The sequence below is a fragment of the Rhinoderma darwinii genome, chromosome 4, assembly GCF_050947455.1.
Source record: "Rhinoderma darwinii isolate aRhiDar2 chromosome 4, aRhiDar2.hap1, whole genome shotgun sequence".
Taxonomy (NCBI): domain Eukaryota; kingdom Metazoa; phylum Chordata; class Amphibia; order Anura; family Rhinodermatidae; genus Rhinoderma; species Rhinoderma darwinii.
This window is the reverse complement of record NC_134690.1, coordinates 15112942-15257120: the sequence shown is the minus strand read 5'-3', so window position 1 is coordinate 15257120 and position 144179 is coordinate 15112942.

The window sequence follows — 144179 nt, the reverse complement described above, 5'->3', positions numbered from 1 at the left end:
AGAGTATTACCACCATACAGTGACCATATAGTGTCAGATACCAGTACTACACAGCGCTCTGCAGAGTATTACCACCATACAGTAACCATATAGTGTCAGATACCAGTACTACACAGCTCTCTGCAGAGTATTACCATCTTACAGTGATGATATAGTGTCAGATACCAGTACTACACAGCGCTCTGCAGAGTATTACCCCATACAGTGATCGTATAGTGTCAGATACCAGTACTACACAGCACTCTGCAGAGTATTACCACTATACAGTGATCACATAGTGTCAGATACCAGTACTACACAGCACTCTGCAGAGAATTACCACTATACAGTGATCATATAGTGTCAGATACCAGTACTACACAGCGCTCTGCAGAGTATTACCACCATACAGTGACTATATAGTGTCAGATACCAGTACTACACAGCGCTCTGCAGAGTATTACCACCATACAGTGACCATATAGTGTCAGATAACAGTACTACACAGCGCTCTGCAGAGTATTACCACCATACAGAGATCATATAGTGTCAGGTACCAGTACTACACAGCGCTCTGCAGAGTATTACCACCATACAGTGACCATATAGTGTCAGATAACAGTACTACACAGCGCTCTGCAGAGTATTACCACCATACAGTGATCATATAGTGTCAGATACCAGTGCTACACAGCGCTCTGCAGAGTATTACCACCATACAGTGACCATATAGTGTCAGATACCAGTACTACACAGCTCTCTGCGGAGTATTACCACCATACAGTGATCATATAGTGTCAGATACCAGTACTACACAGCACTCTGCAACGTATTACCCCCATACAGTGACCATATAGTGTCAGATACCAGTACTACACAGCACTCTGCAGAGTATTACCCCCATACAGTGACCATATAGTGTCAGATACCAGTACTACACAGCGCTCTGCAGAGTATTACCCCCATACAGTGACCATATAGTGTCAGATACCAGTACTACACAGCACTCTGCAGAGTATTACCCCCATACAGTGACCATATAGTGTCAGATACCAGTACTACACAGCACTCTGCAGAGTATTACCACCATACACTGACCATATAGTGTCAGATACCAGTACTACACAGCGCTCTGCAGAGTATTACCACCATACAGTGACCATATAATGTCAGATACCAGTACTACACAGCTCTCTGCAGAGTATTACCACCATACAGTGATCATATAGTGTCAGATACCAGTACTACACAGCACTCTGCAGAGTATTACCACCATACAGTGATCATATAATGTCACATACCAGAACTACACAGCGCTCTGCAGAGTATTACCACCATACAGTGATCATATAGTGTCAGATATCAGTACTACACAGCGCTCTGCAGAGTATTACCACCATACAGTGACCATATAGTGTCAGATACCAGTACTACACAGCACCCTGCAGAGTATTACGACCACACAGTGACCATATAGTGTCAGATACCAGTACTACACAGCACTCTGCAGAGTATTACCACCATACAGTGATCATATAGTGTCAGATACCAGTACTACACAGCACTCTGCAGAGTATTACCACCATACAGTGACCATATAGTGTCAGATACCAGTACTACACAGCACTCTGCAGAGTATTACCACCATACAGAGATCATATAGTGTCAGATATCAGTACTACACAGCGCTCTGCAGAGTATTACCCCATACAGTGATCATATAGTGTCAGATACCAGTACTACACAGCGCTCTGCAGAGTATTACCACCATACAGTGACCATATAGTGTCAGATACCAGTACTACACAGCGCTCTGCAGAGTATTACCACCATACAGTGACCATATAGTGTCAGATACCAGTACTACACAGCACTCTGCAGAATATTACCAACATACAGTGACCATATAGTGTCAGATACCAGTACTACACAGCTCTCTGCAGAGTATTACCACCATACAGTGACCATATAGTGTCAGATACCAGTACTACGCAGCACTCTGCAGAGTATTACCACCATACAGTGACCATATAGTGTCAGATACCAGTTCTACACAGCGCTCTGCAGAGTATTACCACCACACAGTGATCATATAGTGTCAGATACCAGTTCTACACAGCGCTCTGCAGAGTATTACCACCACACAGTGATCATATAGTGTCAGATACCAGTACTACACAGCGCTCTGCAGAGTATTACCACCATACAGTGACCATATAGTGTCAGATACCAGAACTACACAGCGCTCTGCAGAGAATTACCACCATACAAAGATCATATAGTGTCATATACCAGTACTACACAGCACTCTGCAGAGTATTACCACCATACAGTGATCATATAGCGTCAGATACCAGTACTACACAGCGCTCTGCAGAGTATTACCACCATACAGTAACCATATAGTATCAGATACCAGTACTACACAGCGCTCTGCAGATTATTACCACCATACAGTGACCATATAGTGTCAGATACCAGTACTACACAGCGCTCTGCAGAGTATTACCCCATACAGAGATCATATAGTGTCAGATACCAGTACTACACAGCGCTCTGCAGAGTATTACCACCACACAGTGATTATATAGTGTCAGATACCAGTACTACACAGCACTCTGCAGAGTATTACCACCATACAGTGACCATATAGTGTCCGATACCAGAACTACACAGCACTCTGCAGAGTATTACCACCATACAAAGATCATATAGTGTCATATACCAGTACTACACAGCGCTCTGCAGAGTATTACCACCATACAGTGATCATATAGTGTCAGATACCAGTACTACACAGCACTCTGCAGAGTATTACCCCCATACAGTGACCATATAGTGTCAGATACCAGTACTACACAGCGCTCTGCAGAGTATTACCACCGTACAGTGACCATATAGTGTCAGATACCAGTACTACACAGCACTCTGCAGATTATTACCACCATACAGTGACCATATAGTGTCAGATACCAGTACTACACAGCACTCTGCAGAGTATTACCACCATACAGTGACCATATAGTGTCAGATACCAGTACTACACAGCGCTCTGCAGAGTATTACCACCATACAGTGACCATATAGTGTCAGATACCAGTACTACACAGCGCTCTGCAGAGTATTACCACCATACACTGACCATATAGTGTCAGATACCAGTACTACACAGCGCTCTGCAGAGTATTACCACCATACAGTGACCATATAATGTCAGATACCAGTACTACACAGCGCTCTGCAGAGTATTACCACCATACAGTGAACATATAGTGTCAGATACCAGTACTACACAGCGCTCTGCAGAGTATTACCACCATACTGTGACTACATAGTGTCAGATACCAGTACTACACAGCACCCTGCAGAGTATTACGACCATACAGTGACCATATAGTGTCAGATACCAGTACTACACAGCACTCTGCAGAGTATTACCACCATACAGTGATCATATAGTGTCAGATACTAGAACTACACAGCGCTCTGCAGAGTATTACCCCATACAGTGATGATATAGTGTCAGATACCAGTACTACACAGCGCTCTGCAGAGTATTACCACCATACAGTGATCATATAGTGTCAGATACCAGTATTACACAGCGCTCTGCAGAGTATTACCACCATACAGTGACCATATAGTGTCAGATACCAGTATTACACAGCGCTCTGCAGAGTATTACCACCATACAGTGACCATATAGTGTCAGATACCAGTACTACACAGCACTCTGCAGAGTATTACCACCATACAGTGATCATATAGTGTCAGATACCAGTACTACACAGCACTCTGCAGAGTATTACCCCCATACAGTGACCATATAGTGTCAGATACCAGTACTACTCAGCACTCTGCAGAGTATTACCCCCATACAGTGACCATATAGTGTCAGATACCAGTACTACACAGCACTCTGCAGAGTATTACCACCATACACTGACCATATAGTGTCAGATACCAGTACTACACAGCGCTCTGCAGAGTATTACCACCATACAGTGATCATATAGTGTCAGATACCAGTACTACACAGCGCTCTGCAGAGTATTACCACCATACAGTGACCATATAATGTCAGATACCAGTACTACACAGCGCTCTGCAGAGTATTACCACCATACAGTGATCATATAGTGTCAGATACCAGTACTACACAGCACCCTGCAGAGTATTACGACCATACAGTGACCATATAGTGTCAGATACCAGTACTACACAGCACTCTGCAGAGTATTACCACCATACAGAGATCATATAGTATCAGATATCAGTACTACACAGCGCTCTGCAGAGTATTACCCCATACAGTGATCATATAGTGTCAGATACCAGTACTACACAGCGCTCTGCAGAGTATTACCACCATACAGTGACCATATAGTGTCAGATACCAGTACTACACAGCGCTCTGCAGAGTATTACCCCATACAGTGATCATATAGTGTCAGATACCAGTACTACACAGCGCTCTGCAGAGTATTACCACCATACAGTGATCATATAGTGTCTGATACCAGTACTACACAGCGCTCTGCAGAGTATTACCACCATACAGTGACCATATTGTGTCAGATACCAGTACTACACAGCACCCTGCAGAGTATTACGACCATACAGTGACCATATAGTGTCAGATACCAGTACTACACAGCGCTCTGCAGAGTATTACCACCATACAGTGACCATATAATGTCAGATACCAGTACTACACAGCACTCTGCAGAGTATTACCACCATACAGTGACCATATAGTGTCAGATACCAGTACTACACAGCACTCTGCAGAGTATTACCACCATACACTGACCATATAGTGTCAGATACCAGTACTACACAGCGCTCTGCAGAGTATTACCACCATACAGTGACCATATAATGTCAGATACCAGTACTACACAGCACTCTGCAGAGTATTACCCCCATACAGTGATCATATAGTGTCAGATACCAGTACTACACAGCACTCTGCAGAGTATTACCACCATACAGTGACCATATAGTGTCAGATACCAGTACTACACAGCACCCTGCAGAGTATTACGACCATACAGTGACCATATAGTGTCAGATACCAGTACTACACAGCACTCTGCAGAGTATTACCACCATACAGAGATCATATAGTGTCAGATATCAGTACTACACAGCGCTCTGCAGAGTATTACCCCATACAGTGATCATATAGTGTCAGATACCAGTACTACACAGCGCTCTGCAGAGTATTACCACCATACAGTGACCATATAGTGTCAGATACCAGTACTACACAGCGCTCTGCAGAGTATTACCACCATACAGTGATCATATAGTGTCAGATACCAGTACTACACAGCACTCTGCAGAGTATTACCACCATACAGTGACCATATAGTGTCAGATACCAGTACTACACAGCGCTCTGCAGAGTATTACCACCATACAGTGATCATATAGTGTCAGATACCAGTACTACACAGCGCTCTGCAGAGTATTACCACCATACAGTGACCATATAGTGTCAGATACCAGTACTACACAGCGCTCTGCAGAGTATTACCACCATACAGTGACCATATAGTGTCAGATACCAGTACTACACAGCGCTCTGCAGAGTATTACCACCATACAGTGATCATATAGTGTCAGATACCAGTACTACACAGCGCTCTGCAGAGTATTACCACCATACAGTGACCATATAGTGTCAGATACCAGTACTACACAGCGCTCTGCAGAGTATTACCACCATACAGTGATCATATAGTGTCAGATACCAGTACTACACAGCACCCTGCAGAGTATTACGACCATACAGTGACCATATAGTGTCAGATACCAGTACTACACAGCACTCTGCAGAGTATTACCACCATACAAAGATCATATAGTGTCATATACCAGTACTACACAGCACTCTGCAGAGTATTACCACCATACAGTGATCATATAGTGTCAGATACCAGTACTACACAGCGCTCTGCAGAGTATTACCCCATACGGAGATCATATAGTGTCAGATACCAGTACTACACAGCGCTCTGCAGAGTATTACCACCATACAGTGACCATATAGTGTCAGATACCAGTACTACACAGCACTCTGCAGAGTATTACCACCATACAGTGATCATATAGTGTCAGATACCAGTACTACACAGCGCTCTGCAGAGTATTACCACCATAGAGAGATCATATAGTGTCAGATATCAGTACTACACAGCTCTCTGCAGAGTATTACCACCATACAGTGATCATATAGTGTCAGATACCAGTACTACACAGCGCTCTGCAGAGTATTACCACCATACAGTGACCATACAGTGTCAGATACCAGTACTACACAGCACTCTGCAGAGTATTACCCCCATACAGTGACCATATAGTGTCAGATACCAGTACTACACAGCACTCTGCAGAGTATTACCACCATACACTGACCATATAGTGTCAGATACCAGTACTACACAGCGCTCTGCAGAGTATTACCACCATACAGTGACCATATAATGTCAGATACCAGTACTACACAGCTCTCTGCAGAGTATTACCACCATACAGTGACCATATAGTGTCAGATACCAGTACTACACAGCACCCTGCAGAGTATTACGACCATACAGTGACCATATAGTGTCAGATACCAGTACTACACAGCACCCTGCAGAGTATTACGACCATACAGTGATCATATAGTGTCAGATACCAGTACTACACAGCACTCTGCAGAGTATTACCACCATACAGTGACCATAAAGTGTCAGATACCAGTACTACACAGCGCTCTGCAGAGTATTACCACCATACAGTGATCATATAGTGTCAGATACCAGTACTACACAGCACTCTGCAGAGTATTACCACCATACAGTGATCATATAGTGTCAGATACCAGTACTACACAGCGCTCTGCAGAGTATTACCACCATACAGAGATCATATAGTGTCAGATATCAGTACTACACAGCGCTCTGAAGAGTATTACCACCATACAGTGACTATATAGTGTCAGATACCAGAACTACACAGCGCTCTGCAGAGTATTACCCCATACAGTGATCATATAGTGTCAGATACCAGTACTACACAGCGCTCTGCAGAGTATTACCACCATACAGTGACCATATAGTGTCAGATACCAGTACTACACAGCACTCTGCAGAGTATTACCAACATACAGTGACCATATAGTGTCAGATACCAGTACTACACAGCGCTCTGCAGAGTATTACCACCATACAGTGACCATATAGTGTCAGATACCAGTACTACACAGCACTCTGCAGAGTATTACCAACATACAGTGACCATATAGTGTCAGATACCAGTACTACACAGCTCTCTGCAGAGTATTACCACCATACAGTGACCATATAGTGTCAGATACCAGTACTACGCAGCACTCTGCAGAGTATTACCACCACACAGTGATCATATAGTGTCAGATACCAGTTCTACACAGCGCTCTGCAGAGTATTACCACCATACAGTGATCATATAGTGTCAGATACCAGTACTACACAGCACTCTGCAGAGTATTACCACCATACAGTGATCATATAGTGTCAGATACCAGTACTACACAGCGCTCTGCAGAGTATTAACCCCATACAGTGACCATATAGTGTAAGATACCAGTACTACACAGCACTCTGCAGAGTATTAACCCCATACAGTGATCATATAGTGTCAGATACCAGTTCTACACAGCGCTCTGCAGAGTATTACCACCATACAGTGATCATATAGTGTCAGATACCAGTACTACACAGCGCTCTGCAGAGTATTACCACCATACAGTGATCATATAGTGTCAGATACCAGTACTACACAGCGCTCTGCAGAGAATTAACCCCATACAGTGACCATATAGTGTAAGATACCAGTACTACACAGCGCTTTGCAGAGTATTACCACCATACAGTGATCATATAGTGTCAGATACCAGTACTACACAGCACTCTGCAGAGTATTACCAGCATACAGTGACCATATAGTGTCAGATACCAGTACTACACAGCGCTCTGCAGAGTATTACCACCATACAGTGATCATATAGTGTCAGATACCAGTACTACACAGCGCTCTGCAGAGTATTACCAGCATACAGTGACCATATAGTGTCAGATACCAGTACTACACAGCGCTCTGCAGAGTATTACCACCATACAGTGATCATATAGTGTCAGGTACCAGTACTACACAGCGCTCTGCAGAGTATTACCACCATACAGTGATCATATAGTGTCAGATACCAGTACTACACAGCGCTCTGCAGAGTATTACCACCATACAGTGATCATATAGTGTCAGATATCAGTACTACACAGCACTCTGCAGAGTATTACCACCATACTGTAACCATATAGTATCAGATACCAGTACTACACAGCACTCTGCAGAGTATTACCATCATACAGTGATCATATAGTGTCAGATACCAGTACTACACAGCGCTCTACAGAGTATTACCACCATACAGTGACCATATAGTGTCAGATACCAGTACTACACAGCGCTCTGCAGAGTATTACCACCACACAGTGACCATATAGTGTCAGATACCAGTACTACACAGCACTCTGCAGAGTATTACCACCATACAGTGACCATATAGTGTCAGATACTAGAACTACACAGCGCTCTGCAGAGTATTACCACCATACAGTGACCATATAGTGTCAGATACCAGTACTACACAGAGCACTGCAGAGTATTAACCCCATACAGTGACCATATAGTGTAAGATACCAGTACTACACAGCACTCTGCAGAGTATTAACCCCATACAGTGATCATATAGTGTCAGATACCAGTTCTACACAGCGCTCTGCAGAGTATTACCACCATACAGTGATCATATAGTGTCAGATACCAGTACTACACAGCGCTCTGCAGAGTATTACCACCATACAGTGATCATATAGTGTCAGATACCAGTACTACACAGCGCTCTGCAGAGTATTAACCCCATACAGTGACCATATAGTGTAAGATACCAGTACTACACAGCGCTTTGCAGAGTATTACCACCATACAGTGATCATATAGTGTCAGATACCAGTACTACACAGCACTCTGCAGAGTATTACCAGCATACAGTGACCATATAGTGTCAGATACCAGTACTACACAGCGCTCTGCAGAGTATTACCACCATACAGTGATCATATAGTGTCAGATACCAGTACTACACAGCGCTCTGCAGAGTATTACCAGCATACAGTGACCATATAGTGTCAGATACCAGTACTACACAGCGCTCTGCAGAGTATTACCACCATACAGTGATCATATAGTGTCAGGTACCAGTACTACACAGCGCTCTGCAGAGTATTACCACCATACAGTGATCATATAGTGTCAGATACCAGTACTACACAGCGCTCTGCAGAGTATTACCACCATACAGTGATCATATAGTGTCAGATATCAGTACTACACAGCACTCTGCAGAGTATTACCACCATACTGTAACCATATAGTATCAGATACCAGTACTACACAGCACTCTGCAGAGTATTACCATCATACAGTGATCATATAGTGTCAGATACCAGTACTACACAGCGCTCTACAGAGTATTACCACCATACAGTGACCATATAGTGTCAGATACCAGTACTACACAGCGCTCTGCAGAGTATTACCACCACACAGTGACCATATAGTGTCAGATACCAGTACTACACAGCACTCTGCAGAGTATTACCACCATACAGTGACCATATAGTGTCAGATACTAGAACTACACAGCGCTCTGCAGAGTATTACCACCATACAGTGACCATATAGTGTCAGATACCAGTACTACACAGAGCACTGCAGAGTATTACCACCATACAGTGACCATATAGTGTCAGATACCAGTACTACACAGCGCTCTGCAGAGTATTACCACCATACAGTGACCATATAGTGTCAGATACCAGTACTACACAGCGCTCTGCAGAGTATTACCACCATACTGTGATCATATAGTGTCAGATACCAGTACTACACAGCGCTCTGCAGAGTATTACCACCATACAGAGATCATATAGTGTCAGATACCAGTACTACACAGCGCTCTGCAGAGTATTACCACCATACAGTGACCATATAGTGTCAGATACCAGTACTACACAGCGCTCTGCAGAGTATTACCACCATACTGTGATCATATAGTGTCAGATACCAGTACTACACAGCGCTCTGCAGAGTATTACCACCATACAGAGATCATATAGTGTCAGATACCAGTACTACACAGCGCTCTGCAGAGTATTACCACCATACAGTGACCATATATTGTCAGATACCAGTACTACACAGTGCTCTGCAGAGTATTACCACCATACAGTGACCATATAGTGTCAGATACCAGTACTACACAGCTCTCTGCAGAGTATTACCACCATACAGTGACCATATATTGTCAGATACCAGTACTACACAGTGCTCTGCAGAGTATTACCACCATACAGTGACCATATAGTGTCAGATACCAGTACTACACAGCGCTCTGCAGAGTATTACCACCATACAGTGACCATATAATGTCAGATACCAGTACTACACAGCGCTCTGCAGAGTATTACCACCATACAGTGAACATATAGTGTCAGATACCAGTACTACACAGCACCCTGCAGAGTATTACGACCATACAGTGACCATATAGTGTCAGATACCAGTACTACACAGCACTCTGCAGAGTATTACCACCATACAGTGATCATATAGTGTCAGATACTAGAACTACACAGCGCTCTGCAGAGTATTACCCCATACAGTGATGATATAGTGTCAGATACCAGTACTACACAGCGCTCTGCAGAGTATTACCACCATACAGTGATCATATAGTGTCAGATACCAGTATTACACAGCGCTCTGCAGAGTATTACCACCATACAGTGACCATATAGTGTCAGATACCAGTATTACACAGCGCTCTGCAGAGTATTACCACCATACAGTGACCATATAGTGTCAGATACCAGTACTACACAGCACTCTGCAGAGTATTACCACCATACAGTGATCATATAGTGTCAGATACCAGTACTACACAGCACTCTGCAGAGTATTACCCCCATACAGTGACCATATAGTGTCAGATACCAGTACTACACAGCACTCTGCAGAGTATTACCCCCATACAGTGACCATATAGTGTCAGATACCAGTACTACACAGCACTATGCAGAGTATTACCACCATACACTGACCATATAGTGTCAGATACCAGTACTACACAGCGCTCTGCAGAGTATTACCACCATACAGTGACCATATAATGTCAGATACCAGTACTACACAGCGCTCTGCAGAGTATTACCACCATACAGTGATCATATAGTGTCAGATATCAGTACTACACAGCACCCTGCAGAGTATTACGACCATACAGTGACCATATAGTGTCAGATACCAGTACTACACAGCACTCTGCAGAGTATTACCCCCATACAGTGATCATATAGTGTCAGATACCAGTACTACACAGCACCCTGCAGAGTATTACCACCATACAGTGACCATATAGTGTCAGATACCAGTACTACACAGCACCCTGCAGAGTATTACGACCATACAGTGACCATATAGTGTCAGATACCAGTACTACACAGCACTCTGCAGAGTATTACCACCATACAAAGATCATATAGTGTCATATACCAGTACTACACAGCACTCTGCAAAGTATTACCACCATACAGTGATCATATAGTGTCAGATACCAGTACTACACAGCGCTCTGCAGAGTATTACCCCATACGGAGATCATATAGTGTCAGATACCAGTACTACACAGCGCTCTGCAGAGTATTACCACCATACAGTGACCATATAGTGTCAGATACCAGTACTGCACAGCACTCTGCAGAGTATTACCACCATACAGTGATCATATAGTGTCAGATACCAGTACTACACAGCGCTCTGCAGAGTATTACCACCATAGAGAGATCATATAGTGTCAGATATCAGTACTACACAGCTCTCTGCAGAGTATTACCACCATACAGTGATTATATAGTGTCAGATACCAGTACTACACAGCGCTCTGCAGAGTATTACCACCATACAGTGACCATACAGTGTCAGATACCAGTACTACACAGCACTCTGCAGAGTATTACCCCCATACAGTGACCATATAGTGTCAGATACCAGTACTACACAGCACTCTGCAGAGTATTACCACCATACACTGACCATATAGTGTCAGATACCAGTACTACACAGCGCTCTGCAGAGTATTACCACCATACAGTGACCATATAATGTCAGATACCAGTACTACACAGCTCTCTGCAGAGTATTACCACCATACAGTGACCATATAGTGTCAGATACCAGTACTACACAGCACCCTGCAGAGTATTACGACCATACAGTGACCATATAGTGTCAGATACCAGTACTACACAGCACCCTGCAGAGTATTACGACCATACAGTGATCATATAGTGTCAGATACCAGTACTACACAGCACTCTGCAGAGTATTACCACCATACAGTGACCATAAAGTGTCAGATACCAGTACTACACAGCGCTCTGCAGAGTATTACCACCATACAGTGATCATATAGTGTCAGATACCAGTACTACACAGCACTCTGCAGAGTATTACCACCATACAGTGATCATAAAGTGTCAGATACCAGTACTACACAGCGCTCTGCAGAGTATTACCACCATGCAGTGACCATATAGTGTCAGATACCAGTACTACACAGCGCTCTGCAGAGTATTACCACCATACAGTGATCATATAGTGTCAGATACCAGTACTACACAGCACTCTGCAGAGTATTACCACCATACAGTGATCATATAGTGTCAGATACCAGTACTACACAGCGCTCTGCAGAGTATTACCACCATACAGAGATCATATAGTGTCAGATATCAGTACTACACAGCGTTCTGAAGAGTATTACCACCATACAGTGACCATATAGTGTCAGATACCAGAACTACACAGCGCTCTGCAGAGTATTACCCCATACAGTGATCATATAGTGTCAGATACCAGTACTACACAGCGCTCTGCAGAGTATTACCACCATACAGTGACCATATAGTGTCAGATACCAGTACTACACAGCGCTCTGCAGAGTATTACCACCATACAGTGACCATATAGTGTCAGATACCAGTACTACACAGCACTCTGCAGAGTATTACCAACATACAGTGACCATATAGTGTCAGATACCAGTACTACACAGCACTCTGCAGAGTTTTACCCCCATACAGTGACCATATAGTGTCAGATACCAGTACTACACAGCACTCTGCAGAGTATTACCACCATACACTGACCATATAGTGTCAGATACCAGTACTACACAGCGCTCTGCAGAGTATTACCACCATACAGTGACCATATAATGTCAGATACCAGTACTACACAGCTCTCTGCAGAGTATTACCACCATACAGTGACCATATAGTGTCAGATACCAGTACTACACAGCACCCTGCAGAGTATTACGACCATACAGTGACCATATAGTGTCAGATACCAGTACTACACAGCACCCTGCAGAGTATTACGACCATACAGTGATCATATAGTGTCAGATACCAGTACTACACAGCACTCTGCAGAGTATTACCACCATACAGTGACCATAAAGTGTCAGATACCAGTACTACACAGCGCTCTGCAGACTATTACCACCATACAGTGATCATATAGTGTCAGATACCAGTACTACACAGCACTCTGCAGAGTATTACCACCATACAGTGATCATAAAGTGTCAGATACCAGTACTACACAGCGCTCTGCAGAGTATTACCACCATACAGTGATCATATAGTGTCAGATACCAGTACTACACAGCACACTGCAGAGTATTACCACCATACAGTGATCATATAGTGTCAGATACCAGTACTACACAGCGCTCTGCAGAGTATTACCACCATACAGAGATCATATAGTGTCAGATATCAGTACTACACAGCGCTCTGCAGAGTATTACCACCATACAGTGACCATATAGTGTCAGATACCAGTACTACACAGCGCTCTGCAGAGTATTACCACCATACAGTGACCATATAGTGTCAGATACCAGTACTACACAGCACTCTGCAGAGTATTACCAACATACAGTGACCATATAGTGTCAGATACCAGTACTACACAGCTCTCTGCAGAGTATTACCACCATACAGTGACCATATAGTGTCAGATACCATTACTACGCAGCACTCTGCAGAGTATTACCACCACACAGTGATCATATAGTGTCAGATACCAGTTCTACACAGCACTCTGCAGAGTATTAACCCCATACAGTGACCATATAGTGTCAGATACCAGTACTACACAGCGCTTTGCAGAGTATTACCACCATACAGTGATCATATAGTGTCAGATACCAGTACTACACAGCACTCTGCAGAGTATTACCAGCATACAGTGACCATATAGTGTCAGATACCAGTACTACACAGCGCTCTGCAGAGTATTACCACCATACAGTGATCATATAGTGTCAGATATCAGTACTACACAGCGCTCTGCAGAGTATTACCACCATACAGAGATCATATAGTGTCAGATACCAGTACTACACAGCGCTCTGCAGAGTATTACCAGCATACAGTGACCATATAGTGTCAGATACCAGTACTACACAGCGCTCTGCAGAGTATTACCAGCATACAGTGACCATATAGTGTCAGATACCAGTACTACACAGCGCTCTGCAGAGTATTACCACCATACAGTGATCATATAGTGTCAGGTACCAGTACTACACAGCGCTCTGCAGAGTATTACCACCATAAAGAGATCATATAGTGTCAGATACCAGTACTACACAGCGCTCTGCAGAGTATTACCACCATACAGTGATCATATAGTGTCAGATATCAGTACTACACAGCACTCTGCAGAGTATTACCACCATACTGTAACCATATAGTATCAGATACCAGTACTACACAGCACTCTGCAGAGTATTACCATCATACAGTGATCATATAGTGTCAGATACCAGTACTACACCGCACTCTGCAGAGTATTACCACCATACAGTGACCATATAGTGTCAGATACTAGAACTACACAGCGCTCTGCAGAGTATTACCACCATACAGTGACCATATAGTGTCAGATACCAGTACTACACAGAGCACTGCAGAGTATTACCACCATACAGTGATCATATAGTGTCAGATACCAGTACTACACCGCACTCTGCAGAGTATTACCACCATACAGTGACCATATAGTGTCAGATACCAGTACTACACAGCGCTCTACAGAGTATTACCACCATACAGTGATCATATAGTGTCAGATACCAGTACTACACCGCACTCTGCAGAGTATTACCACCATACAGTGACCATATAGTGTCAGATACCAGTACTACACAGCACTCTGCAGAGTTTTACCCCCATACAGTGACCATATAGTGTCAGATACCAGTACTACACAGCACTCTGCAGAGTATTACCACCATACACTGACCATATAGTGTCAGATACCAGTACTACACAGCGCTCTGCAGAGTATTACCACCATACAGTGACCATATAATGTCAGATACCAGTACTACACAGCTCTCTGCAGAGTATTACCACCATACAGTGACCATATAGTGTCAGATACCAGTACTACACAGCACCCTGCAGAGTATTACGACCATACAGTGACCATATAGTGTCAGATACCAGTACTACACAGCACCCTGCAGAGTATTACGACCATACAGTGATCATATAGTGTCAGATACCAGTACTACACAGCACTCTGCAGAGTATTACCACCATACTGTGACCATAAAGTGTCAGATACCAGTACTACACAGCGCTCTGCAGACTATTACCACCATACAGTGATCATATAGTGTCAGATACCAGTACTACACAGCACTCTGCAGAGTATTACCACCATACAGTGATCATAAAGTGTCAGATACCAGTACTACACAGCGCTCTGCAGAGTATTACCACCATACAGTGATCATATAGTGTCAGATACCAGTACTACACAGCACACTGCAGAGTATTACCACCATACAGTGATCATATAGTGTCAGATACCAGTACTACACAGCGCTCTGCAGAGTATTACCACCATACAGAGATCATATAGTGTCAGATATCAGTACTACACAGCGCTCTGCAGAGTATTACCACCATACAGTGACCATATAGTGTCAGATACCAGTACTACACAGCGCTCTGCAGAGTATTACCACCATAAAGAGATCATATAGTGTCAGATACCAGTACTACACAGCGCTCTGCAGAGTATTACCACCATACAGTGATCATATAGTGTCAGATATCAGTACTACACAGCACTCTGCAGAGTATTACCACCATACTGTAACCATATAGTATCAGATACCAGTACTACACAGCACTCTGCAGAGTATTACCATCATACAGTGATCATATAGTGTCAGATACCAGTACTACACCGCACTCTGCAGAGTATTACCACCATACAGTGACCATATAGTGTCAGATACTAGAACTACACAGCGCTCTGCAGAGTATTACCACCATACAGTGACCATATAGTGTCAGATACCAGTACTACACAGAGCACTGCAGAGTATTACCACCATACAGTGATCATATAGTGTCAGATACCAGTACTACACCGCACTCTGCAGAGTATTACCACCATACAGTGACCATATAGTGTCAGATACCAGTACTACACAGCGCTCTACAGAGTATTACCACCATACAGTGATCATATAGTGTCAGATACCAGTACTACACCGCACTCTGCAGAGTATTACCACCATACAGTGACCATATAGTGTCAGATACCAGTACTACACAGCACTCTGCAGAGTTTTACCCCCATACAGTGACCATATAGTGTCAGATACCAGTACTACACAGCACTCTGCAGAGTATTACCACCATACACTGACCATATAGTGTCAGATACCAGTACTACACAGCGCTCTGCAGAGTATTACCACCATACAGTGACCATATAATGTCAGATACCAGTACTACACAGCTCTCTGCAGAGTATTACCACCATACAGTGACCATATAGTGTCAGATACCAGTACTACACAGCACCCTGCAGAGTATTACGACCATACAGTGACCATATAGTGTCAGATACCAGTACTACACAGCACCCTGCAGAGTATTACGACCATACAGTGATCATATAGTGTCAGATACCAGTACTACACAGCACTCTGCAGAGTATTACCACCATACAGTGACCATAAAGTGTCAGATACCAGTACTACACAGCGCTCTGCAGACTATTACCACCATACAGTGATCATATAGTGTCAGATACCAGTACTACACAGCACTCTGCAGAGTATTACCACCATACAGTGATCATAAAGTGTCAGATACCAGTACTACACAGCGCTCTGCAGAGTATTACCACCATACAGTGATCATATAGTGTCAGATACCAGTACTACACAGCACACTGCAGAGTATTACCACCATACAGTGATCATATAGTGTCAGATACCAGTACTACACAGCGCTCTGCAGAGTATTACCACCATACAGAGATCATATAGTGTCAGATATCAGTACTACACAGCGCTCTGCAGAGTATTACCACCATACAGTGACCATATAGTGTCAGATACCAGTACTACACAGCGCTCTGCAGAGTATTACCACCATACAGTGACCATATAGTGTCAGATACCAGTACTACACAGCACTCTGCAGAGTATTACCAACATACAGTGACCATATAGTGTCAGATACCAGTACTACACAGCTCTCTGCAGAGTATTACCACCATACAGTGACCATATAGTGTCAGATACCATTACTACGCAGCACTCTGCAGAGTATTACCACCACACAGTGATCATATAGTGTCAGATACCAGTTCTACACAGCACTCTGCAGAGTATTAACCCCATACAGTGACCATATAGTGTCAGATACCAGTACTACACAGCGCTTTGCAGAGTATTACCACCATACAGTGATCATATAGTGTCAGATACCAGTACTACACAGCACTCTGCAGAGTATTACCAGCATACAGTGACCATATAGTGTCAGATACCAGTACTACACAGCGCTCTGCAGAGTATTACCACCATACAGTGATCATATAGTGTCAGATATCAGTACTACACAGCGCTCTGCAGAGTATTACCACCATACAGAGATCATATAGTGTCAGATACCAGTACTACACAGCGCTCTGCAGAGTATTACCAGCATACAGTGACCATATAGTGTCAGATACCAGTACTACACAGCGCTCTGCAGAGTATTACCAGCATACAGTGACCATATAGTGTCAGATACCAGTACTACACAGCGCTCTGCAGAGTATTACCACCATACAGTGATCATATAGTGTCAGGTACCAGTACTACACAGCGCTCTGCAGAGTATTACCACCATAAAGAGATCATATAGTGTCAGATACCAGTACTACACAGCGCTCTGCAGAGTATTACCACCATACAGTGATCATATAGTGTCAGATATCAGTACTACACAGCACTCTGCAGAGTATTACCACCATACTGTAACCATATAGTATCAGATACCAGTACTACACAGCACTCTGCAGAGTATTACCATCATACAGTGATCATATAGTGTCAGATACCAGTACTACACCGCACTCTGCAGAGTATTACCACCATACAGTGACCATATAGTGTCAGATACTAGAACTACACAGCGCTCTGCAGAGTATTACCACCATACAGTGACCATATAGTGTCAGATACCAGTACTACACAGAGCACTGCAGAGTATTACCACCATACAGTGATCATATAGTGTCAGATACCAGTACTACACCGCACTCTGCAGAGTATTACCACCATACAGTGACCATATAGTGTCAGATACCAGTACTACACAGCGCTCTACAGAGTATTACCACCATACAGTGATCATATAGTGTCAGATACCAGTACTACACCGCACTCTGCAGAGTATTACCACCATACAGTGACCATATAGTGTCAGATACTAGAACTACACAGCGCTCTGCAGAGTATTACCACCATACAGTGACCATATAGTGTCAGATACCAGTACTACACAGAGCACTGCAGAGTATTACCACCATACAGTGACCATATAGTGTCAGATACCAGTACTACACAGCGCTCTGCAGAGTATTACCACCATACAGTGACCATATAGTGTCAGATACCAGTACTACACAGCGCTCTGCAGAGTATTACCACCATAAAGAGATCATATAGTGTCAGATACCAGTACTACACAGCGCTCTACAGAGTATTACCACCATACTGTGATCATATAGTGTCAGATACCAGTACTACACAGCGCTCTGCAGAGTATTACCACCATACAGAGATCATATAGTGTCAGATACCAGTACTACACAGCGCTCTGCAGAGTATTACCCCATACAGTGATCATATAGTGTCAGATACCAGTACTACACAGCGCTCTGCAGAGTATTACCACCATACAGTGACCATATATTGTCAGATACCAGTACTACACAGTGCTCTGCAGAGTATTACCACCATACAGTGACCATATATTGTCAGATACCAGTACTACACAGTGCTCTGCAGAGTATTACCACCATACAGAGATCATATAGTGTCAGATACCAGTACTACACAGCACTCTGCAGAGTATTACCACCATACAGTGACCATATAGTGTCAGATACCAGTACTACACAGCTCTCTGCAGAGTATTACCACCATACAGTGACCATATATTGTCAGATACCAGTACTACACAGTGCTCTGCAGAGTATTACCACCATACAGTGACCATATAGTGTCAGATACCAGTACTACACAGCGCTCTGCAGAGTATTACCACCATACAGTAACCATATAGTGTCAGATACCAGTACTACACAGCGCTCTGCAGAGTATTACCACCATACAGTGATCATATAGTGTCAGGTACCAGTACTACACAGCGCTCTGCAGAGTATTACCACCATACAGTGATCATATAGTGTCAGATACCAGTACTACACAGCTCTCTGCAGAGTATTACCACCATACAGTGACCATATAGTGTCAGATACCAAAACTACACAGCGCTCTGCAGAGTATTACCACCATACAGTGATCATATAGTGTCAGATACCAGTACTACACAGCTCTCTGCAGAGTATTACCACCATACAGTGACCATATAGTGTCAGATACCAAAACTACACAGCGCTCTGCAGAGTATTACCACCATACAGTGACCATATAGTGTCAGATACCAGAACTACACAGCACTCTGCAGAGTATTACCACCATACAGAGATCATATAGTGTCAGATACCAGTACTACACAGCACTCTGCAGAGTATTACCACCATACAGTGACCATATAGTGTCAGATACCAGTACTACACAGCGCTCTGCAGAGTATTACCCCCATACAGTGACCATATAGTGTCAGATACCAGTACTACACAGCGCTCTGCAGATTATTACCACCATACAGTGATCATATAGTGTCAGATACCAGTACTACACAGGGCTCTGCAGAGTATTACCACCATACAGTGATCATATAGTGTCAGATACCAGTACTACACAGCGCTCTGCAGAGTATTACCACCATACAGTGACCATATAGTGTCGGACACCAGTACTACACAGCACTCTGCAGAGTATTACCACCATACAGTGATCATATAGTGTCAGATACCAGTACTACACAGCGCTCTGCAGAGTATTACCACCATACAGTGATCATATAGTGTCAGATACCAGTACTACACAGCACTCTGCAGAGTATTACCACCATACAGAGATCATATAGTGTCAGATACCAGTACTACACAGCGCTCTGCAGAGTATTACCACCATACAGTGACCATATAGTGTCAGATACCAGTACTACACAGCGCTCTGCAGAGTATTACCACCATACAGAGATCATATAGTGTCAGATACCAGTACTACACAGCGCTCTGCAGAGTATTACCACCATACAGAGATCATATAGTATCAGATACCAGTACTACACAGCGCTCTACAGAGTATTACCACCATACTGTGATCATATAGTGTCAGATACCAGTACTACACAGCGCTCTGCAGAGTATTACCACCATACAGAGATCATATAGTGTCAGATACCAGTACTACACAGCGCTCTGCAGAGTATTACCACCATACAGTGACCATATATTGTCAGATACCAGTACTACACAGTGCTCTGCAGAGTATTACCACCATACAGTGACCATATAGTGTCAGATACCAGTACTACACAGCGCTCTGCAGAGTATTACCACCATACAGTAACCATATAGTGTCAGATACCAGTACTACACAGCGCTCTGCAGAGTATTACCACCATACAGTGATCATATAGTGTCAGATACCAGTACTACACAGCGCTCTGCAGAGTATTACCACCATACAGTGACCATATAGTGTCAGATACCAGTACTACACAGCTCTCTGCAGAGTATTACCACCATACAGTGACCATATAGTGTCAGATATCAGTACTACACAGCGCTCTGCAGAGTATTACCCCATACAGTGATCATATAGTGTCAGATACCAGTACTACACAGCGCTCTGCAGAGTATTACCACCATACAGTGACCATATAGTGTCAGATACCAGTACTACACAGCGCTCTGCAGAGTATTACCACCATACAGTGACCATATAGTGTCAGATACCAGTACTACACAGCACTCTGCAGAGTATTACCAACATACAGTGACCATATAGTGTCAGATACCAGTACTACACAGCACTCTGCAGAGTTTTACCCCCATACAGTGACCATATAGTGTCAGATACCAGTACTACACAGCACTCTGCAGAGTATTACCACCATACACTGACCATATAGTGTCAGATACCAGTACTACACAGCGCTCTGCAGAGTATTACCACCATACAGTGACCATATAATGTCAGATACCAGTACTACACAGCTCTCTGCAGAGTATTACCACCATACAGTGACCATATAGTGTCAGATACCAGTACTACACAGCACCCTGCAGAGTATTACGACCATACAGTGACCATATAGTGTCAGATACCAGTACTACACAGCACCCTGCAGAGTATTACGACCATACAGTGATCATATAGTGTCAGATACCAGTACTACACAGCACTCTGCAGAGTATTACCACCATACAGTGACCATAAAGTGTCAGATACCAGTACTACACAGCGCTCTGCAGACTATTACCACCATACAGTGATCATATAGTGTCAGATACCAGTACTACACAGCACTCTGCAGAGTATTACCACCATACAGTGATCATAAAGTGTCAGATACCAGTACTACACAGCGCTCTGCAGAGTATTACCACCATACAGTGATCATATAGTGTCAGATACCAGTACTACACAGCACACTGCAGAGTATTACCACCATACAGTGATCATATAGTGTCAGATACCAGTACTACACAGCGCTCTGCAGAGTATTACCACCATACAGAGATCATATAGTGTCAGATATCAGTACTACACAGCGCTCTGCAGAGTATTACCACCATACAGTGACCATATAGTGTCAGATACCAGTACTACACAGCGCTCTGCAGAGTATTACCACCATACAGTGACCATATAGTGTCAGATACCAGTACTACACAGCACTCTGCAGAGTATTACCAACATACAGTGACCATATAGTGTCAGATACCAGTACTACACAGCTCTCTGCAGAGTATTACCACCATACAGTGACCATATAGTGTCAGATACCATTACTACGCAGCACTCTGCAGAGTATTACCACCACACAGTGATCATATAGTGTCAGATACCAGTTCTACACAGCACTCTGCAGAGTATTAACCCCATACAGTGACCATATAGTGTAAGATACCAGTACTACACAGCGCTTTGCAGAGTATTACCACCATACAGTGATCATATAGTGTCAGATACCAGTACTACACAGCACTCTGCAGAGTATTACCAGCATACAGTGACCATATAGTGTCAGATACCAGTACTACACAGCGCTCTGCAGAGTATTACCACCATACAGTGATCATATAGTGTCAGATATCAGTACTACACAGCGCTCTGCAGAGTATTACCACCATACAGAGATCATATAGTGTCAGATACCAGTACTACACAGCGCTCTGCAGAGTATTACCAGCATACAGTGACCATATAGTGTCAGATACCAGTACTACACAGCGCTCTGCAGAGTATTACCAGCATACAGTGACCATATAGTGTCAGATACCAGTACTACACAGCGCTCTGCAGAGTATTACCACCATACAGTGATCATATAGTGTCAGGTACCAGTACTACACAGCGCTCTGCAGAGTATTACCACCATAAAGAGATCATATAGTGTCAGATACCAGTACTACACAGCGCTCTGCAGAGTATTACCACCATACAGTGATCATATAGTGTCAGATATCAGTACTACACAGCACTCTGCAGAGTATTACCACCATACTGTAACCATATAGTATCAGATACCAGTACTACACAGCACTCTGCAGAGTATTACCATCATACAGTGATCATATAGTGTCAGATACCAGTACTACACCGCACTCTGCAGAGTATTACCACCATACAGTGACCATATAGTGTCAGATACTAGAACTACACAGCGCTCTGCAGAGTATTACCACCATACAGTGACCATATAGTGTCAGATACCAGTACTACACAGAGCACTGCAGAGTATTACCACCATACAGTGATCATATAGTGTCAGATACCAGTACTACACCGCACTCTGCAGAGTATTACCACCATACAGTGACCATATAGTGTCAGATACCAGTACTACACAGCGCTCTACAGAGTATTACCACCATACAGTGATCATATAGTGTCAGATACCAGTACTACACCGCACTCTGCAGAGTATTACCACCATACAGTGACCATATAGTGTCAGATACTAGAACTACACAGCGCTCTGCAGAGTATTACCACCATACAGTGACCATATAGTGTCAGATACCAGTACTACACAGAGCACTGCAGAGTATTACCACCATACAGTGACCATATAGTGTCAGATACCAGTACTACACAGCGCTCTGCAGAGTATTACCACCATACAGTGACCATATAGTGTCAGATACCAGTACTACACAGCGCTCTGCAGAGTATTACCACCATAAAGAGATCATATAGTGTCAGATACCAGTACTACACAGCGCTCTACAGAGTATTACCACCATACTGTGATCATATAGTGTCAGATACCAGTACTACACAGCGCTCTGCAGAGTATTACCACCATACAGAGATCATATAGTGTCAGATACCAGTACTACACAGCGCTCTGCAGAGTATTACCCCATACAGTGATCATATAGTGTCAGATACCAGTACTACACAGCGCTCTGCAGAGTATTACCACCATACAGTGACCATATATTGTCAGATACCAGTACTACACAGTGCTCTGCAGAGTATTACCACCATACAGTGACCATATATTGTCAGATACCAGTACTACACAGTGCTCTGCAGAGTATTACCACCATACAGAGATCATATAGTGTCAGATACCAGTACTACACAGCACTCTGCAGAGTATTACCACCATACAGTGACCATATAGTGTCAGATACCAGTACTACACAGCTCTCTGCAGAGTATTACCACCATACAGTGACCATATATTGTCAGATACCAGTACTACACAGTGCTCTGCAGAGTATTACCACCATACAGTGACCATATAGTGTCAGATACCAGTACTACACAGCGCTCTGCAGAGTATTACCACCATACAGTAACCATATAGTGTCAGATACCAGTACTACACAGCGCTCTGCAGAGTATTACCACCATACAGTGATCATATAGTGTCAGGTACCAGTACTACACAGCGCTCTGCAGAGTATTACCACCATACAGTGATCATATAGTGTCAGATACCAGTACTACACAGCTCTCTGCAGAGTATTACCACCATACAGTGACCATATAGTGTCAGATACCAAAACTACACAGCGCTCTGCAGAGTATTACCACCATACAGTGATCATATAGTGTCAGATACCAGTACTACACAGCTCTCTGCAGAGTATTACCACCATACAGTGACCATATAGTGTCAGATACCAAAACTACACAGCGCTCTGCAGAGTATTACCACCATACAGTGACCATATAGTGTCAGATACCAGAACTACACAGCACTCTGCAGAGTATTACCACCATACAGAGATCATATAGTGTCAGATACCAGTACTACACAGCACTCTGCAGAGTATTACCACCATACAGTGACCATATAGTGTCAGATACCAGTACTACACAGCGCTCTGCAGAGTATTACCCCCATACAGTGACCATATAGTGTCAGATACCAGTACTACACAGCGCTCTGCAGATTATTACCACCATACAGTGATCATATAGTGTCAGATACCAGTACTACACAGGGCTCTGCAGAGTATTACCACCATACAGTGATCATATAGTGTCAGATACCAGTACTACACAGCGCTCTGCAGAGTATTACCACCATACAGTGACCATATAGTGTCGGACACCAGTACTACACAGCACTCTGCAGAGTATTACCACCATACAGTGATCATATAGTGTCAGATACCAGTACTACACAGCGCTCTGCAGAGTATTACCACCATACAGTGATCATATAGTGTCAGATACCAGTACTACACAGCACTCTGCAGAGTATTACCACCATACAGTGATCATATAGTGTCAGATACCAGTACTACACAGCACTCTGCAGAGTATTACCACCATACAGTGATCATATAGTGTCAGATACCAGTACTACACAGCGCTCTGCAGAGTATTACCACCATACAGTGACCATATAGTGTCAGATACCAGTACTACACAGCTCTCTGCAGAGTATTACCACCATACAGTGACCATATAGTGTCAGATATCAGTACTACACAGCGCTCTGCAGAGTATTACCCCATACAGTGATCATATAGTGTCAGATACCAGTACTACACAGCGCTCTGCAGAGTATTACCACCATACAGTGACCATATAGTGTCAGATACCAGTACTACACAGCGCTCTGCAGAGTATTACCACCATACAGTGACCATATAGTGTCAGATACCAGTACTACACAGCACTCTGCAGAGTATTACCAACATACAGTGACCATATAGTGTCAGATACCAGTACTACACAGCACTCTGCAGAGTTTTACCCCCATACAGTGACCATATAGTGTCAGATACCAGTACTACACAGCACTCTGCAGAGTATTACCACCATACACTGACCATATAGTGTCAGATACCAGTACTACACAGCGCTCTGCAGAGTATTACCACCATACAGTGACCATATAATGTCAGATACCAGTACTACACAGCTCTCTGCAGAGTATTACCACCATACAGTGACCATATAGTGTCAGATACCAGTACTACACAGCACCCTGCAGAGTATTACGACCATACAGTGACCATATAGTGTCAGATACCAGTACTACACAGCACCCTGCAGAGTATTACGACCATACAGTGATCATATAGTGTCAGATACCAGTACTACACAGCACTCTGCAGAGTATTACCACCATACAGTGACCATAAAGTGTCAGATACCAGTACTACACAGCGCTCTGCAGACTATTACCACCATACAGTGATCATATAGTGTCAGATACCAGTACTACACAGCACTCTGCAGAGTATTACCACCATACAGTGATCATAAAGTGTCAGATACCAGTACTACACAGCGCTCTGCAGAGTATTACCACCATACAGTGATCATATAGTGTCAGATACCAGTACTACACAGCACACTGCAGAGTATTACCACCATACAGTGATCATATAGTGTCAGATACCAGTACTACACAGCGCTCTGCAGAGTATTACCACCATACAGAGATCATATAGTGTCAGATATCAGTACTACACAGCGCTCTGCAGAGTATTACCACCATACAGTGACCATATAGTGTCAGATACCAGTACTACACAGCGCTCTGCAGAGTATTACCACCATACAGTGACCATATAGTGTCAGATACCAGTACTACACAGCACTCTGCAGAGTATTACCAACATACAGTGACCATATAGTGTCAGATACCAGTACTACACAGCTCTCTGCAGAGTATTACCACCATACAGTGACCATATAGTGTCAGATACCATTACTACGCAGCACTCTGCAGAGTATTACCACCACACAGTGATCATATAGTGTCAGATACCAGTTCTACACAGCACTCTGCAGAGTATTAACCCCATACAGTGACCATATAGTGTAAGATACCAGTACTACACAGCGCTTTGCAGAGTATTACCACCATACAGTGATCATATAGTGTCAGATACCAGTACTACACAGCACTCTGCAGAGTATTACCAGCATACAGTGACCATATAGTGTCAGATACCAGTACTACACAGCGCTCTGCAGAGTATTACCACCATACAGTGATCATATAGTGTCAGATATCAGTACTACACAGCGCTCTGCAGAGTATTACCACCATACAGAGATCATATAGTGTCAGATACCAGTACTACACAGCGCTCTGCAGAGTATTACCAGCATACAGTGACCATATAGTGTCAGATACCAGTACTACACAGCGCTCTGCAGAGTATTACCAGCATACAGTGACCATATAGTGTCAGATACCAGTACTACACAGCGCTCTGCAGAGTATTACCACCATACAGTGATCATATAGTGTCAGGTACCAGTACTACACAGCGCTCTGCAGAGTATTACCACCATAAAGAGATCATATAGTGTCAGATACCAGTACTACACAGCGCTCTGCAGAGTATTACCACCATACAGTGATCATATAGTGTCAGATATCAGTACTACACAGCACTCTGCAGAGTATTACCACCATACTGTAACCATATAGTATCAGATACCAGTACTACACAGCACTCTGCAGAGTATTACCATCATACAGTGATCATATAGTGTCAGATACCAGTACTACACCGCACTCTGCAGAGTATTACCACCATACAGTGACCATATAGTGTCAGATACTAGAACTACACAGCGCTCTGCAGAGTATTACCACCATACAGTGACCATATAGTGTCAGATACCAGTACTACACAGAGCACTGCAGAGTATTACCACCATACAGTGATCATATAGTGTCAGATACCAGTACTACACCGCACTCTGCAGAGTATTACCACCATACAGTGACCATATAGTGTCAGATACCAGTACTACACAGCGCTCTACAGAGTATTACCACCATACAGTGATCATATAGTGTCAGATACCAGTACTACACCGCACTCTGCAGAGTATTACCACCATACAGTGACCATATAGTGTCAGATACTAGAACTACACAGCGCTCTGCAGAGTATTACCACCATACAGTGACCATATAGTGTCAGATACCAGTACTACACAGAGCACTGCAGAGTATTACCACCATACAGTGACCATATAGTGTCAGATACCAGTACTACACAGCGCTCTGCAGAGTATTACCACCATACAGTGACCATATAGTGTCAGATACCAGTACTACACAGCGCTCTGCAGAGTATTACCACCATAAAGAGATCATATAGTGTCAGATACCAGTACTACACAGCGCTCTACAGAGTATTACCACCATACTGTGATCATATAGTGTCAGATACCAGTACTACACAGCGCTCTGCAGAGTATTACCACCATACAGAGATCATATAGTGTCAGATACCAGTACTACACAGCGCTCTGCAGAGTATTACCCCATACAGTGATCATATAGTGTCAGATACCAGTACTACACAGCGCTCTGCAGAGTATTACCACCATACAGTGACCATATATTGTCAGATACCAGTACTACACAGTGCTCTGCAGAGTATTACCACCATACAGTGACCATATATTGTCAGATACCAGTACTACACAGTGCTCTGCAGAGTATTACCACCATACAGAGATCATATAGTGTCAGATACCAGTACTACACAGCACTCTGCAGAGTATTACCACCATACAGTGACCATATAGTGTCAGATACCAGTACTACACAGCTCTCTGCAGAGTATTACCACCATACAGTGACCATATATTGTCAGATACCAGTACTACACAGTGCTCTGCAGAGTATTACCACCATACAGTGACCATATAGTGTCAGATACCAGTACTACACAGCGCTCTGCAGAGTATTACCACCATACAGTAACCATATAGTGTCAGATACCAGTACTACACAGCGCTCTGCAGAGTATTACCACCATACAGTGATCATATAGTGTCAGGTACCAGTACTACACAGCGCTCTGCAGAGTATTACCACCATACAGTGATCATATAGTGTCAGATACCAGTACTACACAGCTCTCTGCAGAGTATTACCACCATACAGTGACCATATAGTGTCAGATACCAAAACTACACAGCGCTCTGCAGAGTATTACCACCATACAGTGATCATATAGTGTCAGATACCAGTACTACACAGCTCTCTGCAGAGTATTACCACCATACAGTGACCATATAGTGTCAGATACCAAAACTACACAGCGCTCTGCAGAGTATTACCACCATACAGTGACCATATAGTGTCAGATACCAGAACTACACAGCACTCTGCAGAGTATTACCACCATACAGAGATCATATAGTGTCAGATACCAGTACTACACAGCACTCTGCAGAGTATTACCACCATACAGTGACCATATAGTGTCAGATACCAGTACTACACAGCGCTCTGCAGAGTATTACCCCCATACAGTGACCATATAGTGTCAGATACCAGTACTACACAGCGCTCTGCAGATTATTACCACCATACAGTGATCATATAGTGTCAGATACCAGTACTACACAGGGCTCTGCAGAGTATTACCACCATACAGTGATCATATAGTGTCAGATACCAGTACTACACAGCGCTCTGCAGAGTATTACCACCATACAGTGACCATATAGTGTCGGACACCAGTACTACACAGCACTCTGCAGAGTATTACCACCATACAGTGATCATATAGTGTCAGATACCAGTACTACACAGCGCTCTGCAGAGTATTACCACCATACAGTGATCATATAGTGTCAGATACCAGTACTACACAGCACTCTGCAGAGTATTACCACCATACAGAGATCATATAGTGTCAGATACCAGTACTACACAGCGCTCTGCAGAGTATTACCACCATACAGTGACCATATAGTGTCAGATACCAGTACTACACAGCGCTCTGCAGAGTATTACCACCATACAGAGATCATATAGTGTCAGATACCAGTACTACACAGCGCTCTGCAGAGTATTACCACCATACAGAGATCATATAGTATCAGATACCAGTACTACACAGCGCTCTACAGAGTATTACCACCATACTGTGATCATATAGTGTCAGATACCAGTACTACACAGCGCTCTGCAGAGTATTACCACCATACAGAGATCATATAGTGTCAGATACCAGTACTACACAGCGCTCTGCAGAGTATTACCACCATACAGTGACCATATATTGTCAGATACCAGTACTACACAGTGCTCTGCAGAGTATTACCACCATACAGTGACCATATAGTGTCAGATACCAGTACTACACAGCGCTCTGCAGAGTATTACCACCATACAGTAACCATATAGTGTCAGATACCAGTACTACACAGCGCTCTGCAGAGTATTACCACCATACAGTGATCATATAGTGTCAGATACCAGTACTACACAGCGCTCTGCAGAGTATTACCACCATACAGTGACCATATAGTGTCAGATACCAGTACTACACAGCTCTCTGCAGAGTATTACCACCATACAGTGACCATATAGTGTCAGATATCAGTACTACACAGCGCTCTGCAGAGTATTACCCCCATACAGTGATCATATAGTGTCAGATACCAGTACTACACAGCGCTCTGCAGAGTATTACCACCATACAGTGACTATATAGTGTCAGATACCAGTACTACACAGCGCTCTGCAGAGTATTACCACCATACAGTGACTGTATAGTGTCAGATACCAGTACTACACAGCGCTCTGCAGAGTATTACCACCATACAGTGATCATATAGTGTCAGATACCAGTACTACACAGCGCTCTGCAGAGTATTACCACCATACAGTGATCATATAGTGTCAGGTACCAGTACTACACAGCGCTCTACAGAGTATTACCACCATACAGTGACCATATAGTGTCAGATACCAGTACTACACCGCACTCTGCAGAGTATTACCACCATACAGAGATCATATAGTGTCAGATACCAGTACTACACAGCGCTCTGCAGAGTATTACCACCATACAGAGATCATATAGTGTCAGATACCAGTACTACACAGCACTCTGCAGAGTATTACCACCATACAGTGATCATATAGTGTCAGATACCAGTACTACACAGCGCTCTGCAGAGTATTACCACCATACAGTGACCATATAGTGTCAGATACCAGTACTACACAGCGCTCTGCAGAGTATTACCACCATACAGTAACCATATAGTGTCAGATACCAGTACTACACAGAGCACTGCAGAGTATTACCACCATACTGTGATCATATAGTGTCAGATACCAGTACTACACAGCGCTCTGCAGAGTATTACCACCATACAGTGATCATATAGTGTCAGATACCAAAACTACACAGCGCTATGCAGAGTATTACCACCATACAGTGACCATATAGTGTCAGATACCAGTACTACACAGCACTCTGCAGAGTATTACCACCATACAGTGACCATATAGTGTCGGATACCAGTACTACACAGCGCTCTGCAGAGTATTACCACCATACAGAGATCATATAGTGTCAGATACCAGTACTACACAGCGCTCTGCAGAGTATTACCACCATACAGTGACCATATAGTGTCAGATACCAGTACTACACAGTGCTCTGCAGAGTATTACCACCATACAGTGACCATATAGTGTCAGATACCAGTACTACACAGCTCTCTGCAGAGTATTACCACCATACAGTGACCATATAGTGTCAGATATCAGTACTACACAGCGCTCTGCAGAGTATTACCCCCATACAGTGATCATATAGTGTCAGATACCAGTACTACACAGCGCTCTGCAGAGTATTACCACCATACAGTGACTATATAGTGTCAGATACCAGTACTACACAGCGCTCTGCAGAGTATTACCACCATACAGTGACTGTATAGTGTCAGATACCAGTACTACACAGCGCTCTGCAGAGTATTACCACCATACAGTGATCATATAGTGTCAGATACCAGTACTACACAGCGCTCTGCAGAGTATTTCCACCATACAGTGATCATATAGTGTCAGGTACCAGTACTACACAGCGCTCTACAGAGTATTACCACCATACAGTGACCATATAGTGTCAGATACCAGTACTACACCGCACTCTGCAGAGTATTACCACCATACAGAGATCATATAGTGTCAGATACCAGTACTACACAGCGCTCTGCAGAGTATTACCACCATACAGAGATCATATAGTTTCAGATACCAGTACTACACAGCACTCTGCAGAGTATTACCACCATACAGTGATCATATAGTGTCAGATACCAGTACTACACAGCGCTCTGCAGAGTATTACCACCATACAGTGATCATATAGTGTCAGATACCAGTACTACACAGCGCTCTTCAGAGTATTACCACCATACAGTGATCATATAGTGTCAGATACCAGTACTACACAGCACTCTGCAGAGTATTACCACCATACAGTGACCATATAGTGTCAGATACCAGTACTACACAGCGCTCTGCAGAGTATTACCACCATACAGTGACCATATAGTGTCAGATGCTAGAACTACACAGCGCTCTGCAGAGTATTACCACCATACAGTGACCATATAGTGTCAGATACCAGTACTACACAGAGCACTGCAGAGTATTACCACCATACTGTGATCATATAGTGTCAGATACCAGTACTACACAGCGCTCTGCAGAGTATTAGCACCATACAGTGATCATATAGTGTCAGATACCAAAACTACACAGCGCTATGCAGAGTATTACCACCATACAGTGACCATATAGTGTCAGATACCAGTACTACACAGCACTCTGCAGAGTATTACCACCATACAGTGATCATATAGTGTCAGATACCAGTACTACACAGCACTCTGCAGAGTATTACCACCATACAGTGACCATATAGTGTCAGATACCAGTACTACACAGCACTCTGCAGAGTATTACCACCATACAGTGACCATATAGTGTCAGATATCAGTACTACACAGCGCTCTGCAGAGTATTACCACCATACAGTGACCATATAGTGTCAGATATCAGTACTACACAGCGCTCTGCAGAGTATTACCACCATACAGAGATCATATAGTGTCGGATACCAGTACTACACAGCGCTCTGCAGAGTATTACCACCATACAGTGATCATATAGTGTCAGATACCAGTACTACACAGCGCTCTGCAGAGTATTACCACCATACAGTGACCATATAGTGTCAGATACCAGAACTACACAGCACTCTGCAGAGTATTACCACCATACAGAGATCATATAGTGTCAGATACCAGTACTACACAGCACTCTGCAGAGTATTACCACCATACAGTGACCATATAGTGTCGGACACCAGTACTACACAGCACTCTGCAGAGTATTACCACCATACAGTGATCATATAGTGTCAGATACCAGTACTACACAGCGCTCTGCAGAGTATTACCACCATACAGTGACCATATAGTGTCAGATACCAGTACTACACAGCGCTCTGCAGAGTATTACCACCATACAGAGATCATATAGTGTCAGATACCAGTACTACACAGCGCTCTGCAGAGTATTACCACCATACAGTGACCATATAGTGTCAGATACCAGTACTACACAGTGCTCTGCAGAGTATTACCACCATACAGTGACCATATAGTGTCAGATACCAGTACTACACAGCGCTCTGCAGAGTATTACCACCATACAGTGATCATATAGTGTCAGATACCAGTTCTACACAGCACTCTGCAGAGTATTACCCCCATACAGTGACCATATAGTGTCAGATACCAGTACTACACAGCGCTCTGCAGAGTATTACCACCATACAGTGATCATATAGTGTCAGATACCAGTACTACACAGCACTCTGCAGAGTATTACCAGCATACAGTGATCATATAGTGTCAGATACCAGTACTACACAGCACTCTGCAGAGTATTACCAGCATACAGTGACCATATAGTGTCAGATACCAGTACTACACAGCGCTCTGCAGAGTATTACCACCATACAGTGACCATATAGTGTCAGATACCTGTACTACACAGCACTCTGCAGAGTATTACCAGCATACAGTGATCATATAGTGTCAGATACCAGTTCTACACAGCACTCTGCAGAGTATTACCCCCATACAGTGACCATATAGTGTCAGATACCAGTACTACACAGCGCTCTGCAGAGTATTACCACCATACAGTGATCATATAGTGTCAGATACCAGTACTACACAGCACTCTGCAGAGTATTACCAGCATACAGTGACCATATAGTGTCAGATACCAGTACTACACAGCGCTCTGCAGAGTATTACCACCATACAGTGATCATATAGTGTCAGATATCAGTACTACACAGCGCTCTGCAGAGTATTACCACCATACAGTGATCATATAGTGTCAGATACCAGTACTACACAGCACTCTGCAGAGTATTACCAGCATACAGTGACCATATAGTGTCAGATACCAGTACTACACAGCGCTCTGCAGAGTATTACCACCATACAGTGATCATATAGTGTCAGATATCAGTACTACACAGCGCTCTGCAGAGTATTACCACCATACAGTGATCATATAGTGTCAGATACCAGTACTACACAGCGCTCTGCAGAGTATTACCACCATACAGTGATCATATAGTGTCAGGTACCAGTACTACACAGCGCTCTGCAGAGTATTACCACCATACAGTGATCATATAGTGTCAGATACCAGTACTACACAGCGCTCTGCAGAGTATTACCACCATACAGTGATCATATAGTGTCAGATACCAGTACTACACAGCGCTCTGCAGAGTATTACCACCATACAGTGATCATATAGTGTCAGATATCAGTACTACACAGCACTCTGCAGAGTATTACCACCATACTGTAACCATATAGTATCAGATACCAGTACTACACAGCACTCTGCAGAGTATTACCATCATACAGTGATCATATAGTGTCAGATACCAGTACTACACAGCGCTCTGCAGAGTATTACCACCATACAGTGACTATATAGTGATCAGATATCAGTACTACACAGCGCTCTGCAGAGTATTACCACCATACAGTGATCATATAGTGTCAGATACCAGTACTACACCGCACTCTGCAGAGTATTACCACCATACAGTGACCATATAGTGTCAGATACTAGAACTACACAGCGCTCTGCAGAGTATTACCACCATACAGTGACCATATAGTGTCAGATACCAGTACTACACAGCACTCTGCAGAGTATTACCACCATACAGTGATCATATAGTGTCAGATACCAGTACTACACAGCGCTCTGCAGAGTATTACCACCATACAGTGATCATATAGTGTCAGATACCAGTACTACACAGCGCTCTGCAGAGTATTACCACCATACAGTGACCATATAGTGTCAGATACCAGTAATACACAGAGCACTGCAGAGTATTACCACCATACAGTGATCATATAGTGTCAGATACCAGTACTACACAGCACTCTGCAGAGTATTACCACCATACAGTGACCATATAGTGTCAGATACCAGTATTACACAGCGCTCTGCAGAGTATTACCACCATACAGTGACCATATAGTGTCAGATACCAGTATTACACAGCGCTCTGCAGAGTATTACCACCATACAGTGACCATATAGTGTCAGATACCAGTACTACACAGCGCTCTGCAGAGTATTACCACCATACAGTGACCATATAGTGTCAGATACCAGTACTACACAGCGCTCTGCAGAGTATTACCACCATACAGTGACCATATATTGTCAGATACCAGTACTACACAGTGCTCTGCAGAGTATTACCACCATACAGTGAGCCATATAGTGTCAGATACCAGTACTACACAGCACTCTGCAGAGTATTACCACCATACAGTGATCATATAGTGTCAGATACCAGTACTACACAGCACTCTGCAGAGTATTACCACCATACAGTAACCATATAGTGTCAGATACCAGTACTACACAGCGCTCTGCAGAGTATTACCACCATACAGTGACCATATAGTGTCAGATACCAGTACTACACAGCGCTCTGCAGAGTATTACCACCATACAGTGACCATATAGTGTCAGATACCAGTACTACACAGCGCTCTGCAGAGTATTACCACCATACAGTAACCATATAGTGTCAGATACCAGTACTACACAGCGCTCTGCAGAGTATTACCACCATACAGTGATCATATAGTGTCAGATACCAGTACTACACAGCGCTCTGCAGAGTATTACCACCATACAGAGATCATATAGTGTCAGATATCAGTACTACACAGCGCTCTGCAGAGTATTACCACCATACAGTGACCATATAGTGTCAGATACCAGAACTACACAGCGCTCTGCAGAGTATTACCCCATACAGTGATCATATAGTGTCAGATACCAGTACTACACAGCGCTCTGCAGAGTATTACCACCATACAGTGACCATATAGTGTCAGATACCAGTACTACACAGCACTCTGCAGAGTATTACCAACATACAGTGACCATATAGTGTCAGATACCAGTACTACACAGCTCTCTGCAGAGTATTACCACCATACAGTGACCATATAGTGTCAGATACCAGTACTACGCAGCACTCTGCAGAGTATTACCACCACACAGTGATCATATAGTGTCAGATACCAGTTCTACACAGCACTCTGCAGAGTATTACCCCCATACAGTGACCATATAGTGTAAGATACCAGTACTACACAGCGCTCTGCAGAGTATTACCACCATACAGTGATCATATAGTGTCAGATACCAGTACTACACAGCACTCTGCAGAGTATTACCAGCATACAGTGACCATATAGTGTCAGATACCAGTACTACACAGCGCTCTGCAGAGTATTACCACCATACAGTGATCATATAGTGTCAGATATCAGTACTACACAGCGCTCTGCAGAGTATTACCACCATACAGTGATCATATAGTGTCAGATACCAGTACTACACAGCGCTCTGCAGAGTATTACCACCATAGAGTGACCATATAGTGTTAGATACCAATACTACACAGCACTCTGCAGAGTATTACCACCATACAGTAACCATATAGTGTCAGATACCAGTACTACACAGCACTCTGCAGAGTATTACCACCATACAGTGACCATATAGTGTCAGATACCAGTACTACACAGCGCTCTGCAGAGTATTACCACCATACAGTGACCATATAGTGTCGGATACCAGTACTACACAGCACTCTGCAGAGTATTACCACCATACAGAGATCATATAGTGTCAGATACCAGTACTACACAGCGCTCTGAAGAGTATTACCACCATACAGTGACCATATAGTGTCAGATACCAGTACTACACCGCACTCTGCAGAGTATTACCACTATACAGTGACCATATAGTGTCAGATACTAGAACTACACAGCGCTCTGCAGAGTATTACCACCATACAGTGACCATATAGTGTCAGATACTAGTACTACACAGCGCTCTGCAGAGTATCATCATGCTGTACACTATACAAGAGAATACAGTACTGACCAGACGCAGCTACAGGCAGAAGACATAACAAGAGGTGACAACTCCTCTATAAATCCGGAGACTCACAGGTCAATACAAAGAACCAGCACATGATTTATTCTTTCCAAGAACTGTATAAAGGACCAGGGGACATTTATTGCATTTCCAAGAAAGACTTTTCATATATTATTATAGGAAAGGGTTCTTTACAGTTAGAGCAGTCACACTGTGTAATGTCCTACCCCAAGAGGTAGTAATGGCAGATATTATGTCAGCATTTAAAAAAAGGCGAGATGATTATTTACTGACGAATTGCATTGAGGGTTATAATTAATCTAGCAATGAATGACGTGTAATTGATCGAGAGAGGTTGGACTTGATGGACCGGTGTCTTTATTCACCCTATGTAACTATATAACAGGTGACGTCTTCTCTGACTGTAGACGTTCTCTTTCCTTTTCTTCTCCATGCGGCACAGACCGCCATGAGAACTTCTCCTCAGACCCCAGACCAGACTTCTAAAATAATGCAAACCCCTGTTCTCATAGCTAATGGAGGTCCCGGCATTCATGGATATGCCAAAAATGGCTATGGCAGGAATATCCCTTTAATGCCTTGTAAAAATTGATGTTAGGGCTTATTCACACGCTGAGGTTTTAACACATATTTTGCAGCAGTTTTGCAAAAAATATTGCCAAAAAAAACTGTACAAAACTACAATGTATTAATAAGCACTAACGCCAATTTTCATGAGGCATATCCATACACGCTAACACCCATATAGACACACATACAAGGACACATACGCACATACACACACCTAAGTATACATGTATACACACCCACACATACAAAGACACACAACAGAGTGTACATGTATACACACGCATACATACACACACACACACACACACCTCAGTATACATGTATAAACACCCATATATACAAACACACACAACAGAGTGTACATGTATACTCACGCATACACACACACACACACACACACACACACTAACACACACCTCAGTATACATGTATGCACACCCATACATACATACATACATACATACATACATACACACACACAAGTGTACATGTAAACCCACATACATACATACATACATACATACATACATACATACATAAACAACTAACTGTACATGTATACACACAACTAAGTATACATATATACACACACCCATACATACATTCATTCATACACACAACTAAATATAGACGTATACACACACACATACACACATACTCATATACATACAACTTAGTATACATTTATACACACCCATACATACATTTATACATACACACAACTAAGTATACATGTATACACATACACACACACACACACACACACACACACACACACACACACACACACACACACACACACTCACACACACCTCAGTATACATGTATACACATACACACACACACACACACACACGCATTCAAACACACCTCAGTATACATGTATACACACCCATACATACATACATACATACATACATACAACTAAGTATACATGTATACACACCCATACATTCATACACACATACACACCTCAGTATACATGTATACACACGCATGCATACATATCTAAGTCTTTTTAGGGTAAATGTAGTCGACGAGGGCCCCGGGATAGGAAGGGAACATTTCTCGAACCAACCTGATCAGCTGAAGATAAATATTGTGACATCGCGGCCAGATCGGCTGCTCATCCAGAACTTGCTGCTCCATTTATGTGGAGAGGCGGCATTTTGCATTTACCTGGTTGGATGCTGTAAATCTGTTTATTTGACTGTTTTACCTCTAGGACTATTTTAATTTGCAAACTATTATGTCTTTTTAGATTTGTGTAAATATGTTCAAAGATACAAATTCTGTAAATATTTTGCTAAGTTACATGTTGGCATTAAGCCCAGGGAAAGTGCGGACCCTCAGCCACGGGTTCCCTAGAGATTTTGTCCACCGGCGGTTTTTCCTCTCCTGAGTGCTGTGGGTGACTCTTTGTGAGTCGGGGGTTTTTGCCATTTTTAGGGCAGTCATGTGAATTAAATAAAGGGGAGACCATTTATCACCCAATTCAAATGTTTTGTATCTTAATTTTTTTCATTCTCGGTTTGATTCTTTTTGTTTGGGAGTCAGAGTCCACATATCACATTGTCATGAAGCCAGACATCTGCCTCGCATACAGGCCAATGTCCCACCTTGTGGGTGCGTTTTTGCCCCGGTCGTTGCCTCCTCTTTGATAAATAGGAAGAAGCAGAGACAACAAACATTACTAGGCCCTGCCAGGAAATAGTCAAGTCCGACTGAGACGAAAGATAAAAGTAAAAAAAACGTAAAATAAAATGTTAAATAAAATTAATAAAAAGAAAAAATTTGACAAAAATACCAAAAACTTTTTCCCAATAAAAAAATGCTTCGATATGTAAAAAAAAAACAAAAAAACTATTGGTATCGCCGCGACGTAACGACCCGAATAAAATTATCATGGTGAATGCGGTAAAATAAAACAATGCCAGAATTGCCATCTTTTGTTCATCCCGAGTCGAATGTACCACAAATGGATACCAATGAGAACGTCAAACAGCTCCATTGACAAAATTAAAAATGTGATACGCAAAACTAATAAAAAAAACAAAAAACAATATAAAATTGTTATCGCTGTAATCGTAACGACCCGCAGAATAAAGATAACGTCATTTATACGCCCGGTGATCGCCGTGACAGCAAAACCCAAACAGCCATGGATCGTAAGCCTATATCAGGCAATACCATTCTTCATGCAGTCTGCTAAGACACCCCCCTTTAATACAGGTAGCCCCTCATTGGGGACCCCGTTATATTAGCCAGAGTAGAGAACCTCCACCAAATCATTGTTGAGGGTAATGGAGGGGGTCCCAGACTCCTGGGATCTGTAGGGACCAGAAATTCCTGATGGCGGAAGAGAGAGACCATTGGATAGGGGATATCCACAGCGGACAACTCCTTTTAAGAAAATCGCAAAAGAAAAAAATTGTCCTCGCAGCCAGGAAAAGTCCTGAAAACCTCCTGGAAATGGTCCCATTGGGGTAGATGTATTAAGACTTGTGTTTCATACGCCCGTCTTAATAATGAATTCACTGTAACTTATATTAAGAGGCGAACATCTCTTAATAAATGTGTCGTATCTTACCTCCGGACGTGCGCGTGACCGTCGACCGCGCCTCATCCATCCCCCTCAACAAATAAAAATTTTCAAAAACACCTACTCACCGCTTTCCTACTCCCCAGTGGGCCGGCTCCGGTTGATAATTCCCCCATTGTCCTTTAGTCGCAAATCCCTTATTATTTCATCACCTAATACAGTCGTTGGTCTTGATTTTCTTACTCTACATTGATTTCCCTGTTTTAGTCCCCAATTTCTCTCCTCTGTCGGATTTTCCGTTTTGACTGTGCTAATCAGGAGGGATAAAACCCATTTTCTTGAAATCAGTTCTTATCTGGCAGATCCCATCCTCGTGACGTGGGTTGTCAGGCTTACAAGGCTTATCAGTTCCAGCAGGGTGTTCAGCCTGGTAATACAAGCAATGCCCCGTGGGACAGGCCGGAAACGGCTTCAATAAATTGATAACAAGTGATATATGGATACATTGTAATTCCCAATGTGTGCAACTGTCTAACTGGAAACAATGCCCCCCCCCCAAAAAAAAAAGACTGCGCATGAATTATAGGGACCGATACCCTGCTATGAAGAACTTGTTACCATGACGTAGCACTAAAGTAACATAAAATCAAAAGTATATATTAAAAATATAATTACTCATATGTATACGGGACAGATCGGGCTAGTATCAACCAATATGTTATATTCTCATTATACGGTGAAATCTTTTTGAAACAATCACATAAAAATTTGATGAAAAATGATCTTCTCGAGGGGTGGTCTCAAAGAAGAGGCCGATATATATAGTATATAAAGGAGTTGTATAGCCATAATAGAAAAATCTGGTCTAGACCGAGGGTGGTCTTCTCAAAGACGTGGTCTTCAGAAGAGGTTTCTATACAGTGATAATTAATAGAAACAGGTGATCTCATCAATAAACCCAAATATAATCCTAAGGAACCAAATGTGGTCGCCTCATTCATCTGAGGTAGCTCTAGAATGAAGACCTCTATTTTAGTTTAATGGGGTTGGAAAACCCATTTTCAAATATGCCATTCTAAAGTAATAGAGGGGAGTCCTTTATTCAGGACCCTCATCTATTAAGATGAGGCTACAATGAACTTCTGTCCCTCTGGAGGACCCAACATGTCCGTGCAATGAGAACCGTGTTATGCTTTATTTCCCCTGTGGTGGCGCTGCAGAGAAATTGAACACTTGCTGCTAGGTTACCCCACATATTATAGCTGATCACTGGAGGTCCCAGCAGCAGGAGTCCCTGAGATTAATTTTGGGGATGCTCCTAACAAATAGGCAATATAACACTAATGGGCTGTCCCTAGGATAGGCTATTTATGTATGATCAGTGAAGGTTCCACCACTTTTTGGGAAATGGAGATTATTAATTTTTTTTGGGTTTGCAGTAACATCTACATGATGAGGATGTATTATTAAATGACTGATGCCCGTGTAAAATATATTCGTCTTGGGGGCGTGGCCAGCTACTGATGTGAGAGGACGTGTGTGGCGATAGCTCCGGGCTGGCATCCTGCATTATATCCTCCTGACGGTACTGTAATCCGTGAAAGTTGCCAAAATTCCTTACCAGCTACGTCGGAAGGGAAGGACATCTTCCAAAAAAAAGATGAGCCCACCTAAAGCGATGAATGCGGCGGAAAAACTGAAATCCTATGCCCGCGTGGTAATCCAAGATGGCGCCGGCGAGTGTTCTGCTGGGCAGGCCGCGGCAATGGCAGGGACATCCACATCAGCTCCCTCTGAACGGGATGCGGGACTCACGTTGCAGGAGGCATCGGATAAGCTCCTGACAGCCATCCTTGAGACACGTACGACACTCACGGCGAAGATAGATGAGGTGAGAGTGGACGTGGGCCTATTGAGGCAGGACCTGCAAAATGTGCGGGAAAGAGTGACGGAGACAGAGGGCAGGATTTCGGCCTTGGAAGATCTCACTGCTAATATGCCGGCGGCTATACAGGATCTGCACCGTAAAGTGGATTTGTGGCGCCAGAAAGCCGACGATCTGGAAAATAGATCGCGCCGTAATAATCTCCGCATTGTGGGGCTGCCGGAGAGGGCAGAGGGGCAGAGATCGGGAGAGTTTGTGGAAAAATGGCTGAAGGAAATCTTTCCGGATGCACCATTCTCGCTGGCGTATGCGGTAGAAAGGGCGCACAGGGTCCCGGCACGATTACCACCTCCGGGTGCTCCCCCAAGACCTCTGCTTGCTCGGATGCTGAACTGTAAAGATCGGGATACGGTGCTGATGGAAGCGCGGAAGGCCGGAGGGATTCGATTTGGAAATGCTTCTGTGTCCATATATCCGGATTTTTCTCCTGATTTGCAGAGACAGAGGGCATCCTATGTCCCTATCAAGCGCCGACTACGAGACTTGCAGATTCCTTATTCGATGGCATATCCGGCTAGATTGCGGGTTGTGGATGGAGACAGAGCCATATTTTTTACGAATCCAAATGAGGCGGAAGAATGGATTACGAGAAAGCATAGGCAATCTCCCCGAAGATGAGTGCTGTGGCTGTGCAGGATGGAAGTTATGTCTGACATATGGAACTCATGGATACCCCATATTGCTTATAGTACAGACGTTCCAGCTGAAAGTATCCTTCTAAGATAATGATGTGATGATGTACTATATTATCTGCAAATTGTTATGGGGGGCATGAGGCCCATGTTATAAGGTTGGCAGTTCAAGCCCCATAGTAACATCCGTATATGTTCTAATTGGAAGATATGGGGGACTGATATTATACGTCAGGTATTAAGAATGTGTCTATAAGTACCTGGGGATGCTGGCTCGGGGGGGCGCTACACTCATACAGATAGTGTATTTGCGGCAGAAACACGCTAGCCGTAGAAACTACCCCCTAGAGTATAGGCTACAAAGGTTAGCTCCTGTTGAGCAATGTTTGTTTATGGAAATGTTATGAAGGATATTGAGTCAACTCACATTACCCCAGAACAAGGCTTTGATATTGCACACATACGAGACATGGAGGGGAATGCATACGGGAATGGGATAATTGTTACTCAGGGGTTGGTTGATAGAATCAAGGACAATGGGGCTTCAATGAGTGTTAACAACATGAAATGGCAGGATTACGGTTAATGTCCTGGAATGTCCGGGGAATGGGGTCTGCTGAAAAGAGGCATATGATATTTGCTGCTGTTCGGGGACAACGTCCACATATAACGTGTCTACAGGAAACACACATGACACCGGACACTGTGGCGCAGTTGAATAAGCCCTGGGTACAATGGGCGGGTCATGCTTCGCACACTTCGCACTCCAGGGGGGTGGCCATCTTAGTACATGCAGAGCTTCGATGGAAATTGCTGCAATCCAATGTAGACCCGGAGGGGCGGTACATTTTTCTACATGCGGTTATGGATGAATGCCCATATGTGATTCTGGGGGTGTATAATCCTCCACCAGCCTCATTGGCAGTAATTCAGGAGGCAGTCCGATTTGTAGCAGCTTACCCGGGGGTTCGAGTGATCATGATGGGGGACCTCAACTTGGTTATGGACCCAGATATGGATAGACTGCAGGGGAATGGGAGTAGAGGCCCGTGTAGACCCACTCAGTTGAGCATGTTGGCAAAAGAAATGGGATGGATAGACCTATGGAGGGCGACACATGAAGGGGTTAGAGAATTTACATGTCACACCCTGCAGTACAATGCATTGTCCAGAATCGACTATATATTTGGATCACATGCGGTTTTCCTGGAGATAGAAACAGTGGATCATTTACCGAGGGGGATCTCGGATCATAGTCCGATCTTATTGACATTAAAAAGGCCGCAGGTGGGCAGAAGGGGAATGGGTAAGATACACCCGTTTTGGCTTCAGCTCATCCAACAGAATGATCGCATACCGGATCAGTTATCAATATTTATAGAAGCACATGCTCAGATGGAGAATCGGTCATTGGTGTGGGATACTCTTAAGGCCTATTTAAGGGGGTGTCTCCGATCCTCCATATCCTATGTAAAACGGGCAGCCGCCATGCAGGAGGAGAATATGGCATATCAATGTTCACAGGCGGAAGGGGTATTTGTTCAGGATCCCACGCCGGTTAACCGAAATGCTTGGCTGAATCTGGGTAGGCAATATTTACAGATCCTGAGGGATAAGACATCGCGTAGCTTATTTTTTAGCAAACAATCACATTTTGAATTGGGCAATCAGTCGGGTAAAATCCTGGCACAAATGGTACGGAACAGTTCTAGATCCCCCCCGGTGATGGGCATTGCGGGGCCTGGAGATGAGATGTACACCTCCCCGGGAGAGATTCTCGAGCAATTTACACAGTTTTATGATCAGCTGTATGCATCAAAAGTTGATTATAGAATGGAGGAGATGGAGAGATACTTGGATGGAACGAGGTTCCCCACATTGACAACGGAGGGGATGGCATCGCTTGAGGCTCCATTTACGTTAGATGAGATTATGGAAGGAATGGCTTCGTTGGCCAAGGGGAAGGCTTCAGGGCCGGATGGTATTCCTCTGGAGGTATATTTACAATATGGAGAGCTGCTGGCCCCCCAATTGCTGGCCCTGTTTGAACACAGCTATAGGAACTCCGCTCTCCCGGAGTCCATGTGTGACGCCACCATAATAGTGTTGCTAAAACCAGACAAAAAGCCGGAAGAATGTAGTTCATATAGACCGATCTCGCTGCTGACAGTAGATTACAAAATCTTGACTAAGATGTTAGCTAGTAGACTATGCAGAGTGATAAAAGAGATCATCCATTCAGACCAGTGCGGTTTTATACCTGGCAAGTCCACCTCAGAAAATATTAGGCGGGTACAGGTGGTGACGCAGATTGGATGGGAGGAGCAGCAGGACTGGGCGGTGGCATCTCTGGATGCGGCGAAAGCATTTGACTCGGTAGAATGGCCTTATCTGCTGGCAGTGTTGCGAAGATTTGGGTTTGGGGAGAGATTTATTAAATGGGTCTCCTTGTTGTATAAAGCTCCTCGAGCGCAGGTGTTGGTGAATGGGGCCCTGTCCCCTTCCTTTGGCCTCCATAGGGGCACGAGGCAGGGGTGCCCACTTTCACCACTTCTCTTCGCTTTGGCCATTGAGCCATTGGCTATTAACATCAGGAAGGATCCTGCATATATGGGAATTAGAATAGGAGACAGAGAGGACCGGATAGGATTATATGCGGACGATATGGCGTTGTTCATGGCGAACCCCAATGCAACCCTCCCCAGGGCTATTTCCCTCATTAACGATTTTGGAAGGTACTCAGGGCTACTAATTAACTGGTCTAAATCGTATCTGATGCCATTGAGACAGGATAATTGTGGATGGGGTACCCAGTTTGGCGGACTGCCGGTAAGATCAGAGTTCAAATACCTAGGGATTAATATTGCTAGAGATAGCTCTAAATCGTATGGGTTAAATGTAGCACCCTTGGTCACGTATCTAAGGGACAAACTACAGGTGTGGAAGGGCCTGCCTTTATCAGTAGCAGGGCGCGTTAATTTAATAAAAATGATAGTGATGCCAAAGTTCTTGTATGTGTTGGAGCACATGGATGTGTTGGTGCCTAAAAAGCTCTTTAAACTAATAAATTCAATGTTCGCGCCGTTTGTGTGGGGGGGGGGAGATCTAAGCTCAAGCTGTCGATTTTACAAAGACCTAAAGACGAGGCTGGGGCTGCGTTACCGGATGTTTTTCTATATTATTTGGCGGGGCAGCTCAGATACTTGATTTCATGGGTCTCCCCCCCCCTAGAGACTAATGCGGAGAATCATCTCGCTCGGGTACTGGGTTTGAAAAATCTGTGGCCGATACTGGAGCCGCATGATTTTAGACACCGCTCCCTGTTACCCTTACATAAGCTGGCGAGACGAGTCTGGCAACAGGCTAAAGATATACTGGGATATGTGGGGGTGGTGGCGGAGAGCCCGCTATGGGATAATCCGAGCTTTCCCCATTTGCACGGATTGGTAGGGAAGAGTTACTGGTCAGCTAGAGAGGTAGTCGCTCTATCACAATTGCTAACGGAAGAAGGGGTGGTAATGACGGTGAGTGAGATTCGGGCGGCATTTAATATACCGCCAGGGGATGAATTATACTGCATACAGCTGTACCATGCTCTATTAGCACAATTCCCAGTGAACTCCGTGACTCATTCCAGTTGTGACCTAGTGGTGAGGCTGAGCACGCCGTTTACAAGGGGCGTTGTCTCCCAAATTTATTCTTATCTAATGGAGGCGAAGATGCGAATGGAGCCCCTGGGGGTGGAGGATAAGTGGCGTGCGTTAATTCCACAACTCACAGCAGAGGAATGGAGGGAAGCGCAGGGCTCCCATCTGCTGGGTACACCAGCTGCAAATAATAAACTAGTGCAACTGTACATCATACACCAATGTTATTTAACACCTGTAAAGCTGCATCGTATGGGAAGAATGGAGTCCTCACAATGTCATAGGTGTGGAGAGATGAGGGCAGACTTTATACACTTAATGTGGGGTTGTCATCGGATTCGTTGCTTTTGGGAGGAGGTGGTTACATTATTAATGGCAGTGATGGGGAGGACGATAACTTGCAGGCCTGAGATATGTTTACTGGGACTGTTAAATGAGGAGCAATGGTCATTATATGAGAAGATTTTCCTCAGAGAAACACTGTTTATGGCAAGAAAGGCGGTGGCCATGAGATGGATGGCGGATAGATCCCCGACAGTAGCGCAATGGCGCAAAATGGTTAATGACATGCTTCCATTTGAGAAAATAGTGTACAAACATCGGGGCAAGGCGGCCAAATTTAATTTGATCTGGGATGGTTGGTGCTCATCGAGTCTCACTCACTGCACAGTCCAAGGGCTGACAGCTGATCTGGCACAAGCGGGGGGTGGGAGAGGGTAAAAGACTAGGAAGAATGACATGTCCAGGTGCTCCAGGGTAGGAAATATAAGAAGATTGGAGCGAGGTGATAGAATATTGAAGTGTGGGAGTATTTCTATTCTCATGATGTAATGTAATAAAAGCCGGGTTGGTTGGAATTGAGAATCCTGTAGTATGTGTGAGTGGTCTGCGAACCATGGGTTATTATGATGAATACCTGCGAGTATTCCCTTTGTATAAATTGATTCTTCTGACATATGTACTATTGAATGTGTAATGTTCTACTGATGTATGTGATGGTTTGACTCTGACAGTTACTTTTAATAAAACGAGTTTAAAAAAAAAAAATATATTCGTCTTACACCGCTGGGAAGAATTAAGAGGAAAGGTAATTTTATATTCACATTTTTTTTTCACCCTGAATATATATAGTATTGTAATGTATGTACATAGGAATCCCACTAACAGAAAAGTGAGTGCAGCTCTGGAGTATAATACAGGATGTAATTCAGGATCAGTACAGGATAAGTAATGTAATGTATATACACAGCGACTGCACCAGCAGAATAGTGACTGCAGCTCTGGAGTATAATACAGGATGTAACTCAGGATCAGTACAGGATAAGTAATGTATGTACACAGTGACTCCACCAGCAGAATAGTGAGTGTAGCTCTGGAGTATAATACAGGATGTAACTCAGGATCAGTACAGGATAAGTAATGTAATGTATGTACACAGTGACTCCACCAGCAGAATAGTGAGTGCAGCTCCGGAGTATAATGCAGGATGTAACTCAGGATCAGTACAGGATAAGTAATGTAATGTATGTACACAGTGACGCCACCAGCAGAATAGTGAGTGCAGCTCTGGAGTATAATACAGGATGTAACTCAGGATCAGTACAGGAGAAGTAATATAATGTATGTACACAGTGACTCCACCAGCAGAATAGTGAGTGCAGCTCTGGAGTATAATACAGGATGTAACTCAGGATCAGTACAGGAGAAGTAATATAATGTATGTACACAGTGACTCCACCAGCAGAATAGTCAGTGCAGCTCTGGAGTGGGTGGAGTAGGACGTGTGGAGAGAGCTGCTGAGACTTCCGTGCAGGCCTTGGATCCAGGGACTTTCCTTATCCTATCTGCCCAGGCCTCATACCATCTGCCTGGGCTTGGAAAGTACCCTGAGGGGGGTTCCATCCTAGGATGGAGCCTCAGACCTCTACCTCCCGGAGCATGCCAGCGGGGGGTAGAGGGTCATCCCAGCTGGCTGGGAATATGCAAACGGTCGCGGGGGTGAGGAGATCATCTCGGGGCAAGGCTGTCCTGGCTCCCCCCGTGGCTGGAACCCTGGATAAGGGTATGGAGACGCGGTCCGGCATGGTGATAGAGGTGTTGTCGTCTGGAGAAGGACCAGCACTGTCCGGACATTTGGATGACGGTCGTGTGGAGGAATGGGGACAGCTGAGGACCGGAGAGACGGTGGAGAACTTCAGCTCCCGTCTGGCTATGCGGTTGGAGGAGTATCGGGACCTCAGGAAGTCGCTGCAACGGCTCCGTGCGGACTTGGCGGTCGCCAGAGGAAGGGCTGCAAAAGCCACAGGAGGTAAGAGGTCCCGATACCGTTTAAATGTGAAATCCTTGTTGGAGGAAATAAAAGAAGTGGAAGAGAGACGTGAGGAGATTTTAGCAGGCGGAGGGGTGTTTGGAGAAAAGTTAAAAAACGAAGAGAGGTTTGCCGAGATGGCAGCACCTATAAAAATAGAAACTATGGAGGAAGACACAGCAAAGGAAAATGTGGTGGAGGCAATGGAGCATGAAAAAGCAAAGTCCAGAGAAGGCACAGATTCTGAGGCACCCAGGAGCAGTGAGGAGGAGGAGGGTGGACTCACAGCTGGGAATAATCAGGAGTGTTTTGAAACTGACAGTGAGCGGCCTCCAGGATTACTCACTCAGATCCGTAATGTGGAGTCGCCGGTATCCTTCCAGGGTTTTTGTTTCGGTGCGGAGTTACCCGCAGAGGAGGAAAAGGAAAAGAAAAAAAAATTTAAGAAGAAAAAAAAGGAAAAGGAAAAAAAATCTGATAAAGGTTCATTTAAACTGGTGTATACAGCAAGATCCTTCCTGTGCTCTGAACCAGATGAAAGTCAGGATCAGGGCGCAGGTCCCGCAAGACCCCCAGCTCAAGCCTCTGCAGTGGGGCTGGAGCGGGAATGCGGGGAGAGTGTTACGGGTCCGGCATTAGAACACGTGGTGGTCAAAATGGCGCCGGACGCCAACCCCTGAAAAGGGGGCGGTACTGGTGGCCTGGTGACGCCAGGGGGTGTGTCCCTGTGTCCGGTGAATGGCGAGCCCGGGAAACTGGTCTTTGATGCGAGTCAGGGGTCGGGAGAACGGGTAAACCAGAAACCGGATGTGGTGTCTGAAAGCCGGAAGTCTGTCGGTGTCGCAGTAAAGCCGTCATACGTTCCGGACAAGGGCGGTCACAGAGGGGGCTCCGGCTCTGTTGGCCACTCCTCTGTGGGAGGGGGGAGTGGTCCGGCGCCGGAGGCGGCTCCAGTGACGTCAGTGGCTCCTTCGTCCGCATCGCTGAAAAGTGGTGTAGGCGAGAAGGGGGCTGCTGGCGACGGTGGCCCCTTTCCCAAAAATGTTCCGCGCATAGAACAGATGGAGGTTAATGAGGCGGAGGGCACAGCGGGGACATCGCTTATAACATCTGGTGGCGTCCCTGCAAAGGTGCCTGATGATGCGGAGACTGAAGCAGTGTCTACCCACACAAAATGTACAGAAAAAATACTTAACATAGAACCAGGCCTGGCCAGAAGGATGACTGCAGGGGGACCTGGTGGGTTAAATGAAAAAGTTGCAGCTGTGGATGTGGAAACTGCTGGGGGTATGCAGGTGTCTGTAAATAAAGTTGCTGGAGTGTCTGCTGGTAATGGGGTGTTGAGTGCTGTGTCTGTGGGTGGTGGGGATGGGGTATCAACCAGGGGCAATGGGCCTGGCGCTCCTCTTGCTGTGACATCCGGCAGGTCTTATGCTGGTGTGGCAGCGGGGGGACAGCGGGCCCACCCATCTTCATCCTCAAGGTCCGGGGACGGTAACTTGCAACAACGTCTCTTGGACGCTTTAAGAGAGGGAAAGCAAACCCTAACCATAGGGGGAGTGCAGAAGGACCTGTCTTTCTGGATAGACAGATATGGTCTAAATGCCTTCCGAGAGCAACGAGGAGATCAGTGGTCGCTCCCAACAGCCGGGCAGGCTGTAGCCAGGAGGAATGTGGTCCGTCTCCGGTGGCGTGGCAATGATGCGTGCCCTCCCAGAAAGAGGGTGGTGGAGCTGCTGCTGGGGATGGGCTTCAAGGCGAGTGACATCTTTGCCTTGATACATCCTCATGGCTCGGTCGAGTTTGACATCAGCTTTGTTCACCTAGGGGGCCTTGAGGTCTTCTGGGGGAACTACGAGCTGGTGAAGGACGAGCCTGGCTGGCGAGACTTTGCTGCACAAGCAATTTCTCGCCAAAGTGGTCCCAAGAGAGTGACCGTTCTTACCCGTAACGAGTCACTCTCTTGTATAGATATCATGACCTGGTTGGGAAGGTACGGAGAGGTAGTAGAGATGCCACGGAAGAACATGGATGAGTTTGGCATCTGGTCAGGGGCCTGGACGTTCATGGTTAAACTAAAGCGTCTGGGACAGACGGTGTCCCACATACCATCGTCTGCTTTCCTGGGAAGAGATCGGATCCTTGTCTTCTACCAGGGGCAGCCGAAGTTGTGTCACCGGTGTGGCGACCCCTCACATTTGAGTGCAGGCTGCAAGGTGCAGAAGTGTGCTCATTGTGGGGGGATTGGTCATCTAGCCGCATCGTGTGACCGTATTCGCTGCAACCTGTGTGGTGACTTAGGTCACCCGTTCAGTCGGTGTCCTCGCTCTGTTGTCAATGCCTGTTCCAAACCTGCGGAGGATGAAAGGAGGGAGGCCTCCGTGGGTGAGGGTGCGGGCAGGGACGATGGGGCACAGGGGCAAGGGAAGAATGCAAAGAAGGGTCCCCCTTCTCGCCAGAGAAGGGCGGAGAAGCGAAGGAAGGAGAGGATTTGGAGGGCGCTCCAGGAAACTGGGACGACCTCTGATTCGGATCTGGATGCCCCCCCTGAAGCTGATGCCCCTGGGGAGGCCGAATTGAACGGGGAGATGAGGAGGATCCAAAGGGAGCAGAGGGCTGAGGACTCTCAGTCCTCCCACTATGAAAGTGTGGGAGAGGAAGAGAGGACTCAGCCTACAGCAAAAGGGACACCGGGCAAAACCCAAGGGCCAAATACATCTGGCCCCGCCCTGGCCCAGGAAGGTAAATCCTGTACCCCCCTGGTGCGCTCTACTGATCGATACCATGCTCTCATGGACATTCCAGCCTCTCATACTAAGAGGGAGGGCATGGTAGGGCACCCTAGAGTCGTTGAGCCTCCCCTGCTGCAGGGGCCATTGCCCCCAGAGGGGGAGGTTGACCCGGTACTTGGGGATGAAGATGGGAATAGGGTGGTGAGTATGGACTCCTCAGTTTGCAAGAAGCGAGGCAAAGAAGGGGGGTCCTCATCAGATAGAGGAGGGGGTGGGAAGAAGAAAGCCGTCTAACTCAAACATCCATGATGGCGGCACCCACTCCGTTGACGCTGGCATCAATTAACGTTGCCAGCATTAAGTCAGATAGGGCGAGATTTGCAGCCTTTGATTTTCTTGGCCGAGTTGAAGCCGACATTTTGTTTTTGCAGGAGACCAGGCTGTCACTTTTGGCAGACGTCGTTAAATCTAGGAGGGAGTGGCGACGCGGGCCCTCCTACTGGTCTCTTGCGGCTGAGCCCTATAGCGGAGTGGCGGTCCTTTTCACCGCACCGGTAACATGCCGACGGATGATTGAGTTAGAAATGGGGAGGTGCTTGATCTTAGATGTCCTCATGAGGGGACAGGAATTAAGACTAATCAATATATACGGACCCCAGAGCAAATGGGACCGTAAAAGTCTCTTCATGAGGATTAAGCCTTTCCTTTTTTCAGGTCGACAAGTTATCTTTGGAGGGGACTTCAATACTGTCGTGAGGCCCCGAGATAGAGGAGGTTCCGGAGATAAAAAATTGACCTATGATAGTGTAGCATTAAAAAATATAGTTAGCGATGCTCGCCTGGTGGATATCCACATCAGGCATACCCCAGGCCACTCGGGTTTCACCTATCGTAGAGGTAGTTGTAGGTCTAGGATAGACAGGTTTTTTTTTGAAGGAGGAAGCCATCTCTTCACCAGTGTCCGTTGTTGAGGTGGAGTTCTCCGATCACTGTATGATTATTTTCTCTTTGAACATTGCAGAGTCCCTCCAGATGGGAAGAGGTATATGGAGGCTGAATTCTACTCTCTTGGAAGAAGCGGAGATAAGACAGGCCTTTGAGGATTTTCTTCAGAGCCAGGTACCTTTGTTGGATCTCAGTGGTACTAAGTCTGAGTGGTGGGAGTTGTTTAAAGTCCGGGTGGCAGGATTTTTCCGCAGGCTCTCAAGCCTCAGGTCCATGAGTAGGTACCGCCTATATCAGGAACTGAGGGGGAAACTCGAACATCTGGTCTCAACCGGGGGTAGTGGGGAGGAGATCTCCGTGGTGAAAGCTTTGCTCAGGAGGTGTCAGTATGATAGGCACACATCTTTAGTTCTTGAGAGGGATTTCGGGAAGTACCGCTCGCCCGACCCCTACAGGAACTGTAAGATGTCAGTGAGTCGTAAGGTTGTGACAGGACTGATTGATAGTACAGGATCTCTGAAGAGATCCAAATCAGGGATCTTGGAGGTCGTCAGATCCTTCTACTCGCACCTCTTGGGGAAGCAAGATCCAAACCGAGACGAGATGTCGGCTTTCCTGGCTGAAACCATCCCTGAGCCAGGGGTAGACCTCTCTCTCGGTGTTTTGATAGACTCGATCAAGGAAGAGGAAGTTGGATTGGCGATTGATGGGCTTGCCCTCAAAAAATCGCCAGGGCCGGATGGCTTAACATCCGAGTTTTATAAGACTTTTAAAGGAACCCTAGTTCCCCTCTTGACTGAGGTGTTTAATGAGTGCCTTTCCTCGGGTACTTTGCCAATGTCAATGAGGAGGTCGGCCTTGATCGTTTTATCGAAGGGTAAAGACTCGACCCGTATTGAGAATTGGCGTCCCATAGCGCTGCTCAATACGGACAGAAAGGTTCTCGCAAAGGTGCTGTTTAATCGGCTGGTGAAGTTTGCATCCCGGCTCCTTTCGCCGGTCCAGCATTGCTCTGTTCCAGGCCGCAGCACATTTAGTGCTGTCCTCAGTGTCAGAGAGGCAGTGGAGCAGGGAAATTCTGGTCGGTGGGAGGGGTACATCCTGTCCTTGGACCAGGCCAAGGCTTTTGACCGGGTAGACCACGAGTACCTCTGGTCGGTCCTTCTGAGGTACGGCCTACCGGGGGGGTTTGTCAATTGGCTACAGACCTTATACACTGGGGCTGAGACTTTTGCGCTGGTGAACGGTTGGGTTGGAACCCCCTTTGAGGTTGGGTCTGGTGTCCGCCAGGGTTGTCCCTTGAGCCCTTTGCTATATGCGTTCGCAATTGATCCTTTTCTTAAAAGGATCGATCGTGGGCCATTGGCGGGAGTCGGGGCCGGCCTGGAGGGGCCGGAGGCCAATCAGAGGGTGGTTGCGTACGCAGACGACGTCTCCATTTTTGTCTCCTCGAGAGGGGAGGCAGAGTGGGTGATGTCGGAAGTGGAGCGTTACTCGTTGGCATCTGGGTCCAAGATCAACCGGGATAAGTGCAAAAGTCTCTGGCTGGGAGGAGGAGATCCTGGTTTTGATCTCCCGGACACCCTTCCAGAGCCTCAGGGGTCTGCTAAGATCTTAGGAGTCGAATTTGGCCCGGGTGATTACCCCAAGAAGAACTGGGAGGATAGGCTGAATCTAGTTGCCCAGAAGGTCGACCAATGGAAGGGTTGGTCCTTAACCCTGAGGGAAAGGGTTCACTTGGCCAGGGCCTACCTGGTGCCCATGTTGCTTTACCTGGGCAGTGTGTGCATCTTGCCAGAACCTCTCTGGACTCGGGTCTATAGCCTGTTCTTCCAGCTGTTATGGGGGAACAGGCTCAACCTAATCAAGAGGGAGGTTACTTACCTACCAAGGACACTAGGCGGGTTAGGTATGGTTAACCCGGTGGTGTTCCTAGTGAACACCTTTGTTAAGATCAACCTGGCAAACCTCTGGCAAGAGAGGGCTCCTTGGTGGATATCCTCCTGCAGGGTGTGGTTTCGGCCTTTCTTCCAGGAATGGGAGAGAGGAGGGCAAGTGAAAGACCTGCGTACACCTCACGGACATCTCCCGGCTTATGCCACCCTGGCGCTGAAGATTGTTCGCCGGTGGGGTCTGGAGGTGTGGGAGATCAGGACCATGTCGAGAAAATTTCTTGACAAGAGGGTCCTGATGACCCACTTCCAGAAGCCCCTGGCGCTCAGAGACTGCCCAAGTAGTGACCTCGGGGTGGGATTAAAACTTTTAAATTCAGCGAGGATTCCCCAGAAGTTTTGGGATCTGGCTTGGCGTTGCTTCCATGGGAGACTGTATGTGAGGGGCAATCTAAAGTGCAGAAGCTCTGATGATCGGGATTGCCCCCGGGAGGAGTGCGGCGGAGTGCTGGAAAGCATGGAGCATTTCCTGCTTCATTGCCCTTTCAATACAGAGGTATACAAAAGGGTGGGAGCCTCCATTGGTTGGCCAGGCCTAACCAGCCTCTCCTATGCTGGGTGGGCCTATGGAGTGTTCGGAGACCTCGGTGGTAGGGACCATTGCACCTTGTTTCTAGTCAGTATAGTGGTCAGGCACTTTATGTGGAATGCACGATGTCTAGTTTCTACCCAGAAGAAAATCCTCCTAGTGGATGAGGTTGTTAGCAATATCATGGGTGACCTGGTGAAGGTGCATTCTTTGGAGGTTGGCAGATTGGGAGCATCCAAAGCCTCTCGTCTTTGGAGGGGCTTTTCCTTTTGGGTGCCTTAATGTGTCTGCCTTCATGAGGGAGGGGGGGTCGTCACCGGTGCTCAACTGGAGGTGGGGGTCTGCGTTCCGCTGAGGCACCAAAAAAAAATATAGCGATAGGGCTCGGAATAAGGGAAAGGTGAGGGTCAGCATAGGGTCAGCTTTCAATAGGGTCAAGAAAGGGCTAGTAATAGGGTAAGGAGATAGGGCAAGCGATAGGGAGGGTGCAGCGGTGGACGTGGTACCTTGGCCTCTGGGGGGGTGCTGGGGGGGGGCTTTCCCTTCTCTCTATCTGGTGATGGGCTAGGTAAGCACAGGAAGATTTTTGTTTTGTTTAGGATTGAAATGGCAGGAAAAAGGTTTACAAGTGACCGAACTTGGTGCTTTCGGGTACGGTGTATTTTGTATATGGTTTGGTATTTGGACAAGTTGGTGATGTGTATTGTATTATAATGTAGAAATGTTGTTAGAATAGGGATAGACTTAAGGGGGTTAATAAATAGGTTGGGAGGGGTCGGGGGGGGGGGGGGTTTGCCTGACCCAGCCCCGGACTATGCGGACATGGGAGGACATGGGGCGGGGGGCTGGGCTGGGGTGTTGGGTGTGGTGGTGGGGGCCAGCATCTGGACTATGCGGACGTGAGAGGACATGAGGCGAGATGCTGGCTGGGGTGGTGGAGTTTAGGTAAGAAGGGTAAGGTTAAGGAAAGTCAGGATGTGTATAGTGTGATTAAAAAAAAAAAAAAAAAAAAAAAAACATTTTTAAAAAAAATATATAAAAAAAAAAAAAATTGGGATAAGTATTTTTATATTTTGGATTGTTTTTGTTATTATTATTATTATTATTATTATTATTTTATTTGTTATTATTATGTTGTTTGATTATTATTATTATCATCATTATTATGTTGTTTCTTTAGGCCCTTGGTTGACGCGGGTCGGGGGATTTTCTGTTGGTACTTTTGATGACGTTTATATGATGTTTGTATATATTCTAGTTATTGTTTAGTTTCGGATGAAGTGTAGATGTAAGTATATAAGAGTGGGGTGTATGTGGCCGGGTCTGGTATAGTTTTCTCTTCTCATATACAGAGATGTATATAAGAAAATTTGTTTATAAGAATTGGGTTGTGACTTTTTGGTTATATGGAATTAGTTATGTATTTGTTTTTCAGTTTATGTTTTGTAAATTTATATAAAATAAAGAGATACAGGATGTAACTCAGGCTCAGTACAGGATAAGTAATGTAATGTATGTACACAGTGACTCCACCAGCAGAATAGTGAGTGCAGCTCTGGAGTATAATACAGGATGTAACTCAGGATCAGTACAGGATAAGTAATGTAATGTATGTACACAGTGACTCCACCAGCAGAATAGTGAGTACAGCTCTGGAGTATAATACAGGATGTAACTCAGGATCAATACAGGATAAGTAATGTAATGTATGTACACAGTGACTCCACCAGCAGAATAGTGAGTGCAGCTCTGGAGTATAATACAGGATGTAACTCAGGGTCAGTACAGGATAAGTAATGTAATGTATGTACACAGTGACTCCACCAGCAGAATAGTGAGTGCAGCTCTGGAGTATAATACAGGATGTAACTCAGGATCAGTGCAGGATAAGTAATGTAATGTATGTATACAGTGACCCAACCTTTCTCTGTAGATTAAATCTAAAGATAATGGTGAGGTGAACATACACATTATTTCAAATTCAAAAACGATTTCCCCATGAAATCAAAAAACCATAAACAGACTGGTATAATGTGCGCTCTGATTATACAGGAAGTTTATAATACTTCACATCTCATGTAATCATGACAAGACCAGAATATAATCAATGACCGGGCGCGGAGCTGATTACACAGTCCTGGGTATTTGCCTTTTAATAAAAGTAAGATTTCCATAGATTCAGTATCAGCCTGTGGTGTTATTATTATGAAGCTTCATGACAATCCTCTCTCTGCTTATGTTTTATGGCACAATATAGATCAGCACCAAGCACTTACTTAATGCCTGATCATTTCATATTATTATCCCATTTTATGTTTTATCCTGTTTTTATTATTTGCTCATGCAATCTATTATTCCACGGCTAAACATAGAGTCTGTATCAATGCTGTGTGACACAAGTTTTATCTACTGTTTGGATTATACAGAAGAAGAATCCAATCAAAGGAAGAATTCACTTGGACACTGGAAATCTTGTGAACAATATTTTATTGACCTGCGTAATGTTTTCCGAACAGAACCTGCTCTCTCATGAAACGCATACCCAAATCTCATTTAGGGGTTTCCTAGTTTTATGTAAACTTTGAGTTTTGGACATCACCAGCCCTCCCAAGATAAGCTTGCCCCCTCTATGACATCCCCCAACCCTCCTCAGATAAACCTGTCTCCTTATTCTATAACATCACCAACCCTCCTCAGATAACCCTGCCTTCTTACTCTATGACATCACCAACCCTCCAAAGTTAACCCTGCCTTCTTACTCTATGACATCACCGACCCTCCTCGGATAACCATGCCTCTTTGCTCTATGAAATCATTACACCTCCTCAGATAAACCTGTCTCCTTATTCTATAACATCACCAACCCTCCTCAGATAACCCTGCCTTCTTACTCTATGACATCACCAACCCTCCAAAGTTAACCCTGCCTTCTTACTCTATGACATCACCGACCCTCCTCGGATAACCCTGCCTCTTTGCTCTATGAAATCATTACACCTCCTCAGATAAACCTGTCTCCTTATTCTATAACATCACCAACCCTCCTCAGATAACCCTGCCTTCTTACTCTATGACATCACCAACCCTACCCAGATATCCCTGCCTTTGCTCTACGATATATCCAGCCCTCGGCAGATAAGCCTGGCCTTCACTCTGTGACATCACCAGCCCTCCGCAGACAACCCAGCCCACTCACTAGATGACATCACTACCCCTCTGCATATAACCCTGCCCCTCACTGTATGACATCACTAGTTCTCCACAAATAACCCTTCCCCCTCACTCTGTGACATCACCAGCCTTCCCTAGATAATCCCAACCTCTCACTCTGCTCTGTATCTTCTGTCTACACGCTTCCTTTTGTGCCTTATATGAGGTATAGACCTCTCATTATATCAGGAATCCTTTGCCTACTATTGATAATGAAGTGATAACATTCAATTTCTGTAGGCTGTAAAATTTCACGCTTTTGTCTTGGACCAGTTTGAAGCGTAGCCTGTTTGGCAACTAAATCTCAGCACATGTGGAAAAAGCAATATTTCAACATTTAAATTTCCGGAGATGGATATGATGAAATCAAAATATACAATAAAAAAAATATATATATATTTTTTACAAGTAATTATTTAAAAGATATGTCAATTTTGAGGATCGTGTCCCTTTAAATGATCACCAAAGATGCCAAAAATTCTGATCACATCTGTTTCAATGAGTCTGGGTTGGAAATGAGGAAGTCTGAGATTTTTTTTCCCTCTGGAATCCTCAGTAGTTACCATGGACAATCCCCAAACCCCCATCCATAGTCAATTCCTTTAAGTGTAATGGTCCATGGCTTGCCAAGCCAACATAGTCATATATATAGTAAGTCAGGGGCATAGCTATCGGGGGTTCAGAGGTAACAGTTGCACCTGGACCCTGGAGGCCAAAAAGACCCTCTACCAAAAGAAGGCACCAGTATTATAATTGGCACATGGCAGGTAGGGGCCCTATTACAGACCTTGCATTGGGGCCCAGGAGCTTCAAGTTCCTAGTCAATCTGTTATATCAGCGGCGCGTGTTTCCACATACGGGATATTTACCCCATTGTGACCAGTTAGGCTGGGTTCACACGTGGCGGAATTTCACTTAAATTCCGCTGCGGACACTCCGCAGCGTTAATCCGCAGCGGAGCCGTTTGTCCATTGACTTACACTTTAATTTAGCAGTGTTCGTTTAGACGAGGCGTAAAATTCCGCTGCGGAGCATAGGCTGCGGAGCGGAATTTGGTGTCCGCAGCATGCTCTGTCTGTTGCGGAGCAGTGGCGGACTCATGGCGGAATTTCTCCATTGACTTCAATGGAGATTCTAATTTCCGCAATGAAGTCCGCAGCTGTCATGCACATGTTATGTGTGCTGCGGATCCGTCTTGCTTTTTTAACTTGACATTTCTTCATTCTGGCTGGACCTATGTATTTCTAGGTCTACAGCCAGACTGAGGAAGTCAATGGGGCTCCCGTAATGACGGGAGCGTTGCTAGGAGACGTCAGTAAATAGTCACTGTCCAGGGTGCTGAAAGAGTTAAGCGATCGGCAGTAACTGTTTCTGCACCCGGGACAGTGACTACCGATCTCAATATACATGTATCTGTAAAAAAAAAATGAAGTTCATACTTACCGAGAACTCCCTGCGTCTGTCTCCAGTCCGGCCTCCCAGGATGACGTTTCAGTCTAAGTGACGGCTGCAGCCAATCACAGGCTAATAACAGGCTGCAGCGGTCACATGGACTGCCGCGTCATCCAGGGAGATCGGGCTGGATGCCGAAGGAGGGACGCGTCACCAAGACAACGGGCGGTAAGTATGAATTTCTTTGACTTTCACAAGGGAAAGTGCTGTCCCTTCTCTCTATCCTGCACTGATAGGGAGAAGGGAAGTACTTTTCCCGCAGTCCGCAGCAGCTAGTCCGCATCAATTTACTGCACATTTTGTGCAGATCCGCAGCAGAATCTGCAACGCGGATTCTGTGCGGCATTGATGCGGACAGTTGCGGAGGAAATCCGCCACGTGTGGTCATGCCCTTATTGCTCCTTGGGACTTCCTGTTATGATGGTGTCAACTTGAAAAGCTTTATTTAAACCGGTAATTAAAAGTAATCACAGGGCAACAATTTATTTCATTAAGTAAAATCTCCATTCAATCCATTTAATTTCCTGTCACACATTAAAATTGTAAATGAGGATTTGGAAAAAAGGAAATCCCATAACAGATGACCACATTTATACAATGTTTGCTCAACATCGCAAACAGCAGAGAGCTCAAGCAGATACCACACTTCCGAAAGCACAGATTGTAATGTCTTCCCGTGCAGGTCGGCTTTACTATATACTCCCATCTCGTAGTACGAATTACTACCACATCTGTGGGGTATGGATCTGTAATATTGCGCTAATGGTGGTTTCCGTACTTTTGTGGGACGCCGTATTTTGTTACATTTTTGATACACAATCCTTGCGCCACGGCATGAAAAAAAAAATCATGGCATACCATATGCATGCCGAATTTCCCCTACAGAAGTCAATGGAGACAGAAAAATCAGATCTGTGGTTACAAATCTGTGAAAAACCTCCCATACCTGTACTGAATGCGTTCTGTTTTTGATTCCTTAATTACAGGTGCATCAATGGGAAAAACAACTTGAAGAAATCTTTTTTTCTCTGTCTGTTTTCATGCGGTACCCATACAGAATTGAAACAGAACTCATATAAAAGATACATGGAACTCGTAAAGAATCAATATTGTGAACATATGAAACGTATACTGAACTCGTACTGTACCCATAAAGAATTCATGTTGAACATATAACTTGTAAAGAACAAATACTGCAAACTCATACTGAACTCATACGTTATCCATACACATGTCATAGTGAACAAATATGGAGCATGTAAACAACAAATAATGTGAACCCATACTGATCTCATACTGATCTCATACTGAACTCATACTTAACTCATACTGAACTCATACTGAACTCATACTGAACTCATACTGAACTAACACAAAACTCATACTGAACTAACACAAAACTCATACTGAACTCATACTAAACTCATACTGAACGCATACTGATCCCATACTGAACTAACACAAAACTCATACTGAACTAACACAAAACTCATACTGAACTCATACTAAACTCATACTGAACGCATACTGATCCCATACTGAACTAACACAAAACTCATACTGAACTCATACTGAACCCATACTGATCTCATACTGAACTAATACAAAACTCATACTGAACTAACACAAAACTCATACTGAACTAACACAAAACTCATACTGAACTCATACTAAACTCATACTGAACCCATTCTGATCTCATACTGAACTAACACAAAACTCATACTGAACTCGTACTGAACCCATACTGATCTCATACTGAACTAACACAAAACTCATACTGATCTCATACTGAACCCATACTGAACCCATACTGATCTCATACTGATCTCATACTGAACCCATACTGATCTCATACTGATCTCATTCTGATCTCATACTGAACTTATACTGAACTAACACAAAACTCATACTGAACTTATACTGAACTCATACTGAAGTCATACTGAAGTCATACTGAACTCATACTGAACTCATACTGAACTCATACTCAACCCATACTGATCTCATACTGAACTAACACAAAACTCATACTGAACGCATACTGAACTTATACAAAACTCATACAGCACCCATACTGAGCTGATATATGGAACTTGTAAACAACAAATACTGTGAACCCATACAGAACTCATAGAGCGCCCATACAGAACTTATACTGTATGCATATTGAACTCATATATTGAACTCGTAAAGAACAACTGTTGTGAATCCATACTGCACTCATACGAAACTAATACTGAACTTATAAAGCACCCATACAGAACTCATAGTTAAGATATTGAAAATTCTTCAAGGAACCATGCTGAATTCACACGAAACTCATACTGAACTCATACAGCGCCCATACAGAACACATATATGGACCTTGTAAGGAACAAATATTGTGAACTCATACTGCAATCATAAGAAACTAATAATGAACTCATACAGCACCCATGCAGAACTCATCTAGTACCTATACAGAACTAATAGTTAACATATATGGAACTCGTGAAGAATAAATACTATGAACCCATATTGAAGTCAGATGAAATTCATACTGAACTCAAACAGCACTCACACAGGGCTCATACTGAATATATATGGAATTCGTAAAGTACCATTAACTCACACTCAATTAAATGAAACTCACAGGGAGATACAGTAAGGTTCCATGCAAATCTATGGGTGCCCTATTATGCCTCCATACAATATGTAGCCTCAAAATGGCCATGACACTCAAGTGTCATAAAACATGTGATTCTACCCAAGAAGACACCTCCTAAAACATGGACACCATGTCTGACTGAGAATATTGAGGAAAAAGACAGTTGTGACCAAAGAGACCGGACTTTTCCCATACATGTACTCTAGTGAGGTCAGTCGTTCCCTAGTGGAGATGGCCCCCAGAGGTACCGGGCCTTATGGCAACTACTATGTCTGATACATGGTAGGTATCATCCCTGGTGGTCTAGAGCAGTGAAAGGAGTTAATGATAACATCCCTGGTGGTCAAGGGCAATAAAAGTGTCAATGGTAACAAATCTGGTGTTCTAGCACAGTGAAATGGTTAATAACGACATCTTTGGTGGTCTAGTGCAAAGAAGAGGTTAACTACAGTACCTGCATGAAGGTTGCAAGGCTCCTTCTTGCTACTCCAACCTGGGGTTGGCTGACTGGGATGATGCTGTCTGTATAATCTATGGGAGACCCGTAAAGAGTGTGAGCAAGGGGAGGGGGTGAGAGACACAGCAACCCCCTGTGACCAAAGTGGCCTATTAGTGCCGCTGTGCAGCTGAAGAGGCTTTACAGGCCATATGTCCAGCCCTGATGTTAACCGTTTCATTATCATTTCATGCTTCCTCCGTTGACCACAAGAGTCCCCATGACTCAACTAGATCCTTATAAATAATGACTCCTTATTCGTGAATGGTGTCTACCGACAACCCTATGAGAAGGTCTGAGAAGGTCATCTCCAGGTTCATTCATGGAGAGTGTGAATAGAGGTCTGTATTGTTCAGGCTGTCTAGTTAATCATCGTACCCTTTAATGAGGGGTTAATCATCTCATTATTACATTACATTTCAGATCACTCAGTCTTCTTTCATTTTAAGCCAATCTTAAACTCTTTTTTTCCCCGTCTGTCTCTTTGCCGAGTCTTCTCGCTGATGTACAGCCGGCAGTGATGTCGGTTGTCACTTATTATTACCAAGGGATCTCACCGTACCGTGTTCACACTTTTATACCTAATTAGCCTTGTCTACAACAACCTGAAAATGACTGCCTGATTGGAAAAGGCGGACGTCGTGTCAGGGAGGAGAACCTATGGTTGGCCGTTGACTGATGTCTTCCAAATAATCATATTGCTTTGCTAATCTTATAGTCAATGTGACTCCAATGCTAAGTAATATATCTGATCAGAGCTCCATCATGGACAGATTGATAGGTGCCTTCATTCTATAGCAAATCATTAAGATGACACCAAAGTGCAAGTACTGAATTCCGGAAAGTATGCGGTACCCATAAAGAACTGAAACAGAACTCATATAAAAAAAACATGGAACTCATAAAGAATCAATACTATGAACATATGAAACGTATACTGAACTCATACTGTACCCATTAAGAATTCATGTTGAATATATAACTTGTAAAGAACAAATCCGGCAAACTCATACATTGTCCGTACAGATGTCGTAGTGAACAAATATGGAAATCGTAAACAACAAATAGTGGGAACTCATACTGATCTCATACAAACTCATACTGAACTCATACAGCACCCATATAGAACTTATACTGTACTCATAGAGAACTCATATATGGCTCGTAAAGAACAAATACTGTGAACCCATACTGCACTCATACAAACTCATACAGCACCCATACAGAGCTTATACTGTACTCATAGAGAACTCATATATGGAACTCGTAAAGAACAACTATTGTGAATCCATACTGAACTCATACAAAACTAATACTGAACTCATACAGCACCCATACTGGGCTCATATATAGAACTCGTAAACAACAAATACTGTGAACCCATACTGTACTCATACAAACTCATACTGAACTCATACAGCACCCATACAGAGCTTATACTGTACTCATAGAGAACTCATATATGGAACTCGTAAAGAACAACTATTGTGAATCCATACTGAACTAATACGAAACTAATACTGAACTTATAAAGCACCCATACCGAACTAAAACTGTACCCATACAGAACTCATAGTTAACATATTGGGAACTCCTAAAGGGCCCATGCTGTACTCACACAAAACTAATTCTGAACTCATACTTTCTTCATACAGATGTCATAGTGGACAAATATGGAACTCGTAAACAACGAATACTGTGAACCCATACTGAACTCATACAAACCTACATGCTGAACTTATAAAGCACCCATACACAACTCAAACTCTACCAATACAGAACTCATAGTCAACATAGTGGGAACTCGTAAAGGAACCATGCTGAACTCACATGAAACTCATACTAAACTCATACTTTATCCATACAGATGTCATAGTGGACAAATATGGAACTCATAAACAACGAATACTGTGAACCCATACTGAACTCATACGAAACTCATACTGAGCTCATACGAAACTCATACTGAGCTCATACAGCACCCATACAGAACTCATATATGGACCTCGTAAAGAACAAATATTGTGAACTCATACGAAACTAATACTGAACTCATACAGCACCCATACAGAACTCATATTTTAACCATACAGAACTAATAGTTAACATATATGGAACTTGTGAAGAACAACAGAACTAATAGTTAACATATATGGAACTCATGAAGATAGTGTGAACCCATACTGATTTCATACAAAACACACTGAACTCATACAGCACCCACACAGAGCTCATACTGCACATATATGGAACTCGTAAAGTACCATTGCTGTGGACTCACAGGTACAGTAAGGTTCCATGCAACTCTATGGGTGCCCTATTATGCCTCCATACAATATGTAGCCTCAAAATGGCCATGGCACTCTAAGTGTCATAAAACATGTGATTCTTCACAAGAAGACACCTACTAAAACATGGACACCATTTCTGACTGAGAATATTGAGGAACAGACAGTTATGATCAAAGAGACCGGACTTTTCCCATACATGTACTCTAGTGAGGTCAGTCGTTCCCTAGTGGAGATGGCCCCCAGAGGTACCAGGCCTTTTGGCAATAATTATGTCTGATACATGATAGGTATCATCCCTGGTGGTCTAGAGCAGTGAAGGGAGTTAATGATAACATCCCTGGTGGTCTAGGGCAATAAAAGTGTCAATGGTAACAAATTTGGTGTTCTAGCACAGTGAAGTGGTTAATAATGACATCTTTCGTGGTCTAGCAACAACCTGTGGCCAAAGTGGCCTAGTAGGGCCACTGTGCAGCTGAACATTCTTTACAGGCTATATGTCCACCCCTGATGTTAACTGTTTCATTATCATTTCATGCTTCCTCCATTGACCACAAGAGTCCCCATGACTCAACAAGATCCTTATAAATAATGACTCCTTATTCGTGAATGGTGTCTACCGACAACCCTATGAGAAGGTCTGAGAAGGTCATCTCCAGGTTCATTCATGGAGAGTGTGAATAGAGGTCTGTATTGTTCAGGCTGTCTAGTTAATCATCGTACCCTTTAATGAGGGGTTAATCATCTCATTATTACATTACATTTCAGATCACTCAGTCTTCTTTCATTTTAAGCCAATCTTAAACTCTTTTTCCCCCGTCTGTCTCGTTGCCGAGTCTTCTCGCTGATGTACAGCCGGCAGTGATGCCGGTTGTCACTTATTATTACCAGGAGATCTCACCGTACCGTGTTCACTCTTTTATACCTAATTAGCTTTGTCTACAACAACCTGGAAATGACTGCCTGATTGGAAAAGGCGGACGTCGTGTCAGGAGAAACTATGGATGGCCGTTGTTGAGAAGAACCTATGGTTGGCTGTTGACTGATGTCTTCCAATTAATCATAGCGCTCTGCTAATCTTATAGTCAATGTGACTCCAATGCTAAGTAATATATCTGATCAGAGCTCCATCATGGACAGATTGATAGGTGCCTTCATTCTATAGCAAATCATTTAGATGACACCAAAGTGCAAGTACTGAATTCCGGAAAGTATTCGATGGTAGTTCCCGAATGTACGCCATGTTTGTACTACACGGAATACCATTCACAAGACAGAAAGATAGATGAATATCATGACATGTGATTCTCTAATTTCATAAAGATGTATTCCATAAAAAGAATGTACCCCCCCCCCCACTCCCAGCCCTGATGAACACATTCTTACAAGTAGGGTCGTCATGTAGAGGACAACTGGTGGCAGTTCCCTTGAGAAGAGGCTTTGGCCATTCCAATAGTTCCTGCAGGGGAAATCTAGTATTGTATGATGCCTACTGATAATAAATGATCATGTGATACATGGTAACGCCAAATCTGCCTGTGTGGGTGACTTTCTTTGTATTGGCTCTACGCCCTGGCTCATTGAGGGGAGTCCTGAGCAAGGGACCAACATCTATGGGGCACTTATAGAGGTCATACAAGGATCCCCTGATGCGGCAACCCCTTTAATATGAAAATCAGTCCACTTCTTTTCTATGGAATAACTTTGTCTTTATCGATATAACAAAACTAGAGCAAAAAGCAAACATACTGTTATAGATAGATGATAGATAGATAGATAGATAGATAGATAGATATGAGATAGATAGATAGATAGATAGATAGATAGATAGATAGATAGATAGATAGATAGATAGATAGATAGATAGATAGATAGATAGATAGATAGATAGATAGATAGATAGATAGATAATTATGCCCCAATTGCACTACCAAATTGAGATCTAGAAGCCTAAATTGGAACATAATGTGAATATCACCGTTTTCTAACCTTTTGTGCTTTTATATAAATAAAGTGTAAAACAATTTAGATCCTATTAGATAAAAAGCTTCTGTAATAGAACAATATATCAAATCAAATACATAAATTGTGAATTGGACACATGAAAAATCACTTTAGAATAGTTTTTACCACCCACCGAACATGAACATGATTCATCATACAAGAACATTCATTGATTCTATATAAAAGTTCCAATTCTTTATATTTTTTCACAATTTTCCCGAAGTTTAGGAGTAAATTCACACGCTGCGGAATTGCTGAGAATTTTCACTGCAGATTCTGCACCTAAAATCTGCAGCAATTGACATTACAACCCATGTGAATAGGGTTAAAAGCCCCCATCCTTGTGTAGCAGAAAACTCAGCGCGACATTTCAGGCATTTTGTGGATCTTCTAATAGGATCAATTCTGTGATGGATTTTTACTGCGGATTTTACCCTTTATTAACGTATAAGATGAAATCCGCACCAAAAAAAAGTATCAAAATGTAACACGTGTAGATTTCCTATCAGATTTTCTGCAAAAAATGCATCTAAAAAATCTGCAACGTGTGAACAGGACCTAAGGAATTTCTCTATTTAAAGTTATTTTAGGATAAATCTGATTACTAGTGCCGAGGTGTGATCCATCTATGAGCTGAATGGGTTATTCACATCATATATCGTAGGACAGGCCATCATTTTGCGATCGTTTGGAGTCCGATTGCTAGGACTCCCACCGATCCGAAAAGGGGCACATTGCTGGTTTAGCGCTGTGCCCCCTTTAAAGATCTCCCTTACACAGCGCGCTGCTCCCGGCCACCAGCTGTGCAAGAAACCACAGCACGGCCCCATTCACGCGAATGGCCAAGAACGCTGCTGTGCAGAGAAAACAGCGAAGGGGCCTAAACAAGCGCGGCGCCCCCTTTACAGGATCGGTGGAGGTTGAGTTCTGTTGCTATAGACCGGTTTCTATAGATACAATGTCATAACTACAGCCTATTGAATTTGTCTGTCAGGCAACGGGTCCCTAGCCACCAGTCTATCTCAAATGACCCAGGTCTAGTGATCGAGTCTGATCCAAACTAGGGCACAGGATCGGCAAGGAGGCGTGGCAGAGCTCAGACCACACGTTTTGCTATTTGTAGCGGCCGTATTAATCAGATTTTTGTAACCATTAACTCTTTACCACTCATTCACATCACTGATATCCGATCAAGGCAAACAACTCACCAGAGTGTTGAAGTTGTCACGTTGATATAAGTGCTTGTTGCAGGTGACGCAGTCCTTCTGGCAGTCGCAGATCACGTGTGAAAGTAGCGCCAGAAGCATTATACTCCACAGGAGAGCCTTCATTGTGATGGTGCCGAGGAGCTGTAAGAGGACAGAACCCAAGGTTAGGTCACGGTATATATAACTGTCTATATACTGTCTACATGGAGCATGTAAAACGGACCTCTGGTATTAGTCCATACCAGGGACATTAGGGAGAATCTAAAAAGCGCCAGACGAAGCAGCACCAAACTTTTTCCCGTATGCCCCGCCCATTGATATAGGACACACCCCCAAACTACTCATTTAAATAACAAATAATGCATATGACCCCCTTCGTTACACCCTAACATGAATACAGACCCAAGTACAGTCCCTTAAACTAATCCAGACCCCAGACCAGATTCCCTAAACTAATACAGACCCCTAAATAAATCCAGACCCCTAAATACAGACCTCTGTCTAGATACTCACCTCTTCCTATTCCTGCAGTCCTCTTCACTCGGGGGTGCCGCTGCAGACAACGTGATGATGCGGCACGCTTGTGACTGAGGAGGACTACAGGAACGGGGACTGCAACAAAGCCATATATATGGTATACAATATACATGACTGGAGTTTATAAAACCTCATTCACATGTGGCAGAAAAAGTTTGTGTGGATTTTAGGGCATGCTGAGGATTTTCAAATTTGCAGCCTTCCCTATATGTTACTGATTTGACCAAGGATTATCATCGCAGATTTCATGCTTTGCAATGTAAAGGCTCAAATCTGCAGCACAACTGCAAAAAAAATATCCTCTACGTCTGAACAGAGTCTTAGCATTTCATCCATTCTCAGTCATTATCCAAACTATATACAGGGGCAGACATATAGCTGGGGAGCAAGAGGAAGGGGTCCTGCAGCCTTCCATACAGGGAGCTAACTCCTTCACTGCCCTAGACCACCAGGGATGTTACCATTAACCTCTTAGTTGCTGTACACCACCAGTGATGGCGCCATTAACCCCTTCACTACCTTAGACCACCAGTGATGTAATTATAAACCCTTTTACTGTCCTAGATAGCAAAATATGTTATCAATAACCCCTATGTACCCTAGGCCACCAGGTTTATCATTAACCCCATAATTGCACTTGCTCACAAGGGATGTCATAGCTCACAGTGGATGCTATTATTAACTCTTTCACTTTCCACAACCATATACCAGGGATGTAACTATAAACCCTTTTACTACTCTAGACCCCCAGGGATGTTACCATTAACTCCTTTACTAGTCTAGACCACCGGTGATGTTACCAATAACCCCTTTACTACTCATGACCACCAGGGATGTTATTTTTAACCCCTTTGCTACTCTAGACCACCAGGGATGTTATCATTAACTCCTTTACTACTCTAGACCACCAGAGATGTTATGATTAATCCCTTTACTACTCATGACCACCAGGGATGTTACTCTTAACAGCTTTACTACTCATGACTACGAAGGATGTTACTTTTAACCCCTTTTAGTACTCTAGACCACCAGGGATGTTACTCTTAACACCTTGAATACTCATGACCACCAGGAATGTTACTCTTAACACTTTTACTACTCTAGACCACCAGGGATGTTACTCTTAACCCCCTTTACTACTCTAGACCACCAGGGATGTTACCAATAACCTCTTTTCTACTATAGACCACCAGTTATGTTGCCATTAACTCCTTTACTAGTCTAGACCACCGGTGATGTTACCAATAACCCCTTTACTACTCATGACCACCAGGGATGTTATTTTTAACCTCTTTGCTACTCTAGACCACCAGGGATGTTATCATTAACTCCTTTACTACACTAGATCACCAGAGATGTTACCATTAATCCCTTTACTACTTATGACCACCAGGAATGTTACTCTTAACAGCTTTACTACTCATGACCACCAAGGATGTTACTTTTAACCCCTTTTAGTACTCTAGACCGCCAGGGATGTTACTCTTAACACCTTGACTACTCATGACCACCAGGAATGTTACTCTTAACTCCTTTACTACTCTAGACCACCAGGGATGTTACTCTTAACCCCCTTTACTACTGTAGACCATCAGATATGTTACCATTAAGCCCTTTTACTCTTAACCTGTTTACTACTCTAGACCACTAGGGATATTACCATGAATCTCTTTACTACTCTAGACCACCAGAGATGTTACCATTAACCCCTTTACTACTCTAGACCACCAGGGATTTTACTTATAACCCCTTTACTACTCTAGACCACCAGAGATGTTACCATTAACCCCTTTACTCCTCTAGACCACCAGAGATGTTCCCATTAACCCCTTTACTACTCTAGACAACCAGGGATTTTACTCATAACCCCTTTACTACTCTAGACCACCAGAAATGTTATCATTAACTCTTTCACTACTCTAGACCCCCAGAGATTTTACCATTAACTCTTTCACTACTCTAGACCACCAGGGATGTTACCCATCGCAGCATGACAAATGAAGCCTAACTGGACATTTTCTGGAAAAATAATAGCAAGAAATATTATTTTACATTCTTTATTTTAAATATGAGAGGATGTACCGTGCAGGTATGTTGGTGGAAATGCCCCCGCACATGTTGCTCTTGCAAAGGGCCCTCAGTTGCCTGCGTCCGCCCCTGCTATATACTTGCATCAAGATGCATACAACAACCTCTACACCGCACTATGATATTCCCAGCCCCCGGCAGTGGAGGTGATAGGAGCCGCAGCTGTAAACACTCAGTAATCTTTATTACCTTTATTACGGATTTGCTTGTTTATTTTCGCAAATCCAATGCAGATTAGAATGTACAGATGGAGGATTGTTAGATTGTTACTGCTAGGACTGAACAGGTCTGGAGAATGGCCCCTAAACGCAACATCTTGTCTTCAAGCGGACATAAGTGATTGAAACAAGTGGCTCATTTACATAGAAATAACATATACAGAAAAGACATATTGTGTCTATGAATTCTAAATGAGGTCATTAAAGTTAATTTGCATAGATTGAAATGAGACTGTCACTCTGAGTATTTCTCTGCCAGACGACGTTAGGTCGGCTTATGATAAATGGATGCCGCGCTGTACTGTATATTAATGCATAATAACTGCTAGGAGGGCCTGAATTTTTAGTGGGATTTTAACTGCCATCGTTAAACTTGACCGCACCAATTTCAAGTATTTCATGCCCATTACAGTCTGTATTATAGTTTAGAGCTTCAGCCAAATATTTGCAAGCTTCAGAGGTTAAAACTTCCAGGTTTGATTATTGCCTTCTATGTAGCCTGATAACCGTCCTGAACACTGCATCAAACAGAAAAAATGCGACCAACCTTATCTTGTACTGATCCTTCTGCTGGTGGAGTCACTGTGTACACACATTACATTACTTATCCTGTACTGATCCTGAGTTACATCCTGTATTATACTCCAGAGCTGCACTCACTATTCTGCTGGTGGAGTCAATGGGTACATACATTACATTACTTATCCTGTACTGATCCTCAGTTACATCCTGTATTATACTCCAGAGCTGCACTCACTAGTCTGCTGGTGGAGTCACTGTGTACATACATTACATTACTTATCCTATACTGATCCTGAGTTACATCCTGTATTATACCCCAGAGCTGCACTCACTATTCTGCTGGTGGAGTCACTGTGTACATACATTACATTACTTATCCTGTACTGATCCTGAGTTATATTATGTATTATACTCCAGAGCTGTACTCACTATTCTGCTGGTGGGGCCACTGTGTACATACATTACATTACTTATCCTGTACTGATCCTGAGTTACATCCTGTATTATACTCCAGAGCTGCACTCACTATTCTGCTGGTGGAGTCACTGTGTACATACATTACATTACTTATCCTGTACTGATCCTGAGTTACATCCTGCATTATACTCCAGAGCTGCGCTCACTATTCTGCTGGTGTAGTCACTGTGTACATACATTACATTACTTATCCTGTACTGATCCTGAGTTACATCCTGTATTATACTCCAGAGCTGCACTCACTAGTCTGCTGGTGAAGTCACTGTGTACACACATTACATTACTTATCCTGTACTGATCCTAAGTTACATCCTGTATTATACTCCAGAGCTGCACTCACTATTCTGCTGGTGGAGTCACTGTGTACATACATTACATTACTTATCCTGTACTGATCCTGAGTTACATCCTGTATTATACTCCAGAGCTGCACTCACTATTCTGCTGGTGGAGTCACTGTGTACATACATTACATTACTTATCCTGTACTGATCCTGAGTTACATCCTGTATTATACCCCAGAGCTGCACTCACTATTCTGCTGGTGGAGTCACTGTGTACATACATTACATTACTTATCCTGTACTGATCCTGAGTTACAGCCTGTATTATACTCCAGAGCTGCACTCACTATTCTGCTGGTGGAGTCACTGTGTACATACATTATATTACTTATCCTGTACTGATCCTGAGTTACATCCTGTATTATACTCCAGAGCTGCACTCACTATTCTGCTGGTGGAGTCACTGTGTACATACATTACATTACTTATCCTGCACTGATCCTTAGTTACATCCTGTATTATACTCCAGAGCTGCACTCACTATTCTGCTGGTGGAGTGACTGTGTACATACATTACATTACTTATCCTGTACTGATCCTGAGTTACAGCCTGTATTATACTCCAGACCTGCACTCACTATTCTGCTGGTGGAGTCACTGTGTACATACATTACATTACTTATCCTGTACTGATCCTGAGTTATATTATGTATTATACTCCAGAGCTGTACTCACTATTCTGCTGGTGGGGCCACTGTGTACATACATTACATTACTTATCCTGTACTGATCCTGAGTTACATCCTGTATTATACTCCAGAGCTGCACTCACTATTCTGCTGGTGGAGTCACTGTGTACATACATTACATTACTTATCCTGTACTGATCCTGAGTTACATCCTGCATTATACTCCAGAGCTGCGCTCACTATTCTGCTGGTGTAGTCACTGTGTACATACATTACATTACTTATCCTGTACTGATCCTGAGTTACATCCTGTATTATACTCCAGAGCAGTACTCACTATTCTGCTGGTAGAATCACTGTGTACATACATTACATTATTTATCCTGTACTGATCCTGAGTTATATTATGTATTATACTCCAGAGCTGCACTCACTATTCTGCTGGTGGAGTCACGGTGTACATACATTACATTACTTATCCTGTACTAATCCTGAGTTACATCCTGTATTATACTCCAGAGCTGCACTCACTACTATTCTGCTGGTGGAGTCACTGTGTACATACATCACATTACTTATCCTGTTCTGATCCTGAGTTACATCCTGCATTATACTCCAGAGCTGCGCTCACTATTCTGCTGGTGTAGTCACTGTGTACATATACATAACATTACTTATCCTGTACTGCTCCTGAGTTACATCCTGTATTATACTCCAGAGCTGCACTCACTATTCTGCCGGTGGAGTCACTGTGTGCATACATAACATTACTTATCCTGTACTGCTCCTGAGTTACATCCTGTATTATACTCCAAAGCTGCACTCACTATTCTGCCAGTGGAGTCACTGTGTACATACATTACATTACTTATACTGTACTGATCCTGAGTTACAGCCTGTATTATACTCCAGAGCTGCGCTCACTATTCTGCTGGTGGAATCACTGTGTACACACATTACATTACTTATCCTGTACTGATCCTGAGTTACATCCTGTATTATACTCCAGAGCTGCACTCACTATTCTGCCGGTGGAGTCACTGTGTACATACATTACATTACTTATCCTGTACTGATCCTGAGTTACATCCTGTATTATACTCCAGAGCTGCACTCAGTATTCTGCTGGTGGAGTCACTGTGTACATACATTACATTACTTATCCTGTACTGATCCTGTAATGCCGGGGTAGGGAGACAGACAGGTGAGCCCTAATCTACCCGCCACTCAGTCCCTGCCTACTTGCAATGGCCCATCCTAGGCGACGGCGTACAACTGGGCGACGGTCCCTACTCTCACCATGTGCACGACAGACAGACAAGGGTGCAGGTGCAGACTGACTAACCACGGGCGTCGACAAAGAAGCTGTGTCTGGCAGATCCTTTACAGATCCTGAGTTACATCCTGTATTATAATCCAGAGCTGCACTCACTATTCTGCTGGTGGAGTCACTTTTTGCAGAATCGGCTATCTAATGTGTATGGAGGTCTCCCAACTTTCCACTGATGACAAATTTCAGGTGGAAAAATAATCAGGCTAGGCTTGTTGGAGCCGAGCATTTGGCCAACAGCTATCGAAAGTAGATAGCCAACTTAAGTTAGTCACGCATCATATGACACTACTACTGGAGAGGCGGCCACCAAATTTTATGCCATGTGGCCTCCATAACTCTTGACCCGACCCTGAATGTATGTAGACCAGTATTATGGCCAAATGATGGATGTTGTAAACCAGGAGAAAATGGACACAAAGATATAATAATGTCTCATCTGTAAAAAGTATAGCTCCCTCTGTAAAACGAAGAACAAGCCATGTGCTATCCGGAGAACCGCAAATGTATGACTCCATGCAAAGGAGAAAAATCCTGGGCAACACGACGGAGACAACCGTGTCCAACCATAGCATATGGAATCTCAAATTGTACAAAGTATTCCAAACTTAAAGCAGAATTAATATCAGAAAGCCATCAACTGGCTCCACCAAAACTAAGACAATGGTGGGTCTACACATGGAAGTGGCCACAGCAAAAACACTTCTCTGGTCTGTATATAAAGAAAAACTAGTCCCTGGGTCATAGCGTAGACATGATCTTCTTATATGTCCATATTTCCCTCATGATACACTCTATGATTCCCAATGGGAGATGGGTTGGCTCAGTGGTTAGCAACATTGACTCGGAGTCCTGGGTTGGAATCTGACCATGGACAACATCTGCAGGGAGTTTTTATGTTCTTCCAATATTCTTGTAGGTTTCCTCCCGCACTCCAAAAACATAATAACAGCTTGATTGGATTCCTATGAAACTGTCCCTAATGTATGTATGAAATAGGGAAATTAGATTGGGGGCAGGGACTGATGTGAATGATGGCTCATAGATGTTAGATGGTATTCAAAAAATATCAAGGACACAAATCACCCGCTCATGTGCCAGTCATAGTGAGAACATGTCGTTGTATTGAAGGCTGTATAATTGTAGACTCTCGGCCCCTCTAATGAACTCATTTACTGAACAGTGAGAAACATCGCGGCTGGCCGGAACGTCAATATGAAGATCAGGAAAGTGTTCCACTAATTACAACTGTGATTGATCTTTATGTAGTCAAAAAGAACAAGGTCATTTCTGAAGAAACATATTTTCCAGTCTTCTGCAAAGTCAAACAATAAGCAAATCTATCTATCTATCTATCTATCTATCTATCTATCTATCTATCTATCTATCTATCTATCTATCTATCTATCTATCTATCTATCTATCTATCTATCTATCTATCTATCTCATATCTATCTCATATCTATCTATCTCATATCTATCTATCTATCTATCTATCTATCTATCTATCTATCTATCTATCTATCTATCTATCTATCTATCTATCTATCTATCTATCTATCTATCTATCTCATATCTATCTATCTATCTATCTATCTCTCTATCTATCTCATATCTATCTATCTATCTATCTATCTATCTATCTATCTATCTATCTATCTATCTATCTATCTATCTATCTATCTATCTATCTATCTCTCTATCTATCTCTCTATCTATCTATCTATCTATCTATCTATCTATCTATCTATCTATCTATCTATCTATCTATCTATCTCTCTCATATCTATCTATCTATCTATCTATCTATCTATCTATCTATCTATCTATCTATCTATCTATCTCATATCTATCTATCTATCTATCTATCTATCTATCTATCTATCTATCTATCTATCTATCTATCTATCTCATATCTATCTATCTATCTATCTATCTATCTATCTATCTATCTATCTATCTATCTATCTATCTATCTATCTATCTATCTCATATCTATCTATCTATCTATCTCATATCTATCTATCTATCTATCTATCTCATATCTATCTATCTATCTATCTCATATCTATCTATCTATCTATCTCATATCTATCTATCTATCTATCTATCTATCTATCTATCTATCTATCTATCTATCTATCTATCTATCTATCTATCTATCTCATATCTATCTATCTATCTATCTATCTATCTATCTATCTATCTATCTATCTATCTATCTATCTATCTATCTATCTATCTATCTATCTATCTATCTATCATATATTCAATTATTAAAAAATGAATATAATATGACACAAATCTATCTAGAGCTGACCGTCCCCAAGTGACCAATCAAGAGATGAGATGGGAGGGACTGTGTATACAACACTTCACAGCTTTATAAGAAAGAAGTAACACAAAAGCAATTATGGGAAAAAAAACCTCATCTGACACCTCAATTAGGCAACATTCACACGACTGAGCGCAACTTCGGACGTGAAAAATTGTAGTTTTTCATGTCCAAGTGGCACCCGTACGGGACTCGGTTTCACGGCTACCTCATTACAGGCATGGCCGGCCGCGGACAGCCGTCTGCATTTGCGGGTCATGCTCCCATTATAAAATATGGGAGCACAGTCCGTAAAAAATAAAAATATAGGACATGTCCTATGTTTTACGGAAGGTTTCTACGGCATGGCCACCTTCGCGTAAATATACGGGAAGGTGTCCGTCGGCCATAGGAATGAATGGGTCATAATTACGGACGATTTTTACGGTCGGGTGCATGGGGCCCTTAGTCTATTGTGGGAAGAAAATAGGACTTGTTCTAGTTTTCCACGGACCCTTCACACGGTCCGCTAAAACGACGGCCCCGTGAACAGCACCATTAAAATACATGCGTCCGTGTGATGGCCTTTGTTTTAACGGCCGTCACACGGACCACGAACGTATTCTACGGTCATGTGAATGAGCCTTTACATGTGCAAGCGAGACTCACATGCCAAGTGATTTAAGGTTTTGTGGTTTGTAAAAATGTTTCCATAGTGTGTAAAAAAAACAACAAAAAAGAAAAAACACATTAAAGACAATGCATTCTTCCTAAACTTAAAGGGGTTGTCCAAGATTACAAAAATGCATCTGCTTTTTTCCCCAAAGAAGCTCATCCCCATTGGTTGTTATGGCGACATGTTCCTGTTGTCACGAGGCAGAAACTGATATATCTAAGAAACAGCTGAAAATAATATTTTGAAACTTAAAGGGGTTATTTACTTTGGACAATCCCTACTTATAATAAGGGTCTCTTGACAACAGCTGTTAACAAATTGTCCCCCTGTTAGGACCCCCAGCGATCAGCTGTAATCTGAGGGTAAACCTGGCAGTAAGTGTTTAATTTCCCTGCAGCGCCACCACAGGGAAAATTAAGCATTACACAGTGTCCATTCATATTAATGAGCTGTCTATGTAATGCAGGTCAGGAAGGTCCTCCAGAGAGAGGAAGACACTCTTTATAACCGCTCCCAACTCTGGCCAAAAGATGAGGATCCTGAACAGAGGACCCCCACTATTAACTCAGAATAACCTAATAGGGTCTATGGAAATGGATTTTCTAAATCCTTAAAGGGAAAAGAACATCTCAGGTACTTAAAGTTACAGGTGAAAATACTGATCAAAGGGATAGTCGCATGAAGACAACTCCTGTTAGTCATCCGCTCGGGACTCTCCTCTATGAGCCAAAATGGAGAGCCGCTCTGTAATAGACGTCCATATAATACCGTACGTCCATATAAGACGTCCATATAATACCGTATAATACATATGGAGACGTCCATATAATACCGTATTTTTCGGATTATAAGACGCACTTTTAGCAAGAATATATCTTGCTTAAAAGTACCCGCGTCTTATAGTTGGCAGTCAAGTGCCCGGCTGCACGAGACCCCCCTGACCGCTTCCTTGACCCATTCCTGACCCATGATGTGGCGGCACGTCATGGAGAGGGGGAGGGGGGGTGATGTTTGGAGTGGGCTCACGCACTGAGCCCGCTCGATACACTGCAGGTGTCAGCTGTGTTTTACAGCTGACACGCTGCTCTAACGGCCAGGAACAGTGATCACGATGTACTGGCCGTTTAACTACTGCGGTCAATAGCGACAGCGGCATTTAAACCGTTAGGAGGGGGTCTAAAATCTGGGTGTGTCTTATAGTCCGAAAAATACAGTTTATCTGAATGGCTGCATAGGCCGTTGTAGGGAAAAGTCTTTCTGGCTGTGGCTTCCGCCGGCAAAATCAATCAGGTGTGTAAAGAGCTGGGGGTGCCGAGAGCTGGGGGTGCCGAGAGTTGGGGGTGCCGAGAGCTGGGGGTGCCGAGAGCTGGGGGTGCCGAGAGCTGGGGGTGCAGAGAGCTGGGGGTGCCGAGAACTGGGGGTGCCGAGAGCTGGGGGTGCCGAGAGCTGGGGGTGCCGAGAACTGGGGGTGCCGAGAGCTGGGGGTGCCGAGAGCTGGGGGTGCCGAGAGCTGGGGGTGCCGAGAACTGGGGGTGCCGAGAGCTGGGTGTGCAGAGAGCTCGGGGTGCCGAGAGCTGGGGGTGCCGAGAACTGGGGGTGCCGAGAGCTGGGTGTGCAGAGAGCTGGGGGTGCCGAGAGCTGGGGGTGCCGAGAGCTGGGGGTGTCGAGAACCGGCTCCAATCTTAAAAGGGTTGTTTGTGATGAGACGTAACAAATAAGAATATACGGTTTTACCACTCTGCGCAATAAACCAGAATGAGACTTTTTGAGGACCAGCCAGTCCTTCAGGAACCAAACACAAACATCTGATCTTCTCTCCCTTCATGACGTGCCCCAACCCATATCAACATTGAATTAGTCTCGTAAGTAAGAAATCAATCTCTGGCACCACAGACCTCGGCTTCCTCTCTCTTTTCGTGACCCACGTTACCCCAGTCGTGCTTCACCCTACAAAGTCGTTGCTGATTTCCGTAATGACGTCCCGAGCTAATGTACTGAGACATTTACATCATTCTCCCTGTGATTAACATTCACTCTCCCTCTACGTCAATCCACCATGGATAATGGTCTACATGAACATCCAGCGATGAAGAGCATCCCGGGACCGGTGAACCGCATCGGTCAGCGCGCAGCTGACAGAATTACCCGTCCTTTGGATCCTGACGTGACATCATTCATCGGGCCTGACATTTTTTTCAAGCATTTTTTTTCGGCAATTACAAAATGAAGTAAAGCGGAACCTTTTGGAATTCATCACAATCATATCTATTACTACATTACTCGGAGAAGAAACCTCCGCAACAGAAACATCCAGTTATTTCATATGTCGCAGCTGCTGATGGGAACGTTTATTAATGTCTTCCCAGCAGGAGATAATGACATCATAGTATAAAGAGAATGAAGACCGCCACCTCCATTCTTCAGTCTTCGAACAATCCCTCAAAAATAATACTGCTAAGGAGCTGAAGCCCAATGAACATAGACTCTGCAGTCGGTAAACGTAAAATCCATCATCTTCCTAATATAATGTTTTGATCTTCTTTGCGCTTTTCACTTATTATTCAGTGCGTAGTGCCGTGTAATAAAAAGTGAAGGGATTAAATCCTCATTTACGAACTGGAAACTGTCAGCAAGCTGCTGTTGACGGATCAATTAGTATTATTATCTGTTTGTATTTAGTCATTTAGGTGGTGGTTAGGGTAACCGGCTGTAAATGGACTTTGGGTCTTTAAAATATTAAAAAGGGCTGTCTCATAAAGAGACCCCCAGTCTATATGTTCATAAGCCCCCTTTAAGAGCCAGGACGAAGAGCCACTTGGTAGGAGAAGCTCCCACTCTGACCGACTCAATAGTCATTTATTCAGTTGCCGTTGCAGTGGAAAAGTTTGGCTGGCCGGGTCCTCCCCCGTAAAAATCAGATGGGGTGCTGAGAGCTAGACCCGTGGCGATCAGCTGATAATCGTGGAAACTCCTGTCTGAAACGGGTTGTCTCTAATGACACAGCCCCTTTAAGAGCTTGTGCATAGGACACTATTACGGTTTCCAACAATCTCTCAATATGGAGCCGTAATATATACCGATTACAATCTGACAGAAATGGTATTTTTTATCATGCTCCATCACTTTCTGTATTACGGAGGTATTCTCCCCTAGACTAGAAGAGTAGAGTACCACGCGGAGGCACCATACAGCGGCACACAGGGGGTTAACGGATCTATATACTGCTATACAGGCAGAGCCGAGTGAAAGAGATGGATGGAGGAATGGATGGATAGATATTAGATAGATAGATAGATAGATAGATAGATAGATAGATATGAGATAGATAGATAATATATTGGTCTCTGTTATCAGCCATTAAGGTTTTGGCAAAGGCTATTTGATGGGTGAATACAATCTATTATTCTCTATTATCAGCCATTCAGGCTAGGAACAGTATAAGAAATTAACTATAAGACTGTTGAATATAATCTATTGTCCTCTGTTATCAACCATTTCAGGCTGGGGAGAGGCTGTGACTATAGTGTACTTCAATGGGATGAGTAACATGAAGAACCACCCCCGTTCCCCCGTGATCACTACTTTATATTATATCTTTAATGTTGAGGACCTCCAGAAACATTCGCTTCCATTTATAAGACTGATATCCGCCACAATCCTTATAACATTGCTGGACTATTATACGATTCTGATTTTAGATTTAGTGTTGTCTGGTATACAAAACCCATTTTCAAATATTCTCAGTTAATAGATGGGGGTCCCCATTACGTAGCAGTTACAAAGAGCATCTCCCACCACGGAGGACCCAATGCATTAAAGAGGCTCTGTCACCACATTATAAGTGGCCTATCTTGTACATGATGTGATCGGCGCTGTAATGTAGATTACAGACGTGTTTTTTATTTAGAAAAACGATCATTTTTGACAGAGTTATGACCTATTTTAGCTTTATGCTAATGAGTTTCTTAATAGACAACTGGGCGTGTTTTACTATATGACTAAGTGGGCGTTGTGGAGAGAAGTGTATGGCGCTGACCAATCAGTGACCAATCAGCATCATACACTTCTCTCCATTCATTTACACTGCAGATAGTGATATAGCTATATCACTATGTGCAGCCACATAAACACACTATAACGTTACTGCAGTGTCCTGACAATGAATATACATTACCTCCAGCCAGGACGTGATGTGTATTCAGAATCCTGACCACTTCTCTGTGATTTACAGCAAAGCACAGCAAGATCTCGCTGTAAATGACAGCTTACAGCATAATCTCGCGAGACTACGCCTGCTGTCCTGTAAATCACAGAGATGTGCAGAGAAGTGTCAGGATTCTGAATACACATCACGTACTGGCTGGTAGTAATGTATACTCGTGGTCAGGACACTGCAGTAACGTTAGTGTTTGTGTATGTGGCTGCAGTGTAAATGAATGGAGAGGAGTGCATGACGCTGATTGGTCACTGATTGGTCAGCGTCATACACTCCTCTGCACAACGCCCACTTAGTCATATAGTAAAACACGCCCAGTTGTCCATTGAGAAACTCATTAGCATAAAGCTAATATAGGTCATAACTTATCGTATTTCTAAATAAAAAACACTGCTGTAATCTACATTACAGCGCCGATCACATCATGTACAAAATGGGCCACTTATAATCTGGTGACAGAGCCTCTTTAAAGAGCCTAATGACTTCAATGAGAACCCTGTAATGCTTCATTTCCCCTGTGGTGGCGCTGTAGGGACATTGCTGCTGGGATCCTCCACAGATCACAGCGGATCACTGAGGATTTCAGAAGTTGGACACTCTGACATCTGCTCATTGTTGTGGAACCTTCTAACAAAAAGAGACTGTCCAAAGTGGAAATCTCCTTTTACCCCTGATAATACGAATAATCCCAACAAGGTTAATGTAGATTTTCACAAGACACCAAACATGGAGCTGGTGTGAACCAAAGTACAAAGAAAACTTTCCTAGAAAATGGAATGTTCCTGTAAAGACTTGATGTTGGCTGCATCAAAAACACCACAAACAATTTTAACCTCCTGCCATGAAATTAAAATTTTGGGGTATTATTAGTGTAGTTCCCATACAGACCAATGGCCATCATCTACCAAATGACTCCCTATGCCCAGGTCACCCCTAGATCCTTGCCAGATCACCTCCATGTGAATGTACTAAGCCCCACCAGGAAGCAGGGATGATACCTCATAACATTTGGGACCTTCAGAGAGGATGGATCAACACTACCTTCCTAAATCAAGACTTATCACCTATCAGGTCAGATCTACCAACCGGGACTATATGGGATTCTAAGCAAGTACCATGGAGTAAAGGAAAGTTGTCCATAGACGTAACAAAAATCAAGGATCCTAATGATCTTACAGTTGTTACATCTACGGTTCTAAAAAGGGTTTCGACCAAATCCGCCCCATTGGTCGGACACCTATTGTTCATTCTTTTACAAAATGTTCCCACCCGAGGGAAATACATATGTCGCAGTACAAGGCGTGATATGTCCTACAACATCGATGTTCCATGGGGGGGGGGGATTGTGCTCATTGAGGCATTTTTACATGGGTGTTCCAAAAATATTGGAGCATTCATAGTATGGGGGGGGGGGGGTTCTTATATCTATGGTCAGCTGTATGCTAGAAAGGAAGAAGAAGACCAACCACAAGGATGAAGACAATCACAGAAATCATGATCACATCATTGAGATTCCTGAACAGACAGAAGACGATGTGGAGAAAGACACGATTTATATGGTCAAAGCCGACTAATAATAATAATTAATAAATTAATTAATAAAAAGAGAATAATATAAAATGATAATACCAATAATAATAAGGAAAAACAATAATAAAAATAATAATAATAATATGATAAATAATATAACAATATTAATATTATATTAATTATGAATAATAATTAATAGCAAACTATGATACACCAGAATAAATAATATCAATAATAGAAGTGAATAATGATTAATTCTGAATTAAAACAAATATAATAAAAGAATAATTAATAATATAAATAATGCTAATAATAAGTAAAATAAATAAATGAAATAAAAAAATATAAACAATAATGAATACAATATAAAATCAAATAATAATATTGAATACAAAAATTGTAAAACGACACATAACAAACAAAATAATAGCAATAATATTATATAAAATGATCAATAATAATACAAAATAAAAATATCAAATAAAAATAGATCATCTAAAATAAGAATTAAGAAAAAAATAGTAAAAGGTAATAAAGCTATGATAATATCAATAATAAAAAGGTCAAAAACAGCTCTAATAATAATAATAATAATAATAATAATAATAATAATAGAATTATAATGTCACATTGCTCAATCATCAGCCTGGTCGGATTATTTGCTATTTTCTGTCTTGACTACAATTCCAAGTTCTACGTATAAATCGTTTACAAATTCCCGCTGCTCCATCGCACACCGGGACGTTTCGTGCACAAAGACTTGGCTGTCATTGTATCTGTCGCACAGTCAGGACGGCTCCTTCGCAGACCTCTAGTCTTGTCTCTGCAGGCGACGGCTCATGTCTTTCACCAGCAGCACAATCACATCTCCAGCCGGAGCATCCAGGAATTTGCATCACAACAGAGAATTTCCAGCAGCCACGTGCTCGTCCATTCTCTGCAGCCACTTTATCGGTGAGTTTAGAGTGTCAGCTGTGGTGCCGAGCATTAATCTGCAAACCTCTGTAATCTACCCTCAATAGATGAAAGGCATCAAGGTGTTATCTGTGTATACACAGACGGGATAACTACGGAAGCAAAGCGCTTTGTACCTGCCCTGTTCTCCTAGATTTCCGATCAAAATCCCCTTATCTCTTTATTTTTCTCGAAAGCAGGGGGGTTCACTTATTTTAGCCCAATTCTGTAGCCTGCAGGGTGATATAGAGCACCGTGACTACTGTAACATCCCGACCCTTCCTCAATTGCTAGCCCTCCGTCTTAATTCTCAGATCTAATGGTATCTATTGTTGTAAAAACCTCCTTGTGACCCCGAAGGAAAACGCTGCAGACAATGTATAAATGCAGCATCTCAGGATCCGACCGGCAAACAAGCAACGACTGCAATGCACATGTATCCCCGGGTTATAAGCAGAACTTAGAGGACGGTCCTATAGGAATGATCAAGTTGCCATTGCCAGGTAGAAAAATGTCAAAAATGTGCAAAAAAATCTAAAAAAAAAAAAGTTTCTAAGAGTTTCGACAAAGAATTTCATGGCTCGCCTCATTTTGGAGACACACACAAGAAAATAAATCCCATCATTTTTTGCCAGGATCTGAACCCACAGCATCTGGAGTAAGAGACCACACACAAGTATCATGCAACCTGTTATAAGACAAGCCCTAAAAAGCCAACATCTTCTATAAGATCTCTGCAGCCTGTGCTACGCAGAACCATGACTGTCGTGTAGAGTCAGTCTTACCTCTGTGAGTGTTTCCAGTCTCCGGACCTCTATTGATATGTGACTGCTTCACTGTTCACTGTGGTATATTTATACACATAGGCTCCCCCACCTCTCAGGCACTCACATTGCTGGTGTGCGTATCCACCCCCTCATGCTTCCTGCCTGTCTTGCAGAGGAACACCAACACTATTCAACCTACCTCTTCCCTATCTCTAAGAAACAACGTCACTGCGAATACTTACTGGACAATCTCCGGCACGGTCAGTGATTCCCACGACAGAGTGGCGCAGTGCCCGTTTTGTCCATAGCACCACATGGATTGTCTTAGATCCAGAGATGTCATTCTGTGCAATAGACAATTAACTAGTCTCATCTACCAAAGGGGAAATACCTCCATTCTCCCCGCGCTATTACCCGGCCAAACACTCAAGACACTAAAAAGGATGAGTTGGCGAGAAGGGGTATGTGATGGAAGGAAAAAAACATTGCCTTGATCAATTAGTAAATGAGAAAAAACTAAGAAAGTATAGACAAGGGGCGGTATAGACCATATATTCCCCATGAATGAATCCAAGATAATGAGTCCAACATTGAAATTGTCCTGAGAGAATCGGGACTACTACGTAGGATACATGAAACCCGAAACTATGTTTTGGTGGAACATGATTTAGTTCTTGTGGTAGTATATGAAAGATATGCATATGGGATCTTGGTCATCTCCAGAGGTCATTACTTTTTGTACCAAATTTAGTTATGGAATTCACCAGATACTGACACTGACTAACCAAGACGCTAAGTCTGAGGAACCTTCTTGTTCTTCACCCTTAAGCCGATCAAGGAGGTATACACCTTTCTGGATAGTACCAGGTAAGATGTGAGATGTGCCCAGAATATGGAGCTGAGGTCAATATCAGAAAGTCCAACAAGGAGGTAGCAGATGTAAATCTGCAGGAGTAAGTCAAACTGACTAACCAGGGCACAAAGTCTATGGAACTTCCTTGGTCTTCACCCTTAAGCCCATCAAGGAGGCGTGGACTTTCCCAGATAGTACCAGGGAAGCAAAAACAAGGGAAGGAGTAGGATCCAGCGCTGAGTCAATGTTTAAAATGGATTTTCTGTTCCAAGTTTAATGACATGTTGTTAAAAGGAAGTCCAGTTGTGGATAGTCCTGGGTAGGTAAGAAGTGTAGGTAATGTCCTCGGGGCCTACGCGTTTCGGACGACTGCCGCGTCCTTAAACTTGGCTGTAATTACATTACAGCCAAGTTTAAGGACGCGGCAGTCGTCCGAAACGCGTAGGCCCCGAGGACATTACCTACACTTCTTACCTACCCAGGACTATCCACAACTGGACTTCCTTTTAACAACATGTCATTAAACTTGGAACAGAAAATCCATTTTAAACATTGACTCAGCGCTGGATCCTACTCCTTCCCTTGTTTTTGCTAATCTACCGTGTGCCGACACGAGAATCCGAGCGCTATCCACAACACACCGGAGTGTGTCAGGTGAGCCGGAGGTTTCCTCCCCTGGTTCTATTGTAGTACCAGGGAAGACCTGAGACGTTCCCAGAAGATGGAGTTGAGTTAAATATCAGAAAGTTCATCAAGGAGGTAGTATGGATAAATCTGAAGAATCAAGTCATACTTACCTGGTCCCTGTCGTTCTAGATATCCATGGGGGTCTTCATATGGGAAGTTCCTCGACCAAGGCTGCCTGATCAGGTTCCTAAGCATGGGTTGTCATGAGTCACCCGGGAACCTGTACAGGAAATAACTCTAAATATATATTATGTAGTAACAGACGTTGACAGGTGTCAAATATTCTGGATTATTGGATGGTCATATATAAAACTTGCTAAAAATAATAGGTTACTTCCAGGAAAATAGCGAAAAATAAAATACAAACAATATCTGTGGTGTCGCATAACTAGTTGTCTGCTTCTGGTCTTGTGAGACAGATTATTTTGAGGTTCTGTGCCAAAAATATGCCGCAGATAATCAGAATGTCTGTCTACGAGAATTCTGATCAGAGGACTTTTGCTTTCTATACCTGGTGAAAATGTGCTAATGAAAAACGTAGGCGATGAATAGGTAATTCAATTTTTTTCAGTAGGATTAACTGTGTACAAATAAGAACAGGGTTTGAATTAGGTTGGCCAGGGCACATAGGGGTATAAACCTGTCACCAACCCTCATGATACATTTTTTCTTTTTCATTTGAGTTTAATTAAAAGCATTAATTGTTTATTTTTATGCTCAGTTGTCATATTATATATTTGCTAAAGTTACAGAGGCAGAGAGCCTTAAGGCCTCATTCACACGACAGGTTTTCCCGGCCGGGTGCCAGCCGTTCATAAATAGGCCAGCACCCGGCTGCATTAGGAATAATAGACCCCTAATGGGGCTATTCACACGACCGATTTTTTGACGGCCGGGAAAACCGTGTGTCAAAAAATAGGACATGCTCTATTTTCGCCCGGGTACTCGACCTCCCGGCTCCCATAGAAGTCTATGGGGCCGGGTAATACCCGCCAATCACCGGAATGTGTCCCGAGTGATGGCCGGGTTTTCCGTGGCTTGCGCTCTATCTCCTCCTCCTCACAGTGCAGAGTGCATGTGAGGAGGAGGAGTTGATGCCATTCGGACGAATGGCTGCGCTGTACACTGTGTGGCAGGGCCGGGGTGTACAGCAGGTGGAGGGGGGCGCTGCGCTGGCTCCCTTCCCCTGCTTGTTTTAAAAGCGCCCTGGCCCGGCGACACCTTCCATGGCACCGCTAGCAGCTGCTGCTGCTGCGGCTGCTACTACTGTAGCGACGCCACTATAGCAGAGCAGGGAGGTATCTCCCCGCTCTGCTATGTGCTAGCCGCACTTTAGCTCCTTGAAGGAGCGGAATCCCCGTGTTTTCGGGGATTCCGCTCCTGGACAGAGCGCTTGATGTCTCTGTCCATATCTGGGCAGTGACATCAGGGGAAACTCCTGAAGCGGAATCCCAGAACACATGGGGATTCCCCTTCAGGAGTTGCCGCTGATGTCACTGTCCAGATCTGCCCGGCCCGGAACGGATGCATAACTTTATGCAAACCGGCCGGGCAAAATGGCCGATTTTACCGGCCGGCACTCGGGCTCGGGCGGGACCCGGTCGTGTGAATCCCGCCTAAATCTTGTTGACTACTCAGCTGGACCTTTAGGCACAAATAGGGTGAATGGTAGATGAATAGCATGCAAGCAGTTAACAGAAGAATAGACAGTAGACAAGTGTTCACAGCCCTCACTGACTCACATCTGAATACTATCCCTCAGCAGGGAAAGACAACAGCTTCGCAGCAATCCAAACGCACAGGAAAGGCAAATAAACCAGTGAAACTACTGAACCCAAGATACACAAAACCACAATACAAAAACTAGATCTCTCAGAGGACCAACAGGTCCCACAGTACAAACAAACACTATACAAGAACAAAGTCTGAAACAAGAATCTGGAAAGACTTAGCACATGCCAGAAACAGTATAACCAGCACCTGAGTAATCTAGGTATGAAGTATATATAGGCCTAAGAAAGATACTCCCCCCTAATCAACCAGGCAAAGCTAAATGATGACCAAATCCAGATTCAGACCAAAGGCATTGCCTAGCAAAGCCCAAATACAGAGATAACAGAATCATTGATTAGTAGCAGTCCTGCGACTAATCGTAACAGTGGGATAAAAAGGAGACTGAGAGACCAGGGCTGCAAGTGAAACTTTGCCGACTTACTACACATGTGGATTCTACAATATGAATTTTTCATTTTTGGCTAGAGGTATACTATTAGTGGTTGCTGTGTTAGGGTGAGGCATGCAAAATATGTACTGGTCCTCCGGGGGTTAGCAGGGCCTGCGTTAGGGGGGCAAACTGGGCAATTGCCCAGGGTGCCCATCTTCTCAGGGCCCCCTGCCCACTATAGCAGCCATAGCAGCTGCTATGGCTCCCAAGGCATGAGGCATTTATGGGCCGAGCGGTACGGGCCACCTCATGGCTGGTGGCGTCGCTAGCACCCGGGGGGAGCCGGTGCTAGTGACTGCCATATTCAATTGTATCTACATCATCAGGACGCAGATACAATTGAATACTATTGGCTGCAGGGGGCTGTGTGGCGCTATCTACAAGGGGGGCTGTGTGGTGCTATCTACAAGGGGAGGGCTGTGTGGCACACTATCTACTATGGGGGCTGTGTGGCACACTATCTACAAGGGGGCTGTGTGGCACTATCTACAATTGGCGGCTGTGTAGCACACTATCTACAAGGGGGGGCTGTGTGTAGCGCTATCTACAGGGGGCTGTGTGTGTGGTGCGATCCACAGGAGGCAGTGTGTGGTGCTGTCTCCAGGGGCTGAATATTACTGCCAGTAATACACAATTGTATCTGCGTCCTGATGACTCAGATACAAATGAATGTGGCAGTCACTAGCACTGGGCCCCTACGTGCTCATTGTGTATCAGTATTATTCAGTAACAGTATCAGGGTATTATTCAGTCACTATGTGGTTATGGTGTGGTGGTATTATTCAATAACAGTATGGGGGTATTATTCAGTCACTATGTGGTTATGGTGTGGGATGTATTATTCAGTAACAGTATGGGGGTATTATTCAGTCACTGTGTGGTTATGGTGTGGTGGTATTATTAGTAACAGTATGGGGGTATTATTCAGTCACTGTGTGGTTATGGTGTGGTGGTATTATTAGTAACAGTATGGGGGTATTATTCAGTCACTGTGTGGTTATGGTGTGGTGGTATTATTAGTAACAGTATGGGGGTATTATTCAGTCACTATGTGGTATGGAGTGGCGGTATTATTCAGTAACAGTATGGGGGTATTATTCAGTCACTATGTGGTTATGGTGTGGTGGTATTATTCAGTAACAGTATGGGGGTATTATTCAGTCACTATGTGGTTATGGTGTGGTGGTATTATTCAGTAACAGTATGGGGGTATTATTCAGTCACCATGGGGTTATGGCGTGGCGGTATTATTCAGTAACAGTATGGGGGTATTACTCAGTCACTATGTGGTTATGGTGTGGTGGTATTATTCAGTAACAGTATGGGGTTATTATTCAGTCACTATGTGGTTAAGTGTGGTGGTATTATTCAGTAACAGTATGGGGGTATTATTCAGTCACTATGGGGTTATGGCGTGGCGGTATTATTCAGTAACAGTATGGCGGTATTATTCAGTCACTATGTGGTTATGGTGTGGTGGTATTATTCAGTAACAGTATGGGGTTATTATTCAGTCACTATGTGGTTAAGTGTGGTGGTATTATTCAGTAACAGTATGGGGGTATTATTCAGTCACTATGTGGTTATGGTGTGGCAGTATTATTCAGTAACAGTATGGGGGTATTATTCAGTCACTATGTGGTTATGGTGTGGAGGTATTATTCAGTAACAGTATGAGGGTATTATTCAGTCACTATGTGGTTATGATGTGGAGGTATTATTCAGTAATAGTATGGGGGTATTACTCAGTCACTATGTGGTTATGGTGTGGTGGTATTATTCAGTAACAGTATGGGGTTATTATACAGTCACTATGGGGTTATGGTGTGGTGGTATTATTCAGTCACTGTGTGGTTATGGTGTGGCGGTATTATTCAGTAACAGTATGGAGGTATTATTCAGTCACTATGTGGTTATGGTGTGGCAGTATTATTCAGTAACAGTATGGGGGTATTATTCAGTCATTATGTGGTTATGGTGTGGCGGTATTATTCAGTAACAGTATGTGGGTATTAGTCAGTCACTATGTGGTTATGGTGTGGAGGTATTATTCAGTAACAGTATGGAGTTATTATTCAGTCACTATGTGGTTATGGTGTGGTGGTATTATTCAGTAACAGTATGGGGGTATTATTCAGTCACTATGTGGTTATGGTGTGGCAGTATTATTCAGTAACAGTATGGGGGTATTATTCAGTCACTATGTGGTTATGGTGTGGTGGTATTATTCAGTAACAGTATGGGGGTATTATTCAGTCACCATGGGGTTATGGCGTGGCGGTATTATTCAGTAACAGTATGGGGGTATTACTCAGTCACTATGTGGTTATGGTGTGGTGGTATTATTCAGTAACAGTATGGGGTTATTATTCAGTCACTATGTGGTTAAGTGTGGTGGTATTATTCAGTAACAGTATGGGGGTATTATTCAGTCACTATGGGGTTATGGCGTGGCGGTATTATTCAGTAACAGTATGGCGGTATTATTCAGTCACTATGTGGTTATGGTGTGGTGGTATTATTCAGTAACAGTATGGGGTTATTATTCAGTCACTATGTGGTTAAGTGTGGTGGTATTATTCAGTAACAGTATGGGGGTATTATTCAGTCACTATGTGGTTATGGTGTGGCAGTATTATTCAGTAACAGTATGGGGGTATTATTCAGTCACTATGTGGTTATGGTGTGGAGGTATTATTCAGTAACAGTATGGGTGTATTATTCAGTCACTGTGTGGTTATGGTGTGGAGGTATTATTCAGTAACAGTATGATGGTATTATTCAGTCACTATTTGGTTATGGTGTGGTGGTATTATTCAGTAACAGTATGGTGGTATTATTCAGTTACTATGTGGTTATGGTGTGGTGGTATTATTCATTAACAGTATGAGGGCATTATTCAGTCACTATGTGGTTATGGTGTGGCAATATTATTCAGTAACAGTATGGGGGTATTATTCAGTCACTATGTGGTTATGGTGTGGTGGTATTATTTAGTAACAGTATGGGGGTATTATTCAGTCACTATGTGGTTATGGTGTGGAGGTATTATTCAGTAACTGTATGGAGGTATTATTCAGTCACTATGTGGTTATGGTGTGGTGGTATTATTCAGTAACAGTATGGGGTATTATTCAGTCACTATGTGGTTATGGTGTGGCGGTATTATTCAGTAACAGTATGGGGGTATTATTCAGTCACTATGTGGTTATGGTGTGGCGGTATTATTCAGTAACAGTATGGGGGTATTATTCAGTCATTATGTGGTTATGGTGTGGCGGTATTATTCAGTAACAGTATGTGGGTATTAGTCAGTCACTATGTGGTTATGGTGTGGAGGTATTATTCAGTAACAGTATGGAGTTATTATTCAGTCACTATGTGGTTATGGTGTGGTGGTATTATTCAGTAACAGTATGGGGGTATTATTCAGTCACTATGTGGTTATGGTGTGGCAGTATTATTCAGTAACAGTATGGGGGTATTATTCAGTCACTATGTGGTTATCGTGTGGTGGTATTATTCAGTAACAGTATGGGGGTATTATTCAGTCACCATGGGGTTATGGCGTGGCGGTATTATTCAGTAACAGTATGGGGGTATTACTCAGTCACTATGTGGTTATGGTGTGGTGGTATTATTCAGTAACAGTATGGGGTTATTATTCAGTCACTATGTGGTTAAGTGTGGTGGTATTATTCAGTAACAGTATGGGGGTATTATTCAGTCACTATGGGGTTATGGCGTGGCGGTATTATTCAGTAACAGTATGGCGGTATTATTCAGTCACTATGTGGTTATGGTGTGGTGGTATTATTCAGTAACAGTATGGGGTTATTATTCAGTCACTATGTGGTTAAGTGTGGTGGTATTATTCAGTAACAGTATGGGGGTATTATTCAGTCACTATGTGGTTATGGTGTGGCAGTATTATTCAGTAACAGTATGGGGGTATTATTCAGTCACTATGTGGTTATGGTGTGGAGGTATTATTCAGTAACAGTATGGGTGTATTATTCAGTCACTGTGTGGTTATGGTGTGGAGGTATTATTCAGTAACAGTATGATGGTATTATTCAGTCACTATTTGGTTATGGTGTGGTGGTATTATTCAGTAACAGTATGGTGGTATTATTCAGTTACTATGTGGTTATGGTGTGGTGGTATTATTCATTAACAGTATGAGGGCATTATTCAGTCACTATGTGGTTATGGTGTGGCAATATTATTCAGTAACAGTATGGGGGTATTATTCAGTCACTATGTGGTTATGGTGTGGTGGTATTATTTAGTAACAGTATGGGGGTATTATTCAGTCACTATGTGGTTATGGTGTGGAGGTATTATTCAGTAACTGTATGGAGGTATTATTCAGTCACTATGTGGTTATGGTGTGGTGGTATTATTCAGTAACAGTATGGGGGTATTATTCAGTCACTATGTGGTTATGGTGTGGCGGTATTATTCAGTAACAGTATGGGGGTATTATTCAGTCACTATGTGGTTATGGTGTGGCGGTATTATTCAGTAACAGTATGGGGGTATTATTCAGTCACTATGTGGTTATGGTGTGGAGGTATTATTCAGTAACAGTATGGGGGTATTATTCAGTCACTATGTGGTTATGGTGTGGCGGTATTATGCAGTAACAGTATGTGGGTATTGTACTGTAATCATGTACATGATCTGCAGGGCACCTGTGTGGGACTGGTAGCTACTACTATATGGTCACTGTATGGTGGTAATATTTTTCTTTGTACAGTGGTTTTTATTCAGTAACATTATGGTAATATTATTCAGTCACTATGTGGTTATGGCGTGGTGGTATTATTTAGTAACAGTATGGGGGTATTATTCAGTTACTATGTGGTTATGGTGTGGAGGTATTATTCAGTAACAGTATGTGGGTATTAGTCAGTCACTATGTGGTTAGGGTATGGAGGTATTATTCAGTAAGAGTATGGTGGTATTATTCAGTCACTATGTGGTCAGTATGGGGGTATTATTCAGTCTCTATGTGGTTATGGTCCGGCAGGATTATTCAGTAACAATATGGGGGTATTAGTCAGTCACTATGTGGTTAGGGTATGGAGGTATTATTCAGTAACACTATGGGGGTATTATTCAGTTACTATGTGGTTATGGTGTGGTGGTATTATTCAGTAGCAGTATGGGGGTATTATTCAGTTACTATGTGGTTATGGTGTGGCGGTATTATTCAGTAACAGTATGGGGGTATTATTCAGTAACAGTATAGGGGTATTATTCAGTCACTATGTGGTTATGGGGTGGTGGTATTATTCAGTAACTGTATGGGGGTATTATTCAGTCACTATGTGGTTATGGTGTGGCGGTATTACTCAGTAACAGTATGGAGGTATTATTTAGTCACTATGTGGTTATGGCGTGGTGGTATTATTCAGTAACAGTATGGTGGTATTATTCAGTCACTATGTGGTTATGGTGTGGCGGTATTACTCAGTAACAGTATGGGGGTATTATTCAGTAACAGTATGGGGGTATTATTCCGTCACTATGTGGTTACTGTGTAACGGTATTATTCAGTAAAAGTATGGGGGTATTATTCAGTCACTATGTGGTTATGGTGTGGCAGTATTATTCAGTAACAGTATGGGGGTAAAATTCAGTCACTATGTGGTTATGGTGTGGTAGTATTATTCAGTAACAGTATGGGGGTATTATTCAGTCACTATGTGGTTATGGTGGGGATGTATTATTCAGTAACAGTATGGGGGTATTATTCAGTCACTATGTGGGTATATTGTGGCAATATTCTTCAGTAACAGTATGGGGGTATTATTCAGTCACTATGTGGTTATGGTGTGGTGGTATTTTTCAGTAACAGTATGGGGGTATTATTCAGACACTATGTGGTTATGGTATGGTGGTATTATTCAGTAACATTGTGGGGGTATTATTCAGTCACTATGTGGTTATGGTGTGGCAGTATTATTCAGTAACAGTATGGGGGTATTATTCAGTCACTATGTGGTTATGGTGTGGCGGTATTATTCAGTAACAGTATGGGAGTATTATTCAGTCACTATGTGGTTATGGTGTGGCGGTATTATTCAGTAACAGTATGGTGGTATTATTCAGTCACTATGTGGTTATGGTGGGGATGTATTATTCAGTAACAGTATGGGGGTATTATTCAGTCACTATGTGGTTATGGTGGGGATGTATTATTCAGTAACAGTATGGGGGTATTATTCACTCACTATGTGGGTATATTGTGGCAATATTATTTAGTAACAGTATGGGGGTATTATTCAGACACTATGTGGTTATGGTATGGTGGTATTATTCAGTAACATTGTGGGGGTATTATTCAGTCACTATGTGGTTATGATGTGGTGGTATTATTCAGTAACAGTATGGGGATATTGTTCAGTCACTATGTGGTTATGGTGTGGAGGTATTATTCAGTAACAGTATTTGAGTATTATTCAGTCACTATGTGGTTATGGTGTGGCGGTAATATTCAGTAACAGTATGGGGATATTGTTCAGTCACTATGTGGTTATGGTGTGGAGGTATTATTCAGTAACAGTATGGGGGTATTATTCAGTCACTATGTGGTTATGGTGTGGTGGTATTATTCAGTAACAGTACGGGGGTATTATTCAGTCACTATGTGGTTATGGTGTGGAGGTATTATTCAGTAACAGTATGGGGGTATTAGTCAGTCACTATGTGGTTATGGTGTGGTGGTATTATTCAGTATCAGTATGGGGGTATTATTCAGTCACTATGTGGTTATAGTGTGGTGGTATTATTCAGTAACAGTATGGGGGTATTATTCAGTCACTATGTGGTTATGGTGTGGCAGTATTATTCAGTAACAGTATGAGGGTATTAGTCAGTCACTATGTGGTTAGGGTATGGCGGTATTATTCAGTAAGAGTATGGTGGTATTATTTAGTCACTATGTGGTCAGTATGGGGGTATTATTCAGTCTCTATGTGGTTATGGTGTGGCAGGATTATTCAGTAACAGTATGAGGGTATTAGTCTGTCACTGTATGGTTAGGGTATGGAGGTATTATTCAGTAAGAGTACGGTGGTATTATTCAGTCTCTATGTGGTTATGGTGTGGCGGTATTATTCAGTAAATGTATGCAGGTAATATTTAATCTGGTATAGTGATATGATATAATAACTTTACACCGTGTTCCAAATTATTATGCACATTGGATTTAAGTGTCATAAACATTTAATTATTAGTTTTTCAATGAAACTCATGGATGGTATTGTTTCATAGGGCTCTTTGGATCATTATAATCAATCTGAGACACCTGTGATAGTTAGTTTGCCAGGTGTGCCCAATCAAAGGAAAACTACTTAAGAAGGACGTTCCACATTATTAAGCAGGCCACAGGTTTCAAGCAATATGGGAAAGAAAAAGGATCTCTCTGCTGCCGAAAAGCGTGAAATAGTGCAATACCTTGGATAAGGTATGAAAACATTGGTTATTTCAAGAAAACGTAAGCGTGATCATCCTACTGTGAAAAGATTTGTGGCTGATTCAGAGCACAGACGGGTTCGTTCAGATAAAGGCATAATGAGGAAGGTTTCTGCCAGACAAATTAATAGGATTAGGAGAGCAGCTGCTAAAATGTCATTTCAAAGCAGCAAACAGGTATTTGAAGCCGCTGGTGCCTCTGGAGTCCCGCGAACCTCAAGGTGTAGGATCCTCCAGAGGTTTGCAAGTCTGCATAAAGCTATTATTCGGCCGCCCCTAAACAATGCTCACAAGCAGAAATGGTTGAAGTGGGCTCAGAAATACATGAAGACTCATTTTCAAACCGTGTTGTTTACTGATGAGTGCCGTGCAACCCTGGATGGTCCAGATGGATGGAGTAGTGGATGGTTGGTGAATGGCCACCATGTCCCAACAAGGCTACAACGTCAGCAAGGAGGTGGCGGAGTCATGTTTTGGGCTGGAATTATGGGGAGAGAGCTGGTAGGCCCCTTTAGGGTCCCTGACGGTGTGAAAATGACCTCTGCAAAGTACATAGAGTTTATGACTGACCACTTTCTTCCGTGGTACAAAAAGAAGAACCGTGCCTTCCGTAGCAAAATTATCTTCATGCATGACAATGCACCATCTTATGCTGCAAAGAATACCTCTGTGTCATTGGCTGCTATGGGCATAAAAGGAGAGAAACTCATGGTGTGGCCCCCATGTTCCCCTGACCTCAACCCTATTGAGAACCTTTGGAGCATCCTCAAGCAAAATATCTATGAGGGTGGGAGGCAGTTCACATCAAAACAGAAGCTCTGGGAGGTTATTCTGACATCCTGCAAAGATATTCAAGCAGAAACTGTCCAAATACTCACAATTCAATGGATGCAAGAATTGTGAAGGTGATATCAGAGAAGGGGTTCTATGTTAACATGTACTTGGCCTGTTACGTTTTTTTTTTTATTGAAAGAGCTTTTGATTCCTGTAAATATGACCTCCAGCATAATAAAGTGAAGCATTTTGAGTTTTTTACTTCTAAAATAAAATCTGTTATCATTAGGAGATTTGTTCAATAAAATTTGCATTATTCTCCAACGGTTGATGGCTGAAGATTATACCGACTGTCATTTGCATCGACTATTTAGGAAAATCAGCGAAAAATAACATTTGCATAATAATTTGGAACGCGGTGTATATGTATATAGATCATTTTTTTGTGTGAGAGGGGTGACATTTTCTTTGGGGCTTGCAACACTCCTGGACGCGTTAGAAATGAGCGATGCAGTTCTCTGCACACCGCCTTCCGAAATGACTGCATTATTTATACAATATTCTAATAATTATATAAGAATTCAGTATTTGGGGCCCCACTTTTAATTTTGGCCAGGGCTAAACTTTGTCTAAAACCGGCCCTGAGGGTTAGTAGGCAATAATCGCTACGATCTGATGGGAAGGGCATTCAGGTAATAGAAAAAGATAAGTAGGTTTTAGGGAGTCCAGTGGGGGTGGAGGGAACGTAATCTGTTTGCCGGACACAATTTGGCTCCTATTGGAAGTTTGGCCCATTTTAGTCAATAGCCCACTGAGTAGCTGACAGAACAAAAAGTGGCAATGCATTTTCCTAGCACCGCTTCCCCTCTGTTCTAGCTACCGCCGGGGTCACAGCAATCAGACCCCACTCCCCAAGCAATATGCCATCAATGTCTTTACTGATGAAAACCCCTTGGTGCAGAAGTCTTTTTGATTTCAATCATTTTTATTGAACATTTTCAAAAATAGCTGTAAATGAGAGTGAGACAAAGTAGCGCCGGGTAAGTGACAAGTAAATTGTTATTACATTCATCCTGGGAATTTTACATATTGTTTTATCACATTTCTATGTATTTCATCAAATGCATTTTTCACAGAATCTGCTCATAATTCCAACTCATTAACACAAAACCCAAACCGTGATGGATGAAATAATTCTCTCAGCCCCACACGTTTGAGACATTAGGGAGCCACTTGAGTGAAGTAAACCGAAGGCTCCCAGATTTTTGAAACTTTTCAAGAGCATTGTTTAAGATAATTTCTTTAAAAGGGGTGGAGCTGTGACAACTTTTTCGAACATGCACCATTATATATATATATATATATGTATATATATATATATATATATATATATATATATTCCAATATATCCTTTTTTTTTTAATGCTGGAGATACATAGGGTATATAATAAAGTATTACATATTCAGTATTAGTGTTTTGGCTCTGTTGTGTTTGTAATCTCAGGAATTGGATTAGCGTCGCTCACTTTTAATTAGCTGCAGTGTGAACAGACAGATATTCAATGATCCAATGTTCACATTGTAAAAGTCACAGGCAGGCTACCGGGAGTGACATTAGGAGGGTTTGGTGGTATATTTCTTGTAAGTTCTTGTAGAGCTGTGCTTTAAAGGGGTATTCCCAGAATGAACAATTATCATCTATCATTTATCCATAGGATAGGTAATAAGTGTCTGATCGTGGGGACAGGGGCTTGCTTGCAAATTTTAGCCTGGGGCACAAGCACAAAGCACTGACCAATTCAGTGACTGAATAATACCGCCACACCATAACCACATAGAGACTGAATATTATCGCCACACCATAACCACATAGTGACTGAATAATACCTCCATACAGTTACTGAATAATACCGCCACACCATAACCACATAGTGACTGAATAATACCCCCATACTGTTACTGAATAATACCTCCACACCATAACCACATAGTGACTGAATAATACCCCCATACTGTTACTGAATAATACCCCCACACCATAACCACATAGTGACTGAATAATACCCCCATACTGTTACTGATTAATACCACCACACCATAACCACATAGTGACTGAATAATACCCCCATACTGTTACTGAATAATACCCCCACACCATAACCACATAGACTGAATAATACCCCCATACTGTTACTGAATAATACCCCCATACTGTTACTGAATAATACCCCCATACTGTTACTGAATAATACCACCACAGCATAACCACATAGTGACTGAATAATACCCCCATACTGTTACTAAATAATACCTCCACACCATAACCACATAGTGACTGAATAATACCCTCATACTGTTACTGAATAATACCACCACACCATAACCACACAGTGACTGAATAATACCCCCATACTGTTACTGAATAATACCCCCACATCATAACCACATAGTGACTGAATAATACCCCCATACTGTTACTGAATAATACCGCCACATCATAACCACATAGTGACTGACTAATACCACCATACTGTTACTGAATAATACCTCCACACCATAACCACATAGTGACTGAATAATACCCCCATACTGTTACTGAATAATACCACCACACCATAACCACATAGTGACTGAATAATACCCCCATACTGTTACTGAATAATACCTCCACACCATAACCACATAGTGACTGAATAATACCCCCATACTGCTACTGAATAATACCACCACACCATAACCACTTAGTGACTGAATAATACCCCCATACTGTTACTGAATAATACATCCACACCATAACCACATAGTGACTGAATAATACCATCATACTGTTACTGAATAATACCGCCACACCATAACCACATAGTGACTGAATAATACCCCCATACTGTTACTGAATAATACCTCCACACCATAACCACATAGTGACTGAATAATACCCCCATACTGTTACTGAATAATACTGCCACACCATAACCACATAGTGACTGAATAATACCCCCATACTGTTACTGAATAATACCGCCACACCATAACCACATAGTGACTGAATAATACCACCATACTGTTACTGAATAATACCTCCATACTGTTACTGAATAATAACCCCATACTGTTACTGAATAATACTGCCACAACATAACCACATAGTGACTGAATAATACCACCATACTGTTACTGAATAATACCGCCACACCATAACCACATAGTGACTGAATTTTACCCCCATACTGTTACTGAATAATACTGCCACACCATAACCACATAGTGACTGAATAATAACCCCATACTGTTACTGAATAATACTGACACACCATAACCACATAGTGACTGAATAATACCCCATACTGTTACTGAATAATACCCCCACACTATAACCACATAGTGACTGAATAATACCCCCATACTGTTACTGAATAATACCACCACACCATAACCACACAGTGACTGCATAATACCCCCATACCGTTACTGAATAATACCGCCACACCATGACCACATAGTGACTGAATAATACCCCCATACTGTTACTGAATAATACCTCCACACCATAACCACATAGTAACTGAATAATACCCCCATACTGTTACTGAATAATACCACCACACCATAACCACATAGTGACTGAATAATAACCCCATACTGTTACTGAATAATACCACCACACCATAACCACATAGTGACTGAATAATACCACCATACTGTTACTGAATAATACCACCACACCATAACCACATAGTGACTGAATAATACCCCCATACTGTTACTGAATAATACCTCCACACCATAACCACATAGTGACTGAATAATACTACCATACTGTTACTGAATAATACCAACACACCATAACCACATAGTGACTGAATAATACCTTATACTGTTACTGAATAATACCTCCACACCATAACCACATAGTGACTGAATAATACCCCCATACTGTTACTGAATAATACCCCCATACCACAACCACATAGTGACTGAATAATAACCCCATACTGTTACTGAATAATACCACCACACCATAACCACATATTGACTGAATAATACCACCATACTGTTACTGATTAATACCACCACACCATAACCACATAGTGACTGAATAATACCCCCATACTGTTACTGAATAATACTGCCACAACATAACCACATAGTGACTGAATAATACCACCATACTGTTACTGAATAATACCGCCACACCATAACCACATAGTGACTGAATAATAACCCCATACAGTTACTGAATAATACCTCCATACCCTAACCACATAGTGACTGAATAATACCCCCATACTGTTACTGAATAATACTGCCACACCATAACCACATAGTGACTGAATAATACCCTCATACTGTTACTGAATAATACCTCCACACCATAACCACATAGTGACTGAATAATACCACCATACTGTTACTGAATAATACTGCCACACCATAACCACATAGTGACAGAATAATACCCCCATACTGTTACTGAATAATACTGCCACACCATAACCACATAGTGACTGAATAATACCCCCATACTGTTACTGAATAATACCGCCACACCATAACCACATAGTGACTGAATAATACCCCCATACTGTTACTGAATAATACCCCCATACTGTTACTGAATAATACCCCCATACTGTTACTGAATAATACCACCACAGCATAACCACATAGTGACTGAATAATACCCCCATACTGTTACTGAATAATACCCCCACATCATAACCACATAGTGACTGAATAATACCCCCATACTGTTACTGAATAATACCGCCACACCATAACCACATAGTGACTGAATAATACCCCCATACTGTTACTGAATAATACCCCCACACCATAACCACATAGTGACTGAATAATACCCCCATGCTGTTACTGAATAATACCCCCACACCATAACCACATAGTGACTGAATAATACCCCCATACTGTTACTGATTAATACCACCACACCATAACCACATAGTGACTGAATAATATCCCCATACTGTTACTGAATAATACCCCCACACCATAACCACATAGACTGAATAATACCCCCATACTGTTACTGAATAATACCCCCATACTGTTACTGAATAATACCCCCATACTGTTACTGAATAATACCACCACAGCATAACCACATAGTGACTGAATAATACCCCCATACTGTTACTGAATAATACCCCCACATCATAACCACATAGTGACTGAATAATACCCCCATACTGTTACTGAATAATACCACCACACCATAACCACATAGTGACTGAATAATACCCCCATACTGTTACTGAATAATACCTCCACACCATAACCACATAGTGACTGAATAATACCCCCATACTGCTAATGAATAATACCACCACACCATAACCACTTAGTGACTGAATAATACCCCCATACTGTTACTGAATAATACATCCACACCATAACCACATAGTGACTGAATAATACCATCATACTGTTACTGAATAATACCGCCACACCATAACCACATAGTGACTGAATAATACCCCCATACTGTTACTGAATAATACCTCCACACCATAACCACATAGTGACTGAATAATACCCCCATACTGTTACTGAATAATACTGCCACACCATAACCACATAGTGACTGAATAATACCCCCATACTGTTACTGAATAATACCGCCACACCATAACCACATAGTGACTGAATAATACCACCATACTGTTACTGAATAATACCTCCATACTGTTACTGAATAATACCTCCATACTATAACCACATAGTGACTGAATAATAACCCCATACTGTTACTGAATAATACTGCCACAACATAACCACATAGTGACTGAATAATACCACCATACTGTTACTGAATAATACCGCCACACCATAACCACATAGTGACTGAATTTTACCCCCATACTGTTACTGAATAATACTGCCACACCATAACCACATAGTGACTGAATAATAACCCCATACTGTTACTGAATAATACTGACACACCATAACCACATAGTGACTGAATAATACCCCATACTGTTACTGAATAATACCCCCACACTATAACCACATAGTGACTGAATAATACCCCCATACTGTTACTGAATAATACCACCACACCATAACCACACAGTGACTGCATAATACCCCCATACCGTTACTGAATAATACCGCCACACCATGACCACATAGTGACTGAATAATACCCCCATACTGTTACTGAATAATACCTCCACACCATAACCACATAGTAACTGAATAATACCCCCATACTGTTACTGAATAATACCACCACACCATAACCACATAGTGACTGAATAATAACCCCATACTGTTACTGAATAATACCACCACACCATAACCACATAGTGACTGAATAATACCACCATACTGTTACTGAATAATACCACCACACCATAACCACATAGTGACTGAATAATACCCCCATACTGTTACTGAATAATACCTCCACACCATAACCACATAGTGACTGAATAATTCTACCATACTGTTACTGAATAATACCAACACACCATAACCACATAGTGACTGAATAATACCTTATACTGTTACTGAATAATACCTCCACACCATAACCACATAGTGACTGAATAATACCCCCATACTGTTACTGAATAATACCCCCATACCACAACCACATAGTGACTGAATAATAACCCCATACTGTTACTGAATAATACCACCACACCATAACCACATATTGACTGAATAATACCACCATACTGTTACTGATTAATACCACCACACCATAACCACATAGTGACTGAATAATACCCCCATACTGTTACTGAATAATACTGCCACAACATAACCACATAGTGACTGAATAATACCACCATACTGTTACTGAATAATACCGCCACACCATAACCACATAGTGACTGAATAATAACCCCATACAGTTACTGAATAATACCTCCATACCCTAACCACATAGTGACTGAATAATACCCCCATACTGTTACTGAATAATACTGCCACACCATAACCACATAGTGACTGAATAATACCCTCATACTGTTACTGAATAATACCTCCACACCATAACCACATAGTGACTGAATAATACCACCATACTGTTACTGAATAATACTGCCACACCATAACCACATAGTGACAGAATAATACCCCCATACTGTTACTGAATAATACTGCCACACCATAACCACATAGTGACTGAATAATACCCCCATACTGTTACTGAATAATACCGCCACACCATAACCACATAGTGACTGAATAATACCCCCATACTGTTACTGAATAATACCCCCATACTGTTACTGAATAATACCCCCATACTGTTACTGAATAATACCACCACAGCATAACCACATAGTGACTGAATAATACCCCCATACTGTTACTGAATAATACCCCCACATCATAACCACATAGTGACTGAATAATACCCCCATACTGTTACTGAATAATACCGCCACACCATAACCACATAGTGACTGAATAATACCCCCATACTGTTACTGAATAATACCCCCACACCATAACCACATAGTGACTGAATAATACCCCCATGCTGTTACTGAATAATACCCCCACACCATAACCACATAGTGACTGAATAATACCCCCATACTGTTACTGATTAATACCACCACACCATAACCACATAGTGACTGAATAATATCCCCATACTGTTACTGAATAATACCCCCACACCATAACCACATAGACTGAATAATACCCCCATACTGTTACTGAATAATACCCCCATACTGTTACTGAATAATACCCCCATACTGTTACTGAATAATACCACCACAGCATAACCACATAGTGACTGAATAATACCCCCATACTGTTACTGAATAATACCGCCACATCATAACCACATAGTGACTGACTAATACCACCATACTGTTACTGAATAATACCTCCACACCATAACCACATAGTGACTGAATAATACCCCCATACTGTTACTGAATAATACCACCACACCATAACCACATAGTGACTGAATAATACCCCCATACTGTTACTGAATAATACCTCCACACCATAACCACATAGTGACTGAATAATACCCCCATACTGCTAATGAATAATACCACCACACCATAACCACTTAGTGACTGAATAATACCCCCATACTGTTACTGAATAATACATCCACACCATAACCACATAGTGACTGAATAATACCATCATACTGTTACTGAATAATACCGCCACACCATAACCACATAGTGACTGAATAATACCCCCATACTGTTACTGAATAATACCTCCACACCATAACCACATAGTGACTGAATAATACCCCCATACTGTTACTGAATAATACTGCCACACCATAACCACATAGTGACTGAATAATACCCCCATACTGTTACTGAATAATACCGCCACACCATAACCACATAGTGACTGAATAATACCACCATACTGTTACTGAATAATACCTCCATACTGTTACTGAATAATACCTCCATACTATAACCACATAGTGACTGAATAATAACCCCATACTGTTACTGAATAATACTGCCACAACATAACCACATAGTGACTGAATAATACCACCATACTGTTACTGAATAATACCGCCACACCATAACCACATAGTGACTGAATTTTACCCCCATACTGTTACTGAATAATACTGCCACACCATAACCACATAGTGACTGAATAATAACCCCATACTGTTACTGAATAATACTGACACACCATAACCACATAGTGACTGAATAATACCCCATACTGTTACTGAATAATACCCCCACACTATAACCACATAGTGACTGAATAATACCCCCATACTGTTACTGAATAATACCACCACACCATAACCACACAGTGACTGCATAATACCCCCATACCGTTACTGAATAATACCGCCACACCATGACCACATAGTGACTGAATAATACCCCCATACTGTTACTGAATAATACCTCCACACCATAACCACATAGTAACTGAATAATACCCCCATACTCTTACTGAATAATACCACCACACCATAACCACATAGTGACTGAATAATAACCCCATACTGTTACTGAATAATACCACCACACCATAACCACATAGTGACTGAATAATACCACCATACTGTTACTGAATAATACCACCACACCATAACCACATAGTGACTGAATAATACCACCATACTGTTACTGAATAATACCTCCACACCATAACCACATAGTGACTGAATAATACTACCATACTGTTACTGAATAATACCAACACACCATAACCACATAGTGACTGAATAATACCTTATACTGTTACTGAATAATACCTCCACACCATAACCACATAGTGACTGAATAATACCCCCATACTGTTACTGAATAATACCCCCATACCACAACCACATAGTGACTGAATAATAACCCCATACTGTTACTGAATAATACCACCACACCATAACCACATATTGACTGAATAATACCACCATACTGTTACTGATTAATACCACCACACCATAACCACATAGTGACTGAATAATACCCCCATACTGTTACTGAATAATACTGCCACAACATAACCACATAGTGACTGAATAATACCACCATACTGTTACTGAATAATACCGCCACACCATAACCACATAGTGACTGAATAATAACCCCATACAGTTACTGAATAATACCTCCATACCCTAACCACATAGTGACTGAATAATACCCCCATACTGTTACTGAATAATACTGCCACACCATAACCACATAGTGACTGAATAATACCCTCATACTGTTACTGAATAATACCTCCACACCATAACCACATAGTGACTGAATAATACCACCATACTGTTACTGAATAATACTGCCACACCATAACCACATAGTGACAGAATAATACCCCCATACTGTTACTGAATAATACTGCCACACCATAACCACATAGTGACTGAATAATACCCCCATACTGTTACTGAATAATACCGCCACACCATAACCACATAGTGACTGAATAATACCCCCATACTGTTACTGAATAATACCCCCATACTGTTACTGAATAATACCCCCATACTGTTACTAAATAATACCCCCATACTGTTACTGAATAATACCCCCATACTGTTACTGAATAATACCACCACAGCATAACCACATAGTGACTGAATAATACCCCCATACTGTTACTGAATAATACCCCCACATCATAACCACATAGTGACTGAATAATACCCCCATACTGTTACTGAATAATACCGCCACACCATAACCACATAGTGACTGAATAATACCCCCATACTGTTACTGAATAATACCTCCACACCATAACCACATAGTGACTGAATAATACCCCCATACTGTTACTGAATAATACCGCCACACCATGACCACATAGTTACTGAATAATACCCCCATACTGTTACTGAATAATACCGCCACACCATAGCCACATAGTGACTGAATAATACCCCCATAGTGTTACTGAATAATACTACCACATCATAACCACATAGTGACTGAATAATACCCCTATACTGTTACTGAATAATACCGCCACACCATAACCACATAGTGACTGAATAATACCCCCATACTATTACTGAATAATACCGCCACACCATGACCACATAGTGACTGAATAATACCCCCATACTGTTACTGAATAATACCGCCACACCATGACCACATAGTGACTGAATAATACCCCCATACTGTTACTGAATAATACCGCCACACCATGACCACATAGTGACTGAATAATACCCCCATACTGTTACTGAATAATACCACCACACCATAACCACATATTGACTGAATAATACCTCCATACTGTTACTGAATAATACCACCACACCATAACCACATAGTGACTGAATAATACCCCCATACTGTTACTGAATAATACCGCCACACCATGACCACATAGAGACTGAATAATACCCCCATACTGTTACTGAATAATACCTCCACACCATAACCACATAGTAACTGAATAATACCCCCATACTGTTACTGAATAATACCACCACACCATAACCACATAGTGACTGAATAATAACCCCATACTGTTACTGACTAATACCACCACACCATAACCACATAGTGACTGAATAATACCACCATACTGTTACTGAATAATACCACCACACCATAACCACATAGTGACTGAATAATACCCCCATACTGTTACTGAATAATACCTCCACACCATAACCACATAGTGACTGAATAATACTACCATACTGTTACTGAATAATACCGCCACACCATAACCACATAGTGACTGAATAATACCTTATACTGTTACTGAATAATACCCCAATACCACAACCACATAGTGACTGAATAATAACCCCATACTGTTACTGAATAATACCACCACACCATAACCACATAGTGACTGAATAATACCCCCATACTGTTACTGAATAATACCGCCACACCATAACCACACAGTGACTGAATAATAACCCCATACTGTTACTGAATAATACCCCCACACCATTACCACATAGTGACTGAATAATAACCCCATACTGTAACTGAATAATACTGCCACAACATAACCACATAGTGACTGAATAATACCACCATACTGTTACTGAATAATACCGCCACACCATAACCACATAGTGAATGAATAATAACCCCATACAGTTACTGAATAATACCTCCATACCCTAACCACATAGTGACTGAATAATACCCCCATACTGTTACTGAATAATACCACCACACCATAACCACATAGTGACTGAATAATACCCTCATACTGTTACTGAATAATACCTCCACACCATAACCACATAGTGACTGAATAATACCCTCATACTGTTACTGAATAATACCTCCACACCATAACCACATAGTGACTGAATAATACCACCATACTGTTACTGAATAATACTGCCACACCATAACCACATAGTGACTGAATAATACTGCCACACCATAACAACATAGTGACTGAATAATACCTCCATACTGTTACTGAATAGAACCACCACACCATAACCACATAGTGACTGAATAATACCACCATACTGTTACTGAATAATACTGCCACACCATAACCACATAGTGACTGAATAATACCGCCACACCATAAGCACATAGTGACTGAATAATACCCCCATACGGTTACTGAATAATACTGCCACACCATAACCACATAGTGGCTGAATAATAACCCCATACTGTTACTGAATAATACCCCCATACTGTTACTGAATAATACCCCCATACTGTTACTGAATAATACCCCCATACTATTACTGAATAATACCACCACACCATAACCACATAGTGACTGAATAATACCACCATACTGTTACTGAATAATACCGCCACACCATAACCACATAGTGACTGAATTTTACCCCCATACTGTTACTGAATAATACTGCCACACCATAACCACATAGTGACTGAATAATAACCCCATACTGTTACTGAATAATACTGCCACACCATAACCACATAGTGACTGAATAATACCCCCATACTGTTACTGAATAATACCCCCACACTATAACCACATAGTGACTGCATAATACCCCCATACCGTTACTGAATAATACCGCCACACCATGACCACATAGTGACTGAATAATACCCCCATACTGTTACTGAATAATACCTCCACACCATAACCACATAGTAACTGAATAATACCCCCATACTGTTACTGAATAATACCACCACACCATAACCACATAGTGACTGAATAATAACCCCATACTGTTACTGAATAATAACACCACAGCATAACCACATAGTGACTGAATAATACCCCCATACTATTACTGAATAATACCACCACACCATAACCACATAGTGACTGAATAATAACCCCATACTGTTACTGAATAATACTGCCACACCATAACCACATAGTGACTGAATAATACCACCATACTGTTACTGAATAATACCTCCACACCATAACCACATAGTGACTGAATAATACTACCATACTGTTACTGAATAATACCAACACACCATAACCACATAGTGACTGAATAATACCTTATACTGTTACTGAATAATACCCCCATACCACAACCACATAGTGACTGAATAATAACCCCATACTGTTACTGAATAATACCACCACACCATAACCACATATTGACTGAATAATACCACCATACTGTTACTGATTAATACCACCACACCATAACCACATAGTGACTGAATAATACCCCCATACTGTTACTGAATAATACTGCCACAACATAACCACATAGTGACTGAATAATACCCCCATACTGTTACTGAATAATACCCCCACACTATAACCACATAGTGACTGCATAATACCCCCATACTGTTACTGAATAATACCTCCACACCATAACCACATAGTGACTGAATAATACCCCCATACTGTTACTGAATAATACTGCCACACCATAACCACATAGTGACAGAATAATACCCCCATACTGTTACTGAATAATACTGCCACACCATAACAACATAGTGACTGAATAATACCTCCATACTGTTACTGAATAATACCACCACACCATAACCACATAGTGACTGAATAATACCGCCATACTGTTACTGAATAATACTGCCACACCATAACCACATAGTGGCTGAATAATAACCCCATACTGTTACTGAATAATACCCCCATACTGTTACTGAATAATACCCCCATACTGTTACTGAATAATACCCCCATACTGTTACTGAATAATACCACCACAGCATAACCACATAGTGACTGAATAATACCCCCATACTATTACTGAATAATACCACCACACCATAACCACATAGTGACTGAATAATAACCCCATACTGTTACTGAATAATACTGCCACAACATAACCACATAGTGACTGAATAATACCACCATACTGTTACTGAATAATACCGCCACACCATAACCACATAGTGACTGAATTTTACCCCCATACTGTTACTGAATAATACTGCCACACCATAACCACATAGTGACTGAATAATAACCCCATACTGTTACTGAATTTGCCACACCATAACCACATAGTGACTGAATAATACCCCCATACTGTTACTGAATAATACCCCCACACTATAACCACATAGTGACTGCATAATACCCCCATACTGTTACTGAATAATACCTCCACACCATAACCACATAGTGACTGAATAATACCATCATACTGTTACTGAATAATACCGCCACACCATAACCACATAGTGACTGAATAATACTCCCATACTGTTACTGAATAATACCGCCACAACATAACCACATAGTGACTGAATAGTACCCACATACTGTTACTGAATAATACCTCCACACCATAACCACTTAGTGACTGAATAATACCCCCATACTGTTACTGAATAATACCGCCACACCATAACCACTTAGTAACTGAATAATACCCCCATACTGTTACTGAATATTACCGCCACACTGTAACTACATAGTGACTGAATAATATTACCATACTGTTACTGAATAATACCTCCACACCATAACCACTTAGTAACTGCATAATTCCCCCATACTGTTACTGAATAATACACCCGCACCATAACCACATAGTGACTGAATAATACCCCCATACTATTACTGAATAATACCACCACACCATAACCACATAGTGACTGAATAATACCCCCATACTATTACTGAATAATACCACCACACCATAACCACATAGTGACTGAATAATAACCCCATACTGTTACTGAATAATACTGCCACAACATAACCACATAGTGACTGAATAATACCCCCATACTATTACTGAATAATACCACCACACCATAACCACATAGTGACTGAATAATAACCCCATACTGTTACTGAATAATACTGCCACAACATAACCACATAGTGACTGAATAATACCACCATACTGTTACTGAATAATACCGCCACACCATAACCACATAGTGACTGAATTTTACCCCCATACTGTTACTGAATAATACTGCCACACCATAACCACATAGTGACTGAATAATAACCCCATACTGTTACTGAATAATACTGCCACACCATAACCACATAGTGACTGAATAATACCCCCATACTGTTACTGAATAATACCCCCACACTATAACCACATAGTGACTGCATAATACCCCCATACTGTTACTGAATAATACCTCCACACCATAACCACATAGTGACTGAATAATACCATCATACTGTTACTGAATAATACCGCCACACCATAACCACTTAGTAACTGCATAATACCCCCATACTGTTACTGAATAATACCACCACACCATAACCACATAGTGACTGAATAATACCCCCATACTGTTACTGAATAATACCGCCACAACATAACCACATAGTGACTGAATAGTACCCACATACTGTTACTGAATAATACCTCCACACCATAACCACTTAGTGACTGAATAATACCCCCATACTGTTACTGAATAATACCGCCACACCATAACCACTTAGTAACTGAATAATACCCCCATACTGTTACTGAATATTACCGCCACACTGTAACTACATAGTGACTGAATAATATTACCATACTGTTACTGAATAATACCTCCACACCATAACCACTTAGTAACTGCATAATACCCCCATACTGTTACTGAATAATACCACCACACCATAACCACATAGTGACTGAATAATACCCCCATACTTTTACTTAATAATACCTCCATACTATAACCACATAGTGACTGAATAATAACCCCATACTGTTACTGAATAATACTGCCACAACATAACCACATAGTGACTGAATAATACCAACATACTGTTACTGAATAATACCGCCACACCATAACCACATAGTGACTGAATTTTACCCCCATACTGTTACTGAATAATACTGCCACACCATAACCACATAGTGACTGAATAATACCCCCATACTGTTACTGAATAATACCTCCACACCATAACCACTTAGTGACTGAATAATACCTACATACTGTTACTGAATAATACCGCCACACCATAACCACTTAGTAACTGAATAATACCCCCATACTGTTACTGAATATTACCACCACACTGTAACTACATAGTGACTGAATAATATTACCATACTGTTACTGAATAATACCTCCACACCATAACCACTTAGTAACTGCATAATTCCCCCATACTGTTACTGAATAATACCACCACACCATAACCACATAGTGACTGAATAATACCCCCATACTGTTACTGAATAATACCGCCACAACATAACCACATAGTGACTGAATAGTACCCACATACTGTTACTGAATAATACCTCCACACCATAACCACTTAGTAACTGCATAATACCCCCATACTGTTACTGAATAATACCGCCACAACATAATCACATAGTGACTGAATAATACCTCCATACTGTTACTGAATAATACCACCACACCATAACCACATAGTGACTGAATAATACCCCCATACTGTTACTGAATAATACCGCCACACCATAACCACTTAGTAACTGAATAATACCCCCATACTGTTACTGAATACCACCACACCATAACCACATAGTGACTGAATAATACCCCCATACTGTTACTGAATATTACCGCCACACTGTAACTACATAGTGACTGAATAATATTACCATACTGTTACTGAATAATACCTCCACACCATAACCACATAGTGACTGAATAATACCCCCTACTGTTACTGAATAATACCACCACACCATAACCACATAGTGACTGAATAATACCCCCATACTGTTACTGAATAATACCCCCACACCATAACAACATAGTGACTGAATAATATCCCTATACTGTTACTGAATAATACCCAACCATAACCACATAGTAACTGAATAATACCCCCATACTGTTACTGAATAATACCGCCACACCATAACCACATAGTGACTGAATAATACCGCCACACTGTTACTGAATAATAATTCCACACCATAACCACATAGTGAATGAATAATACCCCCATACTGTTACTGAATAATACCACCACACCATAACTACATAGTGACTGAATAATACCCCCATAGTGTTACTGAATATTACCGCCACACTGTAACCACATAGTGACTGAATAATATTACCATACTGTTACTGAATAAAAACCACTGTAGAAAGAAAAATATTACCACCATACAGTGACCATATTGTAGTAGCTACCAGTCCCACACAGGTGCCCTGCAGATCATGTACATGATTACAGTACAGTTACGTTCAGTGACTCACAGGTGATGTCTTCTTCCAGCCATGAATTTTCTCTGCAGAATTTAACACACAGATATGTTGGCTCCTTCCTTTTCCAACATTCTCCTTGCCTATTCCCCACCCTTTAAACAAACTTGCTATCCACAGTGCTGCAGACGATAATAATGGCCTCAGTAAACGTGCCCTCTCAGTAATAGCGCACCGACACAGTATTACTTCCCCGTTTGTGCCCCTATACAGTAGCAATGTCCCCTTTAGTGCCCCCTTTTTGCCCCATACAGTATTAATGCTTCCTTTATTGCCTCCACACAATAATAATGCCCACCTAATTGCCACTATACAGTAACAGTGCTTCTTTAGCGCCCACACACAGTAATAATTCCTCCTTTGTGCCCCAAACAGTAATAAGGCCCCATTTGCTCCAAATATTGAAAATGGAAAAAAAAGACACCAACCTAAACACTGTTCCTGCAACGAGCATCAGTATCCTCATCCTGCTCTCTACAACCTCATGCTGGTGGCGTATTGCAGTGACATCATCGCCTCACCTACTCCAGGATGTTAACATCCTCTGTGTCCTGACTTCTGGAAAAAGATCGGCCCGCTGTCACTGATGGGCCACATCCTCCACCGGTCCTAGTCACAGTTGTATGGTGTGCAACCGGGCCCAGCGGGAAGGGGGCCTGCCGATGCCATTGGGCTGATCTTTTCACACCTCTGACAGGGGGCCCCTGTGGGGATGGGGGTCCTGGGCATTTGCCCAATTTGCCCCCTAATGCCAGTCCTGTAGATCCCTCAATATAATTTCCCCCCATAAAGTGCTATTTAACCAGAACCCTCATTGCAATATAATAACTATTTAGGGCTCTATGGGCGGATTATACTGCAAGGGGCTTCTGAGCATCTAATTTTGACTGCTGAGGACTCTATGGCTGGGGAATTTATCGCCCAATAGAGCCCTCAGCAGTCAGTTCCTTTGTGGGTACTAATCTAAACAAAAAGAGAGGGTGTAGGCGATGTCACCATTTTTCTATCAAAGGGGATGTCCCACAGAGACCTTTCATTGAGGGGCATGCCTCTGCTACTTTATGAATGTTGGAAAATGCTGAGTGCTGTTTCCGTCAATCACATAGACTTTGAATGGAGCGGCAGCCCACATGCTCGACCGCCACTCCATTCAATGTCAGTGAAACGGAACAGGGAGTTGGGAACCCCATTCTTGTGATTGGTGGGGTCACCAGTAATCAGACGATAGATAGGTGGTAATGTTTTTTTCTTGGAATACCCCTTTAAGAAGGCTTATGTTGGCCCATGTATTAGTGTATTATAATATAATTAATCGCCTGCCGGTTTCCAGCTATAAACTTTTTAAACTTGAAACCCGGACCACCGTGGCGGTTATGCACGTTATTTTTACTGCCGTGCGGAGAAAAGCTCTTTTTAACTGCGGTACCATAGGTCACCTGCGACACTGGGACTGCGCACAATCTCTACGGCAGGTGGACTATTTACATGTTCCGGCAGTTTCCGCTACGCCTGGCCATTCCTTTCTCTGCGTTTTCCACCCTGTCTGGCAAGCCCCTTTCCCTACACCAGCCAAGGACCGACTCTAATAGACTAGTCCTGCAGTTTGCGTCAAGCTGTTCACGTCTTACTGTAACTCTGACTTTTTCGAGGTTCCAACTCTCTCTACTTTTAGTGCCAAACTCCACCCGTATATATGTTTTGCTACTCCTACTGTAGCGGGAATGTGTATGCCCTTACAGCGTCCACAGATAACGCTCAAGCCCCTGGCTGGCACAGTGCCCCCAGGTGGGTGAGAACTAATGCCACATCTTAGACGTAGTTGAGAAACAATATTGGATTCATCCCCATCTGACAGAAAGGTTAATGCGTACAACAAGCACAACTTCAAATCCAAGCTCATAACTGCATGACAACATTTTGAAGGTGTCTCACGTCCCGAACAACTCAACTCTACAACAACTTTAAAAGGGTATTATCACCCCCTTACAGCCCCAATTTTATAAGCGCTGTGGCACAGGGATGGGTTGAGATAGTAGGGCCCCTTGCTCTTGAATAGCTCAGCATAGAGCACCCCCTTAAACTGAATGTCCATTTTTTAACAAAGTGCGGCTTTAGGTCCAATATTCTGTGCTGGTTCATCTTTTATTATATCATTATAGCGGTTGGAGCTCCATTTTCTTCATACAGACCTAATCAGGGCCGTAACTAGGAAACACTGGGCCCCATAGCAAACTTTTGACTGCCCCCCCTCCCCTGGGTGCCACACACAGACTGGCTTTGTAGATAGTGCCCCCCTGTAAACAGTGCCATGCAGCCCTCTCCTGTAGACAGTGCTATACAGACCCCCCTGCAGACAGTGCTATACTTTCAAGTACCAATCAATGTGTCGCGCAGTGGCAATTTTTTTTTAGATATATTCTAAGAGGGTATATTATATATACGCCTATAATCCCTCCCAATCCCTGCTCATACACACCCGGTTCAGCCCACACTGTATAATGCCCCCATAGCTGCCACCACACTGTACATTATAATGCACCCATACAGTATAATGCCCACACAGATGCCCCATATATTATAATGCCCACACAGATGCCCCATACATTATAATGCCCACACAGATGCCCCCATGCAGTTTAATGACCAAACAAATTCCCCCATACAGCATAATGCCCCCATAGCTGCCCCCATGCAGCATAATATCCCCATAGCTGCCGCCACAGTATATGCCCCCCCTACCTGCCGCCACACAGTATAATGCCCCCGTACTGCCCCCACACAGTATGATGCTCCCCATATCTGCCCCACACAGTATAATGCCTCCCATAGCTGCCCCCACACAGTATAATACCCCCATAGCTGCCCCCACACAGTATAATGCCTTCAATTGCTGCCCCACTGTATTTTGTCCCCCATAGCAGCCCCCACAGTATAATGCCCCATGCAGTATAATGCCCCCATAGCTGCCCCCACAGTATACTACCCCCACGCAGTATAATGCCCCCATAGCTGCCCCCACAGTATACTACCCCCACACAGTATAATGCCCCCATAGTTGCCCCCAAAATATAATACCCCCACGCAGTATAATGCCCCCCATAGCTACCCCCACAGTATAATACCCCACACAATATAATGCCCCCATAGCTGCCCCGACACAGTATAATGCCCCCCATAGCTGCCCCCACACAGTATAATGCCCCATAGCTGCCCCCACAGTATAATGTACCCACAGTATATTGCAATTCATAGCTGTCCCCACAGTATAATGCCCCCATACAGTATAATGCCCCCCATAGATGTCCCTACAGTACAATGACCCTTATAGCTGTCCCCACAGTATAATGCCCGAATAGCTGTCCCCACAGCATAATGCCCCATAGTATAATGTCCCCCATACAGCATAATGCCCCCCATAGCTGTCCGCCCAGTATAATCCCCCCATATCAGCCCCCACAGTATAATGCCACCCAAACAGTATAACGCCGCACCATATAGTAAAATGCTCCTATAGCAGCCATCTTATCAGCCCCCCTTTCCTACCCTGTGTAATGCCCCATAGTGCCTAATAGAAAAATAATAACATAATTACTTACCTATCCCTGTTCCCACGACGGTGGCGGATCCTTCTCCTCCGGTCAGTGCTGTGAGTGACTCGGCACAGATAGGCGATGACATCACAACATTGTGCCTGCCTGCGCCGAGCCGCTCACGGTAGAGTTAATGCTGGAGCAAGGAGCCGTCAGCTCCTTGCTCCAGCATTCAGGAAGCGGGACCAGCGCGGTGAGCGCAGTGTGGCTACGGGGGCCCTGTGGGCCCCCCTGTTTAGTGGCCCAGTCGTAATTGCGACTGTTGTAGCCCCTAGAGCTACGCCACTGTTACAGTACCCTATGGCAGAGCAGGGCGATACCTCCCTGCTTTGCCATAGTGTTCGATAGTATCTGCATCCGAAGGACGTAGACACTATTGAATGTGGTGTCGCTACCTCTGTAGCAGCCATAGCGGCTGCTAGCGGAGCCTCAGGGCATGGGCACGGTAGTTAGGCCACTGTACCTAATACAAGTACTGGCTGCCATAAGCAACCACTAGGGGGAGCTTAACACATGCTGTATGCAGTAAGTAACTAAGCTCCCCCTAGTGGTGGCTACAGGCACACATAATGTTGTCATGTATCTCTTTGTCTATGCAGGGGATTTAGATCTCAGTATCACAAAAACAGAGCTTGAACCCCAATAAAAATATATTAAAAAAGGGCAGTGAATAAGTCACCAGTAATTGTGGAGAATTAAATTTATTAGCTCAGTCCCTCACATGCTATCTCATAGACAGTAGAAAGCTGCTTTAGCAGTGACAATGGGGCTCCACACCAAGTGGTCACCTGTGGAACTGCACAGGTTGTACATATAATAGATCCGCCCCCGCTTAGGATATGCTATGCTGTTGTTGTTATTATTACTATTATACTGAATGGCTACAATTTTCAGAATTTCCCCCACTATTTCTATGCACTGAATGCCTGTTGTACTTGTTTGTTAAAAATTAAATCCGTCTTTCAATGACAAATTGCGTTGACTTGCAGTAAAGTAATCTTTTCAGTAGCTGTACTTCATATTCTGCTTTTATTCTTCTGTTTATTGGCAGTAGTAATTTTTTCATATGTTAATGAGCCGAGCTTTCATTTTAATGGGTCGTTATGCAAATTGCTTAATTGTTTCAGCGTGTTTGTCAAATTAACTATTAAATGTCCTTTTGTTGTATTCTAAACTACGGATTCATAAGTCGCATTCAGGCATCAGTGTGACTAACTAAACGGGGTACATGGCAGGCTTTACTAAAATGACACATGGATTATTAGATGGGAATGCAACCAAGGAAAAATGGGGCCCACCCTTACTGAGAACTCTGTTAAATGTGCTATACCTTAGTAATACCCTGTGCTGGTACATTCTATAATATATCTGTATAGACGAGCTCTGCTTTTTCTCTCTTTATAAATGTTATCATTCTAACTGTATTTAGCCACCTCTAGGGGGAGCTAAATTCCATCTGCATTGAGCCACCACTAGGGGGAGCTAAATTCTATCTGCATTTTATCTACCACTAGGGGGAGCTAAATTCTATCTGCATTGTGCCACTAATAGGTGGAGCTAAATTCTAGCTGCATTTGGCCACCACTAGGGGGCGATAAATTCCATCTGCATTTAGTCACCACTAGGGGAGCTAAATTCTAGCTACATTTAGCCACCATTAGGGGAAGCTAAATTCCATCTGCATTAAACTACTACTAGGGGAGCTAAATTCTAGCGGCATTTTATCTACCACTAGGGGGAGCTAAATTCTATCTGCATTGTGCCACTAATAGGTGGAGCTAAATTCTAGCTGCATTTGGCCACCACTAGGGGGCGATAAATTCCATCTGCATTTAGTCACCACTAGGGGAGCTAAATTCTAGCTACATTTAGCCACCATTAGGGGAAGCTAAATTCCATCTGCATTAAACTACTACTAGGGGAGCTAAATTCTAGCGGCATTTAGCCACCATTAGGGGGAGCTAAATTCCATCTGCATTAAGCCACAACTAGGGGGAAGCTAAAATCTAGCTGCACTTAGCCACCATTAGGGGGCGCTAAATTTCATCTGCATTTAGCCATCACTAGGGGGCGCTAAATTCTAGTTGCATTTAGCCACCACTAGGGCTGAGCTAAATTCTAGCTGCATTTAGCCACCATTAGGGGGAGCTAAACTCCATCTGCTTTAAGTCACCACTAGGGGAGCTAAAGTCTAGATGCATTTAGCCACCAATAGGGGAGCTAAATGCATATGTATTTATAGTAAATTCATGCAAGCAGAGAAAACAGTTGAGTGTCATGCCTCATAGCAGTGGCGTGTCTTGTGTCTATAGCACCTATGCTACTGGATGCAACCTGTTATTACTTCATCTGACAGTACTATAACAATAGCAGATTGACTTGTTACACCAGAAACATTGAAAGCCTCCGATGATTCCAGAGTAGGGCAACATTTACTAAGGCTATGTTCACACGGAGTATTTTGGGGGAGGAATATCTTCCTCAAAATTCAGTTTGGAACTTTGAGGCAGACTTTCCTCTCCCTGCACGCCGATTTTCGCGGCGATTATCGTGCCGTTTTTCGCCCGCGGCCATTGAGCGCCGCGGGCATAAAACAGCGAGAAATACCCTTTCTCCTGCCTCCCATTGAAGTCAATGGGAGGTCAGAGGCGGAAGCGCCTGAAGATAGGGCATGTCGCTTCTTTTTCCCGCGAGGCAGTTTTACTGCTCGCGGGAAAAAGACGCCGACGCCTCCCATTGAAATCAATGGGAGGCGTTCTCGGGCCGTTTTTGCCGAGTTTTGCGACGCGGTTTCTGCGTCTAAAAACTCGGCAAAATACCCCGTGTGAACATAGCCTTTACAGTGGTTTTGAGAGGTTTTTTTTCTGGCCCATTTTGGTATTGCACCCTGTATCTAAATTAATATATAAGAACCCTGTAGACACAGATTGTCGCCTTAGACTCTACGTATCAAGTAGACCACACCTTAAATCCTGGATGCTGAAAATTTCCATGGTCTGCAATATATTTGAGGAACTTTATGAAGCTGCTGAATTATACCATGTTGTGCCTGGTGCAGTTCACCCCCAGAAAATGTAAGACTGGCCCCTAATATGAGGCGACTGTGCAAGAGAACATTGTGGTGCACTCCAGGCAACATTAAGGGAGCGTCACCTAGCACCCTCTTCGCTATGTAACTCCCTGTTTGTCTTCATCTCACTCCCACATTGCCTAATTAGAATATTAAAGATCTTAATTTACATATAAACATAGATATTATCTCCTATGCAAATGTTTCCTCTAGCAAAGACCGTTCCCATAGGGCAGTCAATACTGCGCCCATAGGTTAATCCAGTCCCAATCACATCCGAAAGAGAAAGGGTTAAAAAAGAACCGGTCACCTCTCGTCACAAGACTAGCATGATTATATTTCCCAGGAAATAACAATGATTGAGCATATTATCTTATAACTTTGTGTTGTGCCATTTCTCTGTTATTCTTAATAGAAAATTTTTAAAAATTGACAACTGGGAGTTACAATTGCCCTTGTCAAATGGGTGTGTCCCTAGAAGTCTCAGACCGTAAGCAGTGATTGGACAATGTTAGACTGTGAGGTGACACACCCCCAACTGGTAACGCCCAAGTGTCAATTTCTTCATATATACATATATATACACATACATACATACATACATACACATACATACACATACATACATACATACATACATACATACACACACACACATACACATACATACATACACACACACACACACACACATACACATACATACATACATACATACATACATACATACATACATACATACATACACATACATACACACACATACATACATACATACATACATACACATACATACATACACACACATACACATACATACATACATACATACATACATACATACATACATACATACATATATTAGGGCTGGACAATTAATCTGGAAAAAAAATGAAAACGAAATTCAGCACAATTACCGACATCATCTTGCAAATTTCGGTCGTGCTTGTGCGCATGCGTGACCAGCGCTCCTTCCATTTTTAGTGAGCTGCCGACACAGACTCCGGAAGTCAGGGGTTTGTGATGGAGAACTTCAGGGGACTTTCGGTCCCCCGTTCTCCCTATCGCTGCCAGCGATCACACATGTATCCCCTGTCCTGTGGAGATCCTGTGGAGAGGGGATACATGTCTTTTGTAGGACACGCTGTAGGTCGCATTTTTTTGAGAGGGGGGACGCTGTATGGCGTTCCCTACAGGGTGGGGGGCTGTCACTGGCGTAGCTATAGGGGTCGCAGCGGTCGCAATTGCGACCGGGCCCCGAAGCCAGGGGGGCCCACGGCCCCCCGCACCACATCAATAAAAAGTTACTATAGTAACTCGGGCCGCGGGCCCCTGTTACTATAGTAACATACTTTACTTACCTTCCTGGTTCCGGATGGCAACGGAGGTCCTGACGTCAGGCGCTGTGCGCGGCGCATGACGTCACAGCGCTATGCCGCCGCGCACAGCATCGAGACGACAGAACTCCCGCCGCGGCCGAAGAGGAAGGTAAGGTTAGCCCTGACTGGCGGGGACCGACTCCCGGGACCCGCCAATCAGCTGTTTTGAAGGGGCCGCAGCACTCGTACGAGAGCTGCTCCCCTTCATTCCGGTCACACTGTGAATCCGTGTCGGCGATTCACAGTGTGAGCGAGTAGTGAAATGAAGGGAAGCAGCTCTCGTACGAGTGCTGCGGCCCCTTCAAAACAGCTGATTTGCGGGTCCCGGGCGACACATCAGCTATTGATGGCCTATCCTGTGGATAGGCCATCAATGTTTAGGGACTGTACAACCCCTAAGCCTACGATGTAGCAGGCTTAGGGGGCCCATGAGACAGGATCACAGATTGTGTGATCCTGTCTGCTGGGCCCTGTATCTAAGCCAATCACATGGTAGGCTTAGATACATGGCCCATGTGTGATCCTGTCTGCTGGGCCCTGTATCTAAGCCAATCACATGGTAGGCTTAGATACATGGCCCATGTGTGATCCTGTCTGCTGGGCCCTGTATCTAAGCCAATCACATGGTAGGCTTAGATACATGGCCCATGTGTGATCCTGTCTGATGGGCCCTGTATCTAAGCCTACCACACTGTAGGTTTAGATACAGGGCCCCAGCACACAGTAATCTTATACTGTATAAGATTACTGTCTGCTGGACCCTGTATCTAAGCCTACGTTGTGGTAGGCTTAGATACAGGGTCCCACAGACAGTATCACACATGGGCCCTGTATCTAAGCCTAACACACGTGTTACTAATCATTTTTTGTGTGTTTTCTTACAGGTTCGGTCGTTGGACTACGGCAGATTGCAGGACTACTTCGATGACGGCTTTTTTTTTATTCTCAATAAAATGGTTAATGAGGGTTGTGTGGGTTTTTTTTTTATTTCAATAAAATATTTTTTCTATGTCTGTGTTTTTTTTTAAACTATATTACTACCGCCTTAGTAATGGCTGCCGGCTGATTGACAGCATCCATTGCTAAAGCGGGGCTTAGTGTTTAGAGGCGAACACTAACCTACTTTATTACCCCGGGACCCACCACCACCAGGGGTGCTGGGAAGAGCCGGGTACGATCCAGTACTTGACCATCTGTAGTGATGGTCGGCCACTGGGGTGGCCGCAGGCTGGTATTATCAGGAGGGGAAAGGCCAAAAACAGTGGCCCTTCCTACCCTGGTGATGCTAGGCTGCTGCTGCTTTATTGTATCTGGCTGGTTATGAAAAATGGGGACCCCACGTCATTTAAAAAAAAAAAAAAAAAAATTTGGAAAGAACGATGTGGGGTCCCCCCCCCCCAATTTTCATAACCAACCAGATGCAACACAGCAGCAGCAGGCAGCATTACCAGGGTGGGAAGGGCCACGGTTTTTGGCCTTCCCCAGCCTAATACTACCAGCCTGCGGCCACCCTGGTACCTGCCCGTCACTACAGATGGTCGGGTAATGCTTCGTACCTGGCTCTTCCCAGTACTCCTGGTGGCAGTGGGTACCGGGGTAATAATGGGGGTTAGTGTTGGCCTCTGCACCGGCTAACATTAAGCCCCGCCTTAGTAATGGAGGTTGTCAATCAGCCAGCGGCCATTACTAAGGCGGTGATAATAAAGTTTAAAAAGATACAAGCACATAGAAAAAATATTTTATTGAAAAAAAAAAAAAACAACAACACTCATTAACCATTTTATTGAGAATAAAAAAAACGCCGTCATTGAAGTCCTCGTATCCGAAGTCCAACAACCGAACCTGTAAAAAAAACACAAACACACAAAAATAATCAGTAACACATAAAGAAGCAAAATTATTATTCTTACCTGTCCTGGGTCCAGCGCTGGAGACGCAATGTCAGCGAGCTGGGCCCTGTATCTAATCCAATCATGTGTGATACTGTCTGCTGAGCTGTGTATCTAATCCAATCATGTGTGATACTGTCTGCCAAGGCCCTGTATCTAATCCAATCATGTGTGATACTGTCTGCTGAGCTGTGTATCTAATCCAATCATGTGTGATACTGTCTGCTGAGCTGTGTATCTAATCCAATCATGTGTGATACTGTCTGCTGGGCCCTGTATCTAATCATATCTTGTGTGATACTGTCTGCTGAGCTGTGTATCTAATCCTATCGTGTGGTACTGTCTGCTGAGCCACTGTATCTAATCCTATCATGTGTGATACTGCCTTCTGAGCCACTGTATCTAATCCTATCATGTGTGCTACTGTCTGCTGAGCCACTGTATCTAATCCTATCATGTGTGATACTGCCTTCTGAGCCACTGTATCTAATCCTATCATGTGTGATACTGTCTGCTGAGCCACTGTATCTAATCCTATCATGTGTGATACTGCCTTCTGAGCCACTGTATCTAATCCTATCCTGTGTGATACAGTCTGCTGGGCCACTGTATCTAATCCTATCATGTGTGATACTGCCTTCTGAGCCACTGTATCTAATCCTATCATGTGTGATACTGTCTGCTGAGCCACTGTATCTAATCCTATCATGTGTGATACTGTCTGCTCAGCCACTGTATCTAATCCTATCATGTGTGATACTGTCTGCTGAGCCACTGTATCTAATTCTATCCATAGTTTATAGGGTCGTAGTGCTATAGATATGCTATGCTGTCTCATATACACACTTTTTTTTTGGGCGGACACATATGTATTGGGGCCATTTCCCTGACATTTTAAGCCCTGAGGGTCTGTTCACACGGCAGCGTTTGTTACGGCTGAAATTACGGTGCTGTTTTCAGGAGAAAACAGCACCGTAATTTCAGCCGTAATGGCATGTTCAGGCGTCTTTCGCTGCATCCATTACGGACGTAATTGGAGCTGTTTTTCTATGGAGTCCATGGAAAACGGCTCCATTTACGTTTGAAGAAGTGACAGGCACGGGCGTCTTTTTTACGCGCCGCCTTTTGACAGCGGCGCGTAAAAAAAAATGACCGTCGGCACAGAACATCGTAAGACCCATTCAAATGAATGGGCAGATGTTTGCCAACGCTTTTGAGCCGCATTTTCGGACGTAATTCAATGCTAAAACGCCCGAATTACGTCCGTAAATAGGGTGTGTGAACCCAGCCTTAGTGACGCCCCGGCTGCTAGTGCTGCATTGTTGGGTCACTTAGGAGACCCAGCGATGCAGCTGAAAGCTGCGGACCGTCGGCCATGAGAAGTTTGCGGGGGGGGGGGGGCCCAGTAAGAATTCTTGCATCGGGGCCCATGAGCCTTTAGCTACGCCCCTGGGGGCTGTATGGCGTGCCCTACAGGGGGGCTGTATGACGTTCCCTACAGGGGGGGCTGTATGGCGTTCTCTACAGGGGGGGCTGTATGGCGTTGGCACCATACAGCCCCCTCTGTAGATAACGCCATAAAGCCCCCCCGTAGGGAACGTCATACAGCCCCCCCCTGTAGGGAACGCCATACAGCCCCCTCTGTAGATAACGCCATACAGCCCCCCCTGTAGAGAACGCCATACAACCCCCACTGTAGAGAATGCCATACAGCCCCCCCTGTAGGGAACGCCATACAGCCCCCCCTGTAGGGAACGCCATACAGCCCCCCCTGTAGGGAACGCCATACAGCCCCCCCTGTACAGAACGCCATACAGTCCCCCCTGTAGATAACGCCATACAGTCCCCCCTGTAGATAACGCCATACAGTCCCCCTGTAGATAACGCCAGACAGCCCCCTTTGTAGATAACGCCATACAGCCCCCTTTGTAGATAGCGCCATACAGCCCCTCCTGTAGATTACGCCATACAGCCGCCCCTGTAGATAACGCCATACAGCCCCCACTGTAGAGAACGCCATACAGACCCCCCTGTAGATAACGCCATACAGCTCCCTTTGTAGATAACGCCATACAGCCCCCTTTGTAGATAGCGCCATACATCCCCCTGTAGATAACGCCATACAGCCCCCTCTGTAGATAACGCCATAGAGACCCCCCTGTAGATAACGCCATACAGCCCCCCCTGTAGATATCTACAAAGGGGGCTGTATGGCGTTATCTACAGGGGGATGTATGGCGCTATCTACAGAGGGGGCTATATGGCGTTATCTACAGGGGGGCTGTAGGGCGTTATCTACAGGGGGATGTATGGCGCTATCTACAGAGGGGGCTGTATGGCGTTATCTACAGGGGGATGTATGGCGCTATCTACAGGGTGGGCTGTATGGCGTTATCTACAGGGGGCTGTATGGCGTTATCTACAGACCCCCCTGTAGATAACGCCATACAGCCCCCTTTGTAAATAGCGCCGGCTGTATGGCGATTCCGCCACAATAATCGCAACTCAGGAAAAAAAAAACTCATACCTACCCAGATCTCCTGCTTCTCTGTCTAGCCCCGCCCCCTGGGATGATATTTCATTCCATGTGACTGCTAAATCCAATCACAGGCTACAATGATGACTTGTGATGAAACGTCATCCCAGGATGCCAGGCTGCAGGACGTCAGAGTAATGCGTCACCATGACTACGGGCAAGTATAAGCTTGTTTTTTTTACCTGCTGTTTTCCCCAGCGGACATTCCGGCTGAAACACTGCAACGCAATTTTTGGTTTTCCTCCAGAATTCTCTGCGGCACCCAGGGCAGATATGCTGTATGCATTTATGCAGCATATCCGCCCTGTGTGAATATAGCCTTGAACTTATTTGACATGTCTTTGGGTGTGGTGAGAGGAGTACATGTATTTGTATTTTTTAATTGTTTGATGGGGATGGGGAAGGGGGGTTAATCCGATGAGTGAGGGGCAAGGTCCTAGTCCCCAGTATGGCTTCCCCTCTCATTTGTAGCCCTCAGCATGTCTTCCTATTTCACTCCTAGTCCCAAGCATGGCTCCCCTCTAATTCCTAGTCTCCAGAATGGCTCTCCTCTCATTACTGGTTCCCAGCATGGTCCCCTCTCATTCTTGGTAGCCAGCATGGCCCCCCTCTCATTCCTGGTCCCTATCATAGCACCCCTCAAATTCTGGGTCTTCAGCATCGCACCCCTATTATTCCCCAGCATACTTCCTTTCTTGGTCCTCGGCATGGCTCCCCTCTCATTCCTGGTACCCATTATGGCTCTACTCTCATTCCTAGTCTCCAGCATGTCTCCCCTTCTCATTGTTATACAGTACAGTACACTAGCATGGCATCTCTCATTCTAAGACCCCAGTCATAATCTCGTTAACCTCAGTGGCAGTTTGCAGGCCCCATTGCTCGATAATTGCGTAGGCTGTTCAATGCAGCATGATAGTGCACGTTTCCCGACTTTGACAGCCTTCCTTCTCACTTTCTTATGATGCCCCGTGGTGCTGAAGATGCTCCGTCTGCTCTTTCTGCCCAGAATGATGCAGCCGGATGCTGGCAGCTTCTCTTCCCTGATGTGCCAAGCAAGTCTCCTACCCCTGCTCTTTCCGGTCCAGTAACGGCGTGGCGCAGACCAACGTCCTTATGATTTACAGCGCATGTAAGCCCAATTTGTGGTCTTTTCAAAAGGGTTCCCACTAAAAAATTTGTTGGAAAAAATCGGTCACAGAAAAATTTGGTCTGGATGGCGGTCTTCTCAAATGGGTGGTCTTCTGCGAAGGTTTCACTGTATGTTTGTATATACAGTATATAATAGCTTTACATTTTATTGGGGATAGGGACTAGGTGTGCATGTAAGTGGTGGGGGCGCATGCATCTATTTACCCACATAATAGCTCCGGTGTAAGTTGATTTGATGTTGTACTTGCCTAAGAATAGGGGTATGTTCTCAGGGTATGTTCACACGGCCTATTTTGGGCAGTTTTTCGGGCCGCAAACGGCTGAAAAATCAGAATCAGAACGCCTCCAAATATCTGCCCATTGATTTAAATTGGAAATATGGCGTTCTCTTCCGACGGGGCGTTTTTTACGAGGCTGTTTTCAAAAAACGGCGCGTAAAAAAATGCCTCGTAAAAAGACGTTTTTCACTGTCTCTATAGAAAAACATCTCCAAGAACGGCCATAAAAAAAAGCTGCGAAAAACGCGAGTTGCTATAAAAACGGCTGAAAATCAGGAGCTGTTTTCCCTTGAAAACAGCTCCGTATTTTCAGACGTTTTTTAGTAAGCGTGTGAACAGAGCCTAATGAAAGATCTCACCATCATTACAATATCACCAGAAACTGATGACGCTTAGAACATGCGGGGCACTAATTGTACTCAGGTTAATTGAAATTGAATAAAATAAAATAAATCAGGATGAGAGTATTGTCTCCTTGTATAATGGCTACGATGGGTAATTGTGACCGGAGAGCATTGTGACCCTCATCATATGGGACTTTTTATCTGGTGTTTTAGCGCCGGCCTGTACGATTCTACAATGATATTAGACAACATCTAAACTCCTCCACGTAGAACTTATTTGAAAGAAAAATAACAAAAAAACAAAACAAGCTTGTTCTTTGCAATGTATCACAGGGGACCAAATCTTAGCCTGGTCTAGGAGCCAGAAACTTCCTACTTCCCCAATAGTCACAGCAGTCGTCCCCCCAGTAGTAACAGCAAGATCGACCCCAGCTCCGCCTTCCCCATGTACTCACCTCCCACACATTCCAGTGATGCGTCTTCCCCTTAAAGTTGGGGATTTATACACATCCACAGGATATGCTCTTAATATCAGATAGATGCAGGTCCCATCTCTAAGACCCAAACCTATCTCTAGAACGGGGCCCCCCTGACACCTGTACTACCTTCTTTGCTCTCGCTGCTCTCCAGCTACTGACGGACAAGTTTATCAGGAGTACGGAAACAGCCAAGCTCGCTATGCTACACTGTTTACATAGGACGGCACGGGAATGGGGACAGATTAGCATGTAATGTTTTTCTTTTTTTTAGTGTGTGTGTGCAGTGTTGAGGGCACTATATACAGGAGACTCTATGGGGGCAATATCTACAGGGGGCATTATCCACAGGGGGCACTATCTACGGTGGACTCTATGGGTGGCACTATCTACATGGGACTCTATAAGGGGCAATATCTACAAGGGGAATTATCCACAGGGGGCACTATCTACAGGGGACACTATCCATAGGAGACTCTAATGGGGCACTTTCTACAGGAGACTCTATAGGGGGCACTATCTACAGGAAACTATATAGGGGCAATATCTACAGGGGGCACTATCTACTGGAGACTCTAGGTGCAAATATCTACAGGGGTCACTATCTACAGGAGACTTTATAGGTGCCAATATCTCAAGGGGGCACAATCCACAGGGGGCTCTATGGGGGCACTATCTACAGGGGGTATATGGGGGCACTATCTACATGGGGCTTGATGGTGCTACTATCTACAGTGGGCTTTATGGGGCACTTTCTACATGGGGCTTTATGGGGACACTATTTACAGAGCGCTCTATGGGGCATTATCTACAGGGGAGCTCCGAGGTGCATTATCTACAGGGGGCTCTATGAGAGGCACTATCTACAGGAAGCTCTATGGGGGCACTATCTAAAGGGGGCATTGTGAGTGACACAATCTACAGGGGACATTGTGAGTGACACAATCTACAGGGGGCATTGCGAATGGCACTATCTACAGGGGGCCCTGGATGTGTGTGGTGCTTTATGGTGTTTGATGCAATTGTATTCAGGGGCACAGTGTATGATACTATTATAATGAGGGGTGCATTGTATAGTAGTATTATATTCAGGGGTGCAGTGTATGGTGGTATTATATTTAAGGGCATAATGTGTGGCACCATGAGAATTTTATCTTCGTTTATAGGTGTGTAAATGTGCGGGGAGTGGGAACTTCTGCTGAAATGGGTCATTGCAGGAAGAAGTCTTCATGAGGTTTGGGCCGAATGGAGAGGAAAAGAGAAAAAGAATGACTAGAATCTGAGAAGACCTCACCTGTGGGTCACTGGATTTAAAGATAATCTGTCACCTCCCCTGACATGTCTGTTATAGGAAATCCTTGTATTCCACAAAAAGTCTTTGTGTAGCCCAGGATTAATAGACAGACGGGTGTTACCTTTCCCCTTGTCAAAAGGATGTGCCCCTGCCCAGTGTGATACTGTGAACAATGTTTGCAGACTGTCAGTATGTACGGACACAGTCCTTTGACAAGGGGAATAGAAGCACCTATCTGTCAATGCTCGCACAGAAAGGTGGTGTTAACTATAGACACGACACGGCATGATGGGGGTGGAGAAGAGGGGCCCAAGTTTGGGGAACAGCCTAGGGGCTATGGTCTACTTAATCCGCCACTATCAGGGACCTCTGCCTCCGAGTGTGCCCACCATACACAACGATTGTATAGCAGAGCGGCTGGGACTTCCCTCTCCTACGATCAGACATTCTGTGTCACTGATCAGTAAACATGATAAATAGTCCGCAATTCATTAATTTAAATTCCATATTTGCTGATCTTTAAGGAAGGGACGACAGTCGTATTCATTAATTTTGATGCTGTGTACTTCAGTTATGATAGAAACCTGAAATAAACCCTTAAGGGCAAAATAAGAATCATGGAAATATCTCCTAGACACTAAGTAAACCATTAAAATGTCAACGTGAAGGGGAGAAAACTTGGACGTAGGTGTAAAAAAAATAAAAAATATGAGGGTGGTGGGTAAATATTTGGGAACGTTCCACCGCATGTCATTAAAAAGACTGATATTTAATTGTGGATTGGAAGGTAAGAAGACACATGGGCTCTGGGAATGTGATGAGATGACACGTCCCCCAACCACTGACTCCAGAATATCCGAATCCATGAATTAGGTCCAACATAGTTACTAAGGTGGACACTTAATGGGATTATCCGGTTTTATGTTCCTAACACTTAATCATTATATAACGAAAAGTTCTGCAACTTTCTAATATACTTTGTGTTTCGATTCCTTAACATTTTCAAGATCACTGCTGGCTGTCAGTGAACAGGAACTTTCTTGTTTTCATCCAAGGGCTGTAAAGCCAGCCAGACCTAATACTTCTCACGGCTGATAGTTTGCTACAATTGTATGAAGTGCTATGTGAGGCTCTGTTTAAACTGGCATTAAAGGGGTTATCCAGGATTACAAAAACATGGCACCTTTCTTTCAAAAACAGCGTCACACCTGTCCATGGGTTGTGCCTAAAATTGAAGCTCAGCTACATTGAAGCGAATGGGGCTGTGCTGCAATACCACACACAACCTGTGGACATGTGTGGCGCTGTTTTTGTGTATTTTGAAGCGCTATGTTTTTCCGTCAAAATACCTGAACCCAGACAGAACCCCTTTATGCGGCAGACATGTTTTATTTTTTCCTGCCCGCCTTCCAATGGCCATAACTTTTCTTTTTCATCGATATCCTGTAGCCGTATAAGGACTTGTTGTTTTTGGGGAACTTTCGTTACTGCGATACCAAATTTATACTTTTATACTTTTTAGTTTTACTAGTTTTTCACAATAAATACACTTGAAAAAAAATCATTTGTTTTTGTGTCGCTATATTTTGAAAGCCAAAACTTGTTTATTTTTCCGTCAACCGAGCTGTGATGACTTAACGTCTTCATTGGTACTTTTTTGCGTCACTTTTCGATCTCTTTTTCTTCCATTTTTGGGAGGCGGGATCAACAATAAAAAGCCATTTTGTCCTTGTTTTTCATTTAAATTTTTTTACGGCGTTCGTGATGTGGGTTAAATAACGAGATCATTTTACAGCTGGTAATACCAATTATTTCAACTTTTTTTTTTCTTTTAAAGAATAAAGCAATTTTAATGAAAAAACGATTTTTGTGTTTTTTCTCTTTGAAATATTTTATTTAACTTTTTTTTACAATGTTTTTAATCCCACCAGGGGACTTGACCGTGCGATCAAAATATTCCCCGCGATACTTCTGTATTGCAGTATTCTAAACCTGTCAGCGTGCTTCGGATTAGGCCCAGCCTTCAAGATAACGGACCTGGGGGCCATTTTTAGGCCCCAGATGCCATAGCAATCTATCGGCACCCCATGATCGCATCACAGGGAGGGTGACGAGGTGACAGAGGGAGCTTTTCCCCTCTCTGTCTAACCACTTAGATGCCGTGGTCGCTTTTGACCATGGCATCTAAAGGGTTAAATGGACGGGATCAGAGTTATCTCCGATCCCAGCTGTTGCAGCAGATTGTCAGCTGTAATATACAACTGACCCCCCCTGCCGATGGCGCGGCCTCAGCTCCTGAGCCCGTATCATCACAGCGTCGTACTTGTACGGCGGATTGCACGCACGCCTTGGCCAAGGGGTTAATTCTCTTACTAGCCTTCTCTTCCTTACTAACTACGGGGTCGTCTTGTAACCTTCCCTTTACTTACTAAACCCCAGGAACACATATTCTGCTGTGGTCGTGCGGCTCCATGCATTCCTTGTGTAGTCTCACCTAATCAACTACCCATCTGCCAACTCCCTGATGGGCGCGTGCCATGCTTTATATTCCTACTAAAGCTTCTAATCATCTTCTGGCTGCTAAATCTAATTGTCTATCGCTGCTATTAATTCTGCTACATTTGACGAGGTTTTATCACCCGCTTCTTCGAAATTCCCTCCTTAGCTCCAGCATTGATTTCTAATTTCTCTCTAAAAGGGATTTTACCATAATTAGAAGAGATTAAATATCAATAGGAGACGTAATTTCTTCATTAGTGGGGGGTCTTATAGACCCCAATTGATCTTCAGAATGAAGCGGCTGCAGCGCTACTTAAAGGGGTATTCCGGTTCTCTGTTTGCGGTCATGTACACACAGGTGCACGGCCCTTTACAGTTACAGTATATGTATCAGACCTGGGTATTCCAACGAGCCGTGCACCAGTGTGTCCATCACATGACCCTGTAACGAGCCATGTCCCAGTGTGTCCATCACATGACCCTGTAACGAGCCATGCACCAGTGTGTCCATCACATGACCCTGTAACGAGCCATGCACCAGTGTGTCCATCACATGACCCTGTAACGAGCCATGCACCAGTGTGTCCATCACATGACCCTGTAACGAGCCATGCACCAGTGTGTCCATCACATGGCCCTGTAACGAGCCATGCACCAGTGTGTCCATCACATGACCCTGTAACGAGCCATGCACCAGTGTGTCCATCACATGACCCTGTAACGAGCCATGCACTAGTATGTCCATCACATGACCTTGTAACGAGCCATGCACCAGTGTGTCCATCATATGACCCTGTAACGAGCCATGCACCAGTGTGTCCATCACATGACCCTGTAACGAGCCATGCACCAGTGTGTCCATCACATAATCCTGTAACGAGCCATGCACCATTGTGTCCATCACATGACCCTGTAACGAGCCATGCACCAGTGTGTCCATCACATGACCCTGTATCGAGCTATGCACCAGTGTGTCCATCACATGACCCTGTAACGAGCCGTGCACCTGTGTGTCCATCACATGACCCTGTAACGAGCCGTGCACCTGTGTGTCAAAAACAATAAATTTGGCACATGACATGTACAACAGTTTTTTGGTGCAATTTGCTTTGTAAATCTCCTCCTATATTTTCTATGATGCCACAAAAAGGGCCATAAACATTATTTACACCCGGAAGCTAGAAATAAAATAAAGTCTGCGTGCGATAGAAGGGGGGGCACATACATTGTCACCAAAGTCACCCCATATCCAGCTGTTATATATCAGCACCACCACCAATGAACATGAAAATGTGGACTATAGAGATCCAGACGCAAAGGACGTTCCAAGTTCAGCCACCAAGAACCCATGGAAGGTCAGATGGCCGTTATTTTCTGCATGATTGCTTCATTATCTTCAGTTCTAGAGACATTTCTAGCTTATTTCCCTCTAGATTGGTCACAGAATCCAAGAAATATTTTTTATACGGAAATATGTCTATAAAATGTAGTCCCTGGTGTTCCTTCTGCTCCACCATGAATGACACCACTTGTTCTCCACAAACGATGTCATCTGGTGGTGGTGGGGACTGCTGTCCAAACTGAGGTGCTTCTGAAGAACATGACATCACTATGGATGAAACGTTGTTACAGCAGATGGCAAATGAACACCACTGAGGCATGGACGACACAGACATGTTGACTTTGTAAACAGGGACGAGAGTCTGGGGACCAGTATTGGACAGGGATACAGCCCATTGAATGGAGAGCAGCTCAGTAACAGCGGCTCTCATTCTGGCGGACTCGAACCATCCATGTATTACATGGCTGCCATGTAAAGGTACGTCTGACTGGCCGCGGCTTCAGTTGTTTCCTGGGGGGCCGGAAGCAAGACTTGCGGTTTCTTCTAAAAAAGGTGGTCTCTGATAAGACTGCTCCTTTGAAGAAGATGATTTTGAGGGCCCACCCATCAAACATTTATAAGTCCGCTTTTAAATGCCTCTTAAACGTTGTAGTCATCATTGTACACACAGAACGTATCATCAATAAGGTCTAATAGGTTAATTGTGAATGATCCCAAAAGAAATAGACCCTACTGGCAAGTGATTGGCTCCAAAGTCACAACCAAATGGGGTTGTCTTCTGCTGGACCTTTGAAGACCACTATTCTCAGAGTCTGCGCTCACCGGAGAATCCTCTTTTGGGCAGGACCGACCCTCTTGTCCTCCAGTTAGTTGCTCTTGGCGGCAGCTCTTCATTTGGGCAAATTGGTAGTCAAAACAAGAGATAAGACTCCCATTTGGTAGATGGTGGGGGGGTATGATAATGATTGCCAGTGCCACCTTCCAACAACATGATAGGATCAGGCTAGAGGTCTTTTGAGTTTGACTCTAACATGAAAATAAAATTTATAATCTATTTTTTGCCAAATCAACCCATTGTCCGTATCGATACCCGGATGCTGATTTCACTATAGTATACATACTGACTTGAAAATGCTGGTTTAGTGGGTCATATGGTATATTTGGTGTAGGAACATGATTGACCGCAAAATAAGAGGTAGGTAGAGTGCATATAATTGGGTGAATCGAGGCTCATAGCTTTTGAGGACAGAGGTTGCCCACTGCCTGGGGCACCATGAGAGCTTTTCCTACTCCTGGAGCTCATACCATGATGAAGGAGATACATAACATAAAGGTAACCCAAGTGTCTGTTATGGGGTCCCTCTAAAGAGAGGTGACCCAACCTTGGTTGTCGACATCCCTAATTTAATGGGTGGTGAGAACTTATGCATGGATTCTCTCTTCCCAGGTCGTACAATGTTCGAAAACAAACGTGGGGAATTTACCCAAAGATCATGAAAGGAGAGGCAAGCAAGTACCCAGTACCAGGTGGTTAGGGATGTGGTGGTGTTAGCCAGCAGCAGAAGGGGGCCCTGGTTGAATATTTGCTATGGGGGCCCCCTCACTTCTATGGAAGCCCCTACACTGATTAAACATAACATTGGACAGGTAAACTAGAGAAAAGATCTGTAAATTGTGTACAATTCTTGTCTCGTTAACGAAACGCAGCCAAACGTTGTAATTCTAATTCATTGTAGATAGATTTCCACCCCCCAGAAAGAGAAGGGGATCTCCAGCCCAAATCCAAATCAAGACGGTGAATTATCCCGGCAATATTCACAGCGCCGGAAATTCATAACAGTCTCATCATTGTGAGCCTCGGGCCGTGTCTACAAGCTTCAAATTGCTGCTAATGTCATAATCAAGTATTAACTCTTTAATCCCAGGCTGGTTTGTAACGAAGAGACTTTAATTAGGAGCCAGGAGAGACGATACCGTGTCAGGAGGACTTCATTCTCCTACGTTCCTCAATATCTCCAGCAACATTTTAATTATTCTAATCCTAATTGTACCAGGAGAAACAGAGTTATATTACGAACGATACCAAAAAAAATTGCATCCGTTCTCTCTTCATATGTTAATTAAAATGAGATTCTTATTATGTAATTGGACACATTAGGATCTTCCATAGATGTCTACCATCATATTGGGAATACAGGCTGGTATGGGGAACATGCGGGTTAGAATTGTTCAGTATTGGGGTCCTGGGCTTGAATCCAATCAATGGTCACATATGCATGGAGTTGATATAGGGTTGAACATACCATACCATGTGCGACCTGTGCAGGAGCCCAGTGTGCAGTAGGATCCACTTCTGTCTACTAGCGTGCAATGATGGGACTGCACTAATGGTTCCCATGGACCACAATTACTGGTAGACCGGCACCCCAGTGAGGGATGTCAAAGAGAGCCGTGAAGAAGGTCCTTCCTCAGCTTGAGGGAGACAGGGGCCCGCATCTAATTGATGCTCATCTTGCAGCGTGCCGTGACAAAATTTGATTAGGGCAGAGGAATCATCGAATATTGGAGAAGACGCACTAGTCTGCATACATTTGGAATCACCAAGAAATTTCTTGTATAATCAACCACAAGGCCGGACAAAATGTGGTTGCGGTTGATGACCAGAGTTTGCTCCCTGTTCGTCATTGCATCCAGATATCCGATGGTTCCACCAGGTTGGTGCTGACGCCCCTGCCAGGCAGAGACAGCACAGAGCTGCTGTCATATAATAAGAGAGCAGGGGGCACGATTTGTACTACTAGCGCAACGGGTGCACACTGGGGGTTGTCCAACCCCATTCATTTTTTTCCAAACAGCTTACATCGGTACAAATAACTAAGTAATACTCACTTTACCAATGTCTGCCGCTTCCCTGGTCCCCCGTTGTTCTTCTGGTTTCAGCAGTGACACGTCGACACGACATGTGACTGCTGCAGCCAATCACTGGACACAGAGTTGGCGACAGATCACTGATAATGCCAGTGATGTCACATGTTGTGTCGACACGTCATCTCCGGCGGTGGACCAGGGAAGTGGATTGCAAAGTCTGGTGTGGGACCAGAGAAGCATCGGTACGGTAGTTACAGGGGATTCAATTTTGTTATTTTATACCCATGTAAGCTGTTTTGTTGGAATTTGATGGGACTGGACAAATCCTTTAAGGGTAGACAAATCCTCGAATGATTTGTAAGCCTAAAAAAGAAGAATATGCAGCAATTGTTCCCAAACTGTGTTGTGTGGACCAGACCCCACCGTGTCCTTGCCGGTTCCTAACGTTTGGAGATGGCTCCTAGATTTGGCTAAGATTGTCCAGGCCGTATCTTTTGGGCCTTTAGGACGAGGCGCAGTTAAATTCTTAGTTATACTAATACATATACTAAAGTATAAAGTATTAGGCCCTGTTCACACAGAGTTTTTTTGCAGGCGGAAAAATCTGCCTCAAAATTCCTTTAGTAATTCAGATTTTTACCTGCCGTCAGAACATTTGCCGCAATTTTCGCGACAAACGCTTTCTCTGCCTCCCCTTGATGTCACTTGAAATCAATGGGAGGCGATTTCGGTCATTTTTTTGCGCTGTTTCCGACGCGGTCTCCGTGTCAAAAACAGCGCCAAAATACTCAGTATCAACAGGACCTAAGGGTTTTAAATGGCTGGGATTTTACATCTCCAATTCAGGCCATGACCAGGGGAGTGTAGAGTACGTTCAGACTCCTAGAGGCTGATGTCACTATTAAGATTACCCTCCTAGTGGCCATATCACCTACCCAACCCCTTCCCTATAAGAAGAAAACGGACACCTTGGATTGGATAAATTTGGCCATTTTATTAACAAACAAACATAATGAAAACAACACTTTACAAATAAGAATAACAATGGAAGGGGAGTCCTTGGAGCTACAAAAGTCTGTCAACCTAAAGGCTCAGGGGCACCGTCATACCTGCAGTTGGCTGACCTAGAATGCAACCACTCCCCGGGACACCAGAATTGACTAGACCAGTAAAGAATAATCAATTAGAGAGGGACCATACCCCCGATGAATCCCCTGCACACCAATTTACCACCAACTCAAAGGACCCCAATCCGCCACACGGACATACTTAGACAACCTTTAAGTATGAGAGCCCCTACACAGCAAAACAGCCCATTCGATTCCCTCCTGAAATCGCAGAGTCCAAAGGTCAATCCCCACATCCGTCAGGTAAACACCATCACCCAACCAGAAATTACCTTGGCCATCTTCAAAGTCATAATGACGCACGAAGATGCCCCTATTCCTCATCACAAAGCCAGAAACCGCCCTATTGACCTTCACCCGGGCCTTGTTAAGGCTCGCCACCAACCGAGCATGCCGCCAAGACTTACGAGGGACAATTTTAGACCACACCACTTTAACCACGTGGAAACTGGACCACAATCTAAGGAGATAATACTTGATGTCCCTAATCAATTCCCTAAAGGGGCGAAGACCCAAATAATTTCCCCCCACGTGCAACACCAGCACATCGGGGGCTCTATCTAATTGCGCGAACCGATGGACGTCGGGCAAAACCCGACTCCAAACCATAACTCTTCTGCGAACCAAGACCTCATCCCGCCGAAAACCCAATGGTCACACATCGGGAGGTACATCGGCCCTCTCCACCCCCCAATGCACATAGGAATGCCCGATTATCCACACCATGCGGTAAGAATGATCTAGGATGACAAAAAGAGAAGGTAATAAAACAAGCACTGGTGAGGGAAGGGTGGGGGATGGGAAAGAAAATAAGGGGGAAACACCAAGCAAATACATAACCTCATTACCGACAGGCAAATAAGCATTACAAAAACTGAGGGCGCACATAAGACTGGAACCGATGGGAGTCCCAGCGGCCTATCTGCTTTACCATGTCCGACCCCAACCCCCAGGATGCCCCCTCCGTTGTGGCCACAACGCAAAAAGAATGGGGGGCAAATAAAGACCCATCCAACCCCATGTGTTCCAGACAACGACGAAAACCCAAGTAAACTCATAACGAGACAAAAATAAACCGTCTGCATGACACTGCCCACTAGCAACTGGACGAACATCCCTATAACCCGCAAAACATGCAACCGGACACATCCTGGCCCCCGCCGCCATACCCAACACAACCTGCTTACCACAGCCGCCCTGATCCATCTTAGAGTGCCTAATCCAGAATTCCACACTCCTATCTGACATCAAAACATCCTCCATCCATAAACCTCCAGCCCTCTTAGTGCTAGGCGTGGTGCAAAAAATGCCCACGAGAATGCCAACAGATACAAGGTCACCTCGAAGACCGAAAAGCAAACACTCAACAACACCTACAAATATAATGGTGGTTTCTCTTGGCGCAAATACCCAAAATATCTATCTCAGACTGGAGCGGGCAAAACTAAATTGGGTATGATCCAACAAATACCCTAAATGACATATATAAAGTACAGTTAAGTTTACCGCTCAGACTGCACTGGTAACAGTCCAATATCATTCAGTATGGACTCTCTCCCAGAAAAATGCAGTGGACAGTCCGCAAGCCAATGAGGGTGTGGATGGCAATTCTTATCCTTGTAGTTCCACCGAGCTCCTTATCGTCTCTCTCCACATTCAAAGAACTCCTGGTAGGAAAAGGATTTTATGTCTAGAAGTAACAAGAAATAAAAGCATCAAGGTAAGTAAAAATCTTTAACATTTCTAGGCGGCACGCCAAACACTCTCGCCCGACCCTGTGTTTCGCCCCAGAGGAAGCCTGCTAAAAATCCGACCAATGGGCATAATTCGACAAGCAAAATTCAGTTTTCCTAATAGAGACTGCAACTCTCACAATGAAATGTTACACAAATGACTGGCCCGATTGACCTCCGCCTGTAACCCATCAAGTTTATCCCTAGGAAGATGACACTCCAACCTTACGGAAACAATCGTGATTTTCAGGACGACCGGACACGAGCTGGGCCCCTCTGTTTTGTCAGGGGCTAAAGGAACACCGAATTTATTCACCACCCACTCAATCATGTGCAGCAGATTAGCACAGATCGAGGAACCCGCTGGACCCACACACAAAAAATCGTCTAAGTAGTGTATTACTGACAAGACGCCCGCTACATCACTTATCACCCACTCCTGAAAGGAACTAAAAGACTCAAAATAGGCGCAGGAAATCGAGCAACCCATCGGGAGGCATCGATCCACGAAATAAGCCCCGTCCCAATAACACCCCAACAGCCGAATGCTATCAGGATGCACCGGGAGGAGGCGAAAAGCTGATTCAATATCTGTTTTCGCCATCAACGCCCCCGCTCCATAACGACGCAACCAGTCGACCGCTATATCGAAAGATGTATATACCACGGAGCAAAGTTCAGGAGAGATCCCATCGTTAACCGACCGCCCTCGCGGATAAAATAAGTGATGGATGAGACTAAATTTATTCGGTTCCTTCTTAGGCACCACCACCAGTAGAGATACCACGAGATCCAGCAAAGGGATATCTATAAACGGACCCGCCATACGCCCCAACTCCACCTCTTTTCTGAACTTGTCCCTTACCACCCCAGCATACTGCAACGCCGAACGCAGATTACGCAATGAAAATGGAACCTCGTAAGGGGGGGGGATACGGAAACCAACACGAAAACCATCTAACAGCAATACCGCCCGTGATCTATCGGGGAATCTATGTAAGAAGGGCTCCATTTCTACCCACTTCACCAGAGTCAGGCTCCTGGCTAGCACTCCCAGCTCCCCGGCCCTTACCTTTTCTGAAACACTTGGCGGACACGTGGGGAGTCCCGCCGCAGGAGGAGCAACGATGTTTAAACTTACAACACAGTCCAAACTTGCACTGGCCCTCGTTAAACTGCCAGCAGAACCCGGATTTTCCCCCTGACCCCCCTGTTCCTGCACTGGGAGGTGTTGAGGGGCCGTCAGAACCACCTCCCACAGGAAACAACTGGCCATAACGCTCTGGAGCCATGACCCGCAACCAAACCCCTATGTCCTTATCTGATATCAGGTCGTACTGCCTTCCGCTGCCGGAACTGCTCATCATAGCGCAACCAAGTCTTCCCTCCATAAACCTGATGAGCTTCCCCTATAGCATCCATATAACAGAAGAGTGCGGAGCAATGTTCCGGCGCCTTCTGCCCTATCACGCTTGCCAAAATCGCAAACGACTGAAGCCCATTTACAAAGGTTTGGGGAATCTCCTCTTTCTCCTTTTTACTTTCCAACCACTTGCCCTTATCCAAGTTAAACTTTTCTAATGGTAACAATGAAAATATTTTGACGTACTCGTCCTTCCATATTTTCTCCCTGACTTCCTGTTTCAGATGTGCGCCCAGCGGGCCCTCAAAACAGTCATACACTTCCCCTTTTGCCTTATCATCCAACCGCAACCCATCAACCTCTTTATCCTTCACAGTCTGCACTGACACCGCCCCTCCCGCTTCCTTAGCCACCCCATCCCCCACAGGCTGACTATCAACCATCGCAGGCCCAACCGACAGAAGAACCCATGCCGGAACAGGAGAAGGGGACCCCAATGACACCCCCACCCCCGCATCGCGCCAGCAGCTCCCGTACACAACCTAGCAACTCATGGAGCTCACCCCCTTCATCTACCCCAAACCCGGACATAACCCTGCTAAACCCCGACACCCTTGTCGTCACCCGTGGGGACTTTCCCCCCACACCCGGGGACCTAAATATAGCTGGTATAGAAAATGTAGGCGATATAGACTCACCGGGCTGAGTAGGTGCTGTGTCCACACCAGCCAGGGCGAAGGTGTCATCCAGACGTCCATCCTCTCTACCGACCTCCCAGTCATCAGCTTCATCTGGACCGGCCGGACCCGAACAAGCGCCGCATGACTGACAGCCATGACCTTCCCCAGAAGCACTCTGGACCAGCGCGGACGAACTGGGCCTCTCCGCCCCACGGTTGGGGGCCTCGTCCACCCTGCGGTCCATAGGTAGCCACCCACCTGCACTCCGCCGTGTCACCACCAACCTTGGCACATGCCTTTGACCAGGTGCCTCATCCAGCTGGCAGGCGCCCACCTGCACTCCGCCATGTCACCACCGACCGTGGCAAACGCCTTGGACCAGGTGCCTCATCCAAGTGGCAGGCAGGCCGTCTGACTGGATCATCGCAAACACGGCCCTCCATAGATCCACATCCCATGTGACTGAAGGCAGGGAGCGGTCTCAGGTGCAAGGAAGCCTGCCCCCCCACCTCCGCTGAGTCAGGCTGGCTAACAGGATTCCTCTCAGACTGGGCCCTCCGGCTCCTGGCAGCAGAGCGGGGAGCCCGACCTGGATTGTTCCTTGAGGGGCTCCTTACCCTGTGCCTGACTCGAGGCAGTGCTTCAGGGTTTAGGCGCTCCAGAGGCCTCGTGCGACGCGACCGCCGCCTAGTAGGGGATGACATCACCGCCTAATCCCCGGATGATCCCGCCGACACGCTGCGCAATCCCGCAGCTGGAGCAGAAGGCCCAAGCAGCTCACCGCTACCTCCGCTCACCGCCGAGCTCGGATCAGATGGAAGGGGGCCGGATAGCGCCAGCCCCTCCGTCAGCCACGCCATCTCCCGCTCTGCCACTGCAGCCCGGAGCTAAGTAAGGCCTCCATCACAAAAAAGCAGCAGACAGCGTAACAAGTTCAAACGCTGTCTGCTCCTGTAATGGCGACCCTCTGCCCTAGCCCACCCTTAAATATCCTCTAGCCTCGCTCTTTTAACCTCTGCCCCCACTGACTCTTGACCAAACCTCCTAACTACCTGAACTCTTTCCCTACCTACATCCCTGGTTATGGCGGCCTACCCCTATGGCCTTTGCCTAGTCCGGCCTGTACTTTGCAGTAGATTTTCAGCTGTAATTTACAGCTGACACCCGCTGCCAAATGCATTGGCCCAGTTGCTGAGCATGTGCATTCACAGCACTATATATATATATATATATATATATATATATATATATATATATATATATATATACATATACACAACGCATTTCGCCAAGGGTTTAAAGGGGAAATTTCCTTTTAATAGTAAGGTCCTACAAGCTACACACCTACCTACGGAGGACATGGGTTGGAATATCCCCTAAACATCTTCATACATTGATGACAAGAATGATAAAAACGGCCGAAAAATCGGAAGCAGAACGCCTCTAAACATCTGCCCATTGATTTAATGGGAAAAACAACCTTCTGTTCCGACGGGGCGTACCCCTAAGGGTATGTTCACACGCTTACTAAAAAACTTCTGAAAATACGGAGGTGTTTTCAAGGGAAAACAGTTCCTGAATTTCAGCCGTTTTTTAAGCAAACTCGCATTTTTTGCAGCGTTTATGTACGGCCGTTTTTGGAGCTGTTATTCTATAGAGTCAATGAAAGACGACTTCAAAAATGGCTCAAGAAGTGACCTCCACTTCTTTTTCGTAGGAGTTTTTTAACGCAACCGTTTTTCAAAATGGCCGTGTAAAAAAACAGCCCCGATTTTTCGGCAGTTTACAGCCCGAAGAACGGCCGAAAATAAGCCGTGTGAACATATCCTCAAAGACACCTGGCCAGGCCGGTATGCATTGGAATAAAAATTTTTTCTCGGAATAGAATACGGTTGTAGGCTACGCTATTCCATGCAGAGGCATACAGTTCAAAAACGTATACAGAACAGTATACATTTCTACTATAGGGTCCTATGGATGACGTATGCCACTGTATGCCTGTGTTGTGGTATACGTCTCAACATTCCGTCGTAC